Source organism: Acomys russatus, chromosome 17 (genome assembly GCF_903995435.1).
Source record: "Acomys russatus chromosome 17, mAcoRus1.1, whole genome shotgun sequence".
Taxonomy (NCBI): Eukaryota; Metazoa; Chordata; class Mammalia; order Rodentia; family Muridae; genus Acomys; species Acomys russatus.
The window spans coordinates 22,011,487-22,155,665 of record NC_067153.1 but is presented as its reverse complement, the minus strand read 5'-3'; the positions used below and the strand labels follow the sequence as shown (position 1 = coordinate 22,155,665).

The following is a 144,179-nucleotide window of genomic DNA, read 5'->3' as shown; positions in this document are numbered from 1 at the left end:
GGTGGCACTACTGTGCTTAGCCAGAGAGACAAATGTCATTACAAGGGACTCTTGATCCAGAAGATCTTGGCTGGAGTTCTATTAAGAACACTTCCTAGCTGTGTGTTAAGACTGCAAGCTGTCTCCCTTAAGCCCCGCTTTCCACATTGGAAGACTGAGAACACCAAACATAGAGGGCAGTGATGACATCCCCCTTGCTCCACTGTGAGACACATCACAAGAGAGACTGACTTAAAAACATATCTGTGAATCATAAGTGCTGAGACAAGTATATGTAGTACTGCTTTCCAGGCTGTCTTAAAAAAAAACAAAAAACAAAAAACAAAACAAAACAAACAAACAAACAAAAAAAACATTAGGAAAAGCAAAGCCCAGATAGAGCAACGGAGTCACCAAGAGAAGTGCCCTGGCTCTCTGTTCAGAGTAAAGATCTGTCATATCAGTGCAGTGCTTCTATGTCATTCAGTCCCTCAACAACAGGTACAATTACTTGTCAGACTCAATTTTAGAATCCTTATACTGGTTAGTGATCTTACAGTCAGCATTTGAATGAAGAAACAGGAAGTGTCAAGCCTTCTCATTTCCTATTTTAGGCCGAATCCCTTAACTAAAGAAGAAGAGCTGGGAGCGTCTATCTCACTCTCAGAATCACAGAAATCAATTTCATCCCAAATACCTAACCACTTCCAGTTTCCCTATAATTGACCGTCTCTTAATGCTGAAAATACCCTACCCCAGGAACTAATTCAGCCCACCATGCCAAAGACAATCAGTTCTTAGAGGTCACATGTCATTGAATGTCTACAGTATGTCAGGTACCATAATACACTCTTAATTGTCTGTTTACTACTTAATCATTTTGAAGCATGTAATGTAACTATCACCTTTATTTTATAATATGAGGAAAACCAAGTCAGAGTCATTGAAAACCTTGTTAGAATCACAAAGATAATATACCTTGAGGACTGAACGCCAGCAAGCTCTGAATCTAATCTATTGTTACTTAGCATGTGATACGAATTCTCAGCATGTCCTCAACTCTCTTGGGAAGCAGAGTTCCAAGCTGCTTCCAGTCTAGGCTACTCTACAGTCTTTCAGTTATAAGATATATAATTGAAAAATAAGTCTAGTAGGTATGTCACTCCATGTTAATGGAAAGATAACGGAAGAAGCCTTGATTCAAATCCTGCCAAAATGTTTCCTGGCTTTTTTGCTCTGTTTTGAATTCGTGTGTCCATTTATGTATATGCCATTGTGTCTATGTGTCTGTGTGTGTCTATGAGTGTATCTATAGACTCAAGTGTCTGTGAGAGTTTGGGTCTGACTGTGTGTGTGTGTGTGTGTGTGTGTGTGTGTGTGTGTGTGTGTAAGCATGCATGTGTTTTGTGCATGTTTGTATGTGGGGGGGGGGGTTAGGGGATGTTTGGTTATGGGATTGAACCCATGTTCTTTCCCATGTCAGGCAGGCACTGTATCAATAAACAATAGTCACAGTCCCTGGCTCCCAATGCCTTCTATCATTTTTTAAAATCATGTATCACTGAGACAATACATCTTATATCAATGTGATATAAACAATGAGAGTCTATGCTGCAAATATTTTATAACCTGAAAAACTTAGTATGTTGTTACAGTGATATTTAATTCATTCACATCAAGTTAATTACAGTTTTAAAGCTTCATGTGTTATCACTGTACAAACTAAATGACTGTTAGCCTCTTTTTTTATTTAGTTTCAAATTTTGTTTTCGAAGTCTGTATCTCCCAAATACTTCCGGCTGCCGAAGCTGAAAAAAATCCTACAACCCTTCATTCCTCCTTCTAACAAGTTTCCAGTTTCCATGTGAGGCCATTCCCATGCCTCTACCCTCCAACAAGGGCTTTTGCCAATGACCTTAGAGGTCTAAGAACAATGAGCCAGTCAGTTTCCAGTGGAATATCAGTGGTAACCTTTATGGGGTTGAACAGCCCTTATGTCCCAGGGCACCTCCTTACGCATGGCGTAAAGAACACGTCATAGCACTGAACTTGTCAATGAAAGGCTTAGGAGTTGCCAACAGTGGGAAGACTTCATGCATCATAGACCAAAGAGCGAACAAGGAAGATGGTATTGCTCATATCAAGTCTGCCTTCAATCACGACAAATACAAACTGAGGATCCAGCTGCTACTGTTAGCTTTAAGCTCCTCATACTTACCTACTAACTCCTCGGAGGTTTTGTTTCACTGTCTGTAATGTAATGATTATAATGTCATCTTCCTCGGACTGTTGTGATGAAACATGAATCAGTTTAGCCCATGTTGCATGCCTAAAACAGGACCTAGAAACTGGGAAATCACGAGTTAATGATGGCTTTCTCCTATTTGACCCAGAGGACTGGGAAGGGATTGCTCAAAGCAAGAGTGAAAAGTAAGATATGGTTAAATTTTGATAAGACTCCAAAACTTTGTTCATATCCTTTAGTTCAATAAAACAGCCATGTCAATAAATTGTTTCTTGTTTTTTTATGTGTCTTGCATGATTTGTTTTACATTTTCATTTTCATAGTAATTACTTTCCAAGAACAAACAACCCGGGACCAAAAGAAGAAACAACATAGAGTGCCCTCTCTCTCTCTCTCTCTCTCTCTCTCTCTCTCTCTGTGTGTGTGTGTGTGTGTGTGTGTGTGTGTGTGTGTGTGTGTATTCAAAGCTCTGTGTGTTCAAAGCTCTCTCTCCCTCTTTCTCTCTATCTCTCTTTGTGTGTGTGTGTGTGTGTGTGTGTGTGTGTGTGTGTGTGTGTTCAAAGCAGGTGGAAGATTTGGGAAAGGGACAGCCATGACTCCCATTCCTTCCGTGAACGTCATCCTAATCTCACCATTCCCATCCATGTCTTTTTACAACATACACTCCTCAGTTTCCATGTCTCACTCAGTGAAGTCTGATTTCTATGCAAACTGGAAGGGGGAGACTGTCTTTCTAATTAGAGGAGACTGCATCCTGTCTTACCGTCCAGATGCATCTTGGAAACCCACAGGTCCAGCTGGCTCCTCTTCAACAACAGCAGTAGATAAGGAAGCAACACGTCTGACCAATCTGAACATTATCCAAGAGGAAATCCTCTCTGTGCTGGCAGGAAACTCCAAGGCTGCAGCTGGCAAGAGAACACAGGGAATAAAGTGGCAGCTATATTTGAGGGCAGCAACTGAAACTTAGCAATTTGTAGCCGGCTCTGTGCCCATTACAGACTTCTTCTCTCTGAGCCTCAAGTTCCCCACCTATAAAATGGGTTGCCAGAACTCACAAGGACTAAGAACCCTCTCAACATGAGGCCAGCAGAGTCACACAGACACTTGCAGGATGAGGAAAAGAGGGAGGCCCATATAAGACAAGAGAAACTCCCCAGGGACCTTGTTAAAACTTGCTCTAGCTTCCTGGCAAGACCTACATCAGCTTCCAGCCCCAGTTTCTTCTTGTATAAGCATCTGCAGTTTTGCATTCCAGGCAAACACTCATTCCTTGCTCTTGATCCCACAGTGCCCAGTCTACATGGCTCTGTAAGATTTCAGTGCAGGGCTACTCCCATGTCTGTCCCCTCTCCTAGGCTGTGAGGTTTTTTTTCCCCCAAGGAACTAGAGTCTAAGCTGAACGAGATGGCAACCCTACTCTAAAGAAGCACACAGGTTCCAGAGGATACAGATAAAAAAAAAATCACTTAAAAATTCAACATAGACAAGAACACAGAGAAAGAGGTCCAGGGAACCCTCCCACAGGAAGGGCCCTCAAGAGACACGGCCATGCCTCATTAATTCCCATGTGCAGCAGTCTACTAAAGTGTCTATCACACTGTGCTCTGGAAATACTCAATGAATAAGTCATATAAGCTCCCTGTTTCATTCTCTCTTATTTTTACAGCTTTCTGCATATTCTCTAGCAGCGTGTCTTAGGATGATGCTCATCACCCAGGATACGTGGACAATACTTCTGTTTAGCGATTAAGTGAATTAATGTCAGTGAGAGCTGAGCTGAAAGCTTTGCACAGCCCTGTTCATCCTCTCCCGCCATACAAATAAGCTCAGAATTCTGCAAATCTATGTTGGCATTTAGCACACAAGACATGAATAGAGGATGTCAGCCAGGAGGCTGTGATAGGCTCTAATTCAGAGTCCATCCCTAACGTCCATTAATTATTAAACACATTTTTTGTTCTACTGTCAGGAAGAGTTTAAATTTATATCACATAGGAAAAGGCTGCTGTTCAGCTCTTCCCAGCATTAATTCACTAAAGGGTTCAAAAAAGACTTTTGACCACCTACTATGTATTGAAAACTGATATAAATACAGAGGTATCTACAGGCCATCATAAAGCAAGGTCCCTTACCTGATTTAATGGGTTCTCATGCTTGTTCTGCCTGCGATAGCAAAAATCCCTTCTGTGACTTGTCAGTTCTTAAGTGCTACGTGAAGACCACCATGGTTCTCTTCTCATAACAACTGGGCCGTTTCTTTGGGTTTTGCCTCTGTCACTCTGTTATTATGCCACTCTGTCCTCCATGTGCTTTGACCTCATCTTTCTTCTTGAGTTTCTTCTGCACTTCTTCAAGACTGCATAGACCATCTATTACAGCAAGGCCTTCTGTTGGCTGTGGAATCATAAGCATGTACCATGAGTTTGGCATGAAGCAAGATCAACAGATGTTTCCTACGTGAATACATGACACACAGGAGGATTAAATGATTGTATGAAAACCTTTCCTCTTCAAAGAAAACCTTCTCCAATCCGAAATCATGGGTCAGGATCATCTAACCTCCATCAGGTCCAGTCAAGAATAGTCTCTTTCTTTTACGTCCATCATTACAGTTTCGCCAAGGACCCCTTGAACAAAATGCTGTGGCATAGCGACATATACACAGGACATTTCTGGGCAGCGAACAGTGGCTACACACAGAACTAGAAAACAGGGGTGAAAAAACCTTGAGTCTTCAGGACCTTACAGCAGAATGACTCCCATTCAGCCTCCACCCCTTCCTGTGCTGAAAAACTTCTTCAAGCTGAAACCGCAAGTAGCTGGAAATGGAAAGTATGTAGAACTGACGGAGAAGCCCAACCCAGTGGGAAAGAATTGGTTATAGGACTTATAACTTAGGACTCTTAAAACGAAGAATTATGTTCTGATATTGTACCAAAGAAACCTGTGCACTCTCCACAAGTCAGCTGGCACATGCTCAGAGACAACCACCTCAGGGTAACAAGCCCCATGCTGGCAGTAACATACAAGCACGGAAAGTGTACACCAGGATGGACTGTGGGGCCTTTCCCCTTGCTTTTTGGTGGCATTCCTTACTGGATCCAATGATTCTCAGAAGGAACATGAAGTAAAACCCAAGACACTTCTGTCCTCAGAACCACCCAGACTTGCAGGTTACCAGTCCAATTCACCCATCTGTTCTAACTGGCCAAATGTTTTAGTATCTAACCAAGCCTGGTTTCCATAGGAACCAGCTGATTAATCTCTTTTATTTCCTCAGATGTTAAAGGGGAATAACAATATCTACCTCCTCCTCCAAAAATTGTAAAGGAAGATAATCTTTTTCAGTAGATGCATATGGCCAGTTTTCACATGTTTCACCAGCACTCTTCCACCATGGTAGACTTGAACTGTGAGCCAAAATAAATCCCATTTGCCTTAAGTAGCACTTACAGAATAATGCAGTCACACAAAGCAACTAAAATAGTGCTTATCTCTCAATAGAGACTGTGTTGCCAAGAACAGGAATAAGATGAGTCTGGTATGAGACAAAGCATTGCATTTTGAAGGGGTGCTAAGGAGTGTACCATGAACATTACCTGTGCTGTTACATTTAGCGCTCACCACAAAACAAAATAAAGCAAAACAGATGTCATGATCACCTCCATACTCAGAGATCTTCAGGGAGATGTCTGCATCCAGTGACTAGGTACATACTGATTCTTAGGTAGAAATCCAAATGTCCTAATTTCAAAGCTAGTGCTCATATCTGAGACCCTGGGATGGGGTACAGAGAAGAATCTCATAATGTATGAGCAAGAGAACATTCCATATTAGAGAAAGTTTGGGGGGCACATTGGTTCGCTCCTATGTTTTAACTTTTCAGATGAAGATATTTCTGAAGTAATAAGTTCCCTTGAGGCCTAAGCTCTTTCAGCAAATGATTTTTGTGAAGAAGTTTATCTAGGTCCTTTGCAATCATAATAAGCCCACCAAATGCTGAATCACACTTGACATGTGATAGCTGATCAAGAAATAGTTTCTTTGTGTGTGTGCAGATAAGCAAACAAGTCTTCATGTCAGGGTGTGTGTGTGTGTGTGTGTGTGTGTGTGTGTGTGTGTGTGTGTGTGTGTGAATAGTAGGAGATATAGTGAGACAGAGTCTCAATGAAATGGGAGCTAGCCAATTTGATTAGACTGTGAGCAGCCAGCCTCAGAAATTCTCCTGTTTCTATATCTGCAGTACTGAGGGATCTGCACTTGCATCCAGTTGTGGGTTTTACAAAGGTTCTGGGAATCTGAACGTCAACCTCATGTTCGTGTAGTGAGTTTACCAAATGAACTGTCTTCCCAATCACGGTAATATTTTCTTAAAGAATGGAACCTTGCTTTGAAGTATGTTTGAAAGCTTCAGACTTAGCTCGACACTTACATTTCCCTACCCAAACAGATGTCTTCTCTGTGGTCACCCTTCATCTGTACAAGGCAGACATTAAGATGCTGAAATGGGAGATTATATAAACATATGGCGCTACATTCCAACAGCATAGACCTGTTTTTGTTTTGTTTTGTTGTTGTTGTTGTTGTTGTTGTTGTTTTTCCTACAGTCCTGACTAGGATTCTGGTGGCTGAAGAAAGAAAAGCTTGATAGAATTAAGGCAACCAAGACAGAACAAATGAAAATGTCCCCTTTGTTGCCAGGCTGGAGGGTCCCAGAGGCAAATGGCCAGGTTTGGATTGGTTGCCTCAGTGTCTGCCATGCCGAGTAGTTCCTGCTGATTGTGTGCCTAGAGAGAGGAAAAGGCAGCTCACTGCGTGTATTAATGTAATGGAAAGGGCTGTGAGACTGAGGTAGGAGGGAAGATGTAGGATTAAAAAAAATTACAGAGTAAACTATGCTCCAAAGAGAAACAAAAAAAATGCACAAGGGAGGAGGAAATAAATGTAATACCCAGAAAGAAATAAAATACAGAACGGCTTCCCTCTGGGTCACAGATGAATGAGCTATTTATTATTGGTCAGTATTTTTCTAACAGTGATCGACTGTTAACTGATAATGGGGAGGGAGAATGGGTGAAAGCTACACAGAGCCTAGCTTAAAAAAACAAAAACAAACAGATGCAGACATAATGAGGAGTGTCTCAGAGTGTGAGCAGATTGGATGTGGAGCCTGTAGCTGTGAGCTGCTCTACTTCGCACCATTAAGAAGAAAGCTTAGCTCTGGGGCAGACTGCACAGCCATATTATGAGCCTAGACTTGCCTTCCCCAGCCTCCCAGAAACGCAACACGTCTGAGAAAGTCCCGCATGCTCCATCAGTGCAGGCTTTTGCCGGGATCATTGCCAGCAGAGTGGTTGTCAGGGATGGTGCAAGTCAGACACAACAGCAGGCACACACCATCAGAAACCTCCAGCTGTGGTTGTTAATCCAGGGATGCAGGACTGCAAAGGGATGCACACACCTTGAAGTTCCCCGCACTCCCACTTTGTCTCCATTCCCAGCCCCTTTGGCTTGCTGCCTATTATAAACAAGCATGATTCCAAAAATTTCAATACATTTCTTATATGATAAAGAGGATAATAAGGGGTCAAATGGATGAATGAGAAGGGAGATATACAGTCACATTTGACCAGAATCTCATGGGAGTTACAGGGGCTATAAAGTACATTGAATAGTCACAATTCAGTGTCTGTATCCCACAAAGTACTTATCTCTTCAGTGGAGGTCTGGACACATCTGCTCTGTCCTGTGTGTGTGACCTGCTCTGATTTATCTCTCTGTCTTCATTTCTGTCGAACTCTGTCTATTATTATCCATTAATGCCACAATTTATAGCCTACAACATTGCTACAAAAAGTAACTGTTCTCAGGGCTGACGAAGCACCTAATGTCAGAGGGAATAGCAGTATGGACCAGTGGAACTCACTTCCCTTTCTGTCACCTTTACCCAAACAGAATGGGACAGCTCTTCTAGTGCCAGCACTTCTTTCCAGAAAGCCCTTAAAATACAGTGTGGCTCCTCTGTCTCTATGCTCACCAATTACAAGGCCCATGCTTTTCCTACCTTCTTCCACTGCCTGTATCTACCCTTGACCCTGCAATGTTCCTCCACAAGTGAGTAGAGTAAGCTTGCCAAATCAGAAAGATAGTCACATCACACTCTGCCTAAAGAAATTCAGTGGCTTTCCATCACAGAATGAAATCAGAACTCCAAATGCAAAGGGTATGACTGGACCCTTCCCCAAGCACCTTGTCTCTGTTGTGTTCCAGACATAATGTTTGCAAACCTGCCTAGCATGTTTCCACATTTGCATCGGCAACTGTCTATGCCAACAAGGGACTATTCCCAATTCCTACCCTCCCTTTACTTGTTTTTTTGTTTGCTTGCTTTTTATTTTTTGTTTTTGTTTTTGTTTTTAGCTCTTAGCCCCAAATACACTTTCCTTGATCCTCCACCTCAAGTTCATGTTTCTATTATAACATTTCTAGCTTTTAAGTGAGTTGTTCTATATGGTCTGCCTGCCTCAATAAAACAACCTGGGAGGCCCACAGATCCTGAAAACTTAATTTAAATCTCAATCTCTAGAGCCTAGGCCTCTGAGCAGCATTGTCAGTCAAATTTTTTTCAATGTGTCCTTATCCTTGGAATGAATGCGTGAACCAAACTCAACTTTAAGTAGACCCAAAGAATCACTGTTCCTTCACAATTTTCTAAGTTCAATGCCCCATCCCCCCAAAAAATCACAGAAAGGTGAAGAGACACTTCTTCAAGTTGTAATTTAGTCTCACAGCCAACTGTGTGATTTTTTTTCTTTCTCTCTCTACTATCTTTTAATTTATTATTTATTTTTATTTTTATTTTTTATTAATTTATTCTTCTTAGAGCTCAATGGTTATCCCATCCCTTATATCCTTCCCTTCTTCCCTCCCTCCCATTTTTCCCTTATTCCCCTCCCCTATGACTGTTCCTGAGGGGGACTTCGTCCCCCTGTATATGCTCATAGGGTATCAAGTCTCTTCTTGGTAACTTGCTATCCTTCCTCTGAGTTCCACCAGGTCTCCCCCTCCAGGGGACATGGTCAAATATGAGGCACCAGAGTACATGTGAAAATCATACTGTGGAGAATGTTCTGCCCATTGGCTAGATCTGGGTAGGGGTTTAAAGTTTACCGCCTGTATTGTCCTTGGCTGGTGACATAGTTTGAGCGGGACCCCTGGGCCCAAATCTGCCGGTCATAATGTTCTACTTGTAGGTTTCTAGGACCCTCTGGATCCTTCTACTTTGCTATTCTCCCATGCTTCTCTCATCTAGAGTCCTAATAAGATGTCTTCCCCTCTGTCCCAGTTTCCTGGTAAGTGAAGGCTTTTGTGGGATTCTTGAGAAGCCTATCAGATTCCATTCCCTCTTTTCCTGAAGTGGAAGAGGCAAGTGAAAATAAAAGCAGCCACCTCAAAGAGCTATGCTGCTGACGTGTGTGTGTGTCTGTGTGTGTGTGTGTGTGTGTGTGCTTGTGTGTGTGTGTGCATGTGTGTGTGTGTTTATTTGGGTTATATCTGACACGTATTAAGAAGTCCTGTGGATAGAGCAGACCTTATCATCACTGTTGTTCTTTGACTCACATCAGCTGCCTAGGGAAACAGTTCTAGAATCTACCAGTGGGTGGGGGTGGGACATCATCAGCACTGCAGTGAGAGTGTTGGGATGCAAGCAGGCAAATGAAGCTAATCATCTTCCTCCTGAGTAATAAGGAAGTCCATGGAAGGAATGCTGTTATGGAAGATGAACTGGAGTGATTTACAGTGCCGCACAAAAGGAGAATGAATAGTATTCAATTGTTTCAGGCATTAGAGGCCACAGTCCTAGACAACTTGAGGAGTCAGAACTGGTCAATTACAGTAAGAGTGATCAGTGAGTAGGATATGAAAGGTCTAGCCATTGGTACTATATTGCTTACAACCAGGACCCTGCCCTCAGGAAACTTTGGGCTCAAGCAGAGAAAACAAGAAATGATGAAAATCAAGAACAGTGACCAGTGTTACCTTGGAAACACAACCTGAGCAGTATGGAAGCACACACAGGTCTTCTGTTCATCCTCATGCTCAGCCCTATGCATCACCCATGGGGGCCTAAAACATTCTTGGGCACATTCCTAAATGAGCTTGGTACTGCTGCTCCATAGTCTCTATTTTCCTTGCAACTTCATGCTGGGTTCTGTTTCTGTCAACCAATAAGTTAAAAGAGAAAGTATAAACACTCACACAAAAAATTTTAATAGCCAAGGAATGACATGCTAAGTATCTGCCCTGTGGCCATTCCCCTTTCCCTGGGTAGAACTCAAATAACATGGGCAGCTTGGCTATGGGAAGGCCAGAAGACATAAAGAGACTGGTGGCTAATGGAAACAACTACCAATCTCCATCACATATCATGATGACTCTAAGGAGAGCCCCTTCTCTCTTTCTCCATTAATTTATTTACCATTTTACATCCTGATTGGAGTCCCCCTCCTCCCAGTGCCCCCACATACACACCCCTCTGCCCATTTCCTTTCTCTTCCTCAGAGAAGGGGGAGATGTCCCATGGGTACCTACCTACCTGGACACATTAAGTCTCTGCAGGACTGGGCACATCCTCTTCCACTGTGGCTGGACAAGGAAGCCCACACATTCCAGTTGTTAAGGAAGCCACATGAAGACCAAACTATGCATCTGTTACATTCATGCACAGGGCTTAGGGCTAGTCCATACATGCTCTTTGGTTGGGGGTGAGCACCCATGGGCCAAGGTTAGTTGAGTGTGTAGGTCTTCATGTGGAGTCAGTCCTTGACCCTCAGGCTCTCTCAATCATTCCCCCAACTCTTCCATAGGACTCCCCAAGCTCTGTCTAATGTTCGGCTATGGGGAACAGACATCTCAATGGTTATGACTCTGTGGTTCTCTCAGAATTGAAAGCTCACACATTCCTGCAAAAATGCTGCAAACAATCATATATCATTGAGTTGCATTAATGACCAATATAAACCCATGAGTCCTGAGTTTAAACAAAGACATTATGTAGTTGGTAATCAAAGAAATAACATGATCCCAGTTCATAAGTTTTCTCAGAGCTATACACTCTTTATTCATTCCAGCAAGATCAGTTAAACAAAGTTTTTTTTAAAGACTACAAGTGGAAATTCAGTTAAGGTTGATAAAACAGACTGTTTTCTTTACACTCAGTGTCACACCAAGCAGAAAGGAAAATAAAGACATACCGGATACCTGCAGGGGCTTCATCCTATGTCTAAGATATATAAATACAGAGATAACAAAAGAAACATTATGTCTAAGTTCAAAAAAGATGAAGTTTTATCTTTCCATCAGCTCAATGGGAAAGCATATCCCAAAAGGACTAGTTGGGATCTATTTACTGAAAGGGTGACGGGAAGCCATTACAATGAAAATTAAACAATGAAAGTTGAACAAATCCAAAAAGCACTTTACAACTTAAAAGTCTTTCTCATTTCCTGATTTTCTTTACTATCCAACAAAATCTTGTTAATGCAAGGTTGTCCGGGAAAAGGCAGTTTAACAAGACCCATGGAGATATCATAACCTGGGACACTGCCTGAGAGGGACAGTGACAGTGAGTCTAAGCTAAAGGTCGGTTTTTCTTTCCCCTTTCTTTCTCTCTCTCTCTTCCCTTTCCTCATTTCTAATCCAGGGCTCTTAACTCTCTCACATTGTCATTGAAGATAAAAGCATCCTTCAATAGACACACTGAAATAGCCACAGAAAGCTCCTGGTGTGCTCCAAAGCAAACAGCAGCCAGGAAAACCCTTTCCTCACAAGGACACTGAAATTTCCACCAGCTCCTTGAAGGTTCCTCCCTGGCTGTGGGAAACAAGGAAGCCACAAGTTGACCACTCTCCCAGCAATTGCTCCAGCTAGCTCTCAGGTGAAATGCAGCTTTGAAGTCACAACATGGCTATGCCAACAGGTAGAGGAAACAGCCTTGTGAACACCGTCAGCTCTGTCAAGCTTAATGAATGAATTAGACACAGAAAAGCTGCTTGAGGGAGGACACAGAAGTTCTTTGTGGACAGCCCTAGAGAATTCTGGCTCATCTCTGGGGTCATGTTCCCTGATACCCACAGCCTATGCCATTTGTCATCTTGACTCATGGACAGCTGGAACAGCCAGCCAGTTCCTGAAGGACAGAAGACACTTGGGAATATAATACACATAGGGACACAGTATTTGGCCTATTCCAGCAGCAGACTTTTGCAGGAGATAGGATGTATGGAGGAGTACATATTTGTTATGCCTCATATGAGCTAAACATGTCTAAAAGGTGAGGGAAGGACAGATGGCACACATTTGGCAAGGAGGATTTCCTTTCAGATGACAAGTCTACTAATGGAAGTGGGAAAAAATGAGATTCAATTTACCTTGGCCCTAGGGGATTATGTCCACACCCCTAACATGATATATCTGTGTCTGGTTTCTAGCCACTGAAGAAAACTTTCCACATGCACCACTCTTTTTTATATTCCACCAATAGGAGACTTTCAGTATGCCATTTATCATGTGCCTCTTCTTGTCCATCATTCCAGTTTCTGCCTTTTGGTGAGTCTCACCCACTGTTCCACCTGACACTCTCCCATCCATCCTTCTTCATGTTCAACTGTTAAGACTGTTCTGTGACATGTGTGAGGACTCTGTACCCATCTCTTGGCAGCTATAAGACTCTGTATACGTATGTTATGGCTGAACATGCATCACATTCTGATGAAGTAATCTGTTTTTGTTACTTCCAACTGGTTTTGGAAGTTTAATGGACAGGAAGCATGCCTAACTCTTCTGTTTCCTCCACAGGCAACTACTACAGTGACTGACAAGGGGCGCACATTTAACTAACACTTTTGGAATTGCTAAATCTCAGCTGGACATCTGGATTGCATTTAAAGAGGAACTACAAGAAGCCCAGAACAGTAGTCCAAGTATCTTAAAGCTATTACTCTGTACCCTTTGGACCCTGAACATATGATTAACTATTGTAGAGTTTTTGTTTCCTTGTTTAGAAAGGGAATGCACTGTATCTTCACATCAATAAGGTCACGATTAAATAACAGAAAATCGGGAGCTTAGAATATTGTTCAGTAGTAGAATATTCACATCGCACTGTGAGACCATAAATTTATTTCCCAGCTATGCCCCAAAACCTCTCCTAATTTTGGTAACTAATTGTATCCATAGTAAATGGATGAAAACCTGATAGAAATTTGCACTATATACATTTAGTGAAACTGATCCAATGCTGCTTGGTGATAAGTCAAGAGAAAAAAAAAGATGCTAGTGCTCAGTAAAATAAGAGGAGGGTCTTGGTTTTCGATCAATGCACTAAGCGTTAAATTTGGACTTTCTGCCAAATAGTCACCTGTTTCCAGAATGACAAAGAACATAGAAGCAAAGAGGCAGATATTGCTGAAATCACAAACTCCCTAGCTTCCTTTAAACATCCAGAGGTCAGTGTTTATATTTGTAAACACTTGCATTAGTTAAATTGGTCACATAGCTCACTCTTAATTAAGTTCAGCACCTTTATGGAGATTCCCCTGTAGTAGACTTTCTCTTCTCAAACCAACATTATTGACTTTGGCTAAGCATGTGCTCTGTCTGCTTTAATACCCATTCACCACAGTAACCGTGAGAGCAATGCTGTAAGAAATGCAGGTAGCCATTTTATAAAGATGTACATTTACTGAAAGTGGACTGGTTAGATTTATCCTGGCCAGAGATTTAACTTATGTCCCACTAATCCTCAAAACCCACCTAGAAGTAAATTGCCAACCTTTATTCCAAAAGTATTTAATGAGCTCTTCTGTGTACTGTGATAGAACAATAAAAATGCCATCAGGATTGCCAGCCTAATGCCAATCATGATATCTGGTGGGAAAAGAAAAGATGAACATAAATAAATATCAATTATTTTTATCATAAGTTTTCTCAGGACTTATAACTTAAAAGTGATTGAAAGATGCCTTTTATGACTAGGGACACTATTCTTAATCTAATTCTACCAATGAGGCAATAGAGCCTCAGGAGAGGCAAGCAGCTAAAGATCATCCAGCCACACACTGAGAGAGCCAGGTTTAGACTCAAGTCTACTTGAACAAAAAACATAAAACAGCCACATAGTAGGATAGAGCCAAAAATAAGCTTACTGTAGCCTAAGCCTTTCTTTATTACCTTCTTAAGAATAGGACAAAAGCCAACAATTGGCTGAAAAGGTTATAGAAATTTTCACCAGGCTACAAAAACTTAAATTGTTCCAGAAGTGTGAGTAAGATTCATACTGGTAGAAAGCAAGAAGGGAGGTGCAAGTAGAAAAAAATGTGGATAATTTCAATGGGCTTCCTAAGTGCCAAGTGTTAGGGAAGATGTTTTCAGTTGTGATATTTCAGTGTGAAATTCTTAAATTTTTAAATGAACAAATATAAAAGTAAATGTTCAAAATTTTACTTTAAACATGATAAAACTGAATTTCAGGGAGATTAGGTATCCATTTGAGATGCCACAATTGGTAACTGATGATAAGGAACACTAGGCATGGAAGAAAAACTGGCATGCTACATGCAGGAAAGGCTAACAGCTGGAAAGTGATAGTGGGAACTAGTGAGAAATGCAATTGGGAAGGGTAGTAAACCCATGAACACTTTCAAAAAACACTGGAGAAGATGGAGAGGGTTATTGAAATTGTGACTGGAGACAATGAAGCTACAGTGGATTCACAAGTGAAAACAGAAATCTCAGAGACAAAAATGAGGCTCCCTCTGACCTTACTCTCACCTTGAAATCATCCTTCCCAAGTCTGGCTCCCCAAACATGTCTGTTATGCTGCATTAGCATTTCTGGCACCTCTTCTCTGCCAGACTGGCTATTCAATAACACAAACTATGTCATTCAAATCTCTACATTCTCTTGTCACTTGTCACAAGACCGGGCACAAAGGATCCCAGTTATAGCTGGAAAGAAAATGACAATCATCAGATAGATGAGCAAGGGGAAAATGATATCACAAAAAGCAAACAATCTCTGTGCAACAAGAAGTTAGGAGACCATGCAAGGTGGCCTGGGTTAGCAGAGATCATGAAAGCACAACATGATTATATCAGATAGAACGTGAGGATCATCATGATGACTGTAGAGAGCACTCAACTCTAGAGAGGAAGCGAGGGGTGGGTAGGCACTGATCAGGGGGCAAAGTGATGAAGTTGATGCTTAGAACCTATGGAGAGAAAGAAAAGATGGGATGCTATGTACTTGTAACCCTAGCACTGAGTAGGTGGAAGCCAGGAGGTCTCTGAGACTCACTGGCCATCCAGCCTCACCTAGTCAGCAAGTTCCAGGTCAATGAGAGACCCTGTCTCATAAAACAAGGTGGGGAGCATCTGAGGAATGACACCTGAAATTGTCCTATGGCATCTACACATATGAAGATGCAGAGGGTAATGGTATGTACACACACTGAAGATACACACCACACACACACACACACGAGACAGAGAGAGAGAGAGAGAGAGAGAGAGAGAGAGAGAGAGAGAGAGAGAGAGAATATGAACCAGGATTTCAGAAAAGAAACCAAGAATACAGCATGAAAATTGATTTGAGACAAGGTTCTAAAAATTAAGAATAGTCAGCAATGAGATCTGTGTGTGTATGTCTGTCTGTGTGTGTGTGTGTGTGCACAGTGCATGTGTGTGTACACATAAATGTTTGTATGTGTGCATATAGAGGCCAGAGGTCAATGGTAGGTATCTTGCTCTATTGTGTTCCACTTCATATTTTAAAATGGGTCTCTCGATGAACCAGGAATTCACCAGTTTGGCTAAAATGCCTGGGCAGAAGGCTCCAGGGATATCCCTGTCTCTGCCTCTCCAGCACTGAGAGACACACATCATCATGAGTGGTCCTGAGGGAGCAAACTCAGGTCTTCGTGCTTGATCATCCAGCACCACGCTGCCTGAGCCATCTTTCCAGGACTGGTGTTCAATCTGATGGTGTTGCCTAGGATCAGCAATGTGATGATGCTATAATTTAAAGACAGCTTGTGGGGATGGATACATGCTGCTCACACAGTCAAAAGATGAGAAAGAAGTGAGGAAAGGAGTGAAAGACAGGAACAGAGAAGAAGGGAAGAGACTGAGGAGCAGGAGAAAGAAAGCAATGCGTGCTGCCTTTGTGGGTTTTGTAGAATAGGTAGTCAAACCTAGCTCTTGAACAAACCCTGGTCCCACCTGTTTTCTTTTAGAATTTCTTTTTGAAATTTTTGAGATTGTAATATAATTATATCATTTCCCCCCCCCCAATTCCCTTTCTTCCCTCAACACCTTCTATGTCCTTTCTCTCTTCAGATACATGGCCTTATTTTTCATTGCTAGTGCACTACACAGATGTGTATAAACAAATAGATTCTAAAATACAGCCAGCTGAGTCTATATAAAGTTCCTTGTATATATGTTTTCAGATCTGACTTCTCGATACTAGAAAACCTGTTGGTATGTTCTCCCCTGGAGAAGACTATTTACCCTGCTCTCAGCATTCTTTTGTTGCCTACTGCTCTTTATATAGAGTGGAGACCTCCCGAACATTCGTTCTCCGCTCCCTTCAGAAGCTTATTGTTGCTGTTATTACTCCACTCGTGTTTAGACCACGGTGCTGCTGAGACTGTAAGGATATATCTGAAGGTGCCAGGCAAGCTTCCCCAGGAGAAAAGAACAACTGTCCTACCGAGCTTTGACACGGATGAGCCACAACCACCACCAGCATGACACAGTAGCCTTAAGGGTACAGTACTAGCACACATATATTGGCAGTAACCACCAACTCTCTAATCGAACTCAAGAATCAAATCATGCCCAGTACTGGAAACTTAGCCAAACTACCCAGGGCCAGCGAAGTCATGGATCTTGGAGAAGAGCCTATACTTTACAATCTCCTAAACCAGCATAGTCTCTAATTGCATTCTAAATATTTGTCCTTATACCCACATATAAGGGTAGTCTTCGCCCCTCATCAAAGAAACTTTTTTGAAACTGAGAGAGATCATTACAGAAAAAAAAAAAAAAAAAAAAACCAAAGAAACAAACAATCAAAATGCAGCATTTTAGAGCCCGGTATCAATAGATACAAAAATTACAGAACCTAAGGCTTAGGGACCATTTTGGAAGAGTGGGCAAATTTTGAAAATCAGATGAACAGGGAGGTTGCTGTATGTGCCTTCTAGGAAAATAAAGTTTTATTTGAACATGGTCCTTCTAGTGATTTAAGGGATATTTTTTGGCTGTCATACCATCATAGCAAAATTAATTACAACAAAACTTGCCTGGCATATAAAACACAGAAACAGGTTTTCCAACAAAGAATACAATAGTGTAGCCCCCAGAACAAAACAGGACCTCTAAACAGGAAGCAATGGACTGAACGCCTTACTGTGGGATTTGAACTTTCTCCTATAGGCAATGAAGCCCACCCTAATACCCTCACATATAAAATCATTGTCTATAGATGCATAAAGGTAAGAAAAACTAAGGGGTTTCTACCAATGTGGTCTCTGCATAACATGAACGTTTAATCAGCTAAGTTCTGCTCTGAGGTCAACTCAGTAAGAATTAGGAACCATCTAAGTGCTCTCCTGTCCAAAGAAAAGACACATCTCCTATTCACAAGTTTTTAATGAACATTTAAAAAAATATGCTAAAGGCACAAAGTGTCATAAAATGTTTGAAGTTATCTATGTACTCACATAGTAACACAAACGAGATTGCCCTGAGGGACAAAGATATGGAAGGGAATTCTGAAATGGGTGAAATTGAGACATATAGTCTGCTAGCAAAATTGGCAAGCAAATAAATGCACCATGTCCACATAGAAAACCAAGTAGACAGAGGCTGCCCAGGTCCAACCTTGCCTGAGCTAATGCTAAGAATAAATCATTTATCTTAAAAAAAAAAAAAAGAAAGAAAGAAAGAGAGAAAAAGGAAGAACAAAAAGAAAGAAAGAAAGAAAGAAAGAAAGAAAGAAAGAAAGAAAACCAAGTAGACAAACACCCATTCAGCTTGGGAATAGCTCTAGCCATGAAGAAAGTCTCCACAAAGTGGGGGGTGGGTGGGGGTGAGCTCCTACAAGTGGAAAAAAATAATCAGGCTAAGAAGAACAAGCTTTCCACACAGCGTGTGCAAAGCCCCCAGTTTAACATGAGCCAACTATGGATGCAAACATAAAAGAGGGTAGGTGAATCTGAGCAGGAAATGAGCAGCCAAAAAAACAACTGGCTTCCAAGGACAAGGCTAGTGTGGAGCATGAACGGTCCAGTCAACCGGGCTGTTAACTGGGTTTCCATGAAGGAGGGGACCATGATGTCATTGCTCGTGGCAGAATTTCCCATGGTCTTTCCTTTCTGGGCATGGGAAGATTGCCCTTCAGCCATCATCCTTCAGACCCCTGGAAAAAGTACCTGGACCAGAGACAAGAATAACAGCACATGAAAGGCCCGTAGTAATCCCCTAACTTGACCTTGACTCTAAGACACTTGTTAGAAAGGGGCAGTACCCACGTCTGTGCCAAGTGTCACATTCCTCAAGCCTGGAGCATCTCCAGAAAAGATTTGGGCAGCTAATGTCTATCCAACAGGAGACATTAGTCAAATGATCCAGAAGAGAACGAAGAGAGGAAGAAATCTTCCTGGTTTGCACTGCATAGTGGGTCATAGCCTTTGTTGTTCTCACACCTGACCAATTCTCAGTGACATTTCCTTCCTCTTTCAGGAAAGGACTCTGGGAAGTGATTTATATAAAAATGATGCCACGGGGAAGATAGCCACATGACCCACTGTCAATGCTAATGCGACCTCTTGAGCAAAAGGAACAGTTTCTGACTTTTGTTCCTGAAACCTGAGATTATCACAGAAGAGAGACTCACGCCAGATTGCAGTTTGGTCTGAACAGAAGTCCAAGACAGACGCAGTACCAATTGGAAGTGTTATCCACCAACAGGACAATATGGCCCTCATAGGCAGATAAATATGGGTTTAAAACTAGGCTCCAAAAAATTAAAATTAAAATTAAAATTAAAAAAATAAAACTAGGCTTCAGTCCCTAGCTTCTCTGTGACCATACGTTTGGTACTAAACTTTTCTGAGTCTCCTTTTCTCACCTATAAAATAAACAATACATTCTAGGTAACAGGTAAAATATTTTATTGTCAATTGCAGTATTTAGCAATGAAATTTCTGTTGTCAAAATTATACATTGGTTAAATGCACAGATCATTTACTTAACCAAATACAATTTTCTTAAACAATAATCTAATGCTTTATTAAGTAGCTACTTATAAAATAAAATATTTACTAAAGATTTATAGAAACTTTTTTATTGATATACAGTAGTTTTTTGGAAATTTTTGTTAAATGTGGATATAAATTATTTACTTGATTTGTAAATCAGGATGAACAGGTTCATAATTATAAATCTACCGAATACAAAGTCATTTCAATATCTGGGTAGTTTACAGAGACCAGCAAGTGAAGGGCAAAGTCCACAAAGGACTGGAAAATACCACAAGGCCCTCAGAAGCAGCACAAATCTGGACATCATCACTCACATACCATGTTGGTATTTTTGTATCTTTGGTTGTTGTTGTTGTTGTTGTTGTTGTTGTTGTTGTTGTTGTTTTATCTTTCCCACCTCTTCATCACACATTTGTTCATTGTAGTGGTACCTACTGCCTGCACCAAGCAGGTGAGGGAGACTGGATGGCTGCTGCCATTGGCCCAGTGAAGGCCTGGGTCTAACTGTATATTTTAATCAATTCTACCCCTAGAAATTTATAGTATGGAAACTTTGGAGCAGTAGACAAAGATTTCTCTGTAGGAAAAGAGGAGTACTTAGCAATAGCAGAAAAGGAGTAAAAGAACGTAAGAACTTGACAGGCAAATGATAAGAGTTTGATTTTATTTTAAATTGAAGCATTGTAAGTGCATTAAATACGTATGTGCAGCAATAACAATTAAGTGTATATAGATTGGGCAGACATTGAAAAGCAAAGGAACAAACCCATACTTAAATCTTTAAAAAGGACAGAAATTCACCAATGTTTTCCTGTAAACTATTTATATAAATAAATGAAAATGCTTAAAACAGAATAAAAATTTTCTGTTCTTCCTCCAACTATCTGAAAATTTAGAAAACCAAGTTTCAGTGAATGCCACTAGTATGTGAAGAAGAAACCATGATCACTTAGCCATCACTGGCACAGCGGGGGAAGCTTTGGGGGATCAGACCCAAGAACAATAAAGACGCAAGGGAGCAGTAACAAAAAAAACAGAAACAAAAACATGAGAGGCGGGGAGTAGTTGAAATAATAAATGTTTGATAAAACATATACTGTGTTGGACTTAAATATTATATAAGGAGCACAAGCATTAAACTGTTACATGACATCTATAATGGCTAATCGTCATTGTCAGCATGGCCGCTGCATTCCAGATCATCATAAAAACATGTGTCTATATAAATCAGGGAGAGTCTTTCAAGTGGATTTTAACTGAAGTGGAAAGAAAGACCCTGAATGCGGCTATACCAGCCCATGGCCCGGGGGTTCCAGCTGAGTTTTTAAAAGGAGACTAGAGCATGAGCCTAGTCACTCTCTGTTTCCAGACTGTAGCTGCAGTCTGACTGGATGCCTGATGTTCCCATGGCCACGCCTTCCCACCAGGATATGCTATTTCCCCTCAAGGTGAAAAGCAGTAAGCCTTTCTTCCTTTAACTTGCTTCCTGTGAGATATTTGACCACAGGTATAGGAATGGCAACGGGCATGGCATTCCATGACAAACATGAAACACTTGTTTTTATTGTGTCAGCTAAAGATGAATATAGTCTTGAAATATTGAGCTCAAACATATCTCTTGAGCATCAAGAATACTGGTGATAATGATGCCCATACACTCAGGTTCCGCTGAAGACTGTCATCCTGGCTGACATGTAAAATCCTATTGGCTGAGAAAGCACATGGCTTTTCCTTGCTGTGTTCAGAGACAGGCAGGGAAATGGGTTTTACTGAACAACAGCAAGAGTGACAAAAACCTGTGTTTGCAGTTTTGGCAGTTGTGTTTATGGTGCAGAGACAGCCATTCCTGCCTCAGTCTTACCATACTTGCAGCACAAAGGTGTCTTGTTTTCTTGACTGGAAACAATGCCTTAATGTGTTTTTATTAGTCAGGGCTCTCTAAAAGCGCAGAACTCTCTCTCTCTCCCTCTCTCCCTCTCTCTCTCTCTCTCTCTCTCTCTCTCTCTCTCTCTCTCTCTCTCTCTCTCTCTCTCTCTCTGTCTCTCTCTCTCTGTGTGTGTGTGTGTGTGTGTTTTACAGTGGCTTACAGGCAATGTAGGTTCTAAGGGGAGGCCTGATAGCACTCAAAAAAAAGAATAAGCAGGATACCAAGATGAGACTTGATAGCCTATGACCATATAGTGAGGAAGAAGGTCCCCCTCGGTCTTAGGCCTAGCGGAGGGGAATAGGGTGAAAGTGGGAAGGAGGGAGGAACAGGAGGATACAAGTAATGGGATAACAATTTAGTTGTAATCTGAATAAATTAATAAAATTAAAATAAAAAAAGAAAGCCTTAAAAAATAAAATAAAATAAAAAAGAAAGCCTTAACAACATTGGGAGAAAAAGCATGCAGGCAAAAAGAAAACATTTCCTTCCTCCTTGATTTCTTCGTTAAAGATTAATATAAGTGCAATATTTCTCTCTTCCCTTCCCTTACCTCTCATACAGTCCTCCCTATTTTTATTCAAATTTATGACTTCTATTTTCATTAATTGTTATGACATGCATATAGGAGCACATTTGTGTGTGTGTGTGTGTGTGTGTGTGTGTGTGTGTGTGTGTGTGTGTTACTAAATATAAGCTATTCAGCCTGTATAACGTTACTTGTACATATGTTTTCAGGAATGACTATTTGGCCCTGACAATCAGTTTGTATGTTCTTCCCTGGGAAGGACTACCTATCCCATTCTCAAAATTCCTCATTTGTATATAGTTCTTTGTGTAGGACTGAGGCCACCAGAAGGTGTGGCCCAGATATAGGGTGGATATTCCCACCTCACATAATACAGTCAGAAAAATTCTTCTCAGGGGTGTCATTTAGTTGACTCCAGAAAAAGCAAAGCTAGCAACCAAGATTCGCCATCAGAGTGTTTGCACAACAGAATCCATCATTTACATTTTTGTCATAATAATGACATTCCCTGTCCCAATCAGTCTTTTGGTCTAAGGAAGATGAAAGATGTGAGTAGCTGACATGTAACTTGAGAAAAAAATAATAAGAATGGGACCTTTATTATCTAATCCCAGACATCCTACTGTGTGGATCTGAAGGAGCCACAAGGCATCCTAGCAGCTTTCTCAACCAGCATGTCTAGTTACAGCTGATATACAGCTTATACGAACTTCTGTGTGCCAATCCTCAAAACATTCATGCATATATGACTAAGCCACTGAGAGGCGAAGCATTGGATGATAGCTAAGTGATAGTCATAAATGAATTTCCTTATATTGAAAAAAATCTAGGAAACTACAAAATAATATTTAAAAAATGCACTATTTGGAAAATTAGAAAAACACAACTGTTGAGTTGATTTTTAGAGAAACTAATAAGAGATATGATGGTAACAAGATTAATCAAACACATAAATGAAGAGAGAAAAATTAAGAACATAAAATGCAAATACAGACTTCAATTTAAGAAAAGAAGAGTAAAGAGATGCATAATCTTAAAGAGAAAAGACCTGAGGGAGGAGGATGATGTGATTATACTATTATCTCAAAAAGATTTATTTTAAAGAAAAACTAAAAATGCTCCAAAATCTTAACAGCTATGTACAAAGCACGAGGTGAAAATTCGAGTTCATATAAGGCAAAGTAGCTCAGCTAATAAATTCAAACTAGTAACTCATCAACTCATCAAGAGCCATCAGTGAGAAATAAAATAAAACAAAAACTTGTAACTGCATGAAAATTGGTGAGATGGTGCTGGAATCATTCATTTTGAGTTAAAACAAGATAAAGACACCCCAGATCATTTCTATAAAAACAAGGCGTAGGAAAATAAATGAACTATACTTACAATAGTATGATTAAAATATAAATACACACAACAATTAATAAAGATATATAAATCACCCATAGGTGGCATAAAACTCAATAGAAATGTTAAAGAAAATCTAAATAAGTGTAATTTCCATAGCATTCTAAGTGCAATTGATGTCTGGAAGACTCTAACTTTCCCAACTAATCTAGCACTTAAGGTAACATCAGCAAACATTTTAGCAGCACTCTTCCTAAACCTTCATCAGTTGAATCAAAGATTCATATAGGAACAAAAATCCAAGAATAACTAAGATACACCTCAGGTGCTAGGTGTTGAGACTTGTCCTAAAATTCAGAAAGTTCATATAGTATGGGAGCAATGATTTACCAAAAGGCAAATGAGAGAAAATAGAAATCCATAAACAAACAGGGACCCTCCCTTCCCCTAAAAAAGACTTCATTGTGACAGAATGAGGAAAAGACAAACTAATTGACAATTTGCAACAGAATAAAGGTAGTTTACCTGTTCTGAAATGGTATGTGATCTGAGCAAGCCATCAGCGTCAACTTCAGATGGGATCAAGATTTAAACGTGAACAGCCTAGCAATAAAGGCTGTAGAAGCCATTGAAAAGAGTGTATTTATGGCTTTAGTACACATCTTAAAGAAAAAGATTAACCCCTTTCACCACACTCAACTTAAGAATTTTATTCATTTAAAGACACAACAAAGAAGCAAAAAGACAGGCTAATTGTAAACTTTTTTTAAGCAAAACCAATGACAGTTTTACATTTGACATATATAAATGTTTTTCACCAAAGTAAATTTTTTATAAAGATAGTCTGATAGAAACAGAAAAACATTATAGATGGGGACAAAGATGAGAAAGTAAAAATGGTCTAAACCCATAAGAAGTTCAACTTGTTTAGTAATGAGAAATGTGAAAGCTAACCCCCTTGATGAGCTACCATTTCAATCATAAAAGAATGGTGAAAGGGCAACAAGACCTCTCATTTGTAGCTGTAGATTCCATGGGAGAATTTTTAACAGATATATCACACAAGCAGATAGACCTCAAAGAATGAACCTTGTTCTAAAAACATACTCAGCATGGCAAAACTGAAGCTCTTCATGGGCGGTGACCACCAACGAAGTCAAGAGTGGTCTGAACAGCACTGTTCATCAGCAACCGGCCTGAAACCCATCCAAGTGCTCATCATCGGTGAAATAACTGTGTTAGTGCCGCAGCCCCACTCTGAAATACACCGTCACAGCGACAAGGGATCAACACAGCTCTGTACATTAATGTAGAGAGGCCCAAAGATTAAAGGAACAAGGAATGCAATCCTCTCCGTGTAAAGATGCAATTAGGCAAACCTGAGCACTGCGTCTAGGGGCTTCATGGTGGGTGGAAAAATTACAAAATTATACCATGAAATGATTCAGTTGAAGGGGAGCTGGATGTGCAGGCAGGAAGAAGCATCAGTAGCCCACTGAGGAAGTGGTGATTATTTCCGAAGATCAATATCAGGTACCCAAATAGTATTTGCTACTTCATTCTGTGTGAAATTAGTTATTTATCCAATAAACAATGAAATCAAAAGGGGCTTTTATGTTTGCCTGAAGTTTGTTGAATCAAAGTGGGGCATATGCTAAAAGGACACAGAAGAGAGTGACATTGAGGAAACACAGAGAGAGTAGAATAGATGGGCAAATTGAAGTCACTTATTTTTAGAATAAATTCCTTAATGTCTTCTTTTCTGAGGTCTACATAAGCTCTAATCACCTTTGCCCTAGGTTCTGGGAATTTCAATTTGCATGTTGATAAGAACTCCACAAAGCATGCTGCTCTAAAGGGAAAATGCTATTTCAGAGGAATAAGCCTGTTACCAAATTCTATTCTGCACAAAGCCATGCAAACACTCCACTGTGTGAAAGATGGCTTTAAAATGGGGCAACCCTTAATAGGTGAATTAGGTGAAGAAATGAACTTCCAGGTGAATAGAGAAAAGGCGTTGTAGTGTTTAATTTACCCCACACACACTGGTATATTTATCTACCTCTTTCCATTGCTCTGAATCTCCATGATGTCGACCATCATAGCACCTGAGCTATTAGATGAGAGATAGTACATTGGAAGAAAGCTGTTAACTAAATGGGGCTTCAGTGAGTCTAATGAAATGTACTTTCCATACACAACAGGCCCTCAGAGGGAAGAATGGGCAATTTACAGGAAGATTTATGTTCACCCTGAAGTTGGACCTATGCCAGGTTTTTCAACACTGGGTAAATTCATTTAATACTATATTTATTAAGTGGGGGTTAATAATTTCCAACAGTTTTACATGACAGCTGCAGCACTGGGCAGGGGAAATAAAAGAAATGGGTGCTATACAAACAAAGAAATCATATTTCTTTGTACAAGACCCCGGTTTTAGCTCCTTCGGACATAATAGTGTCTGTCCTGCTGGTTTGTGCATTTGTATATATGTCAGTGGCTTATTATAATATATACACATGTATATATGAATAGGTAGCAATAAAATCAATGCTTAAATGAGGAATTGTGTGCATTAATTCTGAAACTTCAAAGCAAAATTCTAAGGTGGCGCTCTTTCCTCAACCAATACCCAAAGGGTAAGAAGTAAACTTTTGATCCACGTTTTCTGCTACAATAAGACCAAATTCATATTCAGGCCAATCGATATGTTTAATTCTAATGAGACCATGTGCTTATCTTATAGAAAGAAAAGGTTACACTGAGGAGGGTTACCCTCTGTATCCAAGAAAGAATGGATAAAATCCAAATCCAGGGTAAAATAATCTATGCATATCTACATTCCCCACAGCATGATTTATAATGCAGTCAAAAGAGGTGAAAATGTTGTGTGATATATGAGCTAAATTCTTATTGTCCAGGACAGTTACAAACACACACACACACACACACACACACACACACACACACACACACACACACACACACAAACATATTAGGATATTAGACCCAGTACCAAATACAAGCTAGACAACCATGGAGCTATACCTCCTGTCTCTGTACATATAACTATATATTTTTAGACCTTCCCAAACTGGTAAGATCTGCGCATGACCACTGTGTAGATAGAAAACTGAGATACTAAGCTAGTAACTTTAAAGCATCTTATCCAAGTATACAAGCCTAGACTGACTCCACTATGAATTCTTGCTGTTACTTCATGGATTGCATACTCTGGGAAGAGCTCAGAGATGGGGTCACATGGGGACAGATGATGTGTCGACTGTGTGCTACACACTCATTCACTTCCACTCTGATCTTCTTCACCTGCTCTCAGTAGAGCCCTCTTTACCCTTTAATTGCTCAAAGCCACAAGATAATGAGAGATGAGAAGAAGGGAGATAGTAGAGTCAGGATGTTTGGTTAGATGCTTGCTCAACCCCAGGGTGGAGCTGCTATGTGTCTCCAATATTCTGATAGCATTCCTTCCCTCACTCCACCCATTAAGGCCAGGGTATGTCACTAAATACTACAAAGCTCAGGATTGCACACTATTGCCTGTTGCTTCCCCTTATAGTTCCACTTATTTAAATAGATATTCCCTTTGTGGAATTCTATCCAATTACAGAATTTACATGTGTTACATCACTGGTGCTTGTTCATGTTCTGATCATGGTATGAAGAATGGGAAAATCCAAACATCAGGAGAGCAGAGGTCACAGAGATGCCAGGGCTGGGTAAAGATGAAGTTGGGTGATGTCTTAAATAAGACCCAGTATGCCCAGTGTCAGTCTTGCTCCACCAAGGCCATGCCACACATATTTATTGCTCCTCTATGTTCTGATCAAAATAACTGCCACAATAGCAGGATTAAGATATAGACACGATGGTATTGAGAAATATCTATGGGAGAGGAAGGTCTAACACTGCCTTGCATGCAATGTCTTTGAATAAGAGATGAAACTTGAAGCAGGAGTAAATTCTCTAGGCAGAGTAAAAAAAATACCCAGCTAGTAGGCAGGAATACCAGGAAATGGTCCCTTATGAGACTCTCTGTGTGGGCATGTGTGTGTGTGTGTGTGTGTGTGTGTGTGTGTGTGTATGTGTGTGTGTATGTGTGCGCGTGTGTGCGCGCGCAAGTGCATATATGTGTGGTGTATGTGTGTGTGCATGGAGTGTTGAGTGGATGAATGCACAAGAGTTGGTGTGTGCATTCACCCATGCATATCCATGTGAAAACTAGAACAGGTGTCTTCCTAGCCACCTTATTGTCTTGAAACAGAGTCCCTCCCTAAACCAGAAGCTCATCATTTTCAAGTAAGGCAGCTGGCTAGGATGCTCTATAGATCCTCCAGTCTCTGCAGCCTAATACTGAGGTTACAGGGACACACAGACATGCCTGAATTTTTCTTTTGTTGCCTTGGACTAGAACTCAGGTCCTCACACTTGCAGACAAAAAAACTTTTGCCCATCCCCTAAGTCTTCTGAAGGGTCCATTTCGATCTCTCCTTCTCATGGGTCAATTGTGACAATAGTGACCTTGACTCTCAGCCCAAGGCTCTGTGAGGTAGATTTCTCACCACCTTGAGATTCATACTCTGCTAATGACAGAATCTCAGCCATTAGGTTGAATAGTTTCAAGCCTTGAAGGTAAGTTTCTGTCATATAATGTTTCCTGGGACCAAATCGCTATAGAACTCTAAACTAATTAACACATTAACCCACTCACTGATGCTCAGGCAAACTAACTCCCTGTATAGTCAGTGAGAAGTGTAAGGATGCTCACTTTTCCAACACACTGAAGTGTCTTCCCACCTGACTTTCTTCTTTGCATGATGGTGGGCAACTCACTGCACTGCAGAAGCACAAGATTAGCCAAAGGCAGGATGCTAAAAGGCTTCTAAGTAACCAAGAAGTTGAACTGCTCTGATAAATGTGCATAGCCACGTAGTGTGTGGCTTGTCCTGGTGTGACTTTGTTCCCAGGGTCCCTATTCCCAGAAGCTTAATTAAAACCCTCAGTCAGCTGACCCAGTTCCCAGAGTGACCATAACCTTTCCCTCACACCTATACAGATGCTATGATTTGAATGGACTTAATCCCTTAATTTTTACCCAGGAAATGGTAATATTAGTCTAATAAATGTGGGTGACATTTTGGACCAAGAAAAGTATTGTGATGCAAGAGGTTGTTATAGTCTCAGGTCCCTGATTCACCAGTGGACCTGGGGCAAGCCACTTAACAAATCCATTCCTCAGTTTCTCCAGCCATAAAACAGTGATAATCATAGTTCCCACCAGAGATACTCTTTGTCAGGACCTTTGATGTTAGTTACCACAGACAAAGGGCTGTTTTAATTATTCTGAGTGCAGTAATAAGGGAGGCACAATGCCAGACTGACTTTTATAAGACTTCTCAAGTACCAGTTTCCGGCTGCTGCCAATGATGAGTCATATGGGACCACAGACTTGCCTCCCTTTTTCATGAAGTACAGCACAGATCACTGTCAAGGAGCAGAGGGAGACCAGGGGGACAAACATTATTTGACAGATGTCACTACAGAGTGGAGGCAAGCACATATTTTGGCACCTGATCGGAATGAATTCATTTCTCTGCCTACTGGCTTTTCTCTATAACCTTTAAGAAGTTGCTTCAGCTTTCTGGGCTTGAGCTCTTTAATGAGCCACTAAAGAAACTAGAGGTGAAGAAATGGGTAACAGTATATATGAACCATCAACATATTTTCTTCTTCTTCCTCTTCTTCTTCTTCTTCTTCTTCTTCTTCTTCTTCTTTTCTTTTTTTCTTCCTTTCTTTCTTTCTTGAAATGGTTTATATTCTTTGAGATATTTTAGCTTCACAGCAAAATTGAACAAAAGCACAAAGTTTTACCTAACCCTTGCCCCTTCACACACCTGAAGCCTCCCTTACTGTCCAGTCTGGCCAGAGTGATTCATTTGCTATAATCAAATGGACACCGATTCATGGTTAACATACTGAATCTGTATATTAAGGTTCACTTGGAGCTCTCCATTCTCTGATCTTGGGCAAATTTTTACTGTCACATAGCCAGAATTATAGCACCATGAATACAGTTTCTGAATACACTGTCCCAGAAAAGTTTTCGGTGTGCCAGGTTTGTAACCTCTTCTCCCCATTTGCCCTTGGCCACTTCTGATCTTTGTGCCATCACTGTATTTTTCTTTTCCACGATGTCATTCCCATGAAATCATACAGGTTACTTGGGTTTTTTTTCACTTAGCGGCACATATGGAAGGTGTTTCCATGGCTTGAGAGTTCATTTCGTTTTAGAATCAAATTATTTTCCTTTGCCCATAAGAATTATTGTTGAGCCACTCACCAAGTGAAGGACATCTTGCTTCTGCCTTCAGGAAATTATAAGTAAAGCTTCTGTAAGCATCCAAGTGGAAGTTTTCGAGTTGACATAAAATTCCATCTTCTTTGAGTAAATAGCAAGCAAAGAATGTGTGGTAGCAGTCTAGTTAGCTTTAGAAAAACTACTAAGTGATCGTGTAAAGTGGTCAGACTATTTAACATTCCCACAGCCAATAATGAGAGTCCTTCTCCTTCTACATCCTTATCAACATGCAATGCTTTCACAGCCTTGGATTACTGCTTTTGTAATAGAAGTGTACTTTGTGCATGAATCACAATTATTGAAAGGTCTACCTGGCTAACCTCAAGCATGTCATGGCCTGATCAAAACAGAGGGTGGTAGCCACTCCAAACTGTAACGCTCCAACCCCTACAGTTTGCACAATGTTTCTACCCATTATCTGCTACATTATCATCTTCTAGCTCGCATCCATCACATCTTCTATCCAAGTAATTTAATGATATTATAAAGCATTTCTAACTAAATAATCTCTGTCCAGTATGATGAACAGTTCCCAGTGCAATAAAAAAGTGAACGTGAGTTTACAATAATAGTCATTTATTTTGCATTCATCCCAGCAACTAATATTTAACCAGTATCCCTCCATATTCTCAAAGGTTCTATAAAAAGAGACAGGCTTAGAGAAATGAGGTCTTAGTTCTTCAGTGTAAGATCTAGGTTGAGATTGGAAGGGAGTGGGAGAGCTTTGAGAAACCCACATACACCAAGATTCTGAGAAATGGCTGCTCTTGGGGGCAGAATGTTGAGGGTGGAGAGTGTCAGAAACTTGAGGATGTCTAGACTAGATCTAGATCATAACTGGCACAAACTGGCTGGTGATGTCAGGGTTCATATGTCTGATTAAAGGTGATGAGGGAAGGGACACCTGTGCTGTGGTCAATATATTATGCCTAAGGACACTTACTGTCATCTCAAGGAGCATACTTCTATCTCCTGTTATGGTGCAATTCCTTTTGTTGGCCTATGACAAATCCACTTTGAAGTTCAGTTAAATAAATCTATACCATTTAACCAAATATCAAGTTGACTTATTTGGCATTCATGCTGGTTTTTCTTCTTTGTTTTAGTTTTTTTCCTTTTTTTTTTTTCTTTTTTACCTATACATTTATATTATTACACATATATACAGCAAACTACCTACAGCAAGAAGAGCCATGAAACAATGAGGAATTATGTAAATGGTACATTCATAGTGTTTTGGTTATTTGTATTTGGCAACGTTGGAGAAAACATCTTTCCTATCTTGGTGCATCTAAAACTCTAAATGTAAGTCAATAACTATCATATCTTCTCATTATCAACTTGAAACATCTATCTAGACCTAAAAACATCTTAATTCCTAAACAACTAAACTTAATTGTAAAACTAAACTATCCGGTCTTCAACCTCATCAGAGACTTGAGAAGGAATAAAAATTAATTTCCTGAGTAAATAGGAAGTGCAAGTTAGCAGCTTTCAAAATGAAAAATGACAGAGACAGTTTACTATTCAAACAGTGCCCCCAAAAACTCTCTTGGGATTCTTTGTGTCTGAATGTAAAGATATTCATCAGAATAAGTCCTTGATGCCCTGTGACACATGAGTTTTGGCCTGTGACTGAGCTAAAATACTTGTACTTCAGTTTATAGCTCCATATTTTTGGTGTCATGTGTCAATTAAGATTAATATGTTTATTAAGATCACAAAGACATATCTAGGACAAAACCACAGTCTTGTGCTTTTTTTGCCCTGTGGAATATTCCTGGCCAAAAAAAAAAAAATGAACACTAAATTATAATAGAAAAATTAACTACTGATTTCTACTGACAGAGAAGGAGGTAGGTAGAGTGAAGGGGAGAATGAAAGAGAGAGAGAGAGAGAGAGAGAGAGAGAGAGAGAGAGACAGAGAGAGACAGAGAGAAAGAGAACTGAACTGAAATCTATTTTACCCAGACCATGAGAATAATTTGCCATGTTTTACTAATGGCTATTTTCACATCCTGAGCAAGCTTAATTGCTAATTAATTAAAAGGTGATTGGAAAAACAATGGATTGTACTATAAAATGAAGACAGCAAAATTTCCTGTCATGGTGTGTAATGAACACTCTTTATCCTATTGCCCTACCAATCACTCAGTTCCTTAATTCCCGAAGAACCCCAGGAGCCATGTCTTGAAGATGAGAGTTAAATTGGATGAACATTAGAGGACTTTGGGGTCAAACTATAATAAAGGCCATAGGCAATCATAATTTAATTAAAGCAGAACAGAAAAAATACATAGGATGTAAAGCAATCTAAAATAGTAACAATAGCCTTGGAATTACAATCAAAATACTTACGTCTGAAGTATTTACAGTTGTGAGCATGAATGACAAACATATCTCCTTTCCTAAACTTATTTTCATCATCTATAATTGGAGACACCTGGTCTTTCTGTTAACAGAATCTAAAAAAAAAAAAAAAAAAAAAAAAAAAAAAAAAGTGGCCTAAGCAAAACAGAAGACTATTTTTTCTAACTTGTAAAATATTCAAATGTAGATATCCCAAAACTTATGGATGTTCTACTTGACTGCAGAACTTGGGACATTTCTGTCCTGTTTTTCTTCCACGTCGTAGGCTTCTATCCCCAATGATCACCTCAAAATCTAAGAGGGATGCACTGGCATCAACTTCCACATACCCATCTAAACAAGCAGAAATAATATAGCCAATGGACAGCTCATCCTCCAAGGCTGTGGAGAGAGTGGGGACTGCCTGTGACATGAACTCTGGTACCCACAATTTGATCACTTCCCCTTGGTGGGGAGGCCCTGTGGGCACACAAAGGAAGGGGAAGCAGGTTATCCTGATGGCACTTGATAGGACCGATGGTGGGGGAGGAGGGTTCCCCCCCCCCCGTCAGAGGTCTAGGGGAGGGGAGTAGGATGGAAGAGGGAGGGAGGGAGGAGAATGGGAAGATACAAGTGAAGGGATAACAATTAAGATGTAAGATGAACGCGTTATAGTAAATAAATGAATATATGATACAAAGAAAGATAGAAAACAAAATCTCACCACAAAATCTGTTACATAAAATATCTAAAAGTTTTTTACAGAATACTCAATCCTATGCCTCATTGGTCGGAATTTTGTCAATAGTCAAATATTGCTGCAAAGGAATTTTAGTATTATTGTAGACTGTTAATTATCCAAGGTGGAAAAGTCTGTCAATGTGTAAGAAATGGTGGGTAGAAGTTTCAGGTACCACTAGTCTTTGAGTCAAGATATAGCACAAAAGTTTGTTATGAGATTACAAGGAGTTCATGGCTTCGAAACAGATTAAAAAGCAAGAAGTTCAAAAGAGGTGTTGAAAAATGTTGGCCAAATGTGATATATGAAAAAAAAATTTTTTTTCTGAAATTCCAGAATCCTCTTGAACACAGTGATAGAATCCTCCCTTAAAACGTGCACCTAGAGAAGGACCCGTATTTTCTGAGGCACAAAGGCCAGGAAATGGCTGCAGTCCAAGCTTCTATTTAAGATGAGCATGTATTTTAGTTAGGGCTACTAGTTCCATAAGAAATCACCACATCCAAAAGCAATGTGCAGATGAAAGGCTTCATTTTCCTTACAGTTCTATATCACAGTTCATCAGGGTAGGAAGCTGCAGGCAGGATCTGAGACAGAGGCCATGGAAGAGTGCTAGTTATCAGTTTGCTCCTTTTGGCTTCAGTGCCTGTTTTCCTATTTAATTCAGGACTACTAATGCTATAGTGGCCCCACCTACAATAGGTTGTGTTCTCCCACATCAATCGCTAATATATAAAATGCCCTACAGGCTTTCGTACAGTCTGGTCATATAGGGGCCTTTCTCTCAATGGATGGTTTCTTTCTCTGATGACTCTAGCTTGCATCAAGGTGACAGAAAAACTAGCCAGCACAGCATGCCATTGTCATCTACATTCAGTTCCTTGTGGGGGTTAATACAATGAATCTGTCCCCCAGCATCTTGTTCATCTCCTTCAATTTTTTTCTCATACTTAGAACAGATATAACTGTTTTCTAGAATCCTTCCTGGTATGTGCAGCTTAGTCAGATCCTCGTTTGCTGAGTTATCATAAAACTTGGTGCTCACATCCTTTGTGTGAACTTCTTATTGTATTTTATTTATTTATTTATTTATTTATTTATTTATTTATTTATTTGCTTCTGAGTCCTTATCATCAGAGAATTGTGAGCTCTTCAAGTGAAACGATGCACAGCATCACAAACCCAAAGCAAACCATAGTATCAGGCCTCAATCCCTTATTCCACAGAGGCAATTAGAATATCTGTTGAATTAACATTATGTATAATAATCTTGTTGATACATGATGTAAAGTTTTGTGTAGAGCTGAAATACATAGTATAATACATATTGAATAACCTACGGGTATGAACCAGTGAGATGTCCCAGGATTGCTATCAGGTCTAGCTACTCAGATTTAATTCCCCAAGACCCACAGGACAGAAGGAGAGGGCCTATAGGCTGTCCTCTGGCCTCCTTGCATATATACCACGGCAAGCACATGCCTCTGCACACAAATAAATGAATTAATAAATAAGCTTTTTAAAAATTAAAGAGTCTGGGAACCATATTTGGCATGCATTGATCGGGTCATTAGTGAATGCTTATTCAACTAAATAAATGAAAGTCAATACTCATCAAGAAGCCAGTATTAGTGTCAAGTGTGGGAATGATTGTATTCATGTGCATTCATTTAACAGGAAAATGATGACAAAGATAAAACCAAATGATAAATTATTTTCTTTTACCTCCTTGAACCACGAAGTAGCAACTCCTGTGACATAGAATTAGACAACAAAAAGGTCAAAACTGAGAGGTGGGCAGTTCTGTTTCCAGCACTTATAAATATGTCACCTGAAGAATTTCTGTAATTTCTACTGAGAATTTTGCTGGGTGAGAGGCAGCTTTTAACTCTTAAATATGCTTCTTTACTTTGGCACTGTTGAGAGTTAGAATACTGTGTAACAGCATCACGGTCTGCTACAGACCAAATGCTAATAAAACCCCAATGTAAGTATAGGTATTACAGCAAGGAAACTTGTCAGCAGGCATCTCCCATAGTCCTCTAGAGACTAAGATGAGGGCGTTGTAGGGCAAAAAGGAGAAGGAAAAAGGAGAGAAGGAGTCTGTACCGAAAAATCACTGAAGACCATTCCACAGAAAACAATAACAACATACTCAGCTACAGAAAGCAGCCTACTTACAATGTAACATGTTTTATGGCTCGTTTTCAATTTTTCCCCACACAAAAAAAGAAAATAAACAAAAGCATTAGAATGGTACATCTAGAAACTATACAAAAACAACTACAGATTGAATACAAAACATGGAGAAAAGTAGATAAAAAAGATGTCGGTAGATATTTTAGCTTGAAATCATATCATTTAAAAACCCAACATTCGTCTCTCATTTAGAGTCCCCTGGAGGGGGAGACCTGGTGGCACTCAGAGGAAGGACAGCTGGTAGCCAAGAAGAGACTTGATACCCTATGAGAATATACAAGGGGAGGTAATCCCCCTCAGGAACAGTCATAGGGGAGGGGAATAATGGGAAAATGGGGGGGGAGGAATGGGAGGATACAAGGGATGGGATAAACATTGAGATGTAACAAGAATAAATTAATAAAGAAGAAAAAGAAAAATAAAACCCAACATTGTGAATATAATATGAATATTAATTTGATCTCAGGTTGATTTAATTAAATTGAAGAATTCAGGAAGGGGGCGTCATCCTGGTATTTGACTTTCTATCAGCACATCCCAATCGAGTAGGAATAGCTGAATCCAATTCTGGGAGCCTTGTTTCAAGAGTAACAGGAGGGGAAATGATGAGCCAAAGTGGAAAGGGGTCAACAAAGTTAGGGTGGCCATTCCCCAATACAAGAAATGTTCCTGAACACAGGCTATAATGAGTCAGTGAGCTGTGGAGGCAGCAGAGGGAATGGCTCTAGGAATGCACAGACCAGTGGAGGAAGCAGTACTATGGAACAGAATGAGAAGAGATAAAAGAAGCAACAGAGTAGCACCTGTTGCACAGCAAAGGTTAAGCAAGGATGGTGTGGTGATTTGAATAAAAGTGGGCCCCAGATGCTCAAGGATTTCAATGCTTAGTCACCTGGGAGTGCCACTGCTTAGAAGGAATTAGGAGGAGTGGCCTTTTTGGAGGAAGTGTGTTACTGGAGGGTGGGTTTTGAAGTTTTAATAGCACAAGCCAAACCCAGAGCCTCTCTCTCTTCCTTCTTACTCCAGATATAGATGTAGACCTCTTAGCTACACCCCAGCACTATGGCTGCCTGTGGACCACCATGTTCCCCACTATAGTGGAAGCAAACAAAACTTCTGAAACTGTAAGAACCCCAAATTAAATGCTTTTTATTGTAAGAATTACCATAGTCATGATGTCTCTTCACAGCAACAGAACACTGACTAAGACACATGGTGTCTGAGTCAAGGGTACCATATTTTGCCTCCAGAGTTGTTCTGAAAAAGTAACTCTGAGGACAGACTCAGTAAGACCAAAGATAATGTGGTGGGGGGCATGAGTGGGAAGTGAATTTGTGGGAACTTCTTGCAGTGGTCGCTGCCAAGAATATAAGGACAGTGATCTGAAGCATTTGCAATGGAAGCAGAAAAAAAATATTCTGGGAGGTAGGAGAAGGCAGAATCAGAAAAAAACCAGTCACTGGATAAATATGGTTGGTGGTAAGTTTAAAGGCTTTCCAGGCTATTTCTAGCTTAGAGGAGAAATGGCTTGTAAAGACAGCTTCCAGGACACAGGGTGCCACTTTAAGTACTGAACATTATATTATTTGTGGAAACAAGTACTGAGTTTCCCCTGTTTGGTCCCAAGGGTTACAATTATAACAAGGTGACAACACTTCAGAAAAGTTTTGCCTGGATGGCAAGAATAATTTTCTGAGATGCCTTGCTATCTAAAATCTAAACCAAATGTTTTATGAGCTTAGTGCTCAAGAGCGCAACTAGTGAGATGTAAGAAACTCACTATGCAGGATTTCTGTAGATTTTGGCTGTTCCTCCATTCTCTCAACACACACACACACACACACACACACACACACACACACACCTGGCTTCTTCTAGTAATGGTGGAAATTTTGACACAGCCCACTTTTCTTTCAAGGAACCAAACTGTCTCCCACTTAGTCGACCAGTATGAAGAGACCAGGCTCTACTCTCCTGCACCAGGAGTATGCCTGGAACTCCAGCCTCCACAACTCAGATACTCAGAGAATAGGCCAAGGGAGACATGTGGTCCAGGCTAAGCATCTAAGGTTCTCCATTAAGACTTTTATAGAACCATTAGAGAACTAACTCTCTCTCTCTCTCTCTCTCTCTCTCTCTCTCTCTCTCTCTCTCTCTCTCTCTCTCTGTCTCTCTCTCTCTCTCTCTCTCTCTTCCCCAGAGCCCCAGAGGACTGAAGAGAGAAATCACAAGTGAGCGAGAGAACAAGAGACAAACTCCTTCAGGGGTCATTACATTGGAAAAGGTTGTTTCCCAAGTCTCACTATTATAGAACTTTTAATTTTTTTCTTTAGTCACTCAGGTTGAAAAGTTTATTGTCCTTTGCCTCAAAATAAATCTTCATCATGGATACTGTACAGGAAATTTCAGTGTAGTATGAGAAGTGACTCCCAGGTAATAGATTTGCCAATAACAGTACAGTTCAATGTTTTGAAAACAAATTGACACCTTAAAGTTTAAAAGAGCAGACCATCTGACATAATGGGGGGGGGGAATTAATTCAAATAATTGGGGGAAACTATTTGAAAAGTACAAAGTTTTAACTTTAAATGCTTTTGAACATCACAAGCACCAAAACCCTCTGGTGTGGGTTTTGCACACCTAGGATACCCTTTAATGCCTTCCTCTGAGATCAACAGTAAGTAGAACTGAAGCATCTTTTATTACAGCACTGGATCATTCCTGTAGTAGGGGGTATAATCTCATTACAAGCTCTAGTAGTCACCCAGATTACAATCTTAATTGCCAGTATAGGCACAAGTGTAATAATATATGCTTATCCTCTGTTGTAATTGCATAATTAAAGAAGAACAGGCTTTTTTTTTTTTTTTTTTTCAGTAAGCAAGCTTTCTTGGCTTCAGGCTATGCAGATTTTCACTCTGCTAAATGCGATACTTATGGAATGTCCATTTTGAATATTACTTTTTTTGCATTTCAGGTACTATATTAAATGACTTTCCCTTTAGCCCTTCAAAATATCTTCTTTCTTTCAAATGTGTCCATGCAATTAGTAGTTAGAGAAGGAGCTTCAGAAAGGAAACACCTGGAACTGCACACTAAAAAGCACTGTGACTATCTAGGACTGCTGACTTTGTGAAAATCATCTACGGCTTAAGAACTTGGTCTTTCTCCCCTAGGAGAAAGGACTGCAAATAGTTAATGTACATGAAAACCAAAACATTTTAAAGCTGTCCTATGACTGTAGAAATGCACATTTATTGAGTGCATGCCTTAAACAATGCCATAAGGCTTTACTTACAATTTGTTGTTGATGTAGTTGTGGTTGTGGTCGTTTCCATGGAGAAGCTGAGAGGTGAGTGGATCTTCAAGGGTGGAGTATCAGGTACTTCCCTCCATTTTAAGCTACTATCATCTCCTAGTTTCCAGAAGCCTGGATTTTACATTTAGTTCTTCTTTTGTGACAGGGTCTCATGTAACTAAGGTTGACCTCAAAGTCACCCCCTATAGTGTGTTGACAGGAAAGTTTAGTAGATGACTTAGTCAGGGTTTATATTAATGGGACAAAAAAAAAAAAAAGTTATCAAAAAGCAAGTTGAGGAGGAAAGGGGTTGGTTTTTTTGTTTTTGGTTTTGTTTTTTTGTGTGTGTGTGGTTTTTTGTTTGTTTGTTTGTTTGTTTGTTTGTTTGTTTTGGCTTACATTTCCAGATCCTTGGCAGATAATTCAGAACAGGAACTTAAGTAGGGCTGGAACCTGGGGGCAGGATTGGATGCAGATGCAATGGGGGAGTGCTGTTTACTGGCTTGCTTCCCATGGCTTGCTCAGCCTGGATTCTTATAGAAGCCAGGAACACCAGCTTAGGGACAGCACCACCACCATGAATGGGCTGGGGCCCCCTCCATTGTTCACTAATTGAGAAAATCCTCATGTTGGCATTTTCTCAACTGAGGCTCCTTCCCCTCTGGTGACTCTAACTTGCATCAAGTTGACACAACGCCAGCCAGTACAATAGGCACAGATGGGAATAATAAATGGAAACACACATATGCTGATGGTGGGAACTGCTACCCAGGAGAAAGGAAAAGATCATTTTGAAGCATTTGTGCTTATAACCATAGATCTGTGCTGATCTCAACATCGGTCACAGAAGCCTCTTTCTGCAGTGGCCAGCAGTTACAGCAGAGACACATAGCTAACTGGTCAAAGTACTGAGAAAAAGTGACTATGGCTATGAGTACTCATCACTAAGTAGTACATCTGTATGAGCACTGTACCCACTCCAAGGCTCAAGGAACATCCAAGAAGAAGGAATAAAAACAATCTAAGAGGGGAGGAACAGGGAAGATAGTTGTGTAGTGCTGTCTTATGAAAAAAAAAATGGACATGGCTGTTGCACTCTTAGCATCACAAGTTGCCCGAAATTTCAGCATCAATGGGAAAAAGGGTGCACTAAGGACCACCTATAGCTAAGGAACTATCAGCAGTTGAACCAGGCTGGGAGAGGGAGAATTTCCTCCTGAATCTGGCCACTAATAGATTGCCCATGCTATAGTGGGTGGCTCCGACCCATTTGTCATGCACATACAGAGAGCACTAAGTCGACTCAGTGGGATGAATGGAAAGATGGATAGATGGATGGATGGACAGACAGATGCACAGACAGCAAACAGGTCATGAAGTTGCAATGGAAGCTGAAGGGAGGGGGAAATAGAGGGTGGACTTGATCCTAATACATTGTATACATAATTATATTCTTTAAAAATAATTTTATTTTTTAAAAAAATAGGACCTCTGAGGCTAAAAACATCGATTAGTTTTTTGTTTGGTTGGTTTTGTGGTTTGTTGGGTTTTTTTGTTTGTTTGGTTGGTTGGTTTTGTTTTTTGAGAAAGAGAACGAGAGAGACTATAAAATTGGATGTATAGGAAGCTGAGGAAGATATGGGAAAAGTTGGGGAAAGGGGAAAGAATAGAATCAAAATATTGTATAATTTTAATTTTTTTTTGAAAGGGCACATACAACTCTCACGAAGGACCCAAAATCAGTTGCATGCCGAGACACTTTAAACTGCCTATATCTTCAATTATAGAGAATTCAACTCCTCTAGCCTGCCCTGACACCCACACTCACACGGATGCATATAACCAGACACAGAAACATACAATTAAAAATAATTTAAAAAAATAAATATTTAAAATGCTTGCTTTAATGGATGAGTATGTGTGATTTATACATATGTTTGCACATATGTGTTTAGGTATACTCACCTGTATGTGCATGTCTTGGGGTCAGAGGCTGATATCAGCATCTTTTATTATTATCAGTTTTTAACAGTTTCGTGCATATATAATGAATTTTGGTCTTTTTTTTTTTTTTTTTTTTTTTAACCCCCATTGCTTTCTTTTATCTTTGTCTCTCCCACTAAAACTCTTATTCTCCCAAATCCCCATTGACTTTGATATCTTTTGGCTTTGTTTTGTTTTGTTTTGTTTGTTTTGTAACGCTGTGTTTTGGCTGCTTGCATGAGCATTATGGGGGGTTATTGTCAGGAACAAAGGCAATCTGTCATCAGTGGCAACAACAACGAAGAAAACTGACACCCTCTCCCCCAACAACTGCAAACTGTTCATAGGCCCTTAGGGAGGGGTGCGGCTTCATAAGCTCCTCCCCATGCATGACGAAATAACACGTTCTCTTTTCTGAGACAGTGTCTCTTACTGAACCCTAGGCTTGCCTGCTTGGGTAGACTGACTGACAGAAAGTCTGTTAGAGCTGCTTGTCTTGGTCTTCCCTGTGCCAAAAGCTGCGCATCACTGTGCCTGGTTTGTATGTGGGTGCTGGGGACTTGAACTCAGTACCTCTTGCTTTTACAGCAAGCACTTGACCCACTGAGCCAATCTTCTAGCCCCAAGAAACAAGGAAGTCAATGTGAAAAGGCAACCTCTGGTTCCCACAGGCCTGTGTCGAGGGCTGACTCAAACCTGCCCCACTCCTGACCCTCTTTCCTTCTTTGAGCACCTCACATCTGTGACCCCTCATCAACCCTAGCCCACAGCAGAGGTTCGACCCACAAATCCATGCTTTGCTTTTCTAGCTCTATACTGCATTGATCAGCCTTGATTATTTTTTCCATCTTGAAGGTGTGTGAAATTTTCCAAGTACTAGCCTTATTTTAGCTTTATATTTTTTTGGTTGTGAGCCTAGCCTTTAAGAGCTGAGCCATCTCTCCAGCCCTTATTTTAGCATTATATAAGGAATTTGGGTATACTAGTGGAGCTCAGAAAGTGCCAGTTCTTGCCTTTACATATTCACTTAAATCTGTTCTCAAATCTATCATTTCATCCCATATCTCACATTTGTGTTCTGAGACCTTCAATCCTCTACACTCACTGCATAAACTGTAACATATTCTAATACTGAAATGCTAACACTTACGAGTGCTTATTATGCATCAGGCACACGTGCCATTGAATCCTCACCACAGCCCTTCAGGGGAGACATGATTAGCACCCCTTTTTCTTGGCTATGGAAATTGAGACACAGGAAAATGAAATAACTCGCCCAAATTTACACAAATCTAGCGAGGGTCAAAATAAATATACAAGTAAATAACTAAAACATGGGAGGGCGATGCTTAGTGAGAAGGTACATGTATCAATGGAAATAAGAGCTCTCTGGGCAAAAAGAATTATGCTGTTTTTAAACACAATATCTTATCAATCTTTTCAAGGTCTGTAAAGAAATTCTCTAGTTCAGGGATCAGCTGTAAAAGAGTCCAGATTAAACAGGTATCTTAATTAGGGATTCTATTGCAACAAAACACCATGACCAAAAAGCAAGTTGAGGAGAATGGCATTTATTTTGCTTCCTCTTCCAGATCATAGTTCATCATTGTATGAAGTGAGGACAGGATTTCAAACAAGGCAGAAAACATGGAGGAATGCTGCTTATTGGTTGGCTCCTTGTGGCTTGCTCAGCTTTCTTTCTTTCTTTCTTTCTTTCTTTCTTTCTTTCTTTCTTTCTTTCTTTTAAGTAATTTATTCAGATTACATCTCAATTGTTATCCCATCACTTGTATCTTCCCGTTCCCCCTCCCTCCCTCTTTCACCCTATTTCCCTCCCCTAGGTCTGTGATGGAAGGGGACCTCCTCCCCTATGATATGATCACAGCCTATCAGGTTTCATGCCCATCCTGGTAACCTGCTTGCCCTTGTTCTGAATGCCACCAGGCCTCCCCATCAAGGGGAAGAGGTCAAATAAGGTCCCTGTTCTCCACACAACTGTGGAGAATGTGCTGTCCATTGGCTAGATCAGAGTAGGGCTTCTAGGTTTACTGCATGCATTGTCCTTGGTTGGTACAGTACTTTGAGCAGATGACAGCCTGCTTTCTTATAGGACCTAGGTCCATTAGCCAAGCGATGGCACCATCCACCTTGGGCTGCCCTCCCCCTGATCATTAATTGAGAAAAGGCTCTTCAGCTGGATCTTATGGAGGCATTTCCTCAGCTGTGGTTCCTTTCTCTGTGATGACTCTAGCTTGTGTCAAGTTGACACATAAAACCAGCCAGCACAGCAGAGTCTGAATCAGAAATGACAGTCTCTGGTGGCATGAGGAGCAGTGCAGGTCATTACCATTCTCTGTAGATCTCTCCCTCATCAAGAATTCATGGAACACAACCGGAATGACTACGTGAACACTGATTTCAGATGCTCTGATTTTAACTATGTTTCTTGTTCTTTCTTCTTCTTGTCTGTATTGCTCCAAATCACTGTCTAGGTAGGAACCATGAATAAGCAGGACTGACTCCAGCCCTCATTAATGTGTTCAGATAACTTAAAGTTAGGAATGAGATGTTTCATATTTCACTCATGGCAGCTTGCCTGGGGAATTCAGATCTAGAAAGACATATTGTCCTAAGGGATCTTAGGTTCTGTCCATCGAGATGGGTACCGCCGAATGACTCCAGAGTGTTTCAACTCTCACTGGAAATAAAAAGCAATGGGTGGAAATGCAGAGAACAACTTGCAGAAGGGGGCTGATAGACACGTGTGTGTCTAGGTAGACAGAATGAAAAACACAGTCACATCTCTGAAGCTCATGGCACATATAGTCAAATTCCAGTTTAACCATCAGACTAAGAAGGGCCATCTCAGGAAATATTAAACTCTGACTTCCAAAGAGTACCGAAGAACAGAAGTCCATGGATAGCTCCACTGGTATACAATGTTTAGGTCCCAGAGTTCTCTATTCACATAGATTATACAACCTGAGACTACGATACCAGCAGCAACAGATGGGAGCCAAGCTACCCAGAAGAAATTTTCCGAGGTGGGCTGTGGAAAAGACAACAGTATTCAACTTTGTTAAAGGTAATACAGACATGGGTGTTGGGTTGCCATGTGAAAGAATCAGCAATTCAATGTGGATAACATTTTTTAAGCAGGGATTAACTATCCATCCTCCTTTCATATATCAATAGCTTGCAGGGAGTTAAATATGTTATTAACTAATCTATATGCTTATTCACAAATGGATGGATAAAGAAAACATGACATATGTACACAATGGAATGCTCTTTGGCCGTATAAATGAATAAAATCATGTAATTCATAAGAAGATAAAATTGTAGATGAAGGATGGTATAAATTTTTCTTGATATGGATCCAGAGGGAAAAAACACATCACATAAGTGGAAGAGGGAAAGGCATATTGGAAAAGAGGAAAGAGACATATGGGGCAGGGCTGAGAAAGTAGGATGGTGAGTATGATCAAAGAACATCTTATAAATTATGATAATGTCACAACAAATACCATTATTTTGTACAGCTAGTATGTGCCAAAAATATGAAATACCTTTCTCAGTCACCTAGAGCCAGACTAAATCAATCTGTGAAAGGAGAACTTTCTGCCAGATGATCCAGATACGCAGACAGGATTGAGAACCCCTGATCCAGGAAGAACACAAGGTCCCTCCTCTCTGCCCTTCATTCAGCATCAGTTAGACCATTGTACCTATTGGAAATTATGGTGACTTGCAAGAAAGAGTCTCTCTACTTTATCTTTATAAGCCAGAGTCATTCATGGCTTCTCTGGCCTGAATTGGAAGACTAGATAGAGAGCTGATCGGTAGTATCTGGATTGGGTGAATATTTAGTGTCTAAAACAACTCTGTGCTCTTTCGAGAAAGGATTAACATCAACATCTGGACTGTGTGTGTGTGTGTGTGTGTGTGTGTGTGTGTGTGTGTGTGTGTGTGTGTGTGTGCCAAGAAATGAACAATGAATACATGATTGGTCAATAAATGAGGATTGTACACACAGTTCTCAGGTGTTACCACAGTCACTTGGATTCCTTCTCCCAATAATGCTTTCCTACCACTTTATTGAATTGCTATTCTCTTCTCTCTCTCTAAATACATGTAGAACGGGGAGAAGCATCCCAAAGTTCTTACTATTCTAAGGTGGCGTCAAGCCAATGTGGTGCCTCACTCCCCTTATCTGTGGCCTTGGCCTGTCTGATCAGTGCCCAGCTTCAGCATTTGCCTGATCAAACAGCCATCATTCTTGGCTCAAAATAGACAAGCGTTGCTGGGAGTGATCTGAGCCACCATCTAAGAAGGCCGAGGCCAACCCAGTTCTCTGAGGATTGAGTTTAAATACATAGGTGCATCTAACCGAAAATCTGCCCTCAGCCTTCTCAATATGTAGGTTGGCAATTCCTCATTTGGGGCTCAAGCCTCTTAAATCAGATTGTCTCCCTTAACATTCCAGAACTACCCACTACTACAGGGGATGAGTAGGGGATACTCTCATCTCTTTCCTTTCTCCCCTTTAAGTTATTCTAAAGAGATTAATAAGGATTTGGCAACAGCTGGAAGTCCTGATCTCTTTGTTTAATGCAACTTTTCCCAAAATGTGCTCCACCAAACATTACATTTTCTCAGACTGTTAAAGGGTATGGGTAGTGAACACTTTCTCAGGCTCTTCAGTATTGGTGAGAACCACAAATCTCTCACAGAAACTGAGGTATGCTACATTTTCCCAACTTATTTAAGCACAGAGCGTTTTAGTCCTATGTCTCCTGGGGCAAGAGATTTGGAAGAAATGTCATTCTAGATGAAACTTAAAGAATGTTCCTCCCTCTGCGTGGAGTACTGTTCCCACACCCTCATTCCCAAGCCTGACTAACTTCCAGTCATACCTTGGCTCAAATACTGCTTCCGCCAGAAAGTCTTTTTTTTTTTATTAATTTTTTTCCATATATATCTATGTTATTGCAACATATATACAATAAACTACCTACAGCAAGAGAAACCATGAAACAGTCAGGAATGACATAAATGTTACATTCTTAATGTTTTGGCTATTTGTACTTGGCAACCTTGAAGAAAACATCTTTCCTATCTTGGTCTGTCTAAAATTCTGAATGTTAATCAAAATCTATCATCTCATCATTATAAACTTAAAACATCTATCTAGACCTAAAGACATCTTTACCACTAAACAACTAGGCTTGATTGTAAAACTAAACTTATAAAGTGACATTTCTGTCACCCTCTCCTTGTCTTAAACACATTTGTACCTGTTGTTTATTCCTTAAACTCTCTAGTTCTTTTCTTGTGGCGTCTACCACTCAGAGTCGCAATTTTCCTCCCATTTCCCATTTAGAAAATAGTGAGGTCAGGTCCACAATGTGGTCTTCGGCAGTCCTCACCACTGACACTTAACCTTTTGTGTAGCCACCTCCCATTTTGATTTCTGGATGGTCCCAGCCAATGAACTATTGCACCTGGGATGAGGCTGAAGCCTGGTGAGGAGAGTGCTTGTCTAGCATGCACTAAGTCCTGGTTTCTATGCTCAGAGTGCTATAAACAAGGTGTGATGGCTCCTGCCATTAATCCCAGCTCAGGGGATGTCAAAACGGGATGATAAACAGTTCAAGGACAGCCTAGGAATCATGAGACACTGTCTGAAAAGAACAAAAACCAACAAAGATAAAGCATGATATGAACAAGGAGACAAGATCCCTCCAAAATTATGACATAAAAGGCATTGTAGCTCTGTCTTGAAATCATAAATTGCTCACCCCAGGAAGTCAGTCACCATTCTAGAATAATACTCAAATACTCTTATAGAGGAGAGTTAGTGATCTTAGTGAACAGCCAGCATTGATTTGCCAGTGCTCTGCAGCACACAACTTGGAAGTGGATCCTCGAGCTCCAGTTCAAAAGAAGACATAGCTAGGAAACCACTGACTACTGCCTTACAAAGAGAACATAGAAGAAATCTGCCCAACTCACTGAGGTCTGTGTTTCTGATACAAGAAGCCACAGGACTGTCAATTTATTGAGAATGATAACTACAAAATTACTACTATTATATGCCCCCAATACACACCAACATATGTGTGTGCACTTGCATATATATGCATCCTAATCACATGACTTATGACATAAAATATACTCCATATATATGAAATAAACTAAATAAATAAAGCAAATTTATATAAATGTGTGTATCTATGTGTACATGAAAACATTTATGGCTATATATAAACATGGATAAATAATAAAGGTGTGCAGAGTCTACAAAACTTCCTGGAAATTTCAGTCATGAAATAAGAGGAGAAACATTCCTTCTAAAATACTCAATATTTTTTTCATTAATTTATTTAGTCAATTTACCACCTGACTGCAGCCCCTTTCCTCTCCTCCCAGTCCTCTCTTATACATCTCTCCCCCATTGTCCCCTCTCCTTCTCCTCAGAGAAGGGGGAGGTCTCCCATGGGAATCAACCCACCCTGGCATATTAAGTGGCTACAGAACTAGCCTCATCCCCTCCCACTGAGGTCAACAAGGCAGCCCAGTTAGGGAAACAGGATCCAAAGCCAAGCAACAGCGTCAGAGAGGGCCTCTACACCAGTTGTTGAGGGATCTACATATTTTTAAAATACTTTTTCTTATTCTATGTGCATTGGTGTTTTGCCTGTATGTGTATCTGTGTGAGGATGTTGGATCCCCTGGAACTGGAGTTACAGACAGTTGTGAGCTGCCATGTGGGTGCTGAGAACTGAACTTAGGGACTCTGGAAAAACAGTCAATGCTCTTAATCACTGAGCCACCTCTCCAGCACCTAAAATACCATTTAATACTCCTTAAAACTGCTTATAACAAATTCAAATATTACCCCCAAAGAGGAAATCCTGAACTACCTTTAGCTTTAGAAATATATGAGTTTAAGGAAATTGAAATCTCCTTACCAGGCCACAGCATCCTTTGCAAGAAAATGACTGAATAAAAAGCAAGGTGTTCTCAAAGCCTGTTGCAGTTCTAACTTCTAATGGCTCCAAGCAAGCTTGGTGAGGATCTTGTCCCAACTCAGCAGGGTAGGAATTAAAACTTAGTGTGTCTAACACAGTGTTCTTTGGAGCAGTTAAGGAAGAGAGAGAGAAAGCCACCTACTGAGATCCTATTTTTGCCCCCTGCTATTCTTGAACATTGAGACCAGTCTACAGCTTTGGACTGGGCAGAACTAAAGTGCCCCAGTCTGCACAAAGTGGCAAACACTGTCAAGTTCATCTCTGCCGCACGTGTCTGGGCTTTGTTTATGGAGAAGGTGTTGCTGCTGTCATCCCAGAGTGCAGCCTGGAGGCTCAAGGTCAGTCCTCAAAGAGCAATGTCTGCCAATGACCTCAGATAGTCAACTCTTACCAGATGACACATCTGCTTTCTAAGAACACAGTGAGGCTTTTCGGCATTCTGCCTGGAAATTTTTTCCTACTGAATTCTTAGAGGAGGTGGCCTGATTTTCCCCACACCCATCACTTGGAAGGCAGAAAGCAAGAATGGCCATACCCTGCACATGAGAAAATTGCACCTACACTACCCAAGCTCAGGCGGCAGGAGAATCTGTCCGAGCAGGGCTTTGTGGGGTTAGTAGGGGAAGAAGGCACTATGGTAGGTAGGGATGAGAGTTGGGGATAGATCCACTGAGTTCCATCCGTCAGGCAATTTACATAGCCACTTTTTGCAATAACAGCAACCGTTCTGGAAGCTGTGTGCATATTCTTCACTCACTTTATGATATGAAACATTAGGTAAAGGACATACAAAGGTGCTGTGTTAGTTCAAACTCTTTTTTTTTTTTTTTCCTGGTTCTTTTTGGCTCTCTGGTTTTTTTGGTTTTTGTTTTTGTTTTTGAGACAGGGTTTCTCTGTGTAGCCTTGCATGTCCTGGACTAGTTTTGTAGACCAGGCTGGCCTCGAACTCACAGAGATCCACCTGCCTCAGCCTCAGAGTTCTGGGATACAGGTATGTACCCCCATGTCTGGCTTGTTCAAACCCTTCTTACTTCCTAAAAGTACAATTCCTGTGGGCTGCTGCTGTATATTTCTAAATGTATGAAAGAAAGGGTAGATAAATAAATATATTCTATTGCTTATCACTTTATTTTATAAATAAAGTTTTATTGACGTGCTGCCATATTTTTATCTACATATTGTTTATTGAGTGCTTCCATACCACTGTACTCAAGTTCAATAGTCCCACCAACACAGCACATCCAGAAGCTTAAACTATCTACCATCTTGCCTTCAGGAAAAAATTTACAGACTCTCTTCTATGAGGCTAAATATATAATTGCATCATAACTTCAAATCCAAAATTAAAAAGAATTTTCTGACTAGTCATGCTTTAAAAAATGCAAAGAAATTTGAAAAATGGTGAAATTATACTCACAATTATGCAACCACTTACAGGACAAATTGAATCAACACTGTCCTTTCACTCTGGAAGTTACTCACAAAACTGTAGCCATTGTCAAAATGAAAGCCGACATTGTATATTGTGAGCAAAACCACCTGAGAAAGTCTGCTGTCTGAGGGGTTTATCCTACAGAATCCCCTAAGAATATCTGTGGCCTACTGGGTTAAAAGAGCTGCCATCTTAACATATTCTTCAGTGACAACCGAACCAGTTCAGAATAAGAATACAGAGGCACACACCTGTGATCCCTACACCTAGACACAAGCAGAAGAACAGTGAATTCAATATAAGCATGGCAGACATAGACAGACTGTTTCAAAAGAATAAAAGAATGCTGGTCAAGCTAAGGAAATCCCACCTGTTTTCAATAGTCTCGGTCATCTCTCAGTTCCACCTACAGGATGTAAAGCTGGCCCTTAAGGGTGAAGGGAAAGGTTTTACTCAGACCCCAGAGATCAATGTAATTTGAAGAAATGGGCTACTACGAGCAGGTGAGTAAACTAGATGAAACCATGATGGTAGAGGGCAGAATTGACCACTCAAGTCCTCAGACACAACAAAGACCTGTGATGTCACTCTTTTTAAAAATATATTTTATTAATTTATTCATATTACATCTCAATTGGTATCCCATCCCTTGTATCCTCCCATTCCTCCCTCCCTCCCATTTTCCCCTTACTCCCCTCCCCTATGACTGTGACTGAGGGGGATCTCCTCCTCCTGTATATGCTCATAGGGTATCAAGTCTTTTCCTGGTAGCCTGCTATCCTTCCTCTGAGTGCCACCAGGCCTCCTCATCCAGGGGACGTGGTCAAATATGGGGCACCAGAGTTCACGTGAAAGTCAGACCCCACTCTCCACTCAATTGTGGAGAATGTCCTGTCCATTGGCTAGATCTGGGTAGGGGTTTGAAGTTTGTAATGTCACTCTTAATCCAATAGGAAACCTCCCTTCATTGCCATGCTTGGCCTATAGTATGAAGGACAGGGCTGGTCCACATTGGTATTTTCCAAAGTTTGGCTGTCCTAGAGTTCCTTTAAGGTTATGAGGCTGGGAAGATGGTTCAGTGGTTAATAGCGTGTATTAAAACTCAGGACTTTAGTTTAATTCCAAGCACCTATGACAGGCAGCTCACAGAAACTTGTTACTTCAGCACCAGTATCTAATGCCACTCTACAATCACTGCACTCATGTGCACATAGGCATATGCAGATAGATACTCACAAACCTAAAGTAATAAAAGTAAATCTTTCTTTAAAGATTTTGATAGGTCTCTGTGACACACACACACACACACCATCACTGACTTCATACATGTAACAGAGTCATGTTAGTTACAATACAGGAAAAACATATTATAGTAAATGAAAAATAATTATCAGTTTCCATAATAGAAGATTCTATGTAAATATAAGAACTTATTAAATTCCAGGAAGAGACCAAGCTCACCCAAAGCTAGGCATTAACCTTCTTCTGTCTTTTTCAGCAAGTCTTAAGAAAGTGCTGGACAAGATTAATGAATAATTCCAGGCTGAGATTTTACTCCAAAGGATAGAAAGAGAGTTAAATAGATGTCTCACAACTCAACCTGTTTCCTCTCTGCTCAAGCACTAGGAGACACTGAAGTCAAATGAAGAGTCTGATATGAATATTCCACAACTATATGGAAATGTGGGGGAAGGGTACAAGAGATAAGCATTGCCTTTCTAAAATGCAGTCAGTCTCTCTGGTTTCCTGGCTGGAATTGCATGCACAGCATTTACTTGTTTGGTGTTTGTCTACCCCAATGGCAAGAACATGGACATCTGTGTTTGCTGAATTCTAGCATTATACAGATGGAAATACCTCTCTAAGCCCATATATCACCTATTTAACAAGAAGAAGCAGATTAAATTAATCACAGCCACCATTATAATTCAACAGAGACAGGGGTGTCCACATGGGCTGCCTTCTCAAAGGGCAGCTTTCCTTCCCTTACTTTGGTCCCCAACTCTAGACAGAGCTAATTTGTCCTTTTTTTTTTTTTTTTTTTGAGCTGTTTCAATACTCTGGTGTTTTCTTCCTCCTCCTCCTCCCCTCCTCCTCCTCTTCCTCCTTCTTCTGCTGCTGCTGCTAACACTTAGCAATAAGTTCTTGTTCAAATCCACAAGGGCCTCTGTTCTTGTCTAAGTCAAGCAAGGACAGTACAAAATCCTTGCTTCTGACAAATTCCTCCAGGATACCCATCTGTGGGACTGATGTTTGTAGTTACGGGCTGAGAATTTCCAAGTTTTGTCTGGCAGGATACAGTATACTCCTCTAATTCTGTGCCTCTCATTACTGGTCTCTCCCGTGTCCAGGCTTTTCAGTGTCTATACCTAAAATTGTTAAGCCTACTTCTTTCCTTCCTTCCCTCCTTCCTTCCTTCCTATTATTCTCTCTCTCTCTCTCTCTCTCTCTCTCTCTCTCTCTCTCTCTCTCTCTCTCTCTCTCTCTCTCTCTCTCTCTCTCTCTCTCTCTCTCTCTCTCTCTCTCTCTCTCTCTCTCTCTATCTCTGTCTTCTATTCTCTTTAAGATAAGTCCTGGGATTATAACCATGGGGCACCGTGGATGTTGCTGCCTTCCATGGTAAGCTGAGACTCAACCATATCAGAGAGGTAAAGCTGCCAGTGTTACATTCTACCTTTGTGATGACTGTGATGACTTTTATGAACTTCCAAGGGCTACCTGAGGCTCATCCTGGCAGATACCCTAGATGTGGGAATAACTGACACCTATCCTCTGCAGCATGCCCTGTCAAATAGCTACCTCAACCTCATCCCCTAGCTGGTAAAGCCTTCTCTGCCAATCACACACCTGTCTTCTCAACCTTGTTCCAGAACTGCAAGACAGAACTCACATCACCCTCAGTTTTCTCTCATCTGCTGGTTCCACTTCCGGTGCAGCCACTCCTTATCAGGACGGCCAGGCCAGGGCATCTGTGAATCTTCAGTGACACTCTGATTCTACAGCAGCATTGAGTTGATTAACTACTTGGTGCATCACAGGTGTGTTTCTCACTGATTCTTTAGGGGTGGTGACAAGTGCACAGACATCAAGGGATGAAGACTGGGACACCCCCCAATGAGACAATGGCAAGAAAAATAGATAGATGTAAAGATGCATGTCTATTCAGAAGTGTTGAAAGGTAACTCACATCCCTCAGATAAAAAGTGTAGAGCATTAGGGCTGGGATGTAACTCATACAGGCTACTTACCTCCGTGTACAATACTTTGAGTTTGAGTTTCAGAATAAAAGTCAATCAAATAATGAATTAGTTAAAAGCTGAACACCAATTTGGCATCTAGCCCTGGGTATAAAGATGAGTAGCGACACAAATGGCAATAAGTATTTCTTTTCTTGAGGAATTCATTGTCCTGTGTAGGAGCCATGCATTCATTGAGCACTTGACATTTAGCCAGGCCAATCTGAGATGTACTGTAAGCATAAAACATGCTACATTTTAACAATTATTATAAAAAGCATGTAAAATGTTACTCTTCCAGTTGTCATATTGCTTTCCAATTGAGCAAACTACATTCCAATAAATTGGGATTAATAGAATACATAATTGAAATTAAATTTATCTGTTTCTCTTTACATCTTTAAATAAGGCGGCTGTAGAATCTAGGACGATGTATACAGCCTACATTTTATTTCCAATGATTAACACTCTCCTATTTGGTGCAGTGCATTTGGAACCATACACCAGACAAGTCAAAAATAAGATCTGTGTTTGACTGGTCACAAGAGTTTATGTTGGGTTTACTGTATGCATTGACTTTGATTGGCACAGATCTAGCCAATGGACAGCTCATTCTCCACGCTTGTGGGGAGAGCAAGGACTGTCTCTGACAAGAACTCTGGTGCCCTGAATTTGACCACTTCTTCTTGGTGGGAAGGCCTAGGGGCACACAGAGGAAGAGAAAGCAGGCTATCCTGATGAGACCTGATAGGCTGTGATCATATGGTAGGGGAAGAGGTCCCCTTCAACAGAGATCTAGGGGAGGGGGAATAGAGCAAAAGAAGGAGGGGGAATGGGAAGATACAGTGAGGGAATAACAATTGTGATGTAATCTGAACAAATTATTTTTTTAAAATAAATAACACGTTTTTAAAAATTTATTGGGAAGAGGAATGTCCAAGTGAAAGAGACACCAACAGCTGCTTGTTAATACCATTCACACAATTTGCACATCTACCTACTGTGAAGTTGGGAAACTCTGTTTTCATTATAGCCTTTATGTATACGTAGATCTGTGAATATATTTTTTATGTGAAAGACTAATTGTCATTCTCATTTTATAGCCCTTCACCTCTATGCTGAATAAGTTACAATAGTTCTAGGCTCATGAGAAATGTCTGTGGAAACAAGCACACCCAACATACATTTTTCTGGAGTTGTGGGGTTTTTTTGTTTGTTTGGTCTGGTTTGGATTTGTTTGTTTGTTTGCTTGCTTGCTTGCTTGCTTATTTACTTTAATGAGAACATCTGCAGAGTAGGGAAAGAAAAGGCTATCCCTCCGGTCTGTGGGAAGAGGATAAACAAGGACCTATCAGAGAGAGCTAAGGGACACTTGCTGGCTGCTGCCTCTACACCGGCCATAAACAATGCTATAAGAAAGCTAATCTGGGTTGTATTTCACAAAGAAAGACATTAAAGTCCCTGTGATGTCACACAGTTGTCCTAACTTAATAGATGGCAGCTTTGAGAGGAAAGGCCATGCCCACCTCCCTCAGAGGGGGTCATGCCCTCAATTTTGTTTTTCAATAACCTTGATAATTTTTTTTCTTTTCTTTTCAAGATATGTTGATAATATGAAATGTTGAGATATGTTCCCATTCTTTTTGTGGGAAGGAGCTCCAGAGGGACACAGGTGTCACAGTCTAGTCCCATCTGTCTCCAAATGTTGAAGGGAAGGCCCATACTGAACCTCCACGTTGTGTCTCAGCCCTCAGGCTCACACTGTTCAGACTCCCAAACACATAACCTAAGAGTTGAAATCATGCCAGTCAAAGAGGGAGGGGAAGCATTTTTTGCAATGGCTGCAGGAACTTTCCAAGAGCTATTCCTGTAACCGCGAGTGTTGACATCGGGCTGTCAAGGAGAGAGCAGGGAAGGGCTCTAATTTGGAAACATTTTAAACTGTGTGCTTGACAACGGTATACGAGGTGGCAAGAGAAGTGACGGGGGCTCAGATCGGGCAGCTGAACAGTGCCAGGCTCATTGGTGGCTTTGTTACTAAAACAGTCTCCAATAACAAAGGTTATATAGCATAGTAATTGCTACAGTTCAAGTCCCAGCTCTGCCACTTACTAGCCACATGGATTTGAATGGGGGCAGGGGGACACTGTGCAGCTGAATTTCCTTAATTATAAAGTAATCAAAATAACAATTCCTGTCTCCTAGAGTACTTAGCAAGTTTGATTCAAGTCCGTACATATAAAATGTGCTGTCAACAATGTAAGTGGTAGCTATTATTATCAGAATTTTAATGGGCTATCCCACCTAAAAGCTCTGTTCTAGCAACCTTAACAAAGATAGGATGCAATAAGGGTAATGTAGCTTTCTCTATTGACGGATCTACGCTTATCTGGGAAAGAAGTGGAACAAGTTAGCAGAACCCGAGAAAAACAAACTAAGGCACAATGAGCTTCAAAATGAGAAATTAATGACCGTGTAAACTTTATAGCATATGGGCTTCCACATTGTCTAATTTCGCTCATCTGTACAACCTGTTACTGGTTTTTCTATATATGCCATGCTTTGAAATGATACACCAAACACATGATTGATAAGTTACAACTTTAAAAGCTTTAATTCAAGGTGCCATTGGGAGGAGGGGGAGTTAACTGCCCAACAGTCATGACAAAATTTAAAGTGCCAAGCACTCAAGTCGATAGAATTCTGCCCTGAAGGACAGCGTGGCAGTGTGAATTATCCAACATACCCAGTGTGTTCATAAGAATTCTGAAGCCAATTAAATCCATCATGAATATCAGATTGAAGTGAAGTGCTGGCAACTGCCATTGAACTCTCTCCCCCTCCCCCCTGGTTTGTCAGGAAATGTTTAGACAGAAAGCTCAGAGTACTAATAGCCAAGCCAGGCAACACCACTCAGATTGCTAGCATCTTACTTTAGACTGTAGCTATTTAACATGTAGTCTGCATGTGGAACAGGCAATTTTCTATAAAGCCATCTTATATTATATATCACTTGCTTTCTTGTGCTTAGGAGAAAGATAAATAGAGGAAGAAATAAAAAAGAAGTTCTATCTCATGGGAGTCACCTCCAAATATGTTCACGTCCTTTCGGCGTGATTATTGTTCAGGTAGGAATTCCCTGACTGAACCTCCACACATACCACTCAGCAGTCTGGCCACGAGATGCTGCTTTCTGCCACTTGGTATGTAGAGCTAAAACCACTTATTGTTTGCTGTGAGGTTTGTGACTGAGGAGTGCACCCTCACTTGGGCTCATCTATCCCATCCCAGAGCTGCAAATAAATTTTTATCTGCATTTTATATTTAATATGCTACTGCAGTAGAGAACATAGGAGTTGCAGCCAAACTCTGAAGTCCAGATGCCATAACCTTGTGATCCCAGGAAAGGAAGCCCTCTGACCTTCACTGTGCTCATCTGTGGGGTGGTCCTCCTGTGAGCATCTACCACATAGAGAAGCTGGGAGCGCTTAGAAAACACTGCCTGATAATTGATTGGCACACCGTCTGATCAGCCATCAGCCAACTCCTGTCAGCTCTGCAATGATCTCGTTTTCGTGAGTAATGCGCTGACAAGACTCACGTGTCTCTCCTAAGTGCCAGTGGAGAAGAGGAACTGAAGCATCAACTCTTTAGTCTGCAGGAAGATGACCCAACAGGAAGGAAAGCCCTGCATTCCTGTTGGAAGCCATATGCCAGGTGCTGTGCAAATAAAGCATAGGAAAATCAATTCCCTGGCTTTTCTTTTTGAGTTTTCTCTCACCCAGAGGAAGTGAAAAAGGAAATCCTTCCTGGATCTGACAAAGCATCTCCCTAAACCAGTGGGAGGAATGAGAAGGTCTCCTGACCTTGTCACCATCTCATTCCAGTCCACTCCAGCATCATGCCCTACAGTGAATTCTGCATTGGACACAGGAGAGCAGTTTACTATCTAATTAGGGAAGCCCTAATAGCCCCACACCAACATTGAGAAACAAGCCGAAGTTCACACGCCTGACACTGGGAAACCATGGAGCTCTGGTTCACCATGCATAGGGCCAGATTTGATCCAGGTGTGAAGATGGCCGAGTCTCATGTGCTTTGTAGGAGAACCAGATGGGTGTTGGTATAAAGCCTCTGTTGGCTTCTCTTGTGTCTTTTATATCCTGGTAGCCTGTACCTTTGCACAGTAAACTCAGAAAGGCCTTAACAGCTCACTGCATGTCTCTATCTCATGCTTCCAAACATGGAGAACATCAAAAGAGAGCATGACTACTCAGTTCAAGAACCATGAGGATGGGAAGCGCTTCATCCCATAGCTTTCTTTCCTTCATTTATTCAGTGTATAGTTATTAGCTGTGTATCAGTTTAGCACATTGTAAAACAATCCTTGAAAAACTTGAGTAACCTAAAACCCTGATCTTTTGCTTCTCTGGCCCTGCAGATAATTGTGCAGGTTGATAATTGTGCCTGTGTCTTTGAAGCCAGGACTGGGTCTCATAAGCCTTTGCACAAGCAGGCAACACAAGGTAGCTGTCAGCTCAAGACTGTGTCTCAAAGCCAAGGTCACCTATCTAGTTTAGAGATGAAATCAAACTCTGCATTATGCATCCAAGGTACTGTAGCCTCTGTCTCCTCCTGTTTTAAACACTTGGACTTAAGAAAACAAAGCAAAGCCAACAACGTATGCATTTTAAAGAGCATCTATTGCACTTGGAGGATAGCAAGGAAAGTAAATACTTACAAGCAAAGGTGCCAGTTAGCTTCCAGAAGGAAAGTAGAAATCTTGGTTGAGAGTGTAGAGAAAGGAATATTGCAAAGAGAAGCACACGAGCCTTAACCCTACACAGAGAACTATAGGCAACTGAAGAAAGCTGGGAGCAGGAGAGATGGCCTTCCCCAGGGAAGAGCACACCACTTGGTCAGCCCTAAAAATGTACATACAAGTAGCAATGTACAGGCTAAGCAAGTTACAGTCAGAACTATGCTATGTATACGTATATGCAAACATGCATACAATAGCAATTCAGGAAAGAAGAGGCCATGGATTTGAGGCATAGTGGGGAGGAATGTAGGGGAGGGTTTGGAGGATGGACCGAGAGGAAGAAACGTCATTATATTATATTCTCAAAAAAAGGTTTATGTAAAAGAGAGAGGGGGGGGGATGGGCTGATTATTAGGCACAGGCTCTTAAAAACAGACTGGGGGCGGAGGGAAGAAGAAAATTTCAGACACACACAGGAAAAGAAGCGTCTAGGTATAAGGAGCCTAAGAAACAGCCTAAAACCCTCCAAGGACAAGGAGACATGTGGCCATGGAGAATGGAGGGAAAACCAAGGTGATGCAGCCTGCAGGAGCTCAGCCTCCTGCTGTGTGGGCTGCCTTTTGTCCTGCAGGAAACCTACCGGAAAGTGCTCTTAAACACAAACTCGAGGTGCGAGAACATATGTTCTGTCAAGACCAAGCTTTCAACCATGTGGGCTGAAATTGGAGCCGAGTCATGGGAAAGAAGTCGCCTCTGGAGTGCAAGAGGTAAATGTCAGGGTTTCCCGTCGTGGCAGCTGTTATGGAGGAAGGCACCGCGGGATCTGACAGCCAGCTGAACGTGAGATGAGGAAGTGCTGCTTGAAGGAGAGGGGCTTCTATGACGACATAGATTGGGAGGGAGGGGACAGGGGCTGGTTTGGCAGGAAAAGAATGACTCACACGTAAAATATTTTGGCTTTGAGCTGCTAGAGAAGTATGCGCAGAAAATTGTACTGAACACACGGGAAATTGACGTTGAATAGGGAATTGAGAAGGGCTGGGAGCACGGCTTGATCAGCAGAATGTTTGCCGCATAAATGAGAGGACCTGAGTTTGGTCCCTCGTGATGCATGTGGAAAACTGGGTGTGCTGATATGTTTGCAATCGTAGTGCCAGGAGGGGATTCCTAGGGCTCAACGACCAGCAAGTCTTTCCAAATTCACAATCTCCATGTACAGGGAGAGACCCTGTCTCAAAAGTCAAGACAAAGAACAACTGAGAAAAAACGTCAAATTTTATCTCTGGACTCTGTGTGCATGAGAACATGTGTACAGGTGCCCCCCCCACACGAGAGGACTCTGTTGTTAAGAGTGTTTGTTCAAATATGGGGCTCCATATTTGACCACATTCCCTGGTTGGGGAGGCCTGGTGGCACTCAGAGGAAAGATAACAGGCTACCAAGGAGAGACTTGATACCCTATGAGCATATACAGGGGGAGGAGGTCCCCCTTAGTCACAGTCATAGGGGAGGGGAGTAGGGGGAAATGGGAGGGAGGGAGGAATGGGAGGATACAAGGGTTGGGATACCAATTGACATGTAATATGAATAAATTAATAAAATATGTTTTTAGAAAAGAGTGTTTGTTGTTCTTGCAAAGGACACAGATTCTATTCCCAGTACCAATATGGTAGCTCACAATCATCCGTAATTCCAGCTACAAAAATATTTAATGCTTTCCATGGGCACTGGCATGTACCTGCCACACATACATGTACATATAGGTAAAACATACACACACATTATGATGCTACTTTTATGTCAAAAATGCCCCCATTTGGATTGGCCTGTGGGCAAGCCTGTGGTACATTTCCTTGGCTGATGATCGAAGTCTAAAGGTCCAGCCCATCATGGGTTGTGAAACTCCTGGGCCTGTGAATCCTGAGTACTATAAGAAGGCAAGCTGAATACACTTATGGGCACAAGCACATAAGCAACACTCCTCTAGGACGTCTGCCGACAGGTTCCTGTCTTGAATTCCTGCCTTGTCTTCCTTTAGTGATAGACTACAAGTAGAAGCTGAAATAAACTCTTTCTTCCTCAAGTTGCTTTTGGGAAAGATGTCTAATAGAAGTCTTTAATACGATTTATATATAATATACATCTAAATTAATTTTAACAGAAATATCATCATTTGACCTCAGCATCCTCAGATTGCATCTCTATAAACTTAATCAATCATGAGTTAGAATTGGAGTTACAACAAGTATGGGCTGCCAATATTGAACACATATGAGATTCGTTCCCGTTGTTTTCCCCAGCAGTGTAGTGTAACTAGTGTTTAACAGCACTTACATTATGTTCAGTATTCATTCCCTCCAAAGAAGACTGAAAAATAAATGGGAGAATTCCACTGTTATATGCAAGCACTCCATCATCTTATACATGGATTGAAGTATTCCCCTGGATGTCTGGGAGGGGTTCTGAAATAGCGAGGAGTGACTCTTGTACATTTTTATGAACTGTTCTCGGTCCTGAACATACAAAATTCCATTTCATCATATTAGTAACAGCCCATTGGTAAAGAGAATCATAGCTTTCTGGATGCCTTCTGTATCTTTCCATCTTCTACTTGTCTTCTCTTTTATCTTCTTCCTGCCCAAGATTTTAACCTGTGTCTGCGTTCTCTCCACCTCTGCCTTCTGCATGCGTTGGCCTTCTCCCGACCCCTGCCTTCATCCTTTCCTTTCTCATACCTTCTCCTCTCTCTATTGGTGCCTAACACAAAGACTCTTGGATCTAGATTTTATATTTAGAAAATGGGTTCTTCTGAATTGAGGAACACTGAGCCAGCCAGATGCGTTTGCCTGTGGAAGGGTGTTGCTCTAGGTGCTGAAGACAGAGCTGTCAAGGATGTGGTAATTGTTTTTCATAGAGCTAACGTTATTACAAAAGGAGAAAGAGAATGGAAGACGGAAAATGGAGTTGATAAGAGAGAAACCAACTCAGACCGGGATTCAGGAGTTGGTCTGGAGAAGTCAAAGTGAGAGATGTGGGGGAGTAAGCATCTGTGGTGTGCTGGGAAAACAGTTCTCACTCTGGCCCTTTGACAGACCACAGACACAACTTTTCCTCCTAACCACTGTTTCTCAAACCAGCTCTGTAATGTCACTCTCCTGGACTGGCTTAAATTCTCATACACTTTCCACAGTTTTCCTAGGCAGTGCTGGGAACAAAATTAACTTTTTTTTTTTCTAGCCATCAAGATGGACAGCACTTCTGTTCCCTCAATTTGATTGTGTATAAGTCAGGAAGTATGATTCGACTCTGAGCTTCAGTTGGCATTGAAACTTCTGTATGGATGGTGTAGGTGAAGAGCCCAATGCCTGGAAAACGCTAAGTACTTTGTTCTATCTTCCCTAACTGGCAATACTGGCTTCTGAACTCTCCAGGAATCGGTGCATAGGCAGAAAATCATACATAACCATCTAGGTCTGTCTGTTGACTTGGCACTGACACTGTCCTTCAGTGTTCCCTAGACATAGATATGGGAAAAGCTGGTCCCTTCTTTCTCAGAGACACTTTTTAAGTTTCTCTCAGACTCTGCACTAGTGACTATCAAATGCCTCCACATGGGGAATGTCTTTTACCCAAGGTCCATCCTAATTTCAGTTCTTAGTCCTTACAGAGGATGGTCCACCTCACTGAGACTTTTTTCTTGAGCTGCTATTTCTATACTAGGAAGACCTAACTTTGATTATTTCCTGATCATGAGAAAGATGTTAGTGCCCTTCTCAACCCCCATGATAAGAGTTCCTTGATTCCCAATGTGGTCTTTCCTCACTGCTGTGCAGCCCAATGAGCAAGAATAGTGGTGGCTTATAGGCTTCTCGGGTAACTCTCCACCAGATCCGTTAAACCCAAGGGGAACACAGCACATGCTCAGAGGGAAACTATGAGTCCTCTATTCGATCAGGAGGTAGGAATAAAATTGATTCAGCTCTCCAGAACCTTTTGCCAAATCTGTTTTTGTCAGCTCAACCATTTCAAATCACAAAGTAGTGGTCAATAAAATTCTTCTGTAAAGGCTCAGATGATAAATAATTTAAAATATTCAGGAACAAAAAACAGCCATTCTGGAAACTATCAAAGTGGCCAGGAAAAAAAAAAAGACAATTATTGAGAGAGAGAAAAAAAACATAAATAAACACCAAGGAAAGTCAAGGAATAAAAGCAGTAATGAGAAGGGAAGAAAAGGAGGGAGAGGGAGGAGAGTGAGGGAAGGAGCAAGGGCACAGGCTACACAGTCACACAGGAGATAGTCCTAGTTAGGCATCACCTCTCTTCCCTGAAGACGGTGATGACGTTGAAGGTGGTTTCACTGTAGTCCTGAAAGGATGACCTAGAACTCCCCTTGGAATGAAAGGAGGATTCTTTCTTGATTTTTGATGAACTAAGACAGCAATGGTCACATTTGAACACCCTGTTACACATAGAAAAGTAGGAAAAGTAACAGATGTAGGAAGGATTGAAATACGTGTCTGAACGAAGCTTGCTTCTACTGAGAATGAGAATCTCATTGGCACTTCTGGGGGAAGTAGTCATGTGACCGGGTACATGTCTGACCACAACATGTGGCGTGCCAGCAGCCCAGCTTCATCTGAACTACAACTGTTTTTCTTCATTGCTAAGGTTTAAGAAAACTAGAACCACAGAGAATTAGCCAGCTTGTCTCCAGTAGCACAGCTAGTCAGAGTAGGTGTCCATCCATTTCCCATGAACCCCAGCCTCCTTGTAGGTGACTGTGTTCTGTTTTCTATGGCTGCTGTAACAGCCACCACACATTCAGTGTCACAGAGTCACACAAACTTGTTCTCTGAGGTTCAGGAGTCAGGAGCCCCACTTGGCTCTACTGGGCTAGGAAGCAAACGGCTAGGATGGATTCCTTACTTCTCAGGGATATGGGGAAAATGCTGTTCGTGCTCTCACTAGCCAGATTTTGCAGCTCACTGGCATCGCGTGCTGTGGTCTTTTCCTCCAAAATCAGAAGTGAAGCCATCTTCTGACCTCTCCTTTCCCCATGCTTCCGTTATCACGTCATGCCCTCTGGCACCAAGCTCCTTCCTCCTTCTTATAAGAAACCTATAAAGCTCAATAAGGAAACCAAAAGTCAAGATTCAGGAATCAGCGAAATCTGCTATGTCCTTTTACCATGTAAGTTACATATTCAGATTGTGGCGATTAAGATGGGCACATCGAGGGGATGGTAGGGCACAGGTGCTATGAAGGGAAAGAGGAAAAATAGAGGACATTAACTGGGGAAGGCTATGAAGGATAATGCAAAAGGAAAAAGGGGAGGAAAGATTTTGGAAAGGGGAACACAAACATTATCTTATAAGCATACTTTAAATGCATATACTGTATATATATTACATTATATATACATATATGTGTTTATGTATACAATATATACATATATATATTAATTACAAGGAGTTATTCTACACAGGGTGGTTCTACCAAGGAGCCATAAACAATCTAACAAAAACCACAATGCTAGGCAAGCGATACCTCCCTTAGAGCTGTTGGTCATGTGTTTCCAGTGTACCCCAAAACAATATAATATGTTGCCAGTGCCCTTAGTTGCCTCCCAGAACTTGAGTATAAGGCCCTATTGCTGAGACCCCACATATTTTGATCACAGGACTTGAAGAATCTCTCTGGAACTCACCTGGAAGCTCTCTCAGGTGGCTGGCTCTCACAGTATGAGAAGATGCTGTGCAAGCTTCCAAAAGTGAAAACATGCACAAAATCTGCACAAGACGACATCTGTCAAAATACCAACAAGGAACTGAAGAAAACTTCACACAGCCCCACCCACAGGCAGTCATCAATAGCTGCTAAGGAAGGAAAAAATCTGTTTTCTCCAAGGTTTCCCAAGGCTAAGCAATAAGCCCTGGGAATGTATCTAAGAACAGTACTAATTGGACCCAGGAAATGTTTACATATGTATATGTTATATACATAGTTGTGTATAAGAATTATAGAACTCAAAAATTTGAGGGGGTACAAAGGAAAAGTTGGAGGGGAAGGGATCTAAATGCTGTAAATAAGCATACCTATGTATGACATTATCAACAGAAAAAGAAAGTCAAGTGCTCAGAGCTCGGGAAAGGGTTGAAGGGTACCATCTCAAGTGAATGGCCATCTATTCCCCAGGCGAAGAAGGCATAGAGGCATGGCATAGCATCAGTGAGAATGTGCAGGGTCTGGCCAGCCCAGGTCCTGGATCACAAGAAGCCTCAGGGTGACCTCTTTGCTCAGCAATCTGTCCATACTGTGAATGTGGCTTCTTAGCACATGAGGACTATTCAGCTGTCACTTGGATATAATTTGAAAAGTCAGGAGTAGGTCTTTGGAAAAGCTACTTCAGACAGCAAGAATATTTTAGTGCAGAGAGAAATATATCCATCTGATGAAAGGTGTGGGGAAGGGGGTGGAAGGAGACCGCATTCCCCTGTAGCTCCGGGTACCTCGGCATCCATTTTATTTTATGTGGCATCCCTGTCATTTTCTGACACTCGCGGTGTGACTGTTCGATGAATATTTAATCGCGGTGGGCTTCTCTTCACTCCTGTTCCTTTAGTGCTCCTGGCTGGAGCCTTCTGAAGTAATAACTCTAGTCATCAAACACCAGAGCAGCGCCTCTGCTCCCCATTTGGGAGCTGTGGCGCAAATTACAGAGTGGGTTTCGAGCGACAGGTGGTTGGTTAGGCAGCGCAAGACAGCTCCCAAGACACAGACTGATGGAGGCATGATCACCCTGGGGAAGATCATTAAGCCCCAGAAACCATTTGGCAGTTCCGTGGAGTCACCTGTATGCCAAGCCCAGTGCCAGTAGCCTCATCTCAGTAAAGTTCACGCACAGTAACGTTCCCTGCTGCATTCACTGATGCGCAAGAGCTATCAGGAAAGAGAAGAAGGCCCCCACAGCGTTGGAGAGAGGAGGGAAGCAAAAGCTCACTGGGAAAATCTTTCCTCCAATGCTGTATGGAGTTGAGAGAAAACTGGGACTCTCCTCCCATAGAAAGCAGAAACAATAACTAATGACACATAGCCAAGAGTGGCACAGCCTTCGTGGTGTGTCACTGTGACACTGGGCTACGCGGATACCTTTTTGTATCTTTCCTCCAAGACCACTCTAGAAGCAGATTAAAGAGAGTCGCATGTTATCTGATCCTTTTCCCACTAAGGGGGGAGATGACCTTATCTCCTTTTTGGCAGCCAGATGCTATTTGTATGGTTCCAGGGCAAGTCCAGGGTGTTTCCTCCTGGGCAGAAACATAAACAAACACCTGCCAGGCACGTAGCAAGGGTTTGCACTTGGCACCATGTTGTCTGTGGGAAGGGACTCCCACACTGAGGGGCTAAACCAGACATCACATCTCTCCAGCCAAGGAGATGCCCTCCAACCCAGATGGCCACATAGCAGGCAGGGACAGGAAGAGGCCAGGACATTGCTGAGAATGCTACCCTGCAGTTAGCATACTGAATTATGAGTCAGAGTCCCAGGCCAAGAAACTGTGTGCTTCTATTGGCATGAATTTGATTCTGGACAGAGGTCCTCTCTCTCCTTGGAAACTCACTTAGGATTTTTTTTAAAGCCAGTCTATACTTTCCACATGAGGAGAGCATATGAGAACAGAAGGGTCCTTCCCAAAGAACAAATTAAAAATTGGAGAGTTTTTTGTTGTTGTTGGTGGTGGTGGTGGTGGTGGTTTAAATAGAAATTAAGAATCTTAATATTATTTGAAAATTCTAAATGTAGAGTCTGATGAAGTACAATCAAAATGCAGGTTCAGATTAACTAGCCTTTTCCAAAGCTGCACTTGGCACCGAGTCTAACCCTTGTTCATAGACATGGACTTCTATCTTCCTTGAGCTCTCGCTGCCTTCTTCTTCCTGTCCCAAGTCAGGTAGGGCCAGTGAGTGTGTTATCTCAACTCTGTGAAGTTCACCAGTTCATCCAGAACTTACATGGCCTTATACTACAGACTTGTTGTTCGGATGAGGAGGCTGTAGGCCAATTAGCTGAGTGGTTTGGACAAGTCCTCATTAAATCACTTGTGAGTTGTGAAAAGGACAAAGAGTTGGCTCGACATCCTTCAGACTCTTCCAGCCCTGAAGCTGGTGTTTCTCAAAGCATAGGTGCAAACACATCACCTGTTACTTCAGAGCAACCTTTAGTCTGTCATCAAACAGCCACACACCCATGAATTATCCATCAAGAGACACACAACCACCTCCATGCACATCCTGAGCCACACCCTGCAGCAAAGAGCCCCACCCCATCTCACTCACTACCTAAGAGAAACCATCTACAGGACCATCTGACCCAGGGTCATCAGGCAGTTGTTTCCCTGGACTTTTAAAGGCAGGATGAAAGCTCATCTGTACAAGGAAGCTTCCCCCTTGTAAAATGACAGTTTAAACTTTCTTCCATTCTTGTCGCCCACTGTCTGGAATTTAACCCCACTCAATGGAATTTCTTATCTATCTCTATGCATTTCCTCTCAGGCTGTAAATTCCTCAAAGAAAACAGCTGTGTGTCATTTTATTGAGTGTTTAGGTTCAGCAGCCAGCTTGCATATAGGTAGGGCTGAGTGTTTGCATCTTTCCTCCAGGACTACTCTAGAAGCAGATTAAAGACAGTCGCATGTTATCTGATTTTTTTTCCCACTAAGGGGGGAGATGATCCTATCTCCTTTTTGGCAGCCAGATGCTATTTGTATGGTTCTTAGTTTGTGCTGAGAAAACTGAGGTCCCATAGGCCTGATGTCTCAAGTCATTCACTGACCAGATAGCAAAAGAAGCCAAGCACTCTATCATCAAGGACTTTGTCTTTCTTCCTAAATACAGTTCTGATAAATGTACATGTTTATATATTTTAACTGTGCCATGTTAATCTTTTTGGGAAGTGAATGTTAGGCATGAGGTGGATAATGCAACTTTGCAGAATCTATAGTTACCTTTTTCAGAAACATGAAACATTGCAGTATGAATAATCCACTCACGCCAGCTCCCAAATATTGCAAGCTATTGCCAAGGCTACTGGTTACCCTCTACAACCTGATGCTAAGGCTAAAGATAGGTCTCACTTATCCATTGAACATAGAAAAATCAAGCTGCTGCCCAGCTAGAATCTTCCCTCCTGCTGACTTGTATTCATGGTACTGAATGACACTTTTCATACTACAAAAAGAAAAAAAATCATCAATATCACCTTTGTACAAATCCTGTGACCAACAACAGAGACTTGCTGGAAAATTATACTGGTGCAATAGTTGCACAAATGTTATGAGAATAACGACCACTTCTTAAAATTTGTTTTAAGACCCACTCCATAAGATGTAACCTATACATGACACTGTTAAAGTGGCCAAGAATCTGAGACTAGATAAGTCATGAATTCCAGAGGAAAACCTATTACCATTATGCAGCTAAATGAATATAGCAATAAAATGACTCCAAGTCACATATTGATAAACCCATAAATCAGAGTCCTTCATCATCATACAATCCTCATCAGAGAAGCTTCTTCACGCATAGATGGCAACTAGCAAAGACTCACAACTGGACAATTTGCAAAGAGAGACTTTGGGGCACTCATCCCTAAATGGGATGTCTTCATCAAACCCTTACACTTAAGGCTTACGGATTTGTGTGGAAGAGAAAGTAGGAAATTGTAAAGGACAGTGATGATAAATAACTCCAAGGAAAGAAGAGCATCCAGACACAGGACTAATTCACATATGAACTCACAGTGACAGTGACAACATGCGTGGGTCCAGCACAGGTTCAAATAGGACAAAGTCCCAACACTGAAAAGAAGAGATAAGCATAGAGTCCCATCCTAGCCAAGAAGCTATTTGCAATTGACATCTGCTGGGGAAAAAAAAATCAGTTTTCTGTAATGGAGTGTCACTGGGTACCTCAACACACTTCAACACACTCCAAGGCCAACCCCATAACTAGATGCATTTGACCAACACAAAAAGATGCCATGTTTTTATGTGCTTTTAGCTAAACGTTTTGTTTTTGTTTTTTGGGTTTTGCTTTTGCTTTTGCTTTTGTTTTGATAAATGTTTGTCTTGATGGTATTTGTTGATTGGTTGGTTTTGACCTTTGTATTTTGTTTCTTCTTTTGAGGGAGACAGTGAGAAGGAAAAACAGAGACAAAAAGACAGAGAGAACCAGAAAGACCAAGAGGTAGAAAGACAGAATATGAAGTTAAAAAGGATCTGGGAGGATCTGGAGAAGGGGAAAAAATATGCTTGTAAAAGAATATAATATAAAAAAAAATTAATAAAAATATAAGTTGTTTTAAGGGATATTACAGAAAAGGAGACATAACTGAGAAGGAGGAGCCAAGAAAACCAATACAGAGGGCTTGGGTGAGACAAGGAATAAGTAACACTAAGAGAGTGTGACAGAGCCATAGGGCAGAGGAATAATAATCAACTCAAGCCTTCTCTGCCTTAGAGATTTACACATCTTGATTTGCATCTCTCACCTTAGAGATCTGGAGAATTTCATCCTAAACGGGATTTTTTTTTTTTCTTTTTAATCAAGCTCCTCTCCCTTAGGCTTAAGGATCAACATGGAAGAGAAAGAGAAAAACTGAGTAAGAGACCTATGTATGTGAGATAAATAAACAAGCCATCTGTTAACAATATTTCCAGAGACAGTGTCAAATAGTCTGCCTATGAGCTGAGACTGATGGGAGGCAGCACCCATGGGCACCTCCCTCTGCATCACTGGCCAAAGTAGGCTGCAGCTGCACGAATACTAAAATCAATGTCTGTGCTCCCTTTCAGTCTCAATGAGAAAAGCTAAAGAGAAGGGCTTTGGAGGCTGGATCATAAAAAGAGAAAAAAAAACTAGAATGAGATGAACAAACTATACAGCCCAAGGTCAGATCTGAGCTGACTGCATTAGTACTATTCACATGTGATGAATGCTTACCATTTGTTAAAGAGGTAAAAAATTAAAGAAATGTGGTATATATGAACATGTGACAATAAAATTCCAGTGTTCATCAGTCAAATGTTTTTAGAAAATGGCTGAGTTCCTCTGTTTCTTTTCTCCATGATTTATCTCCCTTTATACAGATAAGAAATTTAGGTCTGAGGAGATTAAATCAATTAACCATCTCAAAATGGTAGTTGGGAAGGTTCAAGCTCAGATCTACTTACCAATAATCCCTACAACTCAGGACAGCATCAAGGCAACTGAGGGTGTGTCGGACAATGGGTAAGGGAAAAGTTTGGGTGACCAGTACAGTGGCTAGATGATACAGAGCATTAGGAATAGAAAGAAATCAAAAGAAGCCATTAAAACACTCCATATCAGCACCTCGTCTAAGAAATGGATGCTGAAATGGAGAAGAAAACATCCCAGCATCATCCAGTAGAGAATGATGTTCCACACTGTGTAGCTTAAGAGGTGGGAATGAGGTGAGTGCTGCAGAGCAGGGAGACTAGCCTCAGCCAGAGAAGCTTCTGCTTACAGTGGGCAATGGCTAATTGAGATTCATGAGTGGTTAATGGTTAACGTGCTGAGAATAAGTCATTGTTGAGATGTCAGTCTTAAACATGGCATCTATGTTATCCCCTCCGAAGCTCAGGGAACATCATGTGAGAGGGGTGGAAAGAGTGAAAGAGTATGAGGATAAGAAGAAATGCTGCTGTGAGTCACCGCTGTTGTCTGGGGTGCCTTGGAACTACATCCAGGAACCCACAGCAGCAGTGGCTGAGCCCATCAACAATTCATGTGACTGGGGAAGGGGCTTATGAGGACTAATCAGCCCTGAGCAGGGCTAGAAAGTTAATGATTGATCAGAGGAGTCATAGTGCCCAGTGCTGTGGCCCCTGGTAAGCTGTCCTTGGTCAAATAAATGATCTCCCACATAATGTTCATAAGAGACACCTTAACTAAACTCAGTGAGGCACACAGTGAGAGGCCAGGAGAATTAGAGAGACTTGTTTTTAAAAGAAGGCATTTGGTTTGAAGGAGTAGGAGATAAGAGAGGATAGTGGGGAGATTATGATCAAAGTATATTATATATGAGTAAAATTGTGAAAAATAAATACATTTTTAAAAGAAATGGAAATTAATTCAATGATATTCAAATTTGCATATTCTCTCCATGTTAGTGTCTCTGACATTTAAAATGTTTCTACGGTAGATTTTGATATTGGAAAGAAAATGTTGGGTTTTTTTTTTTTTTTTTTTTACATAGAAAAGCACAGAAATACCTCAGAATGTTTCACAGTGTAGGACTCTTACTATGATTTTGGAACATAAATTGACATAAATCAATCTATTTATCACCTGTCTGTTCATGTCTCAGTCACTTGGTACTTACTTTCTGGTGTGTCAGGTGAAATATTTAAGTATTAGATCATGATTTTCCTTACTTATTCATAAGTACTGAGACTCAATTGTAATTTGAAAAATTAAAGGAAATTGGATTTCTCTTTACAAGTTGCCGGCTACTGTCAGCAACAACTATTCTTACCCTACCAGAAAACTAACCGGATAGAATAAATTTCAGTGATAATCTGTAAAGAAAATAACTGTCTTTAAAGTTTCTTGGGCTACACATTGATCAATTGTTGGCTACTTTATTGTACAAATAAATGTTATAAAAAAATAAAGCAAGAAAAAGTCATGGGAGTCAGAGGCCACATGCTGGCAAGCTAAGCACTGGGTGTTGTAGTTCTCAGTGGCCTTAGACAAATCTAGAGAACTTGGTTTGGATAAAATGCCAAATATTTAATATACCTAGCTTTATTACAAAAAAAAAGCTACAAAAAGAAAAATAAATTATATATCTACGATAGAATAATAGATTATCTATGCAAAAATGTGGTCTGCTTAAGAAAAACTAAAAGATCCAAATTTGAAGCTTGATATTTTCAGTTAGAATCTGCGTCTTATTTATAAACCTCATCTATGCCAGTTACATATACATTTCTCTTTTCTATTCCTTTTCTGATCGGAGAAGACATGGGAGCACAGGCGGGGTAGGGGGGAGGGCAGTGGAAACATGTACACATGTCACTAGATGGGGACAGGATAGCCATCCACTGTGCCTTGGCATCTCAGCCTCACTGTGATCCCGAAAGACAAGAGGAAGCCATTCCCCTTCCGCTTATGAGGACCCAAGCTGTAAATCCTCACAGCTGGAGAAAACAGAAGCCAGAGCTCTCCCCATTTCGGAGGAAGAGTTGAATGAGGTAATTACAGAAGAACTTTTTTCTCCCAGACCCAGTGGCGTCCCCTCAGCCTGACTGATATGGCCAAATGCCTTGGTCCCAGGCAGAATTTTTTCTCTCTAACGCTCATGGCTAAAAACAGGTCATTGGTGGGAAGTTGGCACCTTGGGGGGAGTTTACAAATGCAGATAAACTTGCTGCAATAGCACTCAGATGGCCTGGATCCTTCAATCGTGTTAAATGCCTGTCACAAATGGCTTTTTGATGCGGGCTCAAGAATCTGATAATAGAAACCTTAACAACCTGGGCAGGGCCCTTTTCATCTTCCTCACCACACTCATCTAGGGATGAAATGGGCCGCAGGGAAGGGCTTGCAGGTCTATTCTCAACTCCAAAGCTTCCCCCGAAAGATAACCCCATGCCTTGTGCAAAGTTATGACAGGAAGCTCCACCAGGCCCCATGTGATAAGCTCCCCAAGAGCAGTGCCAGGGACTGACAATTGTTTGGCAAAGGGGCGGTGTCCACTGCTTCGAATGTGACTTTGGACCAAAGAGCTGTAACAGACATCCAGGTCTTAGGCCCAGGAACACACTCTATCTGGTGTTAGGATGGAGCTGAGATTGTTTCAAGAAGGAAGTCAATTCCACTAAACCAGGCAGGTGACAAGCCTGGACGCATATCAAAGGGTGGAGAGAGACATGATAAACTGACTGCACTTCCGTTTTTGGTTGAGGAATGTTTGGCACTAATGCGGCATGTTTAGCACTGAAACTGGGCTTCTTCTGGGCTATGACCACAGCCATCTCAGAAGGCAACCCACCACACGTTCCCTGCACAAGCTTAAGGAAGCCTTCTTGGAGAAGGCTACACACTGGTTCACTAACTCGTTATTACAAGCTGTCACAGGCATTGTGTAAATCTCCCAGGCCACTCTTACAACGTTATTCAAGCTGACCTCTAACATTTTACTCAATAATCGAAGAATACCAAACTTCTAGAAGCTTCCACAACTGGATAGCATGTTGTCTTACTATCTGTAGCCTGGTTCTCGCCTCAAAAGCAAATTTATCCATTTGTCCCACTATGTAGATTCTGTTTCTCTCCATCACTTGGCTCACACATCATCCTTAAGGTGGCTTTTGCCTCTAAACATCTAGAATGAGTGACTGGCTGCACTTTTGTGTTCTCAGTGTCCTCTCTGAGCCCAACCAATTTCCTCGTTCTCTCCCTGTTCTTCTGTCTCTCATATCCACACTCCCACGTGTCTTTCATACTAAGCTGTCTACAAGTCTTAACCACCAGCCAACAGAAATGGTATGAACAAGGCAGGCCTCCCCCATTCTCTCCTGATGTGGATTCTTGGAGCTACTAAGCAACAACTCATACAATTAGGCATTTTTAATAAATACATTTCATTATTTAATTTTTTGTTTTGTTTTCAAGACAAAGTTTCTCTGTGTAGCCTTGATTGTCCTGGACTCACTTTGCAGACCAGGCTGGCCTTGAACTCACAGAGATCCTCCTACCTCTGCCTCTTAAGTGCTGGGATTAAAGGCATGCAACACCACTGCCCGGCTAAATTTTTAGCATTTTTAATTGGCAAATAATACTTGTACATACGATGTACTTGTGGGGTACATTGTAGTATTCAATGCATTTTACTTCAGCTTTAAATCATTTGTCAAGAGAAGCTGTCAAACATGATGATTCTCTCCAAGGGAAAAAAAAGAAAGAAAAAAGAAAGAAAAGAAGTAGACACTGAAAAAGAAAATTTGGGTATTTCCAGTGAAGCCAGGGGTACATTTATACAATGGAATACTACTCAGATATTAAAAGCAAGGAAACACTGAAATTTGTAGGCAAATTGATGGAACTAGAAAGGATCATCTTGAGTGAGAAAACCCAGACCAAGAAAGACAGACATGGTATATCCTCACTTATAAGTGTGTATTAGCCCAAAAGTGATGTCCTCTGAACTCAGCGGGAATTCAGGACAGATGCCAGGAATTGCTGCTGGAATCCAGGAGAGATAGGTATGGAAGAATGGGGGGAATACAAGGACTCAGAGGGTCTAGGAGCCCCCACAAGAAGACCATTAAGGTTGGCTGATCTGGACCCAGGGCAAGTCTGCACAAACTGCATGTACAAGGACAATACATGCAGTAAACCTAGACCCGCTGTTCAGATCTAGCCAAAGGGCGGCACACTCTCCACAGTTGTGGGGAGAACTGGGACTGCCTCTGACGTGAACTTCGATGCCCCCAATTTGGTCATCACTTCCTCTTGGTGGGGATGCCTGCTGGCACACAGAGAAGGGGAAACAGACTATCTGGATGAGACCTGATAGGCTGTGGTCATATGTGGGGGAGGAGGTCCCCTTCTGGCAGAGGTCTAGGGGAGAAGAATAGGGTGAAAGAAGGAGAGGTGGGGAATGGGAATATACAAGTGAGGAGTCAACAATCAGCATATAATAAAAAAGAAAGAAACAACAAAAATACATATAATATAAAATGTTGAACAATTGTGTATACATTTTGCACACAATACGGAGATATTTTCTTTCTCTCTCTCTCTCTCTCTCTCTCTCTCTCTCTCTCTCTCTCTCTCTCTCTCTCTCTCTCTCTCCCTCTCCCTCTCCCTCTCCCTCTCCCTCTCTCTCTCTTTTTGCTGCCCAACCTTCCTAAATAAGCCTCAGTCCTAAGCTAGTCTGATTGTGGTTGGACAGCAAAGACTGAGAACCCCATGTGATGTGCATGTGAAGATTAGACCTGCAGAAAAGATCATTGTAAGGACTTCATGGTGATCTGGCTAGGGTAAACCTAGGTGGCGTTTGTTCAATGATGGCAAATGTGTGAGCAAAGGTTGACACATACAAGCTTTATTCTACATGAAGCACTCATCAAAATTCAGCCAAACACTACTATCCTCACTCTATGGAACAGAAAAAAAAAAAAAAAAAAAGGATTAGAGAGATGAATGTACTTGTTCAAAACCATTGGTAGAAAAAGACTTCATTTAGAGAGGTGGATAGGAGGACACATGTGCTGTGAAGGGAGAAATGGGAAAATGGGAACAGGGAACTCTAACTGCAGAGGGAGGAGATGTGAAAAGACAGAGGGTGGGAGAAGAAAAACAAACTAAGACAAAAAACTAAATCTGACACACAGGCCACTCTGGAAACTTTTGTGTCCTCACTCAGAAATGAGTTACATTGAGGCTACCCAGAGGTTCCCTGAGAGGAGAGTGAGGTGCATGGTCACACCACCCAACTTTTTCAGAGGTTCAAGTATAAATTCATAGCCTTGGAGAAAAGGCCCTGGCACTATTTGAAAATCCCGTTTACTTAGCCTGCTTGCTCCACTCCCATCTTCATAGGTGTCCATGCTTCCAGCACGGAAATCTAGGCACATCTTATATAAGCAGTCCCTGCAAAGAGTAGATCAAGGACATTTAATACATTTTATTTTATAATTCAAATAAAGAATGCATTAGGCAAGTGAGGAAGAATGCCAATGCATTGATTATGTAAAACCTCACCCATAAGGTTGTAAAGGTGCACCACCTACCACAAATGGGAACCTCAGCATTGCCAGCCACTGACACATTCAACACCTTGACTGTGTGTGGTGATGAAGACTGGCAGATAGGCTTATGTGTTCTGCATCAAGCCTACGGTATGACTTCGTAACCTTGTCTGGGTGACTTGAAACTTCTAATACACATCTGCCTCACTGTTTAAATGGGTTGTTATCCCAGGGACTAGCTTAGCAGGTCTCAGATTCCATAATCCTCTCTTTCTGGCACACGGCTAAAATGACAGCTGTCTCTCAGCCTCACTTGCACTGTCTGGAACAACCCAGTGTGGGAGGAAGCAGTCAGTGCCATTTCCAATTCTGACTTGTGTAATCGTCTTCACTACATTATCCCACCTCTGGTCTGCTGACAGAAGCCACGTTGAATCTAGGACTGGAATCTCAGCGGTCCATGGGCAGAGAGCTCTTGTCTGGAATCCATATCTCTGAGGAGAGAGACGGAGATGAGAATTAGAGGGGACATGAGCTCTTGAATGGGTCTGGGGACAAACGGCAACAGAGGATGGCATTTACCCTGGTGTAGCCTCCTCACATTAATGTTAGTTTAATAGAGTGGGCAATCCTGATGCAAGAATTGCAATGCAGATCCAGCTGGGTGGGGGAGGTTAGCATTTGTGTGTGTGTGTGTGTGTGTGTGTGTGTGTGTGTGTGTGTGTGTGTGTGTGTGTGTTTGACTCAAGATGACCACCACTACCCCCAAGAAGAGGCAGATATGACCACACCCCAGCCTCTACTCTCCCTACAGAGTTCTGCAGAGGTCCATTCACTTGAACACATGCTAGCTGTGAGTCGTTCCAGGCCAGCACTCACATATGGGTACTGGACAGTGTCCTTCTCCTCTTTTGCTTTCCAGCTAGGAATTATTGCTTTATATAACCAGCTTATAGCACACAGTACCTGTATGACCCTTAGCCAGTACTGAGAATGATCACTTGGGACATGTCTTTACTGTGCAGCAATACTTGCTGTCCTCGGCCCCACAGGGCTTTCCAGTCAAGTAGACAGAAGCTCACTAGGAAGAAATGATTACAGAAAGATCAAGGCAGGAAACCCAGGCAGGAAAGAACACCACTCATGCTTCACAGTGAAAGGAGGCTCAGATTCTCGGGGATGAGCACAATTTCTCATAGGGAAGAGGAGCAGGGAACCTCTGGCTAAGGGAATATTCACTCCCAATCACATGCATGGCCATCCCTCTGTATCCTAACGCTCCTGCATGTTCTCATTCAATATTCGTTATGCCCCTGCTGCTTGGCAGAAAGACTTGGGAAATTCCTGAGGACATCTTGTGTTTTTGTTCTATAGTTCGAAGAAGGAGACGGTGACCCGACCTCTCTGGCTTGAAAGAAAGACTCCACACAGGACTTAATAACACCATACCTGGCTTTAGTTGGTGCTGGGTAATGCTAGCCTTTCATCCCCACATCCTTCTCTGGCTCATCTAACCTTGGGGATCCCTTGGTTTAGAACAAAAATTCCCAAATCCTAGCCTTCTTAAGCGCTACCTGTTCTCCCCAGCATCTTTCCCCAAACTAGCCTGAGACTATATTCTCCATCAAGAGGGCTTCTCTTCCCCTGCCATCCACTTTTCACAGCCAAGGCTCCATCCCACTCCCTATTACATAGAAGTCTGAGGAAGTGTTTATGTGTCAGACACAAAGTATGTTCCTGTCCTCTGATGGCTGGTCTTATTTTTAGCAGTCCTCCAGGCTCCTCATGCCGCTCCTGAGATCCTTGGCTGCGGTCTGTATCACCAGGAGCAAAGACATGCCTGGATACAAATAACACACAAACGTTGTGACCCTTTCACATAAACATTTGCAACTCCCAACCAGCAATGCTAAGAGTCCAAGCTCCTCCTTGTGAACCTATTTCTTCTTCTACACTTCCCAACTCCTTTCTTTCCGGTTTTTTGATTCACTGCCAGGAACAATCATTTCCATTTCCTCATAAACCAGCAGCGAGAAGCTGCCTTCTCCAAATACAGAGACACTGGGCTGGAACCATATTAGGCAATCAGCTGAACTACTCTCCTGGAGAAGAGTATAGAACGGGATAGGGAAAGAAATTGTGTACTTACACACACACGCACGCACGCACACACTCATAACACAGATACAAGCACAGATGCATCCATACACACATATACACACATACACAAACCCACATACATCCATACCACATGCACACACACACACACACACAAAGAACAGAAAATAGTAAAGCTAAAATTGCCACTGAGAACCTAGAATTGGGTTATATAAGTCCCTTCAACTCTAAAAGGATGTCTGGAAACTGAAGTTGTTGAGCCCCAAACAATTAAACCCCAACTCTTCAGTCCTGCTTGTGTTGTGATCATCCAGTGTGGAAGCACTGAAGAAGCAGACAGGAGAGATATAGCATAAGAAGGGATAGACTGTGCCCTCCTGAAACTCAGTCTCACAGGCCAGTGTGGAAGTGAACCAAGCATAAGGCATTGCTGGTGTTAAAGTCTTGTCCACAGATCAATTGAAAGAAGTAGAACGTGCCACCCTAGCTTCGTTGGGGACAAGGAGAGACACTTCTTCCAGAAGAAAACTAAGGTAGAACTTCGTTCGATAAAAAAGGAGGGAAAAGATTTCCCCCAGCTGTGGATACTGGGATTTAAAAAAAGGAGTGTCATGGTCAAATTTGCATTGTAGGAGCAAGGTCAGCATTCATCCACACCTGAGCCTGGGAGACCCACTCATTTGCTGAGTTCCGTTCCTTCCTCTTTGCTGGTGCCAGCACTCATCATGGAGGGCCACCTTCCTTTTTCAGAATTCTGAGGCTAAGCAGGAGCTGGTACTCCTCCGGATCTGGTTTCTCACTAATCTCTAGACTAGGGTTGTATACAATAGGCCCCCAATGCTGCTACTCTGTCTAAACATTGTTGCTTAACATTCTAAAGCCTGTGTAGAAGCCTTTGTAGTCATAATAGTAAATGTAGCCAAGCACTGATCTGTGTTAAGATTACCACAGATGTGACAAGGTATCAAATAGAGAGATTGATAGAAAATGGCATGTAAGAGGCTGGAGATGTAGTTATATGGTCCAAGGCTTGCCTAGAAAGCTCAAGATCTTATGTCCCATCCTTTACCTCCCCCCTCCAAAAAAGGGACTATGCACAGGCACCATTTTCCATGCAATAACCCTTAACCTCCTTTATCAGATGTTTACAGGGAGCCTAAGCAAGCCTGTGCTGGGCACCTCATAAAATGCATAGGTGCCATTTTCCACTCTCTCCTTTTCTTCAAAGTACCTGCACCCGAGTAGAAACAGCAGAGGAACAGTAGGAGATTGCTTCATGAAGAATCTAAGAGAACTGGCTTTCACTTGACCAACTTGCATTTGCATTCTTTCTGCCGATAAGCATGGACTTAGGGAAGGTATTCCATGCCTCTTGGTCTCTGTTTCTGTATCTGTGAGATGGAGAATATAACACATTTCTCATAAGTGGGCCTCAAGAATTCAGAGCAATAGAACCTTAAAGCATGTGTCTGGCACACTGTGTGAATTAAATCCATGTGGGCAAAAAATTAAAGTTAAAAAAAAATTATTCTTCATCTGTATTCTTCAGATTTGAAGTTCTTCGAAAGACAAACATTGTTGCAGATTATCAAGTGAGCCAGCAGTGGGACATGCATTCCCCCAACTCACACAAAAGCACCACAACACGTACATACATTCTACATGAACATCATACAAACGTGTAATGTAAGAAACAGAAAACACAGTGCCAGGCAGGGCTTCTGGGTCTGTACAGCCCTCAGGCTCCAGTAGAAATGTGGCAGTGGGCAACTCTTGCCTCTCTGGAGGTCAAGGACAGTCACCAGTGTGCCTCTGCGGTATGGCTCTCTGAGCCTCAGTGTCATTCTCAATGAACTCAAAGAAACAGATCCAGCCTTAGAGTGAAGATGAGGATGAGTTTATCTCCTATGGCAAATTTTCCCAAACTGGGTGGCTCCCTCCCAACAGCAGAATGTAGTGTGTCACAAATCCCAAAGCCAGATGTCTAAACTCAAAGTAAAGCAGGGTCATGCTCCTTCCCTCAATACCCTGAGGGAAAAAGGAATGAATCCTTTTTGGCCTCTCCCAGTCTCTGAGGACTTGGTCCTTTGCCAGCTCCAATCTCTGTATCTGTCTATGCCCATGTGGCTTCTCTTCTTGGTATCAATTCTCTCTCTCTCTCTCTCTCTCTCTCTCTCTCTCTCTCTCTCTCTCTCTCTCTCTCTCTCTCTCTCTCTCTCTCTCTCCCCCTTTCTTCTGAAAGCACACAGATCATTGCAGTTCTGGCCCACCGGAGTGATCTGATTTTGACTTTCATTGCATCTACAAAGACCTCGTCCAACGTGAGGTCACATCACAGGCTCCAGAAGTCAGAATGTTAACATAATCTTTGAAGGGACTGTTATTCAGTACATTGCAGGGGGTAAGTTGCTTTGGGACACTTACAGTGTAAAGTATCTCATATTTGTCATGACCATCACAGTCATTGTCTTTATGGTCATAAGGTTATACCCCAGTCTCTCTCTTTGCTTTCCCAGCATTCAGGAGTCTCTTCTCCACAGCACATGTATAGAAATATATAGGGATGATAGGAAAAAAAGTAGATTATTGAATTTACTGCTCAACTTAAGGCCTTAATTGTTACTCACAAATAAGGTTAATTTTAATTGATTGACATAAAATTTTGTATATGGATGCTAAATAAGTTTAATTTTGATATATTGAAATAGAATTCAAATTTAATATTATTTTTCACACATTATATTTCTACTCTAATATGAGGTATTGTACACATACAATTCCATTAATACATGGTTTACTTCCAATACTCTGATAGTGCTATTACAGGCTATTTAGGATAATTAAATAAGGCAAGTCAGTTATTAATAATTATGTCATAATTATGTCAAATACTAGTATAATTTTATCACAGGAATATGCAACCTAGGTTTAATAGATATGCTTCTACAGATAGATAAGGTAAAATACTTAGATATGGTCTTCAAAATTCCTGCTTCAAAGAACAGTCTGTTAGATATTTTGGGCCAGCAGGCTGAAGACTGGATGACCCAACAATAGAGAAAAACCTGTGACTCTTCAGGCTGTCAACTCTCTCTGTCCTGTCGTTACTTTTGGAAGATGCTTGCCCGCACTTCCTTCATATTAGATAATATTTCCTTCTTGGATCTCTGATGGGGTTGAAGACTAGGTAGCCACAGTGTTACTATAAGCTTTAGTTTAAGAGATAAAAGACACTTTCATAGGTTAAAAAATGTAATTTCTGATAAGGAGATTTTAGAAAACTATGGACACTAGGAAAGGACTCACTCTGAGAGGATAGTGGAATACTTTCTCTAAGATTGTCAAATACAAAAGGACTGGGTTATGTACATGTAACTTGTACCTGACCATTGTGTGTGTGTGTGTGTGTGTGTGTGTGTGTGTGTGTTTCTTATTTTTTGCCTTTATTTATTTATTTAATTTATTTATTTTAATAGAAAAGGGGGATTTGTGAAGAGAATGTAGCCTTGCCTTAGGCTGGGCCCAAGGTGAAAGCAATCTTGGGTGGCTTGACCCCACTGAGATTTTTTTTCTCTACAAACTGCTAAAAATCAGAGAGAGAGAGAGAGAGAGAGAGAGAGAGAGAGAGAGAGAGAGAGAGAGAGAGAGAGAGAGAATTTCAGCTCAGGACAAAAGACAGGCTCTGGTGACTCTGCTTGGGGTATTGTATTGTAAAAAGCTTCCTCAAGACCCAGCTATCCCACTCTTTGGAATATACCCAGAAAATGCCCTACCACACAACAGGGACATATGCTCAACCATGTTCATAGCTGCTTTATACATAATAGCTGGAACATGGAAACAGCCTAAGTGTCCCTCAGTAGGAGAATGGACTGAGAAACTGTGGTATATTTACACGATGGAATACTACTCAGCTATTAAAAATGAGGAATTCCCAAAATTTGTGGACAAATGGATTGATCTAGAAATTATCATAATGAGTGAGTTCACCCAGAAGCAAAAAGAGACAAACGGTATATACTCACTTATATCAAAACACTAGTTCAAGGGATACATACCATGAAAATCTTTACTTACCAAGAAAGTGGGTCAGAGGAGAGGACATCCGATTGAGACTTTAGGCAAGAGTAGCATGGAAGAAAGGGGAAATAGTAGGACCCACAGGGTCCTGGAAACCTACAAGAAGAACTTTATGACAGGCAGATCTGGATCCTGCGGTCCTCCTCAAACTAAGGCACCAGCCAAGGAGAATATAGGCAGTAAGCTTTGAACCCCTACCAAGACCAAGCCGAGGAACATGATATTCTCCACCATTGAGTGGAGAGTGAGATCTGACTCTCACAAGAACTCTGGTGCCCCTTTTCTGTCCATGTCCCCTTGATGGGGAGACCTGGTGGCACTCAGAGGAAGGATAGCAAGTTACCAAGAAGAGACTTGATATTCTAAGAGCATATATAGGGGGAGGAGGTCTCCCTCAGTCACAGACATAGGGGAGGGGAGAAGGAGAGAAATGGGAGGGAGGGACGAATGGGAAGAAACAGGGGAAGAGCTAACAATCGAGATGTAATATGAATAAATTAATAAAATTATTAAAAAAAATAAAAAAATAAAGGACCACCAGTTAGGAGGGGACATCTGGTAATCAGAGTGAGAGAGATCAGAGGTTCCTGCCCAACAGCCAGGTTGGAGGATTTGGCCGCTGTGGTGATCCGGTGGATTCCTCTATGTTCGTTCCACGGATGGTACAGCTTCTTCTGTCCGATAGGGGATCTGCTAGTCTCCTGAGAATTATGCCAGGGGATTTGCCCTGTGGGACTGATACCCGGAAGGTTTCATTCTTGTTCTCCATAATCTCCTTTCCCTCCTATTTAGGGTAGACCAGTTGTAAGGGAGTTATATTCCTTTAATAAATTCATAATAAAGTAGAATTGTTAAGGAATCGGAGATAACACACATGTGTCCTCCACAGGGAAGTATACATAAATAAAAGGTCAGGCGCCATCTTCCTAGGAGTTTAGTCTGAATTCTTGGGGAGTGGAACTTAGGCATTGGTGATTTTTTTTTTCCTAAGTGTTTCAGATGATCCAGTGAGCAAACAAGCTAGCTATTACCACTGTGGTGGGAACAAGTACGAAAGAATGACATCACCCCACCCCAAAACGTCTGAAATCACAAGATTATCCATGGGGTCCAATTCTCCCCTAGAAGACACTATAGTTCGTGCTTAGTAGAGTATTCTAGAATTAAAAAACAAAAATCCACGAAGAAAGCTGGTCATAGTGGTGCGTGCTTTAACCCCAGCACTTGGGAAGCAAAGGTAGATGGACCTGTGTGAGCTAAAGGCCAATCTTCTCTACATAGTAAAGTTCCAGGCCAGCCAGGGCTACATAGAAAGACCCTGCCTCAAAAAAATTCCAGAAAATTCCTAAATTTGGGTGATGGGTTTGGAATCAAAGTCCGACACGTAGTAAGCTCTGTGTCCCTGATAAATCCCTTCACCTGGAGCTCTGTTTCTTGTGCTGAGAATGAATTAGTACTAATACTTCTCTCCTGGTACCAACACATAGAAGAAATGAGTATTAGCATCTTTCTGAGTGTCTGTCCTAGGAGATCAAAGTCCTTTCTCTCCTTCCCGGAATGTACAAAACATTTATGTATCATTCCAGATGCCAAAATAACGACTCGTCAGCCCTACAAAAAGGATTGGTTGTTCCATTTAGAGGCTTTACTGTATGTTCAGTAGATCAGAGGCAATTCCAGAACTCCACTCCCAGGTGATTAGAACAAGGGAGGCAGGAGAATGGTGGGACTGATTTTGCTGTGGCTCCCTGCCAGTTTGGTGGTTATTTGACTAGGTGAGCCCAGGCTGCAGCACAGAGTGATCTGGCCTTGTTACAATCTGCAAAGGCTTAGAATTACAGGTATTCTGGACAGTGAGCTGGATGATAGAAAAATTCCCTGATTTCTCCCCAAAGGAAAAACCCTGGAGGCCTAGCATTCAGGCTACTAGGTCTTCCTGAGAACCCGAGGTCTGCTCTGCTGTCCTTATGAAACAAGAGGCAAAATTCTTCTGGAAGCCAGAAGCCTGCAAACTGGGATGTCAAGATGCAGCAGATTTCACAAATGGTGTCTGCCCTTAGGAATTTTATATGGAATCCTTCACCCAAACTCACACATGGAGCTTTTATACTCACAAGTCCTACCTTTCATTTATTTTTTAAATAGTTAATACTTCTGTGTGTGGTGCTGGAATTTGAACGTAGAGCCTCAAGTATGCTGGGCAGGTGCTTCGTTGGCGCTCTAGAACAATTTTCTTTTTAGCTTTTCTTTTGAGACACAGTCTCACTAAGTTGTTCACACTGGCCTGACAGCCTTCCTTTGGCTGAGTAGCTGGGGCTATAGACACACCTCGCCAAGCTCTACCTCTTCCATTCTTTCTAATGGCAGCTTACAAAATTCCTGTCAGAGTCATCCCCCTGGGAGACTACAATGCCAGCATCTTTTACCCACCTATTTCTTGCAAATCTCTTTTCCTCCACCCACTAGAATGTCTGCCATATTCATCTGTTTGTTTCTTTAGTCATTTATAGAGTACCTGCTGTTTGCCAGACAAAGCACTTCACCCTCCATACCTGGTGTATTCTTGCAACCTTGCATATGGAAGACAGTCCAGCAAATGACTACTGACTTGAATTAAACTTATCCTGTATCCATCTAATAAATCAGTGTGTAGATAACACATTAGCAGAGTCCCAATAGCCAACATAGCTCCAGAAGCAGAACTCTATGTAGAAGCTCACATCGATTTACGTCTTTACCATTAAAGGAATCTTAGAACTTACTTAGATAACTGGATCCCAAGGATGGCCCCAGGGCATGTTGATCTTCTTAAAAGAGTTAAAAAGACTCTTGAGAGTCAGAAAAGCGGTTCAGCAAGTTATGATCCTTGCTGCTAAGCCTCAAAACTTGACTGTGATTTCCCGGAGCCACATGATGGAAGGAGAAAATTCTACAGGTTATCTTTTAGCACCATGGGTCACTCAAGCATACATACATGTACACACACACACACACACACACACACACACACACACACACACACACACACACACACACACAATTTTTAAAAAATTAAATCAGTATGTTAGTTCAATTTTCCACCCAGAAAATACAGCCCTGCTTGCATGATACCTAAGTATTTCACCATAAATAATAACTTTCATGACCTTTTACCTCAATCTGCTGTTCACTATGCCCAGGACCAGTGACCATGCATCCAGTTCTGGGTGTACCAAGCTAGTTTCAATGCTACCCTGTTCTTTGTTGACCCTTCTGGTCACAGTCCTCACTACAAAAGTTGTCTTCTCAGGAACACGTGCTCTAGCCGTTCAAAAAATGTTCAATTGCTCTATTACACAACATGTGCATGCATGTACATGCAAACACACAGAAACATAAATACAGAAATGCACACAATTGTTGTGTCTGTCGTGTTCCTTATTTTTATGGTGTTTATGTCAGTCCCACTTTGTTACAACAATCTTTATGTCTCTTTGTTCATTTGCTTATTGTCTTTTGCAGTGTAGCACCCATATGTCTATCAAATAGTGGCTGCTTAATAAGTACTGGTTAGTTTAAATGAATCAATTATTTTAAAAAGCATTTATTGAACTATTATCTTCACCTCCTCACATGCACACTTCTAACAGTAGAAGAATATATTTCAATACCACCCAAAGCCACTCCATTCTTTCCCTGTCCAGTTGAGATTGTTGGAATGTTCTTTCCAGACATGAAGCTGCACCTGCCTCCCTCTCATTTCTTACCACTGGCTTTGCTGCCCCTCCCTGTAGCCACCCCAAACCAGGCTGGTCCTCTTGCCACATGACGGTCCTTCAAATATTTGAAGACTATGAAATTTCCTCTTGGACTTCTATTGTCCAGGTAAATGGCTTCCTGTAGATATTGTCCAGAAACCTGTCTTTGTTTGCTTTTGATGACTGTGCCTATAAAACACTTCAGCTTCCTGAATGTATAAACGGTCTATGTTTTTATTTTCCAGGGCAGCTGCCAACACACTGCCAGGGTGAGGCTGCCCCTACGTTTACCCAATAACTGAGCTATCCTTGGGAAGGGTCCAAGTGTCATTTTTTTTCAACCCTAAGATATATTCTTCTGACCATATCACATAAAAAAAGAGTCTAGGTGGTAGAATTCAGAGGTGATAAAAGAAGTCCTTGTGTCAGCCTGCTGTAGTGTGCATGTAATGAAAAGACAGAGGTGGGTAAAGAAGTCCTTGTGTCAGGCCACTGTGGTAGGCATGAAATGAAAAGACAGGAAAGTTTGTCTTCTGTTTGATTTCCCCTTGGATTCTATTTTTCTTGCTCCTCCATCATTCATCAGTCACTCCTTAAATGGAATATATATAAGCCTGGGAGTGTAGTTCCTTGGTAGACTGCTTACCTAGCATTCATGAAATGCCAGCATTGAAAGTCTAAAGGCTGGGGGAATATGTCATAGACACCCAACGACAATAACAACGAGCTCTGACCATGTAGTAGAGCTCTTTCTTTTCCTGATAGTTCATGCTGCTGCCTAGTGAACACACACACACACACACACACACACACACACACACACACGAATACATATATACACATTCTTATGTACCTCTCCAATTCTCAATATATTCCACCAAAATAATCCCCCTCCTAATTTCATGTATCTTTATTTATTTTTTTATAACCCACCAAGTACAGCTAATGGAGTCCAGATTTGTAAGAGCATAGAATTGGGGTTCCCATGTAAGATATACGATCCTGAGGACAGGCTCTCATGTATCCTAGACAGCACTGCATCAATAACACTTAATAATGACAGGTTTGTTGTTGTTGTTGTTGTTTGGTATTTTGAGACATTATTTCTCTATCTGAGACAGCATTTGGCTGTCCTGGACTTAATTTTGTAGATCAGGCTAGTCTCACACTTATAGAGATCCACCTTCCTCTGCCTCCCAGAGTGCTGGGATTAAAGGTATGTTTCACCAAGCCTGGCTGATAAAGACAGAATTTAGTAGTAATGAGAGAGTGAAGGAAATAAGCAATTTAGGAGTATGCCATTCCCAGACAAGCCTCTTGATCTTTCTGAGCTTCAGTTTCCTCTTGTATAGAATGAAGTGAGGGAACGGGGAGAAAGAGTTTCCTTCCTCACCAGTCTATTGTGCAGAGCAAGTCAGGCATCACCCACTAGGACTCCACCAACTGTTCCCAGCCATTGTTTGCCATGATTACATAGGGCTGCTCCATGAGCAGAAAAAGACAGGGGCCATCCTTGGTGTATGGTTTGAGAAGACTTATGACCTCCATAGGGATTCTCTTACCACTTTACTGTCTGAAAATTCTCAGCATTAGACATTCCTTTCAGTGAAGGCAGCCAAGTCCTTCTAAGATGCTTGCCCAGTGCCAAGAGGGGAGGTTGGAGATAATGAGGAAGATGGAGCACTTTCTCTCCATCCAACTGCTTACCTCTCACTGCCCAAGTCTCCCTGCACTTTGCAACATTTCAGATGAGTGAGCACATTTTCAAATGGAGGGAGGAAGACCTACCTTTCTAGCCTGATCTACGACTTCAGAGACATTTTCCTCAGGCTCTACGCTATGTTCCAACACCCATCCTGAAGCAGAGAAAATCTACGATGAAAATATGCCCTACGTTCATCTTGCCAAATGAAAATGAGACTCCAAAGATGAGACTCAGGGCAAGGCCTTGGCTCAGATGGGTCTAGCAGGATTAGCACTGTCTGGAAGCAGGAGTAAGCTGTCCTTCACACCTTCAGCAGGGGCAGGAAGAAGTAAATGTGGGAAGTGCGGTATACTGCTACCAACTGCCCCAACCTCTTGCTGTTATCCAATCCTCCCCCTTACCTTCAGACATTGATACTTACTGCCACCCAAGTCTAGACACTTCTTTAGCAAGTATGGAATCATTTTCAATGGAGCACTAGAATCATATATGGTCATTGATATTTGAGGCTGATAGGCAAGTGAAAGAAACAGGGAGGTGGCAAGCAGAATACAGAGTGACACACAAAAAAATAGAGCCATCAGTGACTATACCCTTAGGAACTCAGAAGAGATAAATAGGGTCTAGATTGTTTAAGTCATAGGCACTTCTGGTAAATGTTTTAAGAAGAGGAAAAATGAATATAAAATGAATAAATTATTAGGTGTCATGGCACATGCCTTACAATCCCTAGGACTTGGGAAGATCTTGAGTTCAAGGCCAGCCTATATTCTCCATAATAAAACCTTACATCCAAAAATGAAGAAGGAAGAAAAAATGGAGAGGGTAAAAAGGAAAACAAAAGGAAAGAAGAAAGGAAGAGCAAAGGGAAGAGAAACAAAAGATGGAAGGAAGAAAAGACAAAAGAAAGAAAGGAAGGAAGGAAGAAGAAAAAGGAAGAGAGAGGATGGATGTGAGAAAGGAAGGAGAGGGAATGCTAGGTGTGGTGGTGCATGCCTTTAATTCCAGCACATGAGAATCAGAGGCAGACAGATCTCTATGCATTACAGGGAGAGTGAGCTTCAGGATACCCAGAACTGTAGAAAGAACTTGTCTCCAAAAAAGGAGGAGAAGGAGTTGCAAGAAGAGAAGGAGGAGAAAGAAAAGAAAGGGAGACATGAAGGAAAGAAAGGAAGGAAGGAAAAAGAAAGGAATGCAAGCAAAGAAAGTTATCACAGAATCTAGAAAAGAGGAGGGGTACTGGATAAACTTCAGAGAACTGAACATACAGCGTAACATCAGAGTATCATCACTTAAGAGCCAAATGGTTGTGCTCAGGCTGGAGGGACAGTTCAGTGAGAGGCAACAGGTGAAATAGAAACAGAGGTGGTCAGATGATGGACACCTCGGGGCTTAGGCTTTTCACATTGCAACACCATGTCCTATAGGGCCCAAAGAGGGCAAAAGTGATCAGGGGCCTCTTTTGGATTCTGAGAAAAGCAATTTAATGAAGAACAGCACAGAATCTATGCCACACCCCTCCTAAATGGTGGTGCTGCATGAAGTTATGAAGATTCAGTCAAGTGGGTGAGAAGAAGCTCAGTCTTGGGTGGGTTGAATTCCAGGACATTGGCGTCAGATGGCTGCAAGCTATCTCAGTGACACTACATCTAATGGGAGGGTCTTTGTGAAGGCCACTCCATTCATCACATTCACTCTATCTGAGAAAAGATAATAAGAGGCAGCTTTACAGGTTTTGTGGACTCTAGCTATAAACACCAGCTATCTAGTATACAGAGGCAGCACATGGTAGGTCCTCAGTCTTTATCACTGAGACAGAAAGAACCACAGTGCTGCATCTACCAGCCATTTGCATCAGCAAAGTCAAGTGCGTGGAAGACTGGGAACACCCTCTCTCCTCCCCTCTAATAAAATTCCTGTCCCAATAAAGAGGAAAAAGCAACAGAAGCCTGAACCATCAAAGCAAAGGTACATGGTGAGGACCTTCTGCATACTCAGCCCTCGATTAGAGACTGGCCATGTCCTAGCATGGCGCTGTGGTAGTACGTGACCTCAAAAAGTTTCCCATCTTCTGGCGGAAATTAACTTAGAAGCTCATGAGGCCACTGAAGAACAATGCCTTTCTTCAAGTCTTATCTCAATGAGCTCCTTTATAGCTTTCTCTCCAGTGACCTTGCTCTCCTTTCTGAACCTCACTCACCTTCAGTTCCCAGAGCACCACCCTCCGTGAGGATGGATTTCTCTTTCGATTTTTTTTTTTTTTTTTTTTGCTTGGCTTGGCTTGGCTTGGTTTTCCTTTCATCTGTTCTTAACTGTTGGTGTTCCAGCGCTCTTTGCTCCTCTCCTCTCATCTTGTGACTGTACACAGTTCCCTCAGTGTATACATTTAAGTAGGTGGCTTCAGCTCCCTGGACTTCTAGACTGATCTGAGTCCAGATGCATTACAGACATAACAACTCTGAAGCCAACCCCACTGTTTTGCTTTCAAACTCATCCTCCTTCCATCCATACCTAGGTTATTGGCCTTATTATCCACTTAGCTGCTGGAGTCTGTTTGCTAAGTAATTGTAACCTGGAAATTCAAAGCAAACTTAAATAACCAGGCTGGCTGGGCCTCAGTTCCAGATCTTATTTGCTCTGTAGCTTCCAAGTCACTAAACATCTCTGTGCCTCATGTACAAGATGAGTACGTTTATGATCCACATCTCACAGAGGTGTTGGATAGGTAGAAAGCGTTACTATGCATGCAGACATCAGACCCTAGCCCATAGTGAATTATCAAAAAGTGTGATTATTTTTCCCACCTCCTTAAGCCCTGATGTATGAGTTGCCCTCTTTTAGTTATTGGCATCTGAGCTCAGGCCTTTACTATCTCTGACAAAGTTGTCAAAGTGGTTGCACTTCATTCTGCCTACCTGGTGGATGTTTGGATGTACAATGCTCAGCGCTCTTTAGATAATCTGGTACAGCTATAGTATAGAGGACAGATTCTAATAAAGCAGGCTCAATGGAATAATGAAAAGTAAACTATCATAAAGTCCAAAATTATAATGGTACCTACAATATGAAAATGTCTCTTGTCAAAGGAAGATGTGATGGATAAGGCCCGAGGTCATTGAACAGGTGTCCATGCAACAAAGACCAAGATCTTCAGGTTCTCAAGCCCAGACCCCTGTTGTCAATGCAAGTCAGCACACGCTTGTAGAGTCTAGACAGATTGCCACATCCACATTCTCTCTCTCTCTCACCCTCACTATCACCCAGAACCTCACTATCAAGCTGCCGACTTTGCTTCCCTTTCTTAACTCCTTGTCCCTTTTCTGTCTCAAGAAAGGTAGATAGAGAAAGCAATCTGTCCTTTGACTCCTCCCTTGTTTTCCCAAGGTCCTCTCTTCTGAAATGATAATGTAGGAACATTCAAGCCACAGATAAGACCTCTGGTCTTAGCTCCTGTCCTTCCACTCCCTTCACGCATAGCTTTGAAGTTCCCAAACCCCCGCCTCTGTAGCCTGATTGCATTATCTTCACAGCCAAGGTGAGAGAGCAGAGAATGACTTTATGGCTTCCTGTAAGAGCCTTCTCCAAAGCCAGGCTTTCTTATAATTGAGCGGAAGGCCTGGACTTTCCCAGAAATGAGAATGCTGTTGGGCACCAAACAGGAACACTGTGATGACTGCTAGTTTAGAGCTACACTTCCTAACCAGGAGCTCCTTGTCTCCAGGAAATGTTTGACAAGGTCTGAAACGTTTCTGATGATTACAACTTGGGGGATGGATGCTGCTACAACATGGTGGGCAGAGGCTAGGGGATGCTCCAATATACCTCACAGTGCATACAGCAACCCTAACAGTGTCGAGTATCCCAGACAGCATCTTAACACAGAAGTTCTGACACCCTGGTTTAAAAAATTGGAATAAAGAAATCAATACTTCTAATATAAACTAGAAACCATGGCCCTTTCTTCCCAGTAACTGTTAACTCTTCAAGTGTTTGCACTCCCAAGAACTCTTTAACACACTGTGGATACAAACAGGGCACTAGAAAAGTAAGATCTCCAGGTGTTCACGTGAGAGAAAGCACAAGGTTTTTTTAGAGGATACTGAATCTCTCATCCCATGGCAAGTGAAATGGAAAGCTGGAGAAATTTAGAGAGGACAGGCTAGCAACGGCATACAGGGTGTCAAGAGGAAGGGGTCGGAGTTAGGCCCAGCAAAGGAAGTGCTAGACACACAAGTGGTGTTTAGAAAGGAAAACAAAGTACGCACACACCGTAGCTGTTCACAACTGCTGGCTTCTTTCTCTAAAGCTGCTGTTCTCAACCTCCCTAACGCTGCAAACAGGTCATGTTGTGGTGACCCCCAACCATGGAATTATCTCGTTGCCACTTGATAGCTGTAATCTTGTTGCTGTTATGAACTGAGGTGTAAATAGCTGATATGCAGGGTATCTGACATGGTACCCTAAAGGGGTACCCGCCCCTCCGCCACAGGTGGATACTCACTACAAAAGGAAGCCCAGGTGTGTAGAGGAGGGTCGCTTGATCAGCTCACCCCCATCCTCCAGTCACTTCAGACAGATCCTTGAAGGCCTAAGAAATGAGAGCTAGGAGAGACCTACAACAGTCTACTTGAGCAGTCTACCATAAAACCAGATATGAAAACTCTTTTCCATATGATTTCCTCCTATTATCAATATCAGGGCCATGCATAGTGGAAATTGGTCGTGGATTACCTGTCAGCCGGAGGGTGGGTGGTGGTTTAGTCCTCACAAACTGAGCCTTGGTGCTTCTTTTCTTCTAATGGCTTCATTATTTAACAATTTGAGGCTCACAGGAAAACTGGCCAGAGCGGGGGAGGGATGTCCTCCTCAGGGAGCTTGTCCAGCACAGACAGCCTCCATCACTCTCAACGTTTCTCGTCAGAATGTTACATTTATAACAGCTGACTCTATTTTGGCATGCTAACACCCTGAGGCTATGGTTTACATTAGGATTTAGTCTTGGCATTATCCGTTCTACAGGTTCAGACAGATACAAAACAGAGAATCCACCGCTAAGGACTGGAGCATGGCATCCCTGTACAAAAAGCCTTTCATCCTCTTCCTGTCTCCATAACCCCTGGCAACCACTGGGTTTTGGGTTTTTTTGTTTGTTTGTTTTGTTTTGTTTTTGTTTTTTACTTTTTCACCATAGCTTTGCTTTTTCCAGAACATCAAGTGGTTGAGTTGGAGGGACCACACAATCTACATGTTTTTCAGATTTCTTTCTTCACCTAGTAATATTCATTTAAATGACTTGGGTGTTTTCTCATAACTTGATAGCTCATTTATGTGGTAATGAATAACATCTCATTGTCTGGATGTGTCGTAATTTATTTATGTCCCAATTGAAGGACATCTTGGTTGTTACCAAGTTTGCACAATTATGAATAAAGACAGTATGAAAGTGCATGTATAGATTTTTAGGAGCTGAAAAATGACCGTGTACATGTACAACATTGTGTGTCATGGCCCCTAAGCAATATTCAAAGGACTATAGGACTAGGGGTTACTGGAGAGACTCCGTAGCTTCTGTAGATTTGTGGATCTTAGAAAACAGCATGTTGCAGATGATGCAAACCAGGCATTGAGAGGGGAAAGTAGCCCAATAGAAAACCCATGTTAAAATCTGCCTGCACTTCTACATGATGGGAGGCAGGGCCTAGAATAGCTAACAGAGAACAGAGAAAACCAGACAAGCTTGGAAGAATTAAGCCCAAGCGTTTGCCTTGTTCTTGCCACCACCTTCCTTCGGGGCTGTCAGATAATCTAACTAGAACGTCCCTGTCTCCATGAAGAGCATGTGGCACACACAGAAAATTGCCATCAATGCAACTCATTCTGTTATACTGTTGCATGTGTTTAAAAGAGTGAGACCACCTCTCGGACAGCCATGTCCTCAGAAAGATATTCGGCCATCCCTGAGTCTGAGCAGCTCAACATCGTGGGTCTTGAAGTCCAAGTCTCTCACTTAGCAAAAACCTCTGACGCTTGTCTGTTTCTGATATCATTCTTACAACTGGCTACATCAGCAAACCGGGCAGCTTCAGGACATCAAGTTCCTGGTTGCCACTTACTGGCTGAAATATGGGCCTTGAAATATGGTTCAATACCTCTGAATTTCTATTTCTTACATCTAAAAATAAATTGTAAAAAGTATAAGGATGGGTAGAAAGGTGGGGAGGATCTGGAAAGCCATGGGGTGGGAAAAGAACATGATCAAGATATATTGCATGAAAAAAAATTAATATAAAATAAATTCATTAAACTATTTTAAAATTATGTGCCTTTTGTACGAATTAGAGAAAGACATGTACATCCGGTGAATACTTGGCACACAGTGAGCAGTGGAGACAAGTTCCTTGCTAAAATTAACAGGCCAAAAAAGAGTCCTAGAATGAATGGGTTGCAAGGCCTCCCCCACTCACTGATGCCAAGAGTAAAGGCAATGTGCTTTGAAGCTTGTCTGATAACAGATTACCTCAGAGAAAATTGAGAAACGCATCTTTTCCCACTATAGCTAGTCCTGCTCGTTGAACATTCGTCAGTCTCGTGTGCATACTCTGTGCATTGGAACCCCTTTCACCCCCAGCAGGATACAGTTGTCAGGGTGTCTAATCATCCTAGCTACCACTCAGAATACTTGACCCTCCCTAGCAACAACCTCTGCTTCAGCATTTACAGACAGACCTAAAAAGATAGATTTAGCCTGATGCCTTTAACCTTTGCAATAATTTTTAAACTAGGTGTTTTCCAAAGAAAAATATATCCCTCAACTTGTTTTAACAGTAGCTCTAGGCCCTCCTGTAAGGGAACATTTAGTTAGACTGACAGAGGCTCTTACTGCTTTCTTGGGTCCATAGAAAAAAAAGTCTGATTTTGTGTATTTTAACAGACAGTAATGATCAGAAGAATCAAATAAACGTTTGAAAGCCTCTGAGCTCCCTTGTTTTGATAGTAAGGACCCTTGACATAACACCTTTATTGTAACCAAGAATTTAGTTGTGCTGAGGCCAAAGGCTGAGTCTCCATAGACATCTGGTCAGAAGCCATTGGGAAGCCATTGGGAAGCCATTGGTGAGACCTTGCAGATGCTGGGAAAGCAACACCCCTAATGACAACTGCCACTTAGGGCTATAAGTATAATTGTCCCAGAACAGTAGAAACCCAGATCTGTATAAAGAGGGGAGGCTGCAATACCCCCTCAGTCTCCCCCAAAGGGAATGTTCAGAAGGGAATAATGTAGGGCTTTGAGGATGAATATGGAACCACTCGAACTCTTCTGCCTCCTAATACCCAAAGAGGAAAGAGGAAAGCCAAGCAATGTTCCAGGAAAGAGGTTAGCACAGACGGTCTTCAAAGTCCTAATGGCTTTCATTATCCTTGACATTACTTTTTCACCCCAGGGCAGATCCAAACTCCCCAGTGTGGCTTGCAAAATTGTTCACAATCTGTCCCTGTTCTAAGGAACATGCTGTGATGGGAGAAGTTGGGACCCAGCATTACTGCATACACTGGCAGAGCAGCTAAGTGTAAAGACCAGGCCAGAGTTCAGACAAATTAGATATTGCAACTCTGTGAGACAGGAGGGTACTTGTTAGACAGAGAAGGAAGCAGAGGCTGGGCCCTGCTCCTCAGAGTCTGTGAGAAGCAAAATGGCAGAATTGAGACTTGGATGCAGATGTGCTTCCAAATACAAGCTGAGTTCTGTACTTCTGTTGCTAGGCCACACCCACCCCCACCCCTAAATCCTCAAAACACCCTCAAAAAACAATTTTGGGACTGGAAATGTGGTCAGCTGGTAGACTGCTTACCCTCCATGCACTGAACTGAACCTAGGTTCAGTTCCTCAGAACCACAGCTACTGTGTATATGACATATGCTTATAATCCCAGTTCTATAGAGGAAGGCACAAGGAGTATTCACAGCTCAAATTCATCCTTGGCTATCTAGCAAGTTGTAAGCCAGTGTGGGCTGCATTAGACCTCTATCTAAAAACAAACAAACAAAAAAAAAAACAAAATCAGAAAAGAAGAGGAGAAAGCAACCAACCTGTTGGTGTTGTGTTTGCATGTTTGAAAGTATCTGATAATAAAGTCTCTAGGTTTTTTAACCCCTGTTTCCATGTTACTCCTTATCTCCATTCCTCTTTCCTAAGCGCTTTGCTTACTGAATGCTCACCAGGGAGACCCCGCAGAAGACTGGTTTCCTTGGTGACGTTTCCTTCTGTCTCCCTGCAGAGAACTTTTATTCCTGTCCTTCTCGCTCTTTTTTCATTTCTCCAATTGCAAATTGAACTTCAACTTTCAAAAGATTTAAAATTTTCAGCAAGTAGAATATAACTGCCAAGTAAAACTAAAGTGAGGTATAAGTGTGTGTGTGTGTGTGTGTGTGTGTGTGTAGAGAAAGAGAGAGAGAGAGAGAGAGAGAGAGAGAAAGAGAGAGAGAGAAAGAGAGAGAGAGAGTGTGTGTGTAATAAGTAATGAAGTTGTCAACATGGTTCCAGCCCCTTAGGAGAAGGTCAACTCCAGCTCTGGTACATTTCAGGAGGACTCTCTCACTTTAGCCAACAGATGTGAGGACTCCGCTCTTCAAAAGCATTAAGTGGACTGAGACAGAAACTTCAGCTTTTCTTTTTTTACTCAAACTTCTTAGTTTGGGCAATTATATATACTTGCTTAAAGACCCATCAAATGGTATAAACAACAGAAATGTATTTTTTCCCCTTAAATTACCAGTCTTCAACTCAAGCATTCAGGGGATAGTTTATCTATACTGTAATTCATGGACCCAGGTAATTTTCATCTTGCAGAAGTTTCTCTAGAGCCATCAAATCCCCTGCACCTGGACCATAGACAGGAACACGAAAAATGGCAAAGACGGTTGTTCTGCTCCAGGCTCCAGGCACGTACAAAGCATGTGCTTACACTCCATCATTTAGAACCAGGGGCCTATCTGAGGACAGGAATATGAGCCATGGATGTGTGTTCTCAAGGAGCGGGAGATTCATTTCCGCAAGCATCAATCCAATATACCACACTCTTGGTGTACCACAAGGGTCCTTGAGACCCCTGTCAAATTCTCCAAGCAGCCTCAAGCAGAGGCAAGGATGCCAGCCTTGATTCTGGCAAGATCAGAGTTGGATTCTATAAGCCTGGAACAAGAACAAATTTGAGGCCCCAAGAGCCAAAGGGAAAGCTGAGCCAAAGGCTACTGGTTGGAGAAAGCTGACATTTCAATACCCAATAGACTGGAGTGCAAATCAGAACTACAAATTGAATTGCAATGCCAAAAAGTCAAGAAGAAGAAAAAGGGAAAACTTTGGGAGAAAATAAGAGCATTTCCAGTGGGAACAGAAAGGGCACCCATGTACAATTGGCCCAGATTTTACAGGGGGTCATTTTGAGAAACCAAGCAGTGAGTAGTGTGCACATGGGTCAGACTTCCTTAAAGAGCTGGAAGCTAGTACATTATAGAAGAGTTAGTAAAGCTTGTAGATAATTATTGTGGGCTGATTTGTGGGGATGCCTTACCCCTAGACCAAAATTTATATGCAGAAGTTCTAATCCCCAGAATGTGAGATTATGTGGACATGAAGATATTGAAAATATAATTAGTTCATTTAAATTGAAGAGTGGGCCCACAGTGCAATACAACTGCTACTGCTTACTATTATTATTTTTTTAATAATATTTTTATTGATTACTTGGGAATTTTGTATAATGCACCCAACTCTCCCAGCCTTCCCCAGCCCTTGTAGCCTCTCTCTCTCTCTCTCTCTCTCTCTCTCTCTCTCTCTCTCTCTCTCTCTCTCACACACACACACACACACACACACACACACACACACACACACACAAAGGATTTTAAAAGATATCCAATTTTTGTAGCCCATATACTCAATGGAGTTCAGCCAAACACTCAGTGGCCAGACCCTTAAAGGAAAGTGAGAGCTTCCTCACTCCCCACCCCAGCAAGTAGCCTTCTACTATAGAGAGCTACACTTCATCCTTATCCCAATTTAAAAAATTTCTCTTTGATAGCTTCTGATCTAGGTTGGTATTTTTTTTCAGAGGGTAGGGGTTGTCACAGAAGCCTTCTATTCCTCTCTTTTTCAAATGTGAGTCTGGAGTCATATAGATGACTGCAGAAGAGGCCTTCTTGTTCTTTACAGTCAGTAGGAGCACAGATCATGAACTTCCGCATTCTGCCACCAGGATCTATGTCTGAACCCACGGTTCAGCTACAGGCAGTGTTGATGTCCACGGCCCATGTTACCATCAAAGGCCATTTGGATGTCCACAGTCTATGCTGCCGCATAAAGCCATGTTGATGTCTTGTGGACCATGACGCTTCTCAGGGCCACGCAGATGTGAGTAGCGTGTGCTGCCACCTGAGGTCATATTGATATCAGAGGTCCTTGCTACGATCAAGGGTCACATTAGGGTCCATGGTCCTTCTTCAGCTAGGTTCCAAGTTGATATCTGTGGCCTATGTTACCACTAATGACCATGCTGGTGTCCATGATCTGAGCCACATGTTGATGTCCATGGCCTGTTTTACCACCAAAAGCCATTCAGATGTCCGTAGTCTGTGCTGCTGCCCAAAGACAATTGGATTTCTTACAGAGAGAAATTTAGAAGCATGAATTCATATAGGTTGTATTCCATATGACAATAAAGGTAGAGATGAGAATGGTGCACATAACTCAAAGGTGCACATAAATAGGTCCACAGAGGACCAGTTTAGACAAGATCCATGGAGAACATTCATCTTTAGTTTTTAAAAGACTGAAGCCTATTAACATTTTGAACAGAGGAATATCAAGTGGCTGAGAAACACTTAAAGAAATGCTCAACCGCCTTAGTCATCAGAGAAATGCAAATCAAAACAACTCTGAGATTCCATCTTATACCCATCAGAATGGCTAAGATCAAAAACTCAAGCAACACCAGATGCTGGCGAGGATGTGGGGAGAGAGGAACACTCCTTCATTGCTGGTGGGAATGCAAACTAGTACAGCCACTTTGGAAATCTATCTGGTGCTATCTCAGAACACTGGGAATAGGGCTTCCTCATAACCCAGCTATTCCACTCCTTGGAATATACCCAGAAGATGCTCCAGCACACAACAAGAAAATTTGCTCAACCATGTTCATAGCAGCCTTATTCATAATAGCCAGATCATGGAAACAGCCTAAGTGTCTATCAGTAGAAGAATGGATAAAGAAACTGTGGTTCATATACACTATGGAATACTACTCAGCTATTAAAAACAAGGAATTCCCGAAATTTGTGGATAAATGGATTGAGCTAGAAATGATCATAATGAGTGAGTTAACCCAAAAGCAGAAAGACTTAAATGGTATATACTCACTTATATCTGCATACTAGCCCAAGGGGCATGTCCCATGAAAGCCTTCACTTACCAGGAAACTGGGACAGAGGGGAGGACATCCTATTGGGACTCTAAATGAGAGAAGCATGGGAGAATAGCAAAGTAGAAGGATCCAGAGGGTCCTAGAAACCTACAAGTAGAACATTATGATAGGCAGATTTGGGCCCAGGGGTCCCGCTCAAACTAAGGCACCAGTCAAGGACAATACAGGCGGTAAACTTTAAACCCCTACCCAGATCTAGCCAATGGGCAGAACATTCTCCACAGTTGAGTGGAGAGTGGGATATGACTCTCTCACGTACTCTGGTGCCTCACATTTGACCATGTCCCCTGGAGGGGGAGACCTGGTGGCACTCAGAGGAAGGACAGCATGTTACCAAGAAGAGACTTGATACCCTCTGAGCATATACAGGAGGAGTTAATCCCCCTCAGGAACAGTCATAGGGGAGGGGAATAAGGGGAAAAGGGGAGGGAGGGAAGAATGGGAGGACACAAGGGATGGGATAACCATTGAGATGTAACAAGAATAAATTAATAATAAAAAAATTTTTTAAAAACATTTTGATATTACCCCTCTGTCCTCCAGAAATACACAAAAACACATTTCTGATGTCCATACCATCCAGTCTGCTGTATCGTTCTCTGTAGTACTGTGAACAACCAGGAGTCACACAACAGGAGTACAAGCACTATACAGTAGGGTACCAATGTCACCCATCCTGAAGCTGAGAACAACCCTAGGAGAGACTGACGACCCAAATCCACCCTCTATAGTGCCCCGTGTTCTCTGCCAATTCTTCCTAACAAGTCAAAGGGGGTTTTCAAGACAAGGTAGGTGTGAGGCAAACAGGATAGCCAGAGTTTTAATGCAATGAAAATAAATAATTTGTCCCATAATGCATGGAGAAAATGCTGTATTTATGAATATTGTAATCATGGGGTTTTTTTGTTTATTTGTTTGTTTTACTGATTAATGAGAGGATATAGAATGAATAGTGAAATAGGAAAGGAATGCTGTGGAAGTTCACAGAAAACTCAATGTAGCTGTGGTAAAAAGAAATGAAACAGGTGTGTACCTAAAGGCAGAGTCATGGAATTCAGAGAATAGGGATATAAAGATAAATTTTCAAGCAGTGGAAATAATGCTATGCAAAGTTATCAAAGGACCCTTTTATATTCTCAGCACCCTTTGAACAAGGTCCACTCAAGTTTCAAGTGTAACTAGCATTATGGATAAGTAGAATTTGAACAGAAAGCAACTTCGCTATATTCCCCTATAAAATATATTCAGTGATGCTCATCATCTTCTTTGAGGTAGGCTGAGTGTTGCCAGGAATTAACCTGTCTCATTGTCAATGAATCTTTAAAATAATAAAAAAAATATTTAAATGCCTTATTATGTATGTCTCTGAGATTTTTGAAGACCTTATATATTTTAACTTATCTTTCTATAGAATATCTGTTACACCTACGACGTATATTCTAGTGAAGACCAGATAGTTTAGTTTTACAATTAAACTTAGTTGTTTAGGGGTTAAGATGTTTTTAGGTCTAGATAGATGTTTTATGTTGATAATGGTGAGATATGATATATGTTGATTTATATTCAGAACTTTAGACTTTAAACTTCAAGGCTGCCAAATATTATGGCAAAACCCTATGAATGTAACATTTATATAATTCCTGATTATTTAGTGGTTCTTTTTGCTGTAGATAGTTTATGTAGGTATTTATTACTATTATGTGTAATAATACAAATGTATAAGTAAAAAAAAATTATATTCAGTGAGAAAATTATCCCCTACCTTTGAATGATACAAGTGCAATCAAGTGAATTTTTCGAATTGCTCTTAACTAATAAAAGCTAATGTCCTTTTGGATCACCAAGCATCATCTATGTGCAAATATTAGAATGTCCTTTTATACATCACTCCACACTCCAAACTTGACTGCCAAATCAGTCTTCTCTTTCCTAGATGAGGCCAATACTAGGGAAGAATCCTAGAGCTGAGAATTTTCCATCACTTGCAAAGTGAGCTCTGCTGCTCTGGACTTGGAGTCCAGGATTGGCTGGTATTTTTTGGCTAGCTTTGTGCTTTGTGAGCATGAGCTCACACTTTTTCTTGTGTGGATCCTTCAGAGACCCTCCCCAGTTGCTGAGGATGGGGTGGCTGGTCACAGTTCCCCTGGTGCTGGGCATGGATACTTCTATTGCTACACATGGTTTATCCATGTTAGAGTCATGAAAACAGCCATACTTCCAAGGTCCACCTGGACAAACCATCCATCTCTGCTGTGGACCGTTACTCACTGTATTAAGTGAACAACAGTCTAAAACCTACTGTAGCTTGCAACTTTCAGTCACAAATAATACTCTCTGATTGGTCTTGCTAAATAAAGCTTCCTTCAAGAGACTAAGGTAGGTTTCAGGCATTTCTTGGCCCTTTAAAAAGGAATTAAACACCACGTACAAGCTGAGTTTGCTAGGATGTCCTCCTCAAACCATCTTCTCATCTGGTATTTTCATATTTTGATGTACATGAGATAATAGGGTTGCTAAGTTCTCTTAACCACCAACTTTTTTCCTGGGCGAGCCATCTCACTTCTTAATATGGTTATCTATTATCTTAGGGTCTCAGCCAAAACTTTCATGTGAACATCCTTTCATAGAGTTTTATACTATTCTTTGACTTCCCTAAGAGCAAAGTTCCTGTTTCTTCATCTATATAGTCCAGCCTCAGACACAGTGGTTGAATGATTGAACTGAAAGGTACCAACAATCATGCACCAAGCATGTTACTTGGACATTAAAGATGTCAGCTTGGATCAAAAAGTTTAAGGAACAACCAACTAAGAACTCAAAAATACTTAGAATAAGGAAAACTCCAAAGAATAGGAACTAGAGAAGAAAACACAATAGTTTCAGGATCAGATGAATCCAAGTAGATGCTTCACTTTACTCATTACGATGAACTGCGCCCACAGCCAAGATTCTCCAAGACTATCACGGGGCTAATGAAACACGTCTGCAAAGATCCATTGAAATGATAGGCATGAAGCAACTGGCACAGAATGATTATACCATGGGTAAGAAAGATTATTTCAAAACCATCTTTTGGTGCATCTTATGGATCAGAGACTGTGTTAACTGTTTTATTTTTAATCTAAAACCTACACCAAACCCATGAGACAGTGGACAAGGTAACCCAATTTTAGCAGAAGGAGTTAACCAAGTGCCTGATTCAAAATCAAACAGCTCAGGAAAGACAGACCTGGATTCTGGTCAAACCCCGATTTCTGCAGCGTCGGCTTTGCTAGTACCCTCATGCATCTTTAATGAAGGATTATTGCATGTCTCCAATAAGAGACTAGATCAGAAAAATAGTACCAGTTAGCAAGGAGCAAACATGCTTTATTCTCCTGCTAAAAGCAATTATAATTTTCTTTTCTTGATTAAAAACAATCCAGTGATTTTGTGAACAGATATTTGCTGAAAATCTCTAAGGAAATGAGAGTGTGTTACAGTAATGGCAGTGGATCTTGTAGCCTGTGTGGAGGACCGGAAGAAACAATGTACAAAAATGCTTGGAAATCTGGGATGTGGTTGGAAATGGGTCACCAATGTTTTGTTGATTCCCAGGAGATGAGGGAGACACCTTTGAAGACTTGAGTTCATTTTCTCCTGTAAGGAAGTTCCCCTGTCTAAGTAGAATAGGAATGATGAGCCAAAGAAGGCTGGAGCATTGTGGAAGAGCAACTCACAATTTTGTAAAGCCCAAACTCCAGAGGAGTTTTCATCTTCAAACAAATCAGAAATGCCTGAGGAAGACTTTAGGGTGACATGAAGTTTGTCACTGGGAAACACTGAAACAAAACCAAGGATAACCTGAATATTAAATCCTAATCAAAGCCCAGACACATTGTTAATGAGTGGATCATGGATGACTGTTTCATTAAATGATGCAGGACTAATTTTTAAGTCTAGCATTTAGGAAGCCTTTTAACTAACTAGAATGAGAGCTCCCTAAGTTACAATGGAGGCAATGGGTTGGTAAACTCAAGCCACTCCATAGGAGCCTCAGAGATTTGAATAGAAAGCCATGCCCACCTTACATACTAACAATAATTTCAATATTGTGGTAACAACATCATCATCTGTTTTGCGGGTATCTCCAAAGTGTGCCACACCCTATATTTTTCACATTTAATCCTTATCACAACTCTGTAGAATGGATATCACAACCATCAACCTAATAAAGGTATGGAAAACAAGGCCGAGAATTATGAAATGACTTGTCTAAGACCACACAGCTAGCAGTGGTGAAACTTGAGTTTGAATTCAGATCTATCTATTTCCTAAGTTCATATCAGCTAACATTACACTGCTATTACTCAAAGTAGATAGCTGAGAACTGAACTACGGGACAACAGGAACACGAGAGCAAAGTGGAGAGGTGTGAACAGCAGCATAAAAAAAGAGAAAGTGTTAAAGTTCTGAAAGTAATATGAGTGCCTGAGCACCACTTCTCAGGAGCTAAATGACTTAAGAAAGTGACTCACATCAGTATGACTCAGTTTTATCATCCATAAAATAGGAATAATATTAACTAACCCTACATGTTTAATAAGTTAATGCTGAACACATGGGAAGTCCTCTTTAGGCAAATGGACTAGGATGTGTGTTTATACTTACTTATCTGCCTCCCGTGGTTGTATATTGTTACTCCAAGCTTCTTCAAGAAGCCAAAATTAGGTAGCAAATGATCAACTTATCCACAGCAAGCCTTGGCAAATGCATATATTTTCCTGGCTTATTAAGGATTCAAACTGGAAATTTTGTAAGTGTTGTAGACAGTGTTGCCAACAAAGCTCTTGAGATCTCCTGTGATATTCTATGACACAAAAGAAGACCACCGTATGGACCAAGGTCTGTGGTGAATTCTCATCAGGTTATAGGATATACCTCAGGAGTGGTCAGTAGAGCCCCGTGTCTGTGGCCAGGGCCTTCAAGTAGCCACCAGTGTGCTAATGCAGTAAAGGTGAGGCTTCTGAGCACTTACATGTTTGTCCAGTACACACATGATTTTAAAACCTAGGAGACTGAACAGATACCTAGGATGATTAAGAAATAAAGTTTCAAAGGGTTGCAACTTTTCAAAGACAGTAAGAAAGGCTGAAGAGTAGATGGGAAATGTCCAGGGATCAAAGTAAAGTTCTACTGAAGGATTTTAAAATGTTCTCAAAATCAGGTTTATAAAGGCCTGGATAGAACAACTTAATAATAGTGTCCATTGTTGAAGAAGAATAATAAAAGTATGGATTTTAAAAGGAAGAACAAAAGAAGGGAGGATTGGATTAAGAACACGCAGAACTAGGTCAGGTGCATGCCTTTTCAATGCTTTATTGATTCTTTGTGTATTTTGCATCATGCACCCCAATCCCACTCACCTCTTCTCCCAACCCACCCTCTGCCCTTGCAACCTCCCCTGAAAAGAAAACTAACTAACAAAAAACATCACTGTGGGAGCTGTAGTGTGTCACACAATATACCCTTTTGCCCAAATTGTTTTATTTGCAAATGTTCATTGCAATGAGTTATTGGTTCCAGGCCTCTGGCTTCTGCTACACAATCAATACTGGATCCTCACTGGGACTCCTCTCAGGTATCCTGTTGTCCTGTGTCAGAGATGAAGATCTTGCAACTTTGATTCTGCCGGATCAGCACCTTCATCTACTCCAGCACTTCAAACATAGGGTAGAAGCTGGATTGGCCAACTCAAAGTTCTGGATCTGAGCCTGGGTGGTAGCTGAGTTGGTCAGCCTGACAACAGCTCTCCCCCAGCCACATCACCTTGGCCAGTACTGCCACACTGCTCTTGAGGGTTGGGGAGGCAGCTCTCCAGGGTCACGCCCTCAGGGCTTGCTCATCCATGCAACCACAACCAGAGCCAGCTCTACTGTCCTGGCCATTGTCCTGAGTACTGTAGTCAGTACAGGGGGCTGAGCCAGCTCTTCTGCTTTCATGCCCTCAGGGCCAGCTCTCCCACGCTGACCAGGCTAGGGGTAGTGCCAGCTCTTACAGTCCTCTAGCATCAATGTGGCCACAGGTGAGAGCCTAGACCAGGGACATCCTCATAGCCTTTGGTGATAACATGGGCCACAGACAGCAACACAGATCCCTGCACTACAAGGTCATGGATGCAGACATGGCCTCCATCTCAGCGCAGTCAGGACCTCACCATAGCCTCAGGTGGCATCACTAGCTACTTACATCAAGCTATTCCTCACTACCGTAGAGTCTCCAGCTCTGTCTCTCTTCATTGTGCATATACCATTCTTCCTCTTTCTCTTCCACCTCTTCACTGTTTACTTGCTCATCTAAGTGGCACATAATCATGTCAGACTGTTCCTCACCACCCGTGAGTCGACAGCTCTGCCTCCCTTCATGGTGCATACATCATTCTGGTTTTCTTCCTTTTTCATCTATCCAACACTTACTTGTCCATCTTAATGGTGCCAGGGCCTCTCGGTGTCTTCTGAGTGGTACCAGGTAGGGATCAGCTACTCAAGTGCATGCCCTTTGTAAGCTCACTGTGTGATGACAACAGAAACTACAAGGTGAAATATATGCTGTATTTTCTAAACAAATAAGCCCTTAAGAAGAGTGGTGGATCACAAAGCAAGCCTCAATAGATACAAGAGGATTTAAATAATACCTTGTATCCTTTCAGATCACCATGCTCTTAGGCTGCAATTCAACAACAACAGAAATAACAAAAAGCCTACACGTACGTGGAAAATAAACAACTCTCTGCTAAATGACACCTGGGTCAGGGAGGAAATAAAGAAAAAAATCAAGGAGTTTCTGAAATTCAATGAAAATGAAGGAGCAACATACCCAAATTTGTGGGATATATTGAAAGCAATGCTAAGAGGAAAATTCATAGCACTAAGTGCCTTTAAAAAGAAATTGGAAACATCGCACATAAGCATCTTAACGACACAACTGGAAGCCCTAGAAAAAAAGAAGCAGAAACACCCAAGAGGAGTAGATGTCTGGAAATAATCAAACTCAGGGCTGAAATTAACAAATTAGAAACTAAGAAAACAGTCCAAAGAATCAACAAAACTAAGAGCTGGTTCTTTGAGAAAATCAACAAGATAGACACACCGTTAGTCAAACTAACTAAAAGGCAGAGAGACAATATTGAAATCAACAAAATCAGAAATGAAAAGGGAAACATAACAACAGGCACTGAAGAAATACAAAGAATCATAAGATCCTACTTTGAAGGTATATACGCCACAAAATTTGAAAATCTAAGGGAAATGGACGATTTTCTTGATCAACTTCACTTGCCAAAGTTGAGTGAAGAACAGATAAACAAGCTAAATAGTCCCATTTCCCCTACAGAAATAGAAGCAATCATAGATAGTCTCCCAACCAAAAAAAGCCCAGGGCCAGATGGCTTCAGTACAGAATTCTACCAGACTGTCAAGGACGAGCGAATACCGATGCTATTCAAGCTACTCCAAAAGATAGAAATGGATGAAAAATTACCAAATTCATTCTATGAGGCCATAGTCTCATTGATACCTAAACCTCATAAAGACTCAACAAAGAAAGAGAATTTCAGACCAATTTCTCTTATGAAAATCGATGTAAAAATACTAAATAAAATACTTGCAAAACGAATACTAGAACACATCAAAGATATCATTCATCATAACCAAGTAGGCTTTATACCAGGCATGCAGGGATGGGTTAATATACGGAAATCCATCAATGAAATCCACCATATAAACAAACTGAAAATAAAAAGCTACATGATCATCTCTTTTTTTTTTATGAATTAATTTATTCTTTTTTTTTATTAATTTATTCTTGTTACATCTCAATGTTTATCCCATCCCTTGTATCCTCCCATTCCTCCCCCCCCCCATTTTCCCATTATTCCCCTCCCCTATGCCTGTTCCTGAGGGGGATTACGTCCCCCTATATATTCTCATAGGGTATCAAGTCTCTTCTTGGCTACTTGCTGTCCTTCCTCTGAGTGCCACCAGGTCTCCCCCTCCAGGGGGGGCATGGTCAAATATGAGACACCATAGTACGTGAGAAAGTCATATCACACTCTCCACTCAACTGTGGAGAATATTCTGACAATTGGCTAGATCTGGGAAGGGGTTTAAAGTTTACATCCTGTATTGTCCTTGGCTGGTGCCTTAGTTTGAGCGGGACCCCTGGGCCCAAATCTGCCTATCATATTGTTCTACTTGTAGATTTCTAGGACCCTCTGTATCCTTTTATTTTGCTATTCTCCCATGCGTCTCTCATTTAGAGTCCCAATAGGATGCCTTCCCCTCTGTCCCAGTTTAGATGCAGAGAAAGAGTTTGATAAAATCCAACACCCATTCATCTTTAAAGTTTTAGAGAGATCGGGGATACAAGACACTTCCCTCAACATAATAAAGGCTATATACAGCAAGCCAATAGCCAAAATCAAAGTAAATGGTGAGATACTCAAGGAAATTACTCTAAAATCGGGAACAAGGCAAGGCTGCCCACTCTCTCCGTATCTCTTCAATATAGTAGTCAAAGTTATAGCCAGAGCAATAAGACAACAAAAGAAGATCAAGGGTATCCAAATGAGAAAGGAGGAAGTCAAATTATCCCTATTTGCAGATGATATGATAGTGTACATAAGTGACCCTCAAAATTCCACCAGAGAACTCCTACAGCTGATAAACACCTTCAGCATATTAGCTGGATACAAAATTAACTCAAAAAAGTCTGTAGTCTTCCTATACACAAATGACAAGCTTGCAGAGGAAGAAATTAGGAAAACCACATCCTTCATATTAGCCACAAGCAATATAGTTACTCTAACTAAGCAAGTGAAGGACTTGTTTGAAAAAAATTTCAAAACTCTGAAAAAAGAGATTGAAGGTGACCTGAGAAGATGGAATGATCTTCCTTGCTCATGAATCAGGAGAACTAACAGTAAAAATGGCTATCCTACCAAAAGCAATCTATAGATTCAATGCAATCCCTATCAAAATACCTACACAATTTTTTAAAGACATTGAAAGTTCAATTCTGAACTTCATATGGAAAAACAAAAAACCCAGAATAGCTAAAACAATCTTGTACAATAAAAGGTGCTCTGGAGGAATCTCCATATCTGATCTCAAACTGTACTATAAAGCAATAGTAATTAAAACAGCATGGTACTGGCACAGCAACAGGCTGGTTGATCAGTGGAAACGAATCAAAGACCCAGATATGAATCCACACACATATGGTCACTTGATTTTTGACAAAGAAGCCAAATCCATTCAATGGAAAAAGGATAGCATCTTCAACAAATGGTGCTGGTCTAACTGGCGGTCTATGTGTAAAAAAAATGCAACTGGACCCATTTTGTCACCTTGCACAAAGCTCAAATCCAAGTGGATTAAAGACCTCAACATAAAACCAGAGACACTAAGTCACTTAGAGGAAAAAGTGAGGAAGAGCCTGGGACACATAGGCACAGGAGACAACTTCCTGAACAGAACACCAACGGCCCAGGCTTTAATGTCAACAATTAATAAATGGGACCTCATGAGGCTGAGAAGCTTCTGTAAGGCAAGAGACACTGTTAAGAGAACAAAGCGACAGCCTACAGACTGGGAAAATATCTTTACCAACCCTACATCTGACAAAGGTCTAATATTTAAAATATATAAAAAGCTCAGGAAGCTAAACACCACCAAACCAAATAACCCAATTGAGAACTGGGGCTTGGAACTAAACAGAGAATTCTCAACAGAGGAACATCAAATGGCTGAGAAACACTTAAAGAAATGTTCAACCTCCTTAGTCATCAGAGAAATGCAAATCAAAACAACTCAGAGATTCCATCTTACACCCATCAGAATGGCTAAGATCAAAAACTCAAGCAACACCAGATGCTGGCGAGGATGTGGGGAGAGAGGAACACTCCTTCATTGCTGGTGGGAATGCAAACTAGTACAGCCACTTTGGAAATCTATCTGGTGCTATCTCAGAAATCTGGGAATAGGGCTTCCTCATAACCCAGCTATTACACTCCTTGGAATATACCCAGAAGATGCTCCAGCACATAACAAGAAAATTTGCTCAACCATGTTCATAGCAGCCTTATTCATAATAGCCAGATCATGGAAACAGCCTAAGTGTCTATCAGTAGAAGAATGGATAAAGAAACTGTGGTTCATATACATTATGGAATACTACTCAGCTATTAAAAACAAGGAATTCCCAAAATTTGTGGATAAATGGATTGAGCTAGAAATGATCATAATGAGTGAGTTAACCCAGAAGCAGAAAGACTTAAATGGTATATACTCACTTATATCTGCATACTAGCCCAAGGGGCATGTCCCACGAAAGCCTTCACTTACCAGGAAACTGGGACAGAGAGGAGGACATCCTATTGGGACTCTAAATGAGAGAAGCATGGGAGAATAGCAAAGTAGAAGGATCCAGAGGGTCCTAGAAACCTACAAGTAGAACATTATGATAGGCAGATTTGGGCCCAGGGGTCCCGCTCAAACTAAGGCACCGGTCAAGGACAATACAGGCGGTAAACTTTAAACCCCTACCCAGATCTAGTCAATGGGCAGAACATTCTCCACAGTTGAGTGGAGAGTGGGATATGACTCTCTCATGTACTCTGGTGCCTCACATTTGACCATGTCCCCTGGAGGGGGAGACCTGGTGGCACTCAGAGGAAGGACAGCATGTTACCAAGAAGAGACTTGATACCCTCTGAGCATATACAGGAGGAGTTAATCCCCCTCAGGAACAGTCATAGGGGAGGGGAATAAGGGGAAAATGGGAGGGAGGGAAGAATGGGAGGATACAAGGGATGGGATAACCATTGAGATGTAACAAGAATAAATTAATATAAATAAATAAATAAATAAAAATTAAAAAAAGAAGAAGAAGAGTGGTGGAGATTGGTGCCTGTATCATCCATCATCAGAGAAGTTTCCTCTTAAAGTAGATAGGGACTAACACAGAGACCCAGTACTGGACAATCTGCATTGAGTGGGAGATTTTGGAGCATTCATTCATTCATAAATTTCATGTCTTCTTGAAAATTCTCCCTTCGGGGCTCAGGGAACTTTTTGGAAGAAGCAGAAAGATGGTAAGAGCCAGAGGGAATGGAGGACACCAAGGAAACTGTGACTTTAGACACAAGACTGTTACATGAACTCAGACAGACTGTGGAAACATGCACAGGGAATGCATAGGTTTAAGCCAGACAGAATCCCTGAGAGAAGAACCCCATCTCTAACCAAGAAGCTATCTCCAATTGGTATCTGCCTGTAACGGAAGAATTAGTTTTCTCCAGTGGGATTTCACTGAGTGTCCTATCCACACCTAAGTGTAGGTACCATGCCAGCAGTAGATGGCAACAGAAAGCTAACTCAGTGGTATTTTTTGTAGACTTTTTGTCTCATATTGCTTTGTTTGGACATTTTTTTGTCTTACTGATATTTTACCTATTTATTATGGTTTCTAGTTTTGTGGGTTTTTACAGTATATGTGTGTGTGTGCATGTGTGCGTGTGTGCGTGTGTGTGCGTTCTTTTTTATTCTTGTTTATTTTTTAATTTTTTTATTAATGCTTTTTTGTGTTTTCTAAAGAGAGATAAAGAACAGGCATAGAGTTGAGTGAGCAGGGAAGTAGGGAAGACTGTGGCTAACATGCTGGGTTCACTTTGGGAAGCAATTGCATAGATAAACAGCAACAAGTTCAAAAGCATTCAGAGCAGAGCCGGAGGGAGGTCTCAAAATCATGTTGCATCTAGGGCAAAGGAAAGCACAACAGGGTGTTCAGTCTGGAAAACGAAGTCCAAAAGGGATCAAACTAGCTGTCTGCAACATTTGAAGGACTGTCTTGAGGATAGTGCATTCAACTAGCGTTCCATGACTCAGGGTCAAAAAGAGAAGTGACAGATTTCAATACAGAATACAGGGTCAGGAGATGGGTTATTTGGTGGCTGTGAAATGGTTGAGACATTTTTTGGATATACAGGACCAACATAAAAGATGTGTATTAAATGATCTCCCTGATTGGTTTCCAATATAAGACTCCATCATTCTTTGATACTGTGACATGAGCTCTTTGCAAAAGGCAGTAACAGTAGCTAGCAGGATTTTCAAAGATTGTTGCAGCTATCATATATTTTTTTAAAGAGCTCTCTGGAAGTGTGGACTGTTGCAAAGAGGAATCCCTTTCTTGATAGTTTTATTTATTCATTCATCATATTCCTCTTGCCTGCCATATTCTAGTGTACTAGTCTAAGTGTAAAGGCTTTAAATGTTTAAAATTTAAAATATAAAAAGTAATCTCTGATTCAGGAAGCTTATAATGTAGACACTGGAGGTAGGTAATAAATACATGTGCCACACTATGCTAATGCCTGCAAAAGAAAAAATGCAGCAGGAAAAGAAAATGCAGCATAGCAGATAAGAAGAATTTTTCACTTGGGCTTAGTCAGAAGTCTCTTAAAAAGAAGACAATTCAATGGAAATATGGATAGAGTTCAGGATGGGCTGCCAAGCAAAAGATCACTCCAGGCAGAGGGAACAGTTGATGCAAAATTTGATGATCAGCAAGGGTCATGTGGCTGGAGAGGAGCACTCAATGGAAGGAGGCATAAGTGATATGGTTCAAAGTATAGGTAATGTCAGAGGTGCATGTCAACCTTATTGACCACAGCTGTGGGCTTTATTCTTGCTGGCAAGAGAATGCCCAGCAAGAATCAGATCTAAGGAATAACGTAATTAAATGCATGAGTTTAAAATGACATTGAGATAGCAGGCCAGAAAGCCACCCACATGGAAAGAGGGAGGGCATTCCAAGAACACTGTCATAGATGAGATAAGACATGAGGGTGGCTGAAAATAGGATGGTAGCAACAGTGAGGGAAGAAGTGTTCAGAATCATAACATATTTTAAAAAATATTTTGAAGGCAAGTGTCTGAGAATCTGTGACTGGATCTGATACAGAGGGGAGAAGACTCAAAGATGATTCCAGATCTTCAAAGTGATCACTTTGAAGAAAGGAAGAGACATTTACTATGAAAAGAAGGTTGGGCCAGAGAGGTTTGAAGGAAACCAGTTCTCTTTTGGTCATGCTAAGTTTGAGGTATCTGGTCAACAGGTCATTGGACAGAAGGGTCTCGAGCCTAGTGGAAGGATTTGTTTAAAGATGTTTCAGTGGGCATTAGCATATAAAGAAAAAGTTCACCAGGCAAGACAGGGGATCTCTGGTGAGGTGCAGGAGAATCAAAGGAGGGCCAGTTCTTCTCATGGTGTAAAGAAAGGCTTCCATAAGGAGTGGAGTGACCAACTGGGTCAGATGATGAAACAGTACTCTGAGAGCTGAATGCAGCCCCCTGGGCATAGAGGATGGAAGGTGGACTGAGGCCAAGCATTTGGAGACAGTGACAAGCTAAACAATAGAGGAGCCAGTGGTGATCACCACAGAACAGTGTGGATCTGCCTCTGCTTAAAATAAGAGAGAAGGATGAGAGGAGGTTATGAGAGCAAATCTACACAGCTTGTGACTCACAGCTCTGTGAATATTTGAACAGAAAAGGGGTGGTTGCTGGGGAGCATCTGGAGTCAAGGACAAACTTGAGGTTTCCATTTTTCAAAGACAGTTATAGAGAAGAAACATTAGTTCCTGAGGTGCAGAAATGCCTTATTGATTGATCCATGCTGGCTATTTAATTAGCTAAGAGTCTGTACTAATAAGACACTTCCTTGGATTTGACACCCTCAACAACTCATGATTACAAAGACCCAAGAGGCCATGTTAAAAGTGTCCCATGCTGAGGCATGTACAACACCAATTATCCACAAACCAAGAAGACATAGACCACTGATTTCTTCTAACACAGTGACTATATAGGATAAGGAAAATAAAAGATTGAAATTATCTTCTCAAGTCATCTTAAAACAATCACTTCTCTAGCCATACTTTCTCTCAAAGTAGATGATGTTTGAGTAATTGAGTTTTAAAATGTTTTTCAGGCTGTGGTTTCTGGGTCTTGTCTATGGTGGTTGTGGAATCTAAAAGTCATTACACTTGTTGAGATGGCCTGGACCTCTCAGGTTTAATCTCAACCACAGGGACCCTAATCCAGAAAAGAAGAGATGGTACATGAGTTGACAACACTGAGAGAATTTTGGAGGAGGAGGTAACTGGTTCTTCAGGGACATGCATTCAAACTGGCTCTTGAAGCATATGCACCCAGTATGTGCTTACTTGAAGGAAAGAAAATAGAATTTAGTTGGGTTGGAGCAAAAGTATTTAGTTTTCACAATTGAGAGTGTCAAAGTAAGTAAAGCAAGGTGTCTGTGGAGCCGAAGGCCTCGGAGGTACAGCTCTTTGGCTTCACAGCACAAACTTGCCTGCTGAGGATCTGCATAGCATTTCTAGGCCATCTGCTTGATGTGATGCAGGCTGTTGAACAGGTTATTCTAAAGAAGCTGGAGGGCATCCCAGACAGTGAGGTTAGCCCTGTTCTGAGAAGTCTCTTTGCTTCATCAAAGAACTTCTCAATATTTTTGCGGTCACTTTTGTATATTCCCCCAAACATCCTGCTTCCTGGAGATAAGTGTCAGGAGATGCACCCTTTTAGAGAAGAATTCCAGCTTCCTATAAAGGAAATTGAAGTTTTCTAGAAGGCTAAGGTTGGATTGCACACCAAGCAGGCCCTTCTTATAGAATTAGGGGAGCAAAACACTGTTGAAGACATACTCAAAGAGACTTTGAATTTCTTTGATGAGCTCAAAAATATTGGCAGAGGGAATGGAGCTAGTAACATAAGGGAGAGACTTTGGTGTCTCTGGTGCAGAATGGCAGAAAACTCCAGAACAGAGGCAACACAGAAAAGGGCTGTAAAAGACTGGAAACACCTTCATTTCTCAAGAGCAAAAAGAGAGACCCTGGAAATAGGTAGCTCCTTTCTTCGCTCTTTTGGTTTAGGTCCTCTTCCTCATCCCTTCCCAGACTTTACAAAGCAGATAGTCTGATCTTGTAAAACTTCAGGCTCCAGTTCAGAGTTCTGAAGCAAAGTTTGTGTTCATCTGATTTTCCCCCTTTCCAGAACTTGGGTTGACCTGCCACAGACCTGGTAATGTCTCTAGGTCTTCTTTTAGGATTGGACCCCTTCTGCTGTTAGGGATGTTTTAGTGTGACTTTGGGAGAGAGTGGAATCCTCACATAACTGAATGTCACTACTCATTTCCACTGTGGAAATCAGGCATGCATGTTCATTCATTGAATGATGTACATCGTGCAACCATGAGCTGGGCACATGTGGTACATCGGTGACTGGGGCATAGTAAAGCATGAAATCTGGACTGGAGATGTAGCTCAGTGGTAAAATATACTCAGCCTGTGTGCATCTTAAAGTTTAGCACACCACATTGTGTGGTGGGAACAGAAGGGGGAAGAAACAGAAAAAACAATGGAACAAGGATACAGAAGAGAGGGGTCAGAAATATGAGGTGAACTATATAGCAAGATTAAACGGGGCATGCCAGATTTTAAATGTAAGGTTTAAGTCAAGCTTAAAAGAGAAGACATTACCTGTGCAGCTATGGGATCTTCCAGGGCAGAGGAGACAGTCAGCAGAAAACCCATAAGGCAGAGCATATTAAGGAAGTCACAAAGCTGGAGCAGATGGGCAGGATGGGTAGCAGGGGTTACACCTGTCACATTCCATTCCGTGTTTATAGGACAGTCAAGGGCTGATGAGATGAGTCAGCAAGTAAAAGTGCTTGTAGTACAAGCCTGGCAACCTGAATCGGGTCCCCAGAAGCCATGTAAGAGTGGAAAGAAGGACTTGACTCCACAGAATTGTCCTCTGGCTTCTACAGGTGCACTGTGACATGTGCACACTCTGCCCCCAACACACGCTAATAGTAAAAGTAAAAATTTTGGTGACAAGCAAAAGTCCTGCGTGGGTGAGTGTGTGTCATTAAAAGCTGGTTTAAACTTGGGCAAAGTGTCTCAAACAAAACCAGAAACAAATAAAAGAACAAAAACCAAAAAAAAAAAAAAAAAAACCCAATCTTGGATTCTGATGCTTGTTATATTGGTAAGGCAGACTTATTCGGGACTCTTAGGATAAATATATGGACCACTTCAGCAGAGTTTTGCATTGACAGAAAGATTAGACTCAACACTGAATATAACAAAGAAAAGTGATATTATGGCTAAATGACAGAGTGAGACTTAGAGGGACAGAGGTGGCATCATTAGATGGACATTTAATAAATGGGCCAGTGTTATGGTGTGAATATGTCCCATAAAATGCATGTGCTGAAACACTGACTTCCCAATAGTACAGTGTTGAGGTTGAACATTTGTACTTTGATTGATATCATTATTGTGGGGATGAGAATTTTTTAGGGAATATATTTCCAATAAAAGCATGAGTTAAGGCCCTTCCTCTTTATGGTGTGACCTCTCACCCTGTAACTCCTCCATCATGGGAAGACACAGCACCAATCTCTGTTCTTGTAATAAATGAATGATAAATAAATAAACAAATAGGTTTTCAGAGATGGGGTATTCTGAACTTAGTCAAGTGTGCCCTCAAAACATGAGGGCTGAATTCAGTTCCAAGAACCACCTAAGACTTTGGGTATGGCAGCAGGCACTTGTAACCCCAGCTCTGAGGACACATACATAAGAAGATCCCTGGGGTTTGCTAGCTATCCAGCCTTCCCTAATTGCCGGGTCTAAGATCCCAGTGAAAGATCCTGTCTCAAATAAGATGGATGACTCCTGAAGAATGACAGCCAAGGTTGACATCTTGCCTAAACACCCATACACACACACACAAAGAGAGAGAGACAGAGACAGAGACAGAGAGACAGAGAGAGACAGAAAGACAGAGACAGAGACAAAGAGACAGAGAGAGAGAGAGAGAGAGAGGGAGAGAGAGAAGAGAGAGGCACACACATACGTACATACATACATACACCTTCATGTACATATATAAAATCATCACGTTGTTCAAATTTGTATCCATCAAATTTGTATCATTTTAACCATACAACATGCAGGGAAGTAGGACAATTTTGTGTCTTAGTACCATTACATGACAAACAACTAAGACTGTGGAGATGGCCTGTGCTGTTAAGTCCACAGAATCTCTGGGTCATAAAATGCAGAATGCAGTGTGAAATGGCTATTCTCCTCCTTTGGACATTGAACCTTAACTGGGAAGAATCAAATGGCTCTGGTAACTTGAAAATCATGTGCTGGGGCATCTGAGGTCTCTAGGCTTGGATAGCTTGAAGGCTCCTGGCCAGAGGCCTTCATGAAGATATTCTCAAGATCATGGCTCTGAGTATGTGCACCTTGGGCATCCAAGAGCCAATGGTCTAGGAAAGGCAGTTGGGAGTACATGAATTAGCTTTGTAAGTGATCTAACTTCACAAGTCTGACTGTCACCTCTGTCTTGTTATGTTGACCAAAACGACCACAATTCTGCCCAAATTCAAGGAGACACAAATGCAGCCTCTTTCAGGAAACATTGTCTAGGAACTTGCAGGTAAGCTGCAACACTGCTACTATTCGCTTTGCATGAGGAGAAGAAGCAACCTGGGTGGTGAAATAACTTACCCAGAGCCATAAAGGCAGGCATAGATGCTAAGACCAGTTTCTTACCCATACCATCTATTGCTTCCCAACTCTCATCTATATAAAAAGTGGTACCTACCTTGGCCACATCATTTGTTATTTCTGTAGCAAAGGCCTCCACCAATTACTTCTTAGTGGTCTACCCCCCTTCCTTTTGTAATGGAGGCTCACTGAAGCATTGTCATGTTCACTCCAGCAGGTCTCTCTTTTGCAAAAGAACCTGGCAAACAATAAACATTCACAAAATTAATCAAATGAAAGGATATTGTTTTCTAACTACTAAATACTTACATAATACTAAATATTCCCATAAAAAAAAACTCATACTTTCTAAATTAAGCTCTTCTCAATTACACAATAGGGTAAATCATGAAGTCCTGGGCAATTCACCTCTATTTCTAGATTCTAGAATTTGTCTAAAGGAAGCATGAGGTAGTGTTTGCTCTCAAGTCACTGCTGGTGAAGATGAATATTTGGGCAATATAGTGTTTACTAGTAATATAAGTATCAGCCAAAGAAATGCCTACCTATTCTAAACTCCATGCAGCCTTTCCAGGACCTGCTGCCCTCTTTCTATCTGCTCAGGTCATATGTCTGCTAAGAATCCAGCCTCTCATCCCTCCTCAGTACTCATCCTCAAACCTTCTTCCCATCTACTCCCATCCTAGGACCACACTCCCTGCAGCTCTTCCAATGTTATTATGCTTTCTTGCACCTCTGTCATCCTTCCTGGCTCTGTGTAGTTCTCCTGGTTCACAGTAATCAATATGAGGTCCTAATCACTGGGACCTGACAACATTGTTTTTGTGTGGTGTGTGTTTTGCAGAAATGCTTAAATTAAAAATGTTGAGATAAGCCTTACATTGTCTAGGTAGGCTCTGAATGCCTATATGTACATATATAAAATCATCATGTTGTTCAAACTTGTATCCATTAGCTCATTTTAACCATACAACATGCAGGGAAGTAGGACAATTTTGTGTCTTAGTACCATTACACAACAAACAAGAAAGAAAGGACCAATGAGGACAAGGCACACAAGGGGGAAGGGCAATGCGAATATAGAAACAGAGCTGAGATTGATGCATCTAAGAAGAGTCAAGGAGGACCCACCCCCAGAGCCTCCAGAGGTAGCATGGTCATGAAATCACCTTGACTTCAATTCTGTGGTACTGATTTTCAACTCTGACCTCCAAAACAATGAAATCATATTTTTTGTTGTTTTGTGACTTCAAACTTGTGCTAGTTTGTTACACTGGCCACGTGTTTTCAATGGAGAGCCTACTGTAATGAATTACCCACCCTTTCAGCCTGAAGCAGCCTAGTAAGAACTGCAGCCTGAGAGCTTCCTTCCAATAGCGCTCCAACCCAGGGAACCAAACTCACCTGCTATGGGAACAAGCAAACAGCACTCATCTGTGAAGTGGTAAGATGCAGCAGCAACTAAAAAATGTGTATTCGGGAAAGCAACAAAAAGGGAACAGAAACCACAATAGAGTAAAGTTAGGGAGCATGAAAACTAACTTACTGGAGAACATACCAAAAAGGCAAAGAAGCATATGGTGGGTATTCAATATAATAACTCACAGAATAAAGGTGAAATAAGGCATCAGTAAAGCTGTAAAGCACCAAGCAGTGGGTCCCTAGAATTCTGACCAATCACATACTGCTAATAGACTGAATGAACACACTGCAGCTCTTCCAGAAATCAAAATTAGACCATATGACCATATGACCCAGTCTCATCCCTACTCTTACAAATGTTGCCCAAATATTACTCCCATGAGCCCATCAGTTAAATAAGGATTGCTTTGTATTTCCCCGTACATAAGAGAATGGAAATTCCCATACCAATGATCATCATTGGAGGAACAAATACTATTAGGTAGTCTATCTACCTCAGAGTATTCAGAAAAAATGAAGCTATAATCCGTGTGTGTGTTTATAGTACAGTGCATCTTAAAACCCTGGGTTGTCTCCAAAATAAAGAGCGACAATGAGATCACTGTGACAGTATCATTTAGTAATTTAACTTGGCCTATTACAAGCATTGTATTTTGTATACATCAAATTACAACACTTACAAAGAGAAAGGTGTGTCTCAGTACACTAAGACATTGTCTGTAAAGTGGGGGGTAATAGAAAAAATAAACACAGACGCAAAAAAAAAAAAATTATAGGGCCTTTTTGAAAACCAGCAGTACTGGGATGACAGTGTACAATCAACTAAAGAGTTTAATAATTCAACTACCTGCATCTGAACAGCAGGTTTATGAAAACACCCTCAGATATTCTCTATAGAGACTATGGAAGGAAGAAGACTTTAATTTGATTGACAGTTCTTCTATCAGTGCAGCCTACGAAATGCCATAGGACTTCAGGAATGGGCCATGAAGGAAATGTCTCTCTCTGAACATTCCTATTCACAACTAACTGCTGTGGTAATACTGAGAGCTGCATGGAAGAGCTCTGCTCACTATCCCAGCTAAGCCCAGCTCTGGAGTCCTGTGGCACACACACTTCCCAGCAAGGCTATGCCTGCTTCTCAGCCCAGCCCCGGATATGCTGGAGCAGACACCAGCTGCCTGCTGTGTCATCTTTGACTTTCTCAGCCACAAAGTCTACGAAAGTGATGAAATAACGTTTGTGTCATCATGGGCTGAATTTTATTGCAGTTGTAATGGCCATGTGTGATTTGTCCTGAGAAACTATGTCTACTCAGTTCCTGACATCAGCCCATGCAAATTGGTGCCTGGGTTAAAGATTCTGACATTTTTAAAGATGTGGGAACTTCTAGATGGTTTTCCCTCCTGGCTTTTAAATATTAGCAACTGTCTTTATTAATGTCTGAAATACACTAGGGAAAAGGCAAATCCCATTAGCATTTCTCAGTTGGTCCGTAAGTCACTGATTCATGAACCATAATTAAACATTGCCCGTCTTTCCCCAGTCGCTTGTGAGCTTACCATGCTCATTTCTCTTCCTCTCATGCCTTCACAGCCTGAACCCCTTTCAGGTCAAGAGATTTCCTGGCTTTTGGCTTCACCTCACTTCCTTTCGTTGCCAAATATCCACCACTATACTGCTGCACAGGCTAATATAAGACTCATTTCAATGCGCATGTCAAGAAGCAATCTGCAAAGGATGCGTGCCTAAACAGATGCAACGGCAAGATGGAAGCCGCAGAAAGATATGACTGCGTCCTGATCCCCAGAACCTATATTTTGGGGAAGGGACCTTTGCAGAGATTTAAATGGGCTTTGAGCCCCAAAGCAGCTGTCCATAACAGAGAGCCATAGAGAGAGACACATGAGAGAACACCATGAGGAGATGAAGGTAGACACTGAAATGCAGCCACAAGCCAAGGAAACCAGGAACATGAAGACTCAAGAAGCAAGCAATGGCTTCTCCTTCTTCTGCTTCTGGAAGAGCATAGCCCCACAGTCCACTTCACTGTGGACTTCTGTCCTTCTGAAACATAGCAGAATGGACCTCCTTTGTTTTAAGCAGCAAATTTGTGACTATTTATTGTAGCAGCCAGAAGAAATGAACATAATGCAAAGGCAGAGTCACCACCACCTCCCCAACCACTCCTTTGAGCCATGTGTCTTGTGGAGCTTTATAACCTTTGACCACAGGCTAGCTAGACACTCTAGCTTAGAGGCTCCTTCCTGAAATCACCTGTCTGATGACTGATCAGCAACACCGTGAAGGTCTGTATCCTAGAAAGGCTCTCCAATTCCTCATGGTTCATTTCAGAATCGTATCTCTCTGGATTGCTTTGATCACCATAGTAGACACCTGTAATTCCAGCACTGTGGGAGCTAAGGCAGGAGAATCCTGAGTTCCATTACAGTCTAGGCTACAATGCTGAGACTCTTCTCAAAGACAATACACCCCCCCCAAAAAAATTGATATTGAATGTCATGTTTTAGGCATAGTAATGCCATGCTAGGGGTAGGAAGGGTAGAAACTGATAAGAATGAATATTTTCAACCAAGCCACAAGTGTCTGCTATATACATAACATTGAAAACCATTAATATTGTGGCTGGGCAGATGACTCAGTAGGTGAAGTGTTTGTTGTGCAAATATTAGGGCTGGAGTTTGAATTCCCAGAACCCACTAAATGTGGGGTGGGCATGGGAGCCTCCTATACTTTCTTCACTTGGAGAACAGAGTTAGAAGAGCTCTGGAGCAAGCTGGCTAGCTAGACAATCCCTATCAGTGAGCAGTGAGTACGTTAAAGGCCCTGACCACACTGAAAAAAAGCTGAGAATGATCCCAATTGTCAGTCTGAGACCTGTACACATGCGGGGTGGGGCGGGGAGGGGAATACTCATGCATGCATCAAAAATAAACCTGTTAATATAGGAAGGGCTAAGCACTGAGAAAATCAAGGTCATCATCAACATCATTCTCATCATAGTCACAACATGCACACTATGCTGAGCAACTGGTCTAGGTAACTTGCATGTATGTTCTCATGTTAACTTTCTCCTACCACACCCTTTTGATGAGCTGTTCTTATTGTCCTCGTTTTCAGAAGGAAGCTGACAAAGTTTCAATTCAGCACAGTTTGCCCTTCAGCATGTGGTTTCCTTGACTCCCTACATCCTTACATTTTCCTATTTCATGTTTATATCATGGAGGTCCTCCCACTCATTCTACAAAACCCAAGTAGTCATTGCATTCTCTGGCAAAGTCCTTTATGCCGTCCTCTGTATCACCCGTTCTCAAATGCAAATCCTCTTCAGGATGCAAAGTCAAGCTACATGTGTTTACATCCCAGGGCCATGACTTACAAGTGCTATGACCTAAACTCTGTGGGTTCCTACAATATATGGACTGTTATCAATATTAAGTGAAATGATTCTTACTATATATTAAACGCATGAAAATATTTACCACTGTTATTATCTCAGCATGATCTAAAATTGCAAGTCAGGTAACTTGCTCATTTTACTCTATAGATAGTAACAATATGTGTGAATGATAAGAGAAACCATAGAAAACTAGCCTGAGTCACTTTGACCAAAGTAGCATATTGTAATTGCAACACTGGAGGAAGCTTGGAGATCCTGTGTGTGATTAAAGGACCCAAGACAAAATGAAACACTTTGCAAACTCCAACTTTTAACTTCCTTGGGAATGAGGTTGACAGCAAGAAACCAGAGACCTAATTTTTAGATGAAAACCAAGTCTTAAGGGTCGTAGAACCAGCCAGAGGTCACACAGCAGCAAGGAGCTCAGCCCTAATGGCCATTTGATCCCCCTGTTCACATTGCCAGCTGATAACCTCAAGACCAGGAAGTTGTTTGGATCACAAAATGTGTTCTTGTGGGAAGTGAACCTGAAGTTATGGGAATTTTGTTCATGAGGCAATGCACAGGGTTGCGTGGTGTTACCACCGAACACTGTCTGGGGCATGCATTTGTTCATTTTAATTCCAATAAAAGGCCTCGTAATGAAGATAAGCAGTTAAATATCTGAAGAAACAGCATAGGTTCCTAGTGAACAAGGAGGCTGACATGAACAGACAACGCTGAAGTCCTCTTGTGCTGTGTCATTATTAGTAGGGCTGGTTTTACAACGTCTAGGAGCTTCATCTTCATCTGTGAGTCATGAGTTAAACTCATTCATGCCATGAGTTATCATCTGGATCTGAGATGCTGCTGCTGAGTACTTGACAGAGCACAGAGCACTATACATATCTACTTCGCTATAACTGAACTGTTTGGGGAAACTACAAGTGCAAAGCTCTTTTTAAAAAAAAGAAAAGAAAAATTCTTTCAGAGACTGGATTGAAAGGCTTAATGGTAGAGTTGTTGACTCGCACTCCTGACATCCTAGCATCTACTCCAGAAAGAAAGAGGAGATGAGGCTTCAGTGTAGGAGAAATGATACCCAAAGGAAACACCTACCTTGTGTTCTCAAATCCCAGCTATAGCACAGAGGAAAAATTTATATTCAGAAGATATTTATTGGTGGTGATGTGATGGTAGTTTCTGTGTGCATCTGTGCATGCATGTGTGTGTGTGTGTGTGTGTGTGTGTGTGTGTGTGTGTGTGAATTAGCTTAACCTTCACAACACTGACAAACAATTACTATAATTTTCCAATTATAGACACAAAGGATGAAAGCTTTAGGTAGAGAGATTACGTCTCCAAAGTTGTATGGCAAATAGGCAGAGGACTCTAGACTATGTCTGGCTTCTTGTCAAGTGAAGGTTTAGGGACTAAAGAGACAGCTCAATGGTAGATTGAATGCCTAACACATGTGAGGCTCTAGATCTCATCTCTACCACCACAGGGGAGAAAACGATGGTGAGGTGTTTTAAACTAAAGCTCAAAAGATGAACTGAGAAAAGAGCACAATGAGGAGAATTTGAGAAAAATGAAACCGCTCATCTGAAGAGCATGAAATAAGACGGGGACAGGAGTTTTGAAAAAGAAGACCAGTGTGAGTTGAGCATAAAGACGATGGTCTAAGATAACCTAGGACATGAGTTGGTGGATTGTGAAGCACAGTACAAACTTCAGATTCTATTAGAGGCACAATGAGAAAGCTTTTTTTTTTAAATTTACATATGCATTTATATTATTACATATCTATAAAATAGACTACATACATCAAGAAAAGTCATAAAACAATCAGGAATTATATCAATGTTACATTCATAGTGTTTTAGCTATTTGTATTTAGAAGCCTTGAAGAAAACATGTGAAAGCTTAAAAAACTTTGAGCAGAGAAGGGTTATGCTTCAGACTAAATTGTGCCATTGCAGAGAGTGCTCTGGGAGAAGGAAACAGGTACAGAACTCAGAAGGGTATCATAGCAGAAGCCCAGCCAATAAATGGTAGGTTGTGGCTGCATGCTGAAGAAATTGAGATGGAGCTGAGGGGGGCATGCTGCAGAAAGCTTTCATCAGTAGATCCAGCAGACCAAGTCACCAACCAGTGCACTGATGTGGTGGGATAAAGATAAGTAAAAAAAAAAAATCAATCTGCCTTCTTACTTAGCCTCATTCCTCAGACTCAAAAGAGATCAAAAAACAGATGCAGGAAAGACAAAGGTGCATGTGGAGCATGCCTTGTATGACTATCAGAGAAGTCCTGGTGAAATATGGAGGATGGAGGAAGTATTGTGTTGCAAAGTTCTTATGGATAGGAATGGATAGAATCACCACAGCATTACCTGGAAAGCAGGGAAAGAATGCCATGCATGGCATGATGAAGTGAGCAATGCCTGGTAGAATGTTAGCCTTTGCAGTCTACATTAAGGAGGAGAAGAAGCCAATAACCATGGAGGGAAAAGGAGTTTTCCAAGCCTCAGAAACTACTTGAATACACTACTATTCACTCAAATGACATAGATGTCTAGCATTTAAGGGTCATGTCAATTTACTTAGCTGTTTTATTTTCATATGAGAATCTATGGCCCAGACACAGGAAGCAGCTTGTCTAAAGTCACATAACTTGATAACCTTGGAATAACTTTCTAGCAATTAGAATGTTCATCCATCAATGAAGTAGGCTGTCCCCAGGTTAAGGATTCCTTGCATGGAAAGGCATAGAGGAAAGACATGTCACAATGGATATGAGAAGAGAGTGTAGTTAAGGACTAGAGATATAGCTCATTAGAAGAATCCTTGCCTAGTATGAGTTTGATCCCCAGCACCACTAGGAGTAAAAATGGTCCAAAGTGTTTTGGGTGATGGGTGAGCACAAGTGTAGCGGAAAATCCAGTCCCTCTGTATTCCTTACCCTGAGGTAGGGATGCAGAACACATGAGTTAGGGAGGATAGCTAGAATAATTCATATGTCAGGACTTCTGAGATCCTAGCTATAAAGTTGTAATATTGTCTGTATCAATTAAGGTTTAGGTACTTTGCATCTCAGGATCCCTAAGATTCATTCATGACTGGGGAATTTAAAACCTACAGATAATAAAACAAAACAAGGATGTACTCTTAAATATGCCAAGAAAGAGAGAAAATGGATTAGCAGGCTTCCAACTGGCGCTCTCTCTCTCTCTCTCTCTCTCTCTCTCTCTCTCTCTCTCTCTCTCTCTCTCTCTCTCTCTCTCTCTCACTGAAGGTATATCATAACTCAAAGATGGAAGATTTTATATTTCTAATATTCTATAGAGCCAAGATTTGATTCTATAGCACTAATGCATGGAATACAGACTTATCATCACCACCAGAATCTGTAGGCCATGGATTCTAGGTATGAATTTGCAGGACAGAGTTCAAAACCTTTTGTAAACATTGCATTCATAACTTCTCCCAGGGGACCAAAGGGTGAAGCAATTTGCCCTCAGCTCTTGAAAGGAAGCAGATCAAGAAAAGGCCATGAAAGAACACTCATAGGGAACAAGAAAAGCTTTCCCAGCACTAAATAATGGTCTATGGTCCATGACTTTCTCTGACATCCATGGTAGAACTTCCTTTCCCTTCATTCTGCTTCCTTCTCAAAAGCCACCCAGCCCAGGCTACTTGTCTTTCTTTCTAGTCCAAAATGTGACAGTGTGAGTGCTATGGTTTCTGATATAATGTATTTCCATCATTTGTCTGAAGGAACAACACACAAATAGATGAAGATGAATTCTATAAAGGCATGCAAAAACCAGAGGGAATCACACAAGGAGCAGCGACTCTGTTTTCTTTAAGAAGTAGCAAGGAGCTATGCACAGTGGCTCATGCCTGTAATACCAGCACCTAGGGAGGCAGAGACGGGTAGATTGCGAGTTCAAGACCAGCCTGGTCTACAAAGGGAGCCCAGGACAGTCAAGGCTACATGGAGAGGAAGAAGAAGAAGAAGAAGAAGAAGAAGAAGAAGAAGAAGAAGAAGAAGAAGAAGAAGAAGAAGAAGAAGAAGAAGAAGAAGAAGAAGAAAGTATGGACCATGAGGAAATCCAAAGACAGTGGTAAAGTACACTAAGCAAACAAGATGAACAGTGGCTCGGGGGCATGGTACTATAAAACTAATCTTACTAGTCTTTATAACTGTGTGATCGCTGCCACACTGTCCTAGAGGCACGGCATATGGACAAGGGCTGAAATGCCGATTTAGATTTATATTTTAATGAATGAAGCATATTCATAAGAGCTCAAAAGAAACAAGGACACTTGCTGGTAAGAAAATTATTCTCATATCAACTAAGCAAACTAGGTTAATAGGAACCAGTAAATCTTGGACTACCGAGTGATGAGGAGAGGAGAAAGGTGGCTTTTTAAGAAGCCAAGGTCAAAGCAGGTGACACCTGAGATGAAGTTTTCTGAGATGGAACCACTAAGCAAGGATATAAGCCAGAGTGGGACTAGAGGGTTGAACACCTGAGGTGGAACCAATAAGGCCAAATTTATCATGGCCGAAGAAAGAAGTAGTAATCCTTTCTGTAATGCTTCCAGGATAATGAAAAAAAATATGGGGGGAAGGGGGTGCTTAGCTAAGATCAACATTTCTAATATATGGTGGAGAATGGAAAATCCCACTAGAAAGTTTAGAGATGTTCACTGCATGGCAGGTATCTCCGAAGAGAAGAGAAAAAATAAACAAAAGCCAGAAAAGCTGGAAAGGAGGCAGCCAGCCACTGTGAACTGCATACTGGGATTGGAGCTGTGAAATGTGAAGGCACTGGTGAGCAGATCCTTGAGGTAAGATGGGTCTCTCTAAGGTGAGAAGAGCATTTTTAATACAAACTATGATAGAAAATGCAGACTAGAGATGAAACATTTGAGATAGATCCAGGGAAAAGCAGAAACTGAAGATGGGAGAATCACAGACGCAGCAAAGACACAAACATCTAAAACTTTCATTTAGGAATGGAATCTTAAAAATCAAGATTTACATGACCTTAACAAGGATTGCATCACAAATATTTTTATAAAATATATAAATGTCAGCCTAGGACCCTTTATCACCAATAAGTTTGCAATAATAGCCCAGAAGTCTATCAACAAGAAAAAACAGGTATAGTCACACAAGGGGATTCATATACTTCCCACACTGTGGATGAACTTTGAAAGTTTTAGACAAAATGAAATAAGCAAGGGGGAAAATGAATAAATACTGTGCTTTCATTCATGCAAGATACCTAGGATAGACAAACTAAATGGCAAAACCTAGAATATAGTTTTCCCGTACTGTTCCAGGGTTTTGATTTTCTCAGTTTTCATTGATTCTCATCAATGACTGTCTTAAAACACTAAGCTGAAAATTATAGAAATAATCAGTGCATAAAGTTTAAATAAGTTTTATTGTATTGTTATAATTATCCTATTGCATTGTTGGTTTTAAAATCTTACTGTGCCTAATCTATTGGTTAAATTTATCATAGCTATCTACTCACAATGGGGAAAGGTAGTAGGTAGGATTTGGTACTGAGCTTTTGTGGTTTCAGGCTCCATTGTGTAATTTAGAATATGTTCCCATACAGTGAAGAGAACTACTGTCAGGGGCGTCAAGGGACACGGAGGCAGGATTTACTCAGGCGGTAAGACTAGGAACCTTTACTCACACCAAGGCTGGACGAGGCAGCCCAGTATGAGGAAAAAGTTTCCAAAAGCAGGCAAAAGAGTCAGAAACAGCCCTTGCTTCAACTGTTAGGAGTCCCACAAAAAGACCAAACTACACAACTATTACACACACAGAGGACCTAGGTCAGACCCATGTATGGGGATCATAAATATTTGTAAGGTCCACAAGAGCAGGACTTCTGCTGTGATATTGTGTCTGCTATATAGGACAGTGAAGGCACATCCATGAGGTCTCAACGCTATGGGTACATAAGGAAGACCTGAACAATGACACCAGTTGGCATGCCAACATGGATGAAGGAAATCTCACAAGCCTCCAGCTCTATATAAAAAGCTACAGAATATTAGTGACTTCTAAAAGAAGGATGATCCCTGTGACATGTTCTCCAATCCCAAGTGGCCATCCCTAAACGCATATACATATGAGCAACACAAATGATTTCAGATTAAGGCATTTGTGTGCGCACATGAGTATGTGTGTATGTGTGTGTAGAAAACAATAATTAAAGAAGAGATCATGAACTTGAGAGGACGTAGGAGTGAGAAGAGGTGGAGTAGAGAGGAATGGTGAAAATGTCTTAATGTATAAAATTCACAAAGAAATTTTAAAGCTTAATTTTAAAAAGGAGCATTTCAGACAGTGGAATTTTATGCCTATTCTTCCCTTGGAAACACTAGGCTTTTAGAAATTCAGTGTCCAAGGTAAATAAGAACTCTACAATGCAAGATTGTCCATGATCTGGTCATTGATAAGATTCACAAAGCTAATGGGCTAATACAGATTTACAGTGTTCTCTTTGTTTTAATAAGCTAGACTAATTTGTAATAAAGTGTTAGACAGAGATGTTCTGTTTTGTTTTGTTTTGTGTGGTTTTGTTTTTGTTTTTATTTTTGTTTTTTCTAGGCAGGTTTCCCTGTGTAGCCCTGGCTGGCCTGGAACTCACATTGTAGACCAGGCTAGCCTGGCACTCAGAGACCTGCTTGGCCTCCCCCTCTTCAGTGCTGGGATAAAAAGAAATGGTCATGTGGAAAGGGTCTGGGGACTATATGGCCCCAGTAACAAGGCAAGTCAGCAAAGTGAGGCGATTGCTACAAAGGTGAATCTGACCTGAAATCAAGATCCTCCAGGCCTATGTTTGATAAGTGTCTCTGGGGTTAATTCACTCAATTCTGCCCCCCAGAATTCATCAGAGTTATCAATCTATAAACTACTACCTGCCAGGTTCATCCTGGAACTTCAAATCAGGTCACATAAGGACACACACCATTGTGTCCTCGGATGCAGCTCTTTTAGCTAAATAAGGAATTTGCTCCCCATCAACAAGTAGCAGGAGGCATCACAACACTTCCAACATTTTCCACTCTTATTCCTAAGCACAGAGGAGTATTCACAAATCAAAGGAAGTAGCAACAAAGCAGACCTTCTCATAAATTTGTCTAGCCTTTGAAAAACCACGTAAATTTGCATTCCAGGCAATATCAAGCTGGCTAAGATTTTGAACTGAAGCAGCAGGCAGCTGTCTGTGGCTGCCTCTGTCATGATCTCAGTACACTGTAGGAAGGTGTAAGGAGAAACTTACCTGAGAGAAAGAACTGCAGAGAATACACAGCGGCCCTGCTTTTTCCTAACAGTGTGTCCCTGAGTGAGGAATCAACCACTGTGAGCCTCAGTTTTACGCACCTGTAAAATAGGATTATTTGTACTCAGCTCATGGCATTAAAATATAGTGATAGATTTTTCCCTGAAACAATTACAACTACCATTTCTTGCTCATTTGCCATGAATTCTGTGCAGTTGCTTCTGCTGTATGATCTACTTTGAAATGTGAAGTAGTTCTGGCACAAATGGTGTATTAGGAGACAATTTGAGCATACCGTAAATGTCATATTTGCTTATGCAATATGTCATCTGCTCCAAACACAAGGTGCACCCAGCTACAGCAAGCTATGTAAGGACACAGAGAGCATGCCTCAAATATCTCTGAGCTCCTTCATCTGTACATAATGCTGTATGTTTTATGTACTTCCTATAAAAACAACTTCCCATCTAATTTCAAGCAGCTCTTTCATGGTTGTCCATGTACAATAACTCACAAATTACAACCCATTTGACCTCTACATACATAAGTCAATATTATGTGAAAGTGAAACAGGGAAGCCCATTAATATGGATTTATAATTATGGAACAAACAAGGTAATAACAAAGTAACATATTTTAGTGTTAACACATCTCCTACCCTCTAGTCAACAGAACTCCTACCACTTCACTCTACCAGTGTCATAGATGGCGACTAATAGAGATGCTATGACTATGTCATTGATAGAGTTTCTGGACATTTATATCCTTTTTAAAGTGTGCGTGCATGCGTGCATGTCTGTGTGTGTGTCTTGTGTCTGTGTGGGTGTCTATGTGGATGTGTGCATGGGTGCATGCGCACACATTTGAGAGGTGTGCTTGCAGAGGCCAGAAGAGGGCATCAGATCCCTGGAATAAAGGCGGTGTGAGCTGCCTGGTGGGAAGGTTGACAGTCAACCTCTAATTCTCTGCAAGAGCATTCATTATGCTCTCTTAACTGCCAGCTACCTCTCCAGCCCTTGAATGATTTTTCCTCAACCTCATTCTCTCATAAGCCCTATAGCTTTTATTATGGAGTCTTGCACAGCACAATGCATTTTAGGAACACATATGTTGTACTTTACCATATCTGGCTACAGTAAGCATTTATAGGCTTTCAGTTTTCCCAGAACCTCAATGAGATGAATGCATTATTACCCTCTCATTATAGATACTCAGAAAGTGGCAGCTGATGCTATTACTAATAGTGACAGTTAAATAAGTCCAGGATTGTAAAAAGAGCTCTTGTCTGCTACTATGGAATTTTTCCTTATTCGTATCCAAGCCGTTGAGCTATCAGTGATGGCTTTTGGAAGGAAGTATGGTCCCATCAGCTTCTCATAGTCATAATCCCAGAGTCCTCTGGGCCCATCAGAAGCTTCAGGGCCCCAGTGCTCTGACTCATCATCCATCTGTCAGTCAGGTCTGGTAGTCAAGGGCTGGCCTTGCCCTCGTGATGAGCTTTGGGAGGTACCTATTAATCCTTTCTTTCTCTGACTCAAGACTTTCATTGCAAGATAATTGATTGATGAGCGAGGGAATTTTATTATTCCCTATGAAATCTGCATTCTTGTGTACCAAAAATGTCAAAATGAGTCACTAACGAAGTTTTGCCATGGATGAAGCTCTGTTCTGGAATCCCTTAAGGTCCCTAAAGCTCTGTCTTTAGCTCTGCAAACCTTCTCTACTGAAAAACCTTAAGAAAGTGAGAGCTATCTTGAAATAAGAAGCTAAGAAGTTGAAGGTTCATCTACTCATGCACTGCTGTGCTGAGTTTATGCAGTGCTAGGTAGAAAATCCCAGTAATTTGCATGTGCTGGGTATCCATTCTACCAACCTTGCTATATTGCCATGTCTTGCAAAGGGTTCTTCATTACCAAGCAGAACTATGCATCAAACTTTCACCATTGTCAAGAAATGAACTGTCAGTGCAAGTTCCTTGAGAGCAATGGCTTTAAGGTTTGATCTTGGCAAATCAAATGTTAGAGACTGTCAAGATATAGTATATGGATGTGTGGTAACCCATGCTTTGAAAATAAATTCCATGGTTCAGGGAGTACAGCTCAGTGGCAAAGTGTTTGCCTAGTATGCAAAAGGTGCATGCATCCCTAGGATTGCATGAAAACAAATGAACAAAATAAAAATAAACATGAGTACATTGCATACAAAACTAACTTTTTTGTTGCTAGATTCAACACTCATTGTTAATAAGAATTATTATTATCAGTTCCAACTCCCGTCACCACTTGAGATTGTACCCAGCCTTCATCGAAGACTTTTCTTACTGCAGCAGGAGAGAGCCAATAAAGAAACTCAAAACTAGACTAAGTATGGAGAATAAATAATGGTAGAGTGCTCAACCCTAAATATTACAGATATATCATTCTCTCCAAGGCTGAGGGAACATTGAAAAAGAAGGGGGGAAAATAATGTAAGAGCATGAGAATACATGATCTGTGAAGTTAAAAAGATGTCTTCTAGATATGACATAGCTACTGTGTTCATGAACTCACTGCAGCTGAGGTTATTTGCGAAGGACACACATAAAATTGATCCTATCTACATCTCATTGTAAATTGAGAAGGAGACCATGAGGTCTTATCCCACCCTTAGGGACTATTGGCAATTAATGCTTGTTGAAGAGAAAGGATGTCATTTTCTTCAGTGATGTAACCCTTAGTAAGATGTACTTTCTCCAGCAAGAAGTTCAAGTGGCTTTAAGAAATTCAACTGCCCCACCCATTCTTGGGCAAGCAACTAATTAAATTCAATAGTCAACATAAAAGTAAACAGGAAACAGTGGGTTCCAGCAGGAACGGGATAACAAAGGAGAATGAAGTATAAAAATGGATGAGTCATTATATAGATATATAAAATTGTCACACTAAAATTTTTAAAAGAATTATGATTGTTAGCATCCTTACAAATAAAGATGATGCTCCTCAAAAATGCATACACCGAGAAATACTAATTTGGCCCCTTTGTCAGATATTCTTCTGTAACTCATGGATACAACAATGTTCACAGATTGTATTCATCAAAGTAGTATTGAGTAAACTTCTTGTGTTTTACTAAGAGCCTATTTCCCTCTCTTCTACTCATAATAACCTAGAAGACCAAGATATGCTTTACCTTGATATTCTTTCAATGAACATGAGTCCCCTGAGTGCAAAGACACAGCCTAATTCTGAACTCTCACCAGTGGCCAACACTTAAACTAACTACTTTACCCTGAGCTTGGTGCCTAGCATGGAAGAAAATAGCAATACTACACGGAATGAACAAACGTGTAAAACTTGTATCTGCTGCTCTGAGGTCTCTGTGTCTCTACCAAAATGCCCCTTCATGAGGACCTCACGGCTCCTTCTTGATCCATCTATTTATCTACTTCCTCCTACTTCGTTCCCACTGGTTCATCTGTCTCCTTTGTAAGCCAGTTGTGCCAAGTCAAACAAACCTGATCACACACAACTCGGCTCTCCCTGCCTTTGAACTCACCAACCTGAGGGTAAGGCCCATCTGATTTAAAATTCTACCTAAGAAGCCACCTCCTCTCTGGCAGTTCCTTGCCCAACCAGTGCAACCAAGCACACTCCCGTCTGTCACCCCGAATCACCTGGAATATGCCTGTGTTTAGGCATGACTCATACTATCACTGGTGATTTTCCCCGCTGCCTTTGCAAACAGGCTATGAGATCTCTGAGGATGAGCTCCACGTAGCACTCATCTTTGCATTATCTTGTATCTGATAGAAAGCTTCAGATGTGAGTAATAGAATATGCAACTAGGGGCTTGTGTAATTGAGATGTTCATTATCTCCTAAGAGGGCTCGGGGTATACTAACCGCAGCACTGCTTAATTCAACACCTCAACACACCTCCAGTTTCCATTGTTTCACTTCACCCTCCTTCATTTCTTTTCCTAGGATTACTACACAGCAAGACCTCACATGTCGAGGTCAGCAAAGGAAATGTATGAAAAATGGGGAAGTGCCTTCACCAGTATTTCTTTCTTACTGAAGAATACTCTTCCGGACATTCAAGCCAGTTTCCCCTCATACTGGATGAAGGTGTATCCAGTATGTCCAGACAGAAAACACCCATTGAAACTCTCCTGACTCCTGAGATCGGTTCTTCTCTTTTACTGACAGACAAGACTTCAGAAAAGGGTGAATGTATTCTGGGCTCAGTACATGGGAAAGAGAAAGGTCACCCTGAGTAAAGTTACAAAGATGGATCCTGGAGTCAAACCGTCTTGAACTTGAACCCAGGCCCACTAGTCATTAGCTGTGTGGACTTTGGAGTCCCTTCACCTGTAAAATGCAAATAACTGACTACTCTGTAGGTTGTGGCAGATATAATAAGGTAGAGCTTAATTGTCATCAACAAAGTAATTTATACAAGAAGATACTTACTGAATGTCAAATTGGATCATGATCATCTTTTCATTACATTCAAATTGGTAGTCTTCAAATTAGACTCCATCGCTCTCACCGCTGCTCTTGCCATTCCAAGAGTCCCTCAACTAGACAGTGTCTCTCAGCATAGAAAAGGCCATGGGTCCACTGTGATGGACAGGAACAGAAACAAAGGAAAATATATCAAGTGACAGCTTTGACAAGCTCTGCCTTTAGAAGGTGCTTAGTCATAGACAAGTCAATTGGAGTGACATGCAAATGACATGCTCAGGACAAGTAAATAGACCTGGGCCTCCTGATAGCTAAATCTGACTTTGGAAGAAGAAATAGGTGAGTGAAAAATGGGTAAGTGAGGGTCACCAAACAATGGAGAGGTTTTTGGCTCTGGCCTGCAGCTAAGGTTACGGGGAGAGAGGTTGCCCTCTGTATACAGAAGAAAAGCAACCCTGTCCTCACAAGTCACCCAGGTCAAGCGCATCTCCTTCCCTTTTGATAAAGGGGACAGTTTTAACAACATAGCCTTATGCCCTCTACACACTATAGTAAAGTCCTTAAACATGAAGAAGCTATGTCCTTGTCTTTAGCAATCACCACTGTACCTAAAAGCACCAGCTCCTTCGTATCTGAGAAGTACCGAGAATGTGGATCTCAGATAGCTCTCCTGCTTCTCTCTTAAGAAGAAGCTGAGATAAAGGGAGCCTCACCCCATTCCCATAGCTACTTCAGAGTGGCTTGCACCTGCTAACCTGACTCAAACCCTATTCATATGACCTTAAGCAAGTGACGTAAGAAATTTGAGCATCAGCAATCATGGAATCTTAATGTAAGATAACATTTTCATCTTTTCATCTTTCAACTATCCTTATGAGTCTTGTGATCATCCTCAGATGGGTACAGATATAGCAATAGTTGGAGTCTTAACCTACTGTGGTCCTCATCTATGGTTGAAACCTGAAGTAACTTCTCAAGTAGAACACAGGCTATACGTGAGAGAACTACTTCTTGATATTCACTGGACTCTTATACAGTCTATGTAACAATCCCTAAAGTTATCTTCACATCTATGTCTTATCATTTTGCATACCATTTGCTACGATCATAGGTGTACCTACCTGTCATTTTATTGCTATTTTAAAATATTAATTGCCTCTTCCTACCATGCTTTTTTTGGGGTTATCATTCAGTGGACAGACAGAGAGCTTTACAAACAAATACACAAGGTCATGCCACATCCTTACATCCTTGGACCTGTGAAATATGAGCAGGGCAATCTGTGACATACAAGAAGGAACAGCAAACAGCATATGGTTTTGTCAATTCTCTTTTCCTTGTGACATGGGATGCAAGTGGACACACTGTCCTTTCTGAGAGAACACATAGAAAAGTTATAGCCAGCTGCACCCAACAAAAACCATGAGTCGGAAACAAATGCCATTCTCCTAAGCCACTGAGATAAAGACGTGGCCTGTTACTACAGTTATATACCCTGAGTGCACAACAATATGAAATGAAGAAGGCAATGGTCGCCTCATTGAGTAGACAAGGAAGTTACCTTCATGATGTCCTGAAAGTTACCACAAAGAAGAGAGACAGGCAGGTCCATATCATGCACTATTTTTTCTTCAACCATGTGCAGTCAGTTTTGCATACTTTCCAAGGTGGCTTCTTGATAGAATATCTGATAATTCTGATTTTCATTACCTCCCTTTATTTTTTTTTTCACTTTACTACATCATTCTAACCTCCCTAAAGGAAGGAATCATGCCAACGTTTTCATCTACCATCACCCATAAATCAGACACTACATAAGGATCTGCAGCTTAAGAAGTGATCTGGAAAGCTCTGTCACTGTATCTAAAAAAAAAAGATGCATCTCTAACCTGTACCTGCATCTTGCCTACACATTTCTCCTAACTACATACAATGCTTGAAAAGGTCACCCCTCTACCTCTCTGCCTAACCCCGAGACCTGGCAATTACTCATATGCTTCCTCGCTTCCAAACTAAGTTACTCCCCAAGGTCCATTGACATATGACAACCCTCCTCTCCTCTCTGCCTCTTTGACTTGAGTTCCAGTCTCAATTCTTCACCAGCACTGCAGCAGGTAAGATACCACAGGATTATCTCCATCCCCGCACCCCAGGCTCCCCTAACACTTTAAATATTGCTCCTGTGTGGGTTGAAAGGGGTTTTAAAAGTAAGCAAACCACAAAAGCAAAAACATATACACACCCAAATAAACAAACGTATCACCTTCCTGTTCTAAAAGGTGGAGGGCAACTGATGGTATCTGGATCAGTGTTTGTATAGTCACAAAAATCACCTCTGGGTACTTGTTAAGGATGTAGGTTCTGGGCCTCTCCTTCAACCTACTTACTAGGAATCTTTTAGGGAGGAGCCTGGGAATCTCTTTTACATAAGATGTTCAGATGATGTTATCATTAGTCACATTTAAGAAATAGATAATACATTAGAAAGAAATTGAACTATGAGTAATAAAAACTCTAAAATAAGACATAATGGCATTTCATTCTGATAGAGAATTTGGCTCCATGTTGCCCTGTATCTTTAGCCACCATGTCAATACCCAAGATGGAAGCCTGAACATTCCTGGCTCGGGATGGAAAAAGGAATGATTGCTTGAAGTGTGAGTCTTCTTGAGGGTTCCCAAGACAGTCATATGACTCATATGCTGAAAAGCACACCATGTCAAAGTTAATCATACAGACACATGCATCTGCTAGACAGACTGAGAAATGAAGGGTTCATGTCACCATTACACAAGAATGCCATCGAGGGCCGCTACTGAGCCCAGAATTTCCACTTAGCAGAAAAGTAATCTAATGGGTAATAAAGCTAAGTAGTTCACGCAAGACCGTGGGACTAGTGGGCATCTCCCAAATATACGTGGCAATTTAGTTACTTTCACTCTCTTAAAAAGAAGAAATTTCTAGAGAGATAGTGTTGCTGATGGCTCATACAGGGTTGGTGATATGTCCCCAGTGGAGCAACAGAACTGTATTAGCACTTTCAGATGTGAACCAAGAAAATCACCTGCTGCAAGGTGGTGATGGGGCAATGCCTGCATGAAAGAAAAGTGGTGACCTGGAGCCGGGAGAGTTCTCAGCTGTGAGACCTTCAGTCCATCATCTCTACATCTCTTAAACAAGACCATCAGATGCCTTTCAATGGCTTCAGCCTCTCCTTGTGGTTCTGTTCATTCAGACAAAGCTGCCCCATGCAGACTGAATCTTCCTGAAGGCTGCCACTGGCTCCTATGCTCAGTGTCTCGGCTTCCCTTTGTAGTCATCATTCCTTAATGATGACAACTAATCTTTCAGCCATTCAAAAAGTTCTCCCATATTTCCTTTGAGCCTGACACCATTGGGTGTTGGTGTCATGAAGCACAGATTGAGTTTTAAAGTCACTCCTACCTAGGGCTGGTAGTTAAGAAATACAAGTTAAAAAACTGTAATCAAATTCTAATTCTCCTGCACAGAAGAACCTAGCAGACCTGAAGTCAAGGCTGAGCTTCACTCGTTGTTGTATAATTGGGGGCAAAAAATAATTCCACTGCATTTGTTCTTTCATTGGTGAAATAAAGATAATGGCTCTTTTTTTTGGGGGGGGTCATTGATGATTAGCAGGACTATGGAACATGAAGTAGGGCAATGAATCTTCCTGGAAGTGACATATAATCCTGTGCATGAAGCATGTAAGATGATGAGCACAGAGAAATAGGTTTCTGTCTTGAAGGACATCAAAGAAAAGGAGCAAGGTTTAAAGAATTAAAACCAATTGCCAAACTGTAAGGACATTCTCTTCCACAAATGTCCTCTTCAGGAACATAATGACCACAAGTAGATAACACAGGCTGTTTCTAGGGCTACCAGCATCTCGTGGGACTGGAACAAAAGTGCAAGGCAGACAACACTGGAGAAGGAGGCAAGTGCTAAAGATGGTTCAATAGCACCACACTGGCTGTGAGTGCAGAAGCTTGACCTACAAAGACAAAACAAATATGATGATTTTTCTCACATAACAGGAAGTATGAAGGTAAGTTATTCCAGCTTTGCTTCAGCAACACCGTTTTATCATTACCCTAAATCAGTGTTTTGTAACTTCCTTGGTCTTTCCTTCATGGTTACAGAATGGCTGCCAGAGCTGAGACTAGCACATTTTCAGGTAACTGTGTCACAAGCAGGAAAAAACCAGATGAATGAAAGAGCAAAGGAAATTTTCTTTCTGGCATTTTATCAAGGTGAGATAGCTTTTCTTTTTCTAGAAGTTTGCAAGCAGTCTACTGACAAGAAGTGAGTCACCTACTCAACTCTAGCCTAGACTGGTCACCATAGCAACCAATTAACTTCCAATGTCGTCTTTATTTTTTTCTTTTCTTTCATTTTATTGTTATATATAAACATACATATAAATATGACTGCTGAGTTCATTTAGTGTCACTTGTGTGTATATGCTTTTAGAGAAGACCAATTCATAGTGTACCATTTATTAAAAGGCTCATTCCTGGGCAAGACTATGTCCCCTTCACTCAGCAACCATAAATTGCCTGAAGGTCTTCACCTAAGGGGAGGGCATTGCTGGATATTTCCTCCATTCACATCGGCATATCAACTAGTTTTGCCATTGTGCAGATCAACTTATTGTTGAAATTTCATGGAGGTATCTTCCTTGTCATACTATGAAAGACATTATCTTACAGCAAACATCAAAGTTTCACTAACATTTACAATCTTTTTGCACCTCTTCTCCAATGTTTCCTAAGCAGTAAGTGTAGAGGTTGTATTGTAGGTATATAAGTTTCTGTTGGACAACCCATGGTCAGTTCTTCTCTATAACCATGTGATTTTTTTTATTATTAATTTATTCAAATTACATCTCAGTTGTTAGCCCATCCCTTGTATCCTCCCATTCCTCCCTCCCTCCCGCTTCCCCCCCCATTTCCCTCCCCTATGTCTGTGACTGAGGGGGACCTCCTCCCCCTGTATATGCTCATAGGGTATCGAGTCTCCTATTGGTGACCTATTATCCTTCCTCTGAGTGCCACCAGGCATCCCCATCCAAGGGACATGGTCAAATAACCATGTGATTTTTGACAAATGTGCCAAAAACAAATAATAAGTACCTTTTGGGAAAGTGGATATTAACACGCTGAAGAATAAAATTGGCTCTTGTCTCATGTCATTTAAAGAAGTCAAAATGGGTTAAAGATACCATTGTATTACCTAATGCTACAGAACTAAAACAAGAAAACACAGGGTCAAGCTCCATGGCAGTGGGCTAGACAATGACTCTCTTGGTAAGAGCCTGAAGGCACAGGTTGAATTTAAAAGCGAGCAAAGCTTGGAAAGATGGCTCAAAAGTTAAGACACTGGCTGCCCTTCCAGAGGACCCAGTTTTGATTTCTAGTACCCACATGGTGGCAAGCAACTATCTATAACTCCAGTCACAAGATTTCAATGCCCTTTTCTGGTCTTGGTAGGCATTGGGCATACACAAAGACATATATGCAGGCAAAATGCCTATACACATTAAAATATACCATTTTTTAAAATTTTAAATATTTATTTAATTTTTGAAATTATAATATAATTACTTAATTTCTTCCTTCCCTTTCCTTCTTCCAAACTTTCCAATATACCTCTTCTTACTTTCTTTCAAAATTGTGGGCTCTTTTTTATTAATTGTTTTTATTCTTCTATATTCCTAAATATATAATATAACCCACTCAATTTGTATAATGTTACTTAGATGTATGCTTTCATGGCTGACCATCTGATATTGGAGAACTAATTGGTGTGTTCTTCCCTGGGAAAGACTATTTCTCCCACTCTCAGCATTCATTACTTGCCTATGGTTCTTTGTGTAGGGTTAAGGTCTCTTTCATTAAGGCCCCTCTCATTAAGCAGAGGGAATGGTGCCAAGTCAGAAACTTGTATACAGCAAAGTCAGCAATTGTCAGAATGAAGATTCGGCCCCCAAAATGATAGAAAACATTTGCGCACCTTTTTTCCTAATCTATGGTTACTAACACAACATCAAGAGCCCAACTCAGTAAAACAACATACTAACTCCCTGTAGAAAATGAGAGGACATGAGGAGAGAGCCCAATATTAGTAATTATTATTGTGACTTGAGCATGAAATGTTCCCCAGATCATGGAGGAGGTTGTAGAAACTGTAGCTGGTGAGGCATCTCAGAGGGAACTTGGTTTGGAGCAAGGAGAAGGTCTAATAGATTGTAACCAGGCTGGCATCTCATTAATCCCGCTCTTAGCTTCCTGGCCTATCAAGACAAGAGCAAGCCTCTCACACTCCTTGTGGTGGTTCGAATGAGAATAGCCTCAGTAGGCTCATGTATTTGACTGTTTGGTCCTCAGTTGGTGGAACTCTTTGGTAAGGATTAGAAGGTGTGGCTTTGTTGGAGGAGGTGTGTCACTGGATTTGAGGTTTCAAAAGTCCACACTATTCCTAGTCTCTGTCTCTGTCTCTGTCTCTGTCTCTCTCTGTCTCTCTCTCTCTCTCTCTCTCTCTCTCTCTCTCTCTCTCTCTGAATTGCTTTCATGGTTCAGATGTAAGTTCTCAGTTATTTCTCTAGGATGGTACCTGACTTCCTGTTGCTAAAGCTCCTCACCATGGAGGTCATGGGCTCACCCTCTGAAACTTTAAGCAGACCCCCAATTAACTGCTTTCTTTATAAGTTTCCTTGGTCATGGTGTCTCTTCCCAGAAACCAAAAGTAACTAAGGCATTCGTGCAGCCAAGCCTTCTCCAGTGATAGAGTATACCTTCAAACAATGAGCCAAAATAAGTTCTTCCTTCATTAAGTTGCCTCTTCTTGGGTATTGAAATAAAAAAATTGACAAATATATTAATAATCATAAAATGTAAATTAAAATTTGGAGATGAGTTTAGTGATTGTCTTTGCAACTGTTCTACTGCTGTGAAGAAGATACCAGAGCCATGGAACTCTTACGAATGAAAGCATTTAACTGGAGCTTACTTACAGTTTCAGAGATTTAGTCCATTAACATCATGGAGAAATGCACGGTGGCACATGGAATGACGTGGTGCTAGGGCAGCAGCTGAGAGTTCTACATCTGGATCATCAAGCAGCAGGAAGAGACAGCCACTGGGTCTGGCTTGGCTTTTTGAGAACCTCAAAACCCACCTCCAGTGACACACTTTCCTCCACAAGGCCATACTTTCTAATCCCTTTAAATAGCGCCACCCTCTGGTGACTAAGCACTCAAATCTATGAGCCTATGGAGTCCATTCTCATTTAATCCACAACAGTAATGATATCCTTATTAATATTATTTAGTAATTTCATACTTTGTGTAGAATAAAGTATTACATTATACTCATACATAAATACATAGATGACTGTCAATAAAAAACAGTATTGTTAATAAAATAATATTTTGAAAAGAAAGAGTCAAGTCAATATTTACCACATACCCATCTTCAGCCTTCAAGTTCATGAACCTCATGTTAAAATGCACCGTCTATCAACTGGATCCCTAAGTGGCCAGAATGGTCAAAACATCTCCTGATCCTCAGTGGGCAAGTAGCATGGGTGACAAACAGATTGTACACCCTTAAAGAAGGTTTCCTAGAGCACACAAGCACTTAAAGGAGATTGTCACCTGTAACCACTGGTATGACAGCTAGAACAACTCTTCTTTACTTCATTCCTTATAAAAATTAAAAAAAAAAAAAACAAAGTATATTACTCTCTAAGTGGAATCCAGAGAGAAAGATGGCACATTTTTCTTTCTCTCCTCTATCATTTTTCTCCCGATAAGGAGAGATGATACAGATTTGCTAAGTGTTTCTTGTATGCCAGAGGCCAGGGGTAATTAATGTAGTCATTGTGCTCCCAGGAGTTTTCTGCTTTTGTTTCTCCAATTTTCCAAACAAGGAAATCAGAGTTGAAGGAGTTTGAGTGACTCACTATAATCTACGTAGCAGGTGAGTGTGAAGACTCAGGGACCAAGTGAGTGAGTGGTCGAAAGATGTTTTATCCTAGCACCTAGCTCCTCCCCATGCACTATGGAACCAATAGAAAGGACAAATGGTGAAGGACAAACAACCATCCCAATCATTGCACGCCCTCACCACTTTGTCTTCCTAGCTTCATTTCCAGCCATCAATAACAGCTACATGGAGATGCTGCATCATAAATGGCAACAGCAGCCTCCACAGTCCCTGAGGCAGAAAAAAAAAAGTTATAGAGAATATAAGATCTCAAGATTTCAGGGTGATGAGAGGAAAGTCTGGATAATCAAGCTTAACAATCCTGGGCTGAAAGAGAACCCACAGCTGCCATTGCCATCCTACTCCTGCCTCAAGATCTACTCTTCTGTTTTTATAAACATCATTCTCAGAAGCACCACACCTTCATGTTTCATAGGTCACCTCTTCAAGAGGATGGAAAAAACAAGGAATACAATCTACTCCTACTGGGGCTCTTGAACCCAGTACACAGTGAGTGAACTATGGGTACCAGTAGCCATTATAGCCCAAGGTAGACCTAAACTTTATGTTCCTATAGCATGCCATGCCCTACAACATACCTTTGATTTTATGCTTCCTAACTAGGCTACTAATGAAATAGGTTTCCTTTTGTATGGAAGAGAAAACAAGCCCCAAGGACCTCAGATAACTTGCCTGAACATCAATGAGTAGCTAATCAGAAACCACACCATGTTATCCACACAGCAAGAATACAAAATCACACTTCATAGGGAGACATAATGATAGGTGGTGGAGAGAGAAGAGAGAGAGGAGAGGGAGAATAAAATTTGCATCAACCCTAATTCAATGCACTGTCCCTCTGCCCATGATAACTTGGCAAGAGGAGCCACGCAGGGCTGAATCAATGGTTGTTTGTACAGCCTGAGACAAGTCGACACATTTTCATATTGAAGAATTATCAAAGTGCAATGTTACTAATGCTGTAGAGATGGAATGCAATTTAGTTATGCATAGGCCCTCTCCAATCATCATTCAGCCTTCAGCCTTGGGGGTCACATTGAGGTTAATCTTCCTCAAAGACCATACTTTTGGTTTCATATGCCAATCCCTAGCCTCCCTCCAGTGACTGCCATTCAGTATATAATGGGACAGGCATGTGTTCAGACACTGGGTCACTGGGTTTTTCTTCATTTGTCAAATAAAACAAGGCTTGTTGTAACATTCTCTTTCCTCAGATGCCCCACTTTGCCCACACTTTCACCAGACCCACCTGCTTGAATCCACTATAAGATATGCCTGGAAAGTCCGGAGGGGTCTGAAAAAACTGTATGTGCTTGGAGGTTTTCAGCAGCTGTAGTATCCAGGTTCTTGAGTCTTTGGAATCATCTATTTTTTTATGTATAAATAAACACTAGAAGGAAGAGAAAGGACATCCATACAATGTTAGTGAGCAAGATTCAATAGGTCAATAAGAGAAAACAAAAGGTAGCTTAATGGGCACAAGGAAGATACTTTTCTAGTAATTTTTTGTATTGGGCTCTCCTGGCAAGAGGCATGACTTCTACATTTAAAAGAAAACATGATTCACTGAGGATATTTTCTTCTATCATTTTCTTGTCTTTGATCCAGGTTTTCCAGAAACAGAAATATTCAGCTTCCTGAAATAATGATACAGGGAATACAGGTTTTGTGTCGAGGTCCTTTCTAGCGCAATGACACTGTTAATCAGGCCAAATATGTTTCTTTACATGTTCAATTAAAAGGATTCAAACAACCGATTGTACTCACATAACCAGTGTGTTTCTGACTATTGGTTGAAGCCAAACATGTACCTTGTTTCCTTCATCAACCATAAGTGAACATTTTTGAAATAGCAATTAGTTTCCAGTTGAAAGTTACCTAACTCAATTTAATGAGCCATGACATTGTAAAACCAGTTTATACAAGGGCACTATGTGGATCTTCCCTGGGCAGAAATGGCAGCTTCACCAAGTTCTTCTGAAAGAAGGTGAAAGGCCAGTCCACTGCACAGGCGGTCTATCACAAATCTGTTTGGCTTCCCTTTTCAAGTGAGTGAAGTGTATTATGTGGTCAGGGGGACACTCCATCATCCATAATAAATATTCATCTGCATGTATCATGCACTAGAGCTGCATGACTGATGAACTCCAGCTCTGGAAATGAATGGGAGACTCACCAAGACAAATGTCACCTTTCAGCACTGTTCCTACAGATAAATTGCAGTTAGATTTAAACAAAGTCAGTAATTTCATGCTTTCCAAGTAGAGCTTCATTCAGTTCAGGCAGCCTTTCCTGGCTGTGCAGGGATGCTAATGCCCAATTTGATTTGTTGGGATTTGGCACTCTCTGCCAGAAAATAGTCAGCCATTTTTTTCTTTGCCAGTTTATTACCAAGAAACAATTAAGCTAAACATACTTCCCCAGGTTACATAGTTTGGCTAATTTGAAATGTGGGGCACTTCATTCATGAGTGACAGAAATTTACATAGGGGCAGATCTTTTGAAAACCACTTGTCACCATGCCAAAACACAGTTTTGGTCAGATGTGGTGTTGCTCACCGAATCCCATCAGGCAGGAGGCAGAAGCAGGTATGTCTCCATGAGTTCAAGGCCAGCCTGACTAACATAGTGAATTTCAGGCTACCAGGGCTATAGAGTGAGACCTTGTCTCCAATTACTTACTGACTTAATTAATTAATAAATCAATAATTAGTTAATTAATTAAAATTGTATTTTCCCTATTATTCTAGAAACCTTGTTTCTAAGAATTAATATAAACATTTTGTAATAAGAACCTTTGTCTCCAAGTTCTTTGGTTTGTTTTGGGGGCAGTCTAGATCAGACAGACTCTTTCTGCTGCTGCTCCACTGGGCAGGGAAAGGCTCAGCTGCTGGTGGATTTGAGAAAGGAAGCAATACAAAAGTGTTCATGCATACATTGAGTTCCATTCCTCCATGGTGCCTCTGAAGACCATAGACTTTTTTTCTGCCCTGAGCAGAAGGAGAAGCATATATGGATGTGCTTTCAAGTACTATAATAAAATGACTGAGGCTGAGTACTTGGCAAAAAGTTTTGCTTATCTCACAGCTCTACAAGCCTCCGTTTAGCTTTCATAAGGGTCTCCAAGTAAATCATATCACAGTGGCAGAACTGTGGGCAAAAGTAAAGAATGACATGACAAGACATAGAGCTAAAGGGAGACAAAGGGTAACATGGCAAGACAGCTAAAGAGGTAGAAAAGATGACATGGAAAGACAGGAAGCTGACGAGGAAGTAGATCAACACAGCAGCTGTCTCTCTACCTGTCTCTGTCTCTGTGTCTATCTATCTATCTATCTATCTATCTATCTATCTATCTATCTATCTATCTATCTATCTGGTCTTGTGAAAGGGAAGGGAGAAGAAGCTGTTACACACCCTTCACTGAGCATCAATAAGTTTCAGACTCATGGGTATCCACTTTGAAGTTCATCATTAGCCCATGGCAGAAAACATCCATGAGCCTAACTCACTTAGAGTAATACACAGTCATGGTCAACAATGGTAACAGAAATCTGACACATAGAAGTATTCCTCTTGTAAGTAAAGCATAGAAGGGTGATGCCTTACTTTGCTCCTCTGTGGCTGTGAGAAACACCATGACCAAAAGTAACTTAAAGGACAAAAGGGCTTACTTAAGCTTCCAGTCCATTGTTGAGGGAGGCCAAGGCAGGAGTTGAAACAGAAATATTGTCAGGAACAGTGAAGAATAGCCACTTACTGACTTGCTCCCTAGCTTCGTCTCAGTTAGCATGTTTACACAGCTCAGAACCCCCTGCCTAGGGATGGTGCCACCCACAGTGGGCTGCAGCCTTCCTACTCTGATCTGATAAAAAACAGTGTGAGGGAAAAGCAAAGCAGCCCACCTTCCTGTCTCCATTTCTGACTCTTGAATATGTCTCTTTTGTCATTCTGCTTTTCTTTCTGGCTACCGGGCCCAGCCTCCCTTGGGTTCTAGCATGAACTGAAGATCAGTGAAACTCCAAGAATCTTCCAGGGTTTTCCAGATTAGGACTGCTGAGGCTTCCAGTTTCCTGGGTTCTCAGCCTCTCTAGTGTGTAAATGGCCACTGTTGAATGATCTAGTCCCTACTGTATAATCTAATTTAATAAATCCCCTTGTATAGCATATATTCATTCTATCAGTTCTTATACAGAACTGAGCCTAAGACATAGAGAATACATGCCACACCTAGAGTTCCACTCCTTGAGACTCATAGCTTGTACATAGAACAATTGTTTGGCAAATCAGTGGTTGGTGGCTGACACTCAAAACATAAATTTATGTGACAAAAGTCATATAGCATGCTACAATCACACACAATCCTAGCATTTTAATGTTGCAATTCTAATGCTTTATGTGTACTTCTTCCTGTCATCTTTTTCCTCCCTGTCATGTTTTCAAGGGTAATTTTAACTGTAATGCCAATCAAATTCCACATAATTTATGACCACATGTGTGCAGAATCAGATATTAATCATAACATCAACCCAGACTACACTCTTATTGTTGTCCCATGCCCACAGGACATTGTGTCCTTGTGTTCTCCATTTCAAATTCAGTGCTACAGAAATGCTCTGAACTGATGCTTATTTTTGCTAAACATGTTTAGAACCATCACTGTTGTATGTATGAATGAGATGTCTAGGATACTAGTTGGTCACGTGCTCTACAGTCCTACTTATTTCCTACCATCCTAACTTTTGTGCAGATGAGTAGGGGACTGGGGGAGTCCAAAAAGGAAATGTCTTGGCTGTAACTTTACATTACCACTCTTGGCCATAGTGATTAAAAAACAAACAAACAAACAAACCAAAGTAACAACAACAACACATTGGAGAAGAGGGCCCGAGAACTTTCCCCAAACAGGGCTGGGATCACACCATTGTTTTGCCCATTTTGGCTATCATGGCTGACCTCTTTGCCAATTTAGAAGTAACCAATGTGTACCCAGTAGTAGAGGGTATACTGTAACCATCACTTAGAATTCTTATCTTGAAAAATAGGCTATTGTAGAACAGTCTTAGATTTATAGAATAATTGAGCAGAAAGCAGAGCTTTCTTCTGTTTCCTCTGCTAAGTCCATGTATTGGTGGACTTGATGGATCTTTATTATTATTATTATTATTATTATTATTATTATTATTATTATTATTATTATTAACTCCACTTAACTTAACTTTGTGTTAAGGTGGTTCAGTCTCAGCCTTGTACATTCTACAG

The 144,179-nt window shown here is 41.3% G+C and overlaps 1 pseudogene; it reads left to right on the top strand.

The window, feature by feature from the left end:
• The first annotated feature begins 61,842 nt into the window (after positions 1-61,842).
• Positions 61,843-111,628, top strand: LOC127201800 (protein MIS12 homolog; annotated as a pseudogene).
• Positions 111,629-144,179: the final 32,551 nt, after the last annotated feature.